Source organism: Capricornis sumatraensis, chromosome 22, assembly GCF_032405125.1.
Source record: "Capricornis sumatraensis isolate serow.1 chromosome 22, serow.2, whole genome shotgun sequence".
In the NCBI taxonomy this organism is placed as follows: Eukaryota; Metazoa; Chordata; class Mammalia; order Artiodactyla; family Bovidae; genus Capricornis; species Capricornis sumatraensis.
The window spans coordinates 29260741-29382636 of NC_091090.1; the positions used below are offsets into that span (position 1 = coordinate 29260741).

Sequence of the window (121896 nt, forward strand, 5' to 3'; positions counted from 1 at the left end):
GGGCAAAAGCCTTTCTGCTTCCCTGCCCAGCCCAGCCTGCTCTTGACCATCCACAAACACAAAGGGTAAACTTCACTTTCTCCAGTCTCCTTTCCTTGTTCCTCCTCCCCGGAACACATCCACAAAGGTGCCCACACATGGCCAAAGGGACCCCACCCCATATCCCACCCCCACTCCATCCATTTACATTATCCTTGTACCTATTAGAGACTAGCTACAGCCAGGGGAGTGTTTTTCACTGTGGATTATTTTATTTTTTCAATTCATCATTCCTCTAATCAGCAATCATCCATCTTCCCAGTCACCACATTCTATGAAGTAAAACATTTAAAGCTGTGTTAAACATTTAAAGTTCAAGGTGAAGCTGCCCCCCTGCAGCTGGAGGCAGCTGACAGCCCTAGGCTTTACTCACTAGGCTGGTGTTGGGGGTCTTTAGGGGACGGGCATGTGAGCAGAGGCAATGTGACCAGTTCTGCCACCTGCTGAATAGGTGACATTGATGGCTGAGTTGGTCTGTTAAGAGGGACCATCCTGGCATTGTTCCAGGAGAGGCTTAGTAAATTCCTCCTGAGTGCTAACCTCTGAGACCTCACATCCTATAATTTCCCAAGACAGACCTGTGATTACAAATGCTAAACCTCATAATCATGGCCAAAGCCCAGGTGTTCTGAAGAAATGGGGTGTAAGCTTGTATTTAAAAAAAAAAAAAAAAAAACGATAAGGAGCTATTTGCCCAGCAAAGACATTCTGGAGAGCAGATAACATGTACACATTGTACTGCCTGCCTCCCTCTTTTCCATCTACAAAGTCCCTACAAGCCACCAAATCAGCATTATATTGTGGCTGTCCTTTCTGCAGGCTCAGCTCAAAATTTTTTAAAGAATATTTGATTTTATTCTACTCAACTCACTAAGTTGATACATTTGTTTTATTGTTTTAAAAATAATTTTATTTATTTGACTGCATGAGATCTTAGTTGGGGCTTCTCAGGTGGCAGTAGTGGTAGAAGAATCTGCCTTCCAGTGCAGGAGAGGCAGCAGATGAGGGTTCGATCCCTGGGTCAGGAAGATCCCCTAGAGTGAGGTCTTGGAAATGGATCCAAGGATCCAAGGAAATGGCAACCCACTCCAGGATTCTTGCCTGGAGAATTCCATGAACAGAGGAGCCTGGTGAGGTATAGCCCATGCTGCAAAGAGTCAGACACGACCGAGGACACACATGTGCGTGCACACACATACACATGTACACTCACACATGCAGGTCTTGGTTGCAGCACTCAGGATCTCCGTCATGTCATGTGGAATCTTTCTGTTGTGGCGCACAGACTCTCTAGTTGTGGCATGGGGGCTTAGTTACTCCTTAGAATGTGGGATCTTAGTTCCCTGACCAGGCATTCAACCTGTATCACCTGCATTACAAGGCGGATTCTTAACCACTGGACCACGAGGGAAGTCTCAAGGTCTTGATACATTTGTTTTAGCATCCATTCTATGCCTGGCACTGTGGGGGTGAGGCACGAATTAACATATTAGGGCTGCCTTAAAGTACCTTGAGCAGAGTTAGAGAAGTAAGCTGCTTGAGTGCAAAGTCACTCCAGTCTTGTCCAACTCTTTGTGACCCTATGGACTGGTGCCCTCCAGGCTCCTCTGTCCATGGGATTCTCCAGGCAAGAATACTGGAGTATGTTGCCGTGCCCTCCTCTGGGGAATCTTCTCGATTCAGGGATCGAACTCCCATCTCTTACATCTCCTGCATCGGCAGGTGGGTTCTTCACCACTAGTGCCCCCTGGGAAGCCCAGAGAAGTAAGCGTCTTTACTATTTCACTGAGGGCAGTAGATACAAATGAATTTGGTTTTCCTCCTCTCCAACGCGAGGCTTTCTGAAAATCATAGCCCTCCTTCTTGCCTTGAGGGAAGAAAATGGAAATCTTTATCTGAGCCTTATTCCTCCTTGGGGTTTGAGCTTCACAGGGAGTTTTACGTCATTCATCAACTTTCTCTTTCTTTCTCAACCTCATTGTACTTGCCATAGAAACATGTTTCAAACTAACCTATGTCTGTATATCTTTCTCTGTCTTCCTTTCCTCCTGGGATACAGTTTTTTTTCCCTTTGATCTTTCATTTACTCATTAACTTAACAAATACATGGTGATGGACACTGTGGCAAGGACCTCTCCTAGGCTGGAGACAAAGGGAACAGATAAGGTCCTTGCCTTTCAAGGAGCCTGTTCTGTGGTCAGGGAGACATGTTTAAACAGGTATATATGGGTGCCACCTTTATCCTTCTTTTCATCATCAAACTCCCTTGGAGAAAAACCACCTATTCATGACTCATTCCCTGTGGTCTTCCCGGCTCTTTAGAAATAACCATCAGAAACATCAGCTGGGACTTCCTATTTCTGAATGTCCAATCCCCACCTTAGTATTCACTTATCCTAACCCTCTTGTGGGATCAGTTTATCCTGAGACTCCGTTGACTGGGAATTTGAAAAGTCTATGTGTCTGGGTTATTGTGAGGATTAAATGAGATATTGTATGAAAGGTTTCTGTCACATGGTAGATGCTAAACAAATATTAGACTGTTTTCCTTTGATGACCCTATACAATCTTTTTTGTTTTCTTCCTATCTTTCTTACTTAAAATTTCTTTGCAGGATCTTTAACCTTCCTCTCCTCCTGAATTGCAGGCATTACTTAATAGAAATTAGTTTTGGGGGAGGGTTCCCTCACCAAAACTCCAGGACAAGATCAGAGAGACTCTCCCTTCCCAACCTTCCCCCTCTGCAAGCTCCTTATATCCCCTACCCTTGTCTGAGTGGTTTTAATGGAGCAGATCTAGGCATGGTCAGTGACCCAAGCCTGGTCAATCAGAGTCTAGCATCTTCTTGGGCAAACAGTGATTGGTTCAAGAATGGGCTAGGGACTCCACCGCATCACTGAGGGTCCATGAGATCTACTGCGGCTTCTGGGAGTGGGGCCCTTCTTTCTCACTGAGCTTGAAAGTGTGAAGATTTAAGACCAGATGCAAATGCAGTCATCCTACTCCCAAGCAGGAGACCGAGCCAACTAGTGGAGCAAAAACCAGAGGCATATGTACTAAGTCACTTCAATTATATCCAGCTCTTTGCAACCCTATGGACTGTAGCCCACCAGGCTCCTCAGTCCAAGGGATTCTCCAGGCAAGAATATTGGGGTGGGTTGCCATTTCCTCCTCCAGGGGATCTTCCCGACCTAGGTATCAAACCCACATCTCTTTTATCTCCTGCATTGGCAGCCCGATCCTCTACCAGTAGCACCACCTGGAAAGCCCCATAACCAGAGAAAGCAGAGCCAAAAGATGGGGAAAGAAAACCTGCATCCTGGTGGCATCATTTGGGCCTCTATATCAAATCACACCTAAAGCAACATAACTTCTGGACTTTCTCACTTACATGAGTCATCAAGTCCCCTTTCTGCTTATACATTAATCCTTTTTTGTACTGAGTTTTCTGATACTTATAAGCAAAGGGATTTTAACTGAGAAAGAAATCTGTTAACATTCATTCCCCATTCATTCCACAAATACTTATCAAGCATTTTCTTTGTGCTAAGGATCGTGCTAATTACTGGAGACTATTGTGAGCTTGCCTACCTATCTCTACCTATCTTTACCTTCTAGAAGCCTGTAAGCCAGTAAAGAGACAAGTAAATAGATAATGACAGAATAGGTCATTAGTACCCCAGAACAGAGTTGAGTAGCATGCTATGGAAGCACAAAGAGGAAAAATATAAATTGTATCAGGGAATTGTGGAAGGCTTTTCAGGAGGGGTATAATCTACATGGAGACTCAAAGGATACATAGCCAGGCAGTGATGGTGGGGAGGGGTGAAAAATGTTTCTTGTAATGGAAAACAGTAAGCCAAGGCTCAAAGGAAATAGCACAGAGTATTTTGGAGACTTGTAGAGAGTACAGTTGGAGAAGGCAATGGCAACCCACTCCAGTACTCTTGCTGGAAAATCCCATGGGCGGAGGAGCCTGGTAGGCCGCAGTCCATGGGGTCGCTAAGAGTCGGACACGACTGAAGAGATTTAGCTGTGGCGGCACCAGAGAGTACAGTAGAGTTCTAGGGAGAGGGTCTATCAAAAGTGTAGAGAGAGAAACAAACTAAACCACAAAAGCCTTTGCAAGCATAAGGAGTGTGAGTGGAAATATGAAAGGCTTTTAGCACAGAAGTGTGTGAACCTTGTCACCAACCTGGTTTGTGACCCATCCATTCCCATATATGTACATGTCCTCATCTTCTAGGTTGACGATATCGAAATCTGGGTCTCAGACATCTGTCCTGAGCTCTGGATACACAATTCCATGGGGACCTCCTATGGGAACTCCAGATGAATCTCTTTATCTTCCTTCTCTTGTTCTGAGTCCCCAGATTCAGTCATAGCACCATCCTCTTTCCAGTCACTGGCTCTCAAGTCCTGAGTCACTTGTCTCTCTTCCATTTCCTGCAGCATTGTGCCATACTCAATGGTTGCCAAATCTCAGCAATTCCATTTTCAGAATCTCTTTCATATTCATGTAAACTGAAAGAGCCCAGAAAGCTTTCGCATCCCCTTTCTTCTGGTAACTGAGTGGGTATATGACCCAGGTCTGGCTACTCATGATGTCTATGGCAAACAGACGCTAAGGTAACCTCTCATGATCCCCACTTCCTGTGCCCATGCCCCTGGGTGGCCCCTTCTCTTTGAGTGTGCGTGGGACCTGTGACTTGCTTCTAGCCAATAGACTATGACAAAGTCACTCCTGTGTATTCATTATGTTACATAAGACTTGCCTTGCTATAAAACTTGCTCTAGAGATTCTTCTGGTTGGCTTGATGACTAAGTGGCGTCTTGGGGAAGCCCACTTCACAGGGAACTGTGGGTGGTGGCCTTTAGGAGCTGAGGGCAGCCTCCAGCCAGTAGCCAGCTAGAAAGCAGGGACCTTAGGCCCACAATAGCAAGATGTAAATTTTGCCACTCATTCACCCTGAGTGAGCTTAAAAGCAGGCCTTGCACAAGTTTAACCTCTAGATGAGTACCTGGTGCTGTCTGACTCCTCGACTGAACATGTCCAAAGAACCCAGTGATGCTGTTTTGCCCAAACTCTTGACCTATAGAAACTGCGAGATAAGACACGTGTCTTATTTTAAGCCCCTACGTTGGTGGTACATTTTTTTATGTTATTTATTTATTTAGGGCTGCAATGAGTCTTCACTGCTGCACTTAGACTTTCTCTAGTTGCAGCAAGCAGGGGCTACTCTTTAGTTGTGGTACGCAGGCTTCTCGTTGAGGTGGCTTCTCTTGTTGCAGAGCACACGCTCTAGGTACACAAGCTTCAGTAGTTGCAGTGCATGGGCTTAGCTGCCCCTAGGCATGTGGAATCCTCCCAGATCAGAGATCGAACCCACGTCCCCTGCCCTGGCAGGTGGAGTCTTAACCACTGGACCACCATGAAAGTCCTGGAGGTAAGTTTTTGTGCAGCCATAGAAAACTAATACAGTATCCCATTCTCTGTAGTATGGCAGATGCGTTAGTTGCTTATCAGCCATTTTTCCCCTATATTCTTTCTGTCAGAACACCGACTGTGTTTTAGGTTTTGAGCACCCATGTGCTTTATGGATCCCTCTCCAACCCTTTGAGGGTCGATTGGTCTAAGCCGGTCTTGTTTATTCCATTTGCCTCAGCAATGATTGACTGAACGTGCTTCAGTGACACAATCCTAACTGATGAAACTGAAGAGGGCACTTCTGGAAGCTTTCTTCATCCTAAATATAGATTCAAGTCAAGGACTTGTTCTTCCTGCCCTGGAGCTTGTTATACGAGGAGATGATTCTTGGAAAGTCAAAGAACAGCAGAGAAGCCCACCTGGGACCCTGGCATCATAGAATCACTAATCATAATCACTTAATCAAAGGTAACCTACCTCAGACTTTCATGTAAATAAAATATTATATTATCCTCAATAGTTAAGCCACCTAAAAATGGATATTCTACAGCTCCCAGCCCAAAGCTTTCTAACTAAAATCTTGTAATAGGTTCAGAACAAGGAATGGGCAGGCGACCAAAGCAGAGCCTCTCAGAGTCATTTACTGGGATTGATGGCCTGACTCTGGACAAAGTCCTGTAGGCTTGCTAAGCTGGAGAGGGAAATGAATCCAGCCTGCCTGGGAGCTGTCTTCACCACCACATTCCGAGGGCCTCTGTGCAGGGAAGAACGAGGTCAAGCTCAGAGAGAGAAGGAGAGGCTTAACAGCAAGGAGTCCCCACGCAAGCAGTCACCAAGGCTCCGCTTTCCTGCGGCTTATAACACTGAGCTCTCTGAAATGCCCTCATGTTCTTCTCAGCTGTGCCAGCAATAAATAGACTCAGCTTCTCTGAGTTGAATTTCTGTCACCTTCACAGAAAGAACCTCAACTTCTACACTCTCTTTCCTGCCTTCTGGTACCTGCAGTATCCTTTTGGAATTCACTGCCCACCAAGGGGTCTCTGTCCCCCTCAAACTCTTGTTTCCATGTATCTGGTTACACCACCTCCTTCCTGAAAAGTCCCCAGGGTGCCACATAGAAGGCAGCTTTAAGCCAGAATTCCTCAGACTGACATGCACAGTCTAGCCCCAGCCAACTTTTCACCATTACAGTTTCTTACACTCTTCACTTTTTATCATCACCCATAGTAACAAATATTATAATATGTAATACTACCAGCTATATATAAAATATAGAATATAGAAAAAGAAGAGAATATAGTGTATTACACATAGTAAGGGTAAATACTGTTTTGTAAAACATTGTTTTAGTTATATGTATGTTTATATATATATTCAAAATGTTTAAAATGCACACATTATACATATCTTTATATATCACATAATGTATAACCATGTGTTATATTTTATATATACTAATATGCTTTATATATACACTAATATATAGTGTATTCATTATATATTATAAAATATGCATTATATGTATACTTTATAATTATATAATATATATAATCTAAATGAATATATATGTGTATTTATTACATTATAACCCTATAATACATGTATATACACACATATAACTAAAGATAAGTTTTACAAAACAATACTCACCGTTACTATGTATAATACATTACCTTTTCTTTTATATTCCATTCATTCTTTTAAAAAATGCTGGTTGTAGTAAAAATGTTCCTTGTGTCACAAGAGTGAGAAATGAGATTGCTTCACCGCCTTGAGCTACAGTCTTTGTAGATATAGGGGATTCGAGATGTTCCACTGCCATGAGGAGGGCAGATGGGGGAGCAAGGGCATAGAAGGATGCCCTGGCTTGGTCTCCACACAGTTCTTGGTGCCTCAAAGGCATAGGAACACAAAGTTGGCATGAGGGCTGTAGTTTTCCAACCCCTGATTACAGTAAGGTAGTTGCTAGATACTGTTTGGGTGGCTTGAAGACGAGAAGACTGATGTCATTATGATGTTCTTTGTCTTTCCCTCAAGGTGGCTGCTTCAGCTCCAACCATAACACATGCATTCAGGTCAGAAGAGAGGAAAATAAAAGGGATCCTGACTTTGTCCTGTACTAATAGAAGTTTTTCCAGAGCCAAGTCCAGCAGATTTTCTTTAAGTTGCATCGCTCTCAGGCAAAGTCTTTCAAAATGGTGGTGATTATCCCAATGGCAGCATTCGGTTTACATGGTCCTCGATAAGCAGATGATGCAGAAAAAAAGTGTGTCTCTTTATTAGTGATTCTTGCTAGTCCCAGAGACAACACCCAATGGTCCATTTTGGGTTATAGATTCATCCCTGCTGCCAAGGTGTTAGGAAACTCTGATTGGCCAGTCTGGATCCATTCCTGACCCACGGGCCAGGAAAAAGGGAAGGATGTGATTGTCAGCACTGCCATTTGAGGGAGGCTGAGCTTCTGAAGAAAAAATGCCAGTGGAAGCCATCACCAATACAGAAGGGAGTTGATATATTGTTGCTAAATTGAATTGAAGTATCATTAAGAAGTAGTGCTAGGGAATTCCCTGGCGGTTCAGTAATTAGGACTCAGCATTTTCATTGCCTAGGGCCAGGGTTTGATCCCTGATTGGGGAACTAAGATCCTATAAGCTGTGCCACGTGGCAAAAAAAAAAAAAAAAAGCAGGAAATAGTCTACTCAAGATTTTACTTGATTTTTAAATGCTTTTATTTTTTGACAGTATACAAAAACTTGATAGTATTTGCTTTTAAGAAATTTATAGCCTAGGGTGGACAATTTATAGCAGGGTGGACAATTTATAGCCTAAGCTAAATAGAATTCTTTTGGTGACAAATGAAAAAGTATTTGACAAAATACATAGCGAAGACAAAGCTATGAGATTCTGAAGAACAGGGACTCAGAAGTAAGTTAATGGTGTCGTTTGAATAAACAAACTGAAACCGAAGAGGTAAATGACATACTTACAGTTGCACTGAACTTTGTAACCCAAATGGGGTCAAAATACAGGATCTTTACCTTGAGGGGGTCAACTAAACCTCGTGAGTCCATCCGACTTGCTATTTTAGATATGCCCTTAGGTGAGAGGTACTCCATCTTGGCAGACATGGGGAGTGTCTACAGGCTGTAATTGTGTTTCACCTTGGCGTACTCAGAGCACCTGGCCAGACCTCAGACATTATACTGTGTCTGGTATTTCATATGCTGCCTGCAGCCTGCCTGGGACTTAACCAATCAAAGAACTGTGTCACGGCCAGTGTTAGATGACGCGAGATATTCTAGGTTTCCTCACTTTCCTCTGATGAGCTTAGACTGAGACAGAGCCTGCAGAATGTGGAAGTGGAATCTTAATGAAGACAGTTGCTGGGTGTGGAGTTGTCAGGTGGGGTGGCTCAGAGGGCTTAGCAGTCAGCAAAGTGAGGCAGGAAACCTCTTAAAACCAGTTCAATGTTGCCTTGATTTGATCATTATAATATTAATCCACCTTCCCACAGTGTGCATCAATTCTTGCTTGTCAGCAAGACTCCAATTTCCTAGCAATTCGACAGATTCAAAGTGGCTGTGCACCCACTAAAATGCAGTTATATCTCCCTATGAGTGATATTTATTAGGGTAAGTAGTATAAGCATTAATTAATATTTCTCTCATCATTAAATAATGTGTTTTCATATTTGCCTGAAACCACAGGTGTGAGATCAAGAAGGAGAGAGAATGCTAAAGCAAAAGACGACTGAAGGGAAAATGAGGCCACCGCCTCCACTCAGACACGCTTGTGTGATATCACTCACGTTTCTTTAGCTTTCCGGACCTGAGTATTCTTATCCATCAAATCATGGAGTGATTCCTAAAGTCTCTTCCAATTCTATTCCTGCTGTCTGTATCAAAATCATTTTCAATTTAGAAGTCTTTTTGTGACCAATAAGAGAAATTCATGACTTTTATTTCTTGGAGGTCTTACAAAAGTGAAGATAAGAGAAGGGGACGACAGAGGATGAGATGATTGGATGGCATCACTGACTCCATGGACATGAGTTTGAGTAAGCTCCGGAAGTTGGTGATGGACAGGGAAGCCTGGTGTGCTACTGTCTGTGGGGTCACAAAGAGTGGGACACAACTGAGCAACTGGGCTGAACTGAATAGAAATTCGCATGAGCTAGCAAAAGCTAAAGAGAGAGATTTATCAAAACACCAGTGTGTAACAGATGGAACCTTAGTAAATTTTCTTTGATTCAAGCAGAAACCTGGTTCGGATCCTCCATCCCATTGTGCTTGCAGGAACTGAAGGGTAGGGTGTGTGTAGGTGCAGGAATGTGGGTTTGAAAAGCAAAGATGATATTAAAAATATCTAACAGCTGCTAGAGCTGCAAAGGTACATGCCAGCTGATCACAGGCCTGCCTGAAAGGGTGGGAGTTGGTGGGATGGAGGGGGTCGGGGAGAGAATAAATAAAAGAATAAAACACAAGCTCTTCTCCTTTCTGGTTTCCCCACCCTCAAACAAGAGTAATAGTACCTCAATAAATTAACTCAACACATAAAGATACACAGACATTTCAGAGAACTCAAGTGCAAAGACAGGAGAAGGCAATGGTAACCCACTCTAGTACTCTTGCCTGGAAAATCCCACGGACGGAGGAGCCTGGTGGGCTGCAGTCCATGGGGTCGCTAAGAGTCGGACATGACGGAGCAACTTCACTTTCACTTTTCACTTTCATGCATTGGAGAAGGAAATGACAACCCACTCCAGTGTTCTTGCCTGGAGAATCCCAGGGATGGGGGAGCCTGGTGGGCTGCCATCTATGGGGTCGCATAGAGTCGGACGCAACTGAAGTGACTTAGCAGCAGCAGCAGCAGCAGCAAAGGCAAAGATGAAACCAGCCTGCAAGAATGAATTAGAACCAGCGGCTTATGTGGCCGCAAGACTCTAGACCCTTCTCCTGTGGGCTCTTCTCTGTAGGACTCCCTCAACTGGTTTGTTTTCTCTTTCATCTGTTCAGTCTGTCTGTATCTGGTTTTCCAGTTTATATGCTCCTAAATTTACCTTTTGTTGTCGTTCTAAGTATCACACAGACTCAAGATGAGCCAGATCCAAATTCCTCTTGAAAGGATTCTAACTGGCAAAGCTTGGGTCAGGTTCCTTTTCCTAACAATCTACCTGTGACCGGGATGGTTTTGTCATATTGGAAAAAAAAAAAGTAGCTGCTGGGAGCCTCTTACTGTTGATGCGGATTGTAGTGCAGGAACGATGTTGAAAATACTTAACAACTGATGTGAGATGGGCATCAATCACTGAGAATGGACACCAGCCCTAAACAGCCAGTGCAGCTGGACCAGTCTAGTCTGGAATGGGGAAAGAAGAGGACCAGTTCCCAGCAGATGGAAAACAGTCATGAATTGGGCTTTTAATCTAAGGGTGGTCTGTCCAGAGTCTATGAAAAAACAGTAAAAGCCCATGTTAAAAGCAAAGTGTTCTTGGAAGCTTTTATTTTTTAGCAATTAGAGGGATTATTTAAGTGCCATTTTGTTTTCTATCGGCACAACTGTGTGCTAAATGCTGCAAACAATAAAAGGAAAATACAGCACAGAACACTCCCTGTCCTCTGCCTCCAGGAGCTTTCACTCTGGTTTGAGTGAGACAGGAAGAATTTACAGATCCAGGCACAGATTATAAAGGGCGCCCACTGAGTGCGCTGTGAGTCAGGGGTAGAAGAACTCCACGTGGACCGAAGAGTCAGGGACACTGACAGAGAGTGGCTGAGAATACTTTCTATGTCTCCTCTCAACGTAAATATTTTTTAAATTATGTGGATTACTGAAGGGACCCATCACCTGGACTTTGAAGGATTTATTCAAAAGGTCCAAGAGCTTTTTCTAAGTCAAGGATGGGACTGCAAGAAACTTTGCTCAAGGTAAAACACCAGCCTCTGAAATGAGGTTCTGACACACGCCACAATATGGATAAACCTTGAAAACGTTACGCTGAGTGAAAGAAACCAGACACAAAGTCACATATTGTATGATTCCACTTATATGAAATAACCACAGTAGGAAAACCCATAGAAACTGAAAGAGAATTGGTGGTTGCCCAGGGCTGGAGGGAATGAGGAGTAACTCCTAATACGTACAGGATTTCTTTTGAGGATGAGGAAAATGTTCTGGAGTTAGTTGTGACTATTGCACAACCTTGTGAATATACAAAAAGGCATAACTATATTTCAAATGGGTGGATTTTATGGTATGTGGATTAGATCTCAACAAAACAAAAACAATGGCAAAGACACATTTTAAAAAATCAGCCTTCTGTTTAGAAAAAGTTTCTTTCTCTTCTTTCCTTCTATACTTCAGTGTGAATATTTCTTTTATTCACTGACAGTTCCCTAATCTGTTACACCAGCCTAGGACTCCCCTGCAGCTGAAACCTTCCTGGAGATTCCCCATAGGTACCTCAAAGCCAACATAATGAAAATAAAATTGCAATGTTGGACCCTAACTTTCTCTTCTTGTATTTCCTCCTTCAGTTGATGGGTTCACTGACCATCCAGTCATGTGAGGCATCCATACGTGTGTGAGTCATTCTTTATATCATTCAATCATTTGTTCATCCATTCAGCAAATTGTCTTTAAGGACCTGTCACATATCAGGCACAGGCTTGTGCTGGACATGGAGCTGGGAATGAGACACATGGTTCCAGCCCTTGTGGAGGACCGTGGAAGATAGATCAATCATTCAGACACAGTGAGATGAGAACAGTGGCCTGGGGAATACAGGGAGCCAACTCCCACCTGTGATTATTCACCAAATGTTATTGATTTTGCCTCCTAAATACCTCTCGAAGCCGGTGTTTGCTCCTCATTCAAAATACTCTTGTCTTCCTTCAAGCCTGTCTACATGACCTCAGTTGCTTCCTAACTGGTCTCCTTGTCCCAGTTTCTCATGCCACCAGCCTTGCTAGTCTCAAATCCTTCTCCCACCCTGTTGCTAGAAAGACCATTCAAAAACAAAACACCTCCTCATGCAATTTCCTTGTTTATAATATTTTGTCTCCTATAGTGTTCAACACACCTGAAGGCTATAATATGCTCCCACCAGAAGAGGGGCTGCAGTGACTGATGACGAGGGTTGGCCCTCTTCCTAACTCGGATGGAGAATCATTGTGTAGTTCAAATTCCTTGCCAGAACATACCACGTCCTTCATAAAGTGACCCTTGCTTACCTCTTCAGTCTCACCACCATGGCTTCTCCCATGTGGTCAGAGGATGGATTTTCTTTCTCCAGTTTCTCCCCATCCCCATAGTCTACTCAACACCAAGGTGAGCATGCTTCCCAAGGCAGACTCATTGACAGACTTCATTTTAAAATTCTCCCGTGCTTTGTTGCCAGGTAGCTGAACTAAGGCCACATTAAAGTTCTGAAGATCTTTCAGGTATTTGACAGATCGTTTGATCATTTCATCATTCATGGCCTCGATCTGCCACCCACTTGACTGAAGCCCTCATTCAGTCCAGCAGCAGAAGTGGATGGAACTGAGGGATTGACAACCTCCCTAAGCTTCTGTGCAAGAAGAGGGACCCTGGGCAAAGCAAAAAGAGGCAACAAAAGAGTTTAAATGGACCAAAGAAATGAGGCAGAAGAGAAGAGACAGAGAGTACCAGAGGAGAGATGGCTCCCCTCCCCTGCTTCCTCTGGGTGTGGACCATGTTGCCTCTGGGCATGCTGACATCGAGTCTTGTGATGTGAGTTAGAGGAACTGGTTGGGTAAGAAGAGCTACCCCCCAGCATTTCTTCCTGTGAGAGTTTTATACAAGTTGCAGCAGCTGCTGCTGCTAAGTCGCTTCAGTCGTGTCCGACTCTGTGCGACCCCATAGACGGCAGCCCACTAGGCTCCCCCGTTCCTGGGATTCTCCAGGCAAGAACACTGGAGTGGGTTGCCATTTCCTTCTCCAATGCATGAAAGTGAAAAATGAAAGTGAAGTTGCTCCGTCGTGTCTGACTCGTAGTGATCCCATGGACTGCAGCCTACCAGACTCCTCCGTCCATGGGATTTTCCAAGCAAGAGTGCTAGAGTGGGGTACTATTGCCTTCTCCTTATACAAGTTGGAACATGCCCAAAACAAAGAACTGCTTTTACTTTCTTTCATATCCCATATGTGCTGATAGCTGTGCATGCATGCTAAGTCGGTTCAGTCATGTCCGACTCTTTGTGACCCTACGGACGATAACCCACCAAGCTTCTCTGTCCATGGGATCCTCCAGGCAAGAATACTGGAGTGGGTTGCCATGCGTAAGAAGAGCTTCCCTGCCCTGCCTTGCCCAGCCAATACCCTCTCCAGGAGGTCTTCCCAACCCAGGGATAGAACCCATGTCTCTTATTGGCAAGTGGGTTCTTTACCACTAGCATCACCTGGAAGCCCGTGCTGATAGCTACAAACAATAAAAAACTACTTGATTGTTTTGGTACCAGCACATGAACGATCATGGTACCATCGCCTCCTTCCATTGAGGAGTGTGAGCAGGGGTTGCACCCATGTGTGCCTACACACTAGCCATTGCCATTCCCTCCACAGTCGGGCTGTTGAGCCTCTGTGCTCTCCCACCTGCTGTACCCTCAGGCTGGAATGCTTCTCTCCCGTCTTATCAGTTTATTTAACCTCATACCTCATGGCTCACCTTGGAGCTTTTACTGACCCTCTTAACACAAAAAATTAGGTGACTGGGGGTTAGGTGTCTGTCTTCTGCTTTTCCCATAATGTTCAGGGCACCTCTCCTACAGCCTTTGTAATGCTGGAGGGCATTATTGGTTTAAGTGAGTCCTCACCGAGAGATGAAGGGGGACGGCTGTGTCATGCTCATCTCTTTATCTTTAGGTCTTACCAAAGTGCTTAGCGTCTAGGTCATTTTCAATAAATCATTTCTGAATAGCTGAAGGAATTAAGAATAGAATGCTGCATATTGAAAAACTGCCACGCATCCCTTTGACCCAGACTAAATCTTATTCAGTGTCCTCAGGGCATCCTAATAAGGTGCTTCCCTTCTCACCTAAACAATTTGCTGGCCCCTTCTCAGAGATGCGGAGGGGTTGGGCTAATTGGATTTGTCTAAAGAGAAGAGAAGGAGAATGATGGGAGAGAAAGGCTTAAAACAGCCAAGCCTCATCTCGTTGCATAGTTTACTGGATTCAATCTCAGTAAAATTGAATCAGTTGGCACCCTTGTCCTCCAGCCCCAATTTAATGGTGGGTCAAGAGCTGTTGAATGCACTATTAAATGGGAGTGGAGGAGGAAGGGATCCAAAGGAGCTGGTCAGGAGAGACAGTCCTGCCCGTTAGTGGCTGTGAAGAGAAGGGACACATTGCCCATTGCACTCGTGTTCCCTGCAAGAACCTTGGGTTCCTGGAATCTGAGCCCGAAGAGACTGACCTCCCTGTCACCTGGTCCTGTGGTTCCACTGATGAGGGAGTGATTCTGACATGGTTTATGACTGCCTTGAGCAGGTTACCTCTTTAATATCTATTTTAAAAAAGAGAATAAAGATTCTTGTTTGTTGTTGTTATAAGCTCAGAAGCAAGGTACCCACAAAGCACCCTACAATGGCTATAATTAACTTTATTATATTTCCATCCTGTAATAATCTACTATAAATTATAGCCCATGAGAATTATACTTAGGTCCAGAATAATGAGCAATAGCATTCATTTGTGTATTTATTTTATTAAGGCTATTTTTGAAAAATATTGAGAACTGTGAAAAGGAAAATTAAGTTTTCTGGCAGAATCACCATTCAGAAAAATCATTATGAGGGTTTTTGTTGCTGTTCAGTCGCTCAGTTGTGTCCAACTCTCTGTGACCCCATGGTGTGTAGGCCCGCCAGGATCCTCTGTCCAGGGAATTTTTCAAGTGAGAATACTGGGTTACCAGTTCCTTTTCCAGGGGATCTTCCGGACCCAGGAGTGGAACCTGGGTCTCCTGTCTCATGCACGGACCCTAGTTAATTTGGCCAGGCCTCCCTCAGTCATTATATCTTACCCACAGACTACTTGCCTTGTAAACTTCCTGCTAGAAATTTTGGTTGGCATTAGCAAGACTCCATAATTCTTGTAGTCTCTCAGGAGTGTTTGGAGAGACAGGCCTGATGAAGTTGGGTCCCGCACCTGAGTGAGTGGCTTTCGGGTTCCCCCCCTGTTGTCCTCGGAGAGAAGGATTCCAGGCTGGTGGGAAGGGTAATGAGAGAAATTCAAGTTAGTTGGGAGGCCAATGAAGGAGGAGATATTTGCTTTAATTGGAATTCTTCTGGATATTCCTTCCAAAGGCTACATGCCTACATCTCACTTTACTTCAGTTCCATTCAACAGTTAAGAAAAAGAGCTGTCTTTTCTGTAGCACATCCTACCAAGGATTCAGAATTAGCTCTGTTCGTCCTTTGTCCTTCTTTCTTCCTCTCTCCTAGATAGGAATGTGTTTCTCCTCACCTGTTTTTTTTCATGCCTGGGGTTCTTGCCCTTCTAGTTCATTTCTAGATTGTTTTAGCATCCTCTAAGGGTTCTGGAGTAAATGATCATGGACTGAATTCCAGATATGTTCAAACGGTAAAGCCTGGAAAATCCCATGGGAGGAGCCTGGTAGGCTACAGTCCATGGGGTCGCAAAGAGTCAGACACAACTGAGAGACTTTACTTCCTTCCTTCCGTGTTATATGGCTTCCCAGTGGCTCTAGTGGTAAAGAACCCACCTGCCAATGCAGGAGACATAGAGACATGGATTCCATTCCTGCATCAGGAAATGCAACCCATTCCAGTATTCTTGCCTGGAGAATCCCAGGGACAGAGAAGTCTGGCAGGTTACAGTTCATGGAATCCAGAGTCAGACACGACTGAAGCAACAAAGCACGCATGTTAGTTCATTTATTCAGCAGTATTTTTCAAGCCTGTACTATGTGTTAGGAAACATGAGTTTGGCGATTAATAGCATGTCCGTAAACTTTGTTCTCTAGAAACTTACAGTCCAGTGGAGGCAGTAAAGAAGCAGATAGGGAATTGTAAAATGAGGTAACAAAGTAAGAAGTCAGCTCAAGATGCTATGTCTCAAAAAAAGAAAAAGATGCCATGTCTCATTAGACCAAAGGTCACCCTCAACCAAACGGAAAGCTTTAAACCTGGCCCAACACCCAGGTCCCTGAGCTCTTTCAGAGAGGCATAAATATGGAGAAGACTCCAAATTATCTGCCCCATACCAGTCTCATCTGGACAGGCCTGTTCTTCCCTCTAGCTTCCCGCTAAGCTGTAAAAAGAGATTCAGTAAACACCAGCTGAATTAAACTGGTCAATTGATGTATTGACTTTTTTTTTCTTTATTAAATCATTAAAACTCTGAAACCAAGCCAGAATCAAGTATGAATAATGTGATTGTTACCTTGCTTGTCCAAGATTGCCCTTTTCATCTTTCATCCTGTTTGAAGGAACTGAGAGCCAGGATAAGTCCTCTAGACAGAAATCGGCTAAAATGTTATGGACTGAACACTCTGCCACGGCAGGGGACTCTGAGTCTCAGCTGTTCAACAGAGGATGCTGCATGGCTTTGCTCATCAGCCTAATTTAGATGATAGATGATTGACCGAAATGAGCTATGAGAGGGTGTGTATTAATACCTTCCCTAGCAACACACCAACGAGGGAGTGGCAAAGTCCAAAGGTTCAACATCAGTTTTCCATCCTGGGTAAGTTCACATGGCTTTCCTTTTCTAGCCATAAATTCTGAGAAATTTCCCTCCAAAAGCTTCCTTTAGAACCCAGTCTGGATTGAATCAGAGTTGGATAGACTGGAAAACATTTACTTTTCCAAATTTCTGACATCAGTCTTTGAAGTTCAATTGTTCTGACTTTCCCATCCCCCTCCCCTGCCTCCCATCCCACGATAAAATGATTAAGAATTAGGAGCAAAGTGAATGGAAGAAACACAATTGTCAGGACCTTTGAAGAGGAGAACCATCTGGGCCATTTACTCTGAGCCTTCTTAGATGCAACTTTCTTTCTTTTCTTTTTTAAATATTTATTTATTTGACTGCACCGAGTCTTAGTTGTGGCATGCAGGAATCTTTAGTTGAGGCATGTGGGACCTACTTCCCTGACCAGGGATCAAGCCTGAGCCCCCTGCATTGGAAGCACAGAGTCTTAGCGAGTGGACCAGCAGGGAAGTCCCCTTAGTTACAAATTTCTGCTGAAGAGTGAGAAAAGGCTTCATATTTTAATATCCACGGGTTAATTTGCCGTTCAATTACCATGATCCAATTATATACAATCCAATTACATACATTCAAGTCTCATTTCAGAACAAATGTTAAAATCGACATGTGTACACATCAAATATTGCTGGGATTTGGCAATTCATATCATTTTATTAATAATATGAAGTTTTCCTACTTGGTCACTTTATCATTTTTTCAGTTTGCCACTGGTAACTCTTCAGTCAGGAACTATTAATATTTACCTAGAAGAGAGATTGGGCCTTTCTGGGTGGCACTAGTGGTAAAGAAGCCGTCTACCAATGCAATAGATGTAAGAAACATGAGTTCAATCCCTGGGTGGAAAAGATCCCCTGGAGAAGGGAATGGCAATGCACTCCAGTATTCTTGCCTGGAGAATCTCAAGGACAGAGGAGCCTGGTGGGCTGCAGAGTTTATGGGGTCACAAAGAGTGAAGTCACTTCGCTCGTGTCCAACTCTGTGTGACCTTATACTCTATAACCCACCAGGCTCCTCTCTTCATGGGATTCTCCAGGCAAGAATACTGGAGTGGGTTGCCATGCCCTTCTTCAGGGGATCCTCCCAACCCAGGGATAGAACACACATCTCTTATGTGTCCTGTTCTTTACAATAAGTGCCCCATGGGAAGCCCCTCCCTACATCTAGAGTTATATTATTATAATCATTGATCTTATAAAACTGTATCTTTGATCAGTCGTTTCAAGTCAGCTAATCATCACTACACGTCTAGTAATGCAAGAAACAATCATCTTGTACAGTGTGCTGTGCTAAGTCTCTCAGTCGTGTCCAGCTCTTTGCGACCACATGGACTGTAGCCTGCCAGGCTCCTCAATAGGCAGAATACAAGTAATATAGTTAGTCGTATTGATAAGGTCATAAATAAGTATTTAAGTGAAGAGCCCAGTATCTCCCCAGATCGCTAACCAGTCTGTTTTGCATCCATCACTATCTTTAAGGGAAATGATATGTTGTTATCATACTCAAAGTTCACCAAAGATGTCTGCAGGTACGAGGTGAGTGGTAGATCATGGTGACCCCTGAAGGACTGACAAAGGAATGTTATCTTCTGAGGACTTATGCGGTTGTCATCCAAAGAAGAGCAATTGATGTTTATGTTTGAGCAGGTATTTCTGCCACTGGGCAGTCTGGCTAATGCAGAATGCCACTGCACAAAGAATGGTAGAGGGGAGGGAGGAGGTCAAAGGGCAGAGAAAAAGTTTTATGCTTTAAGTTTTTCTTGGCTTAAAATATGAATTTTATGTCATCCCTTTTATGAATGATCCAAGAGCCTCTTACAATGATTCAAAAATAATAAGGTCATTCTTTTTTCCAGAGTTACAAAAGTGTCACTTGTACTGCCCAAATCGAAGTGAGACAGCATCTCAGAGTAGGAAATGAAAGGAGCCAGTATGAGATGCAAGTAGTTTTTTAGTATTTATGTATTCTATTTATCTGGCTGTGTGGGATGCTCCTCGTAGTGCATGGACTCTAGTTGTGGTGCTCGGCCTCCAGAGTATGTAGACTCCAGAGTACAGGGCCTTCAGTAGCTGCGGCTGGTGGGCTTAGTTGCTCCATGGCATACGGGCTCTTATTTCCCCAACCAGGTATTGAACCCATGGCCCCTGCATTGCAAGGTGGATTCTTAACCACTGGACCACCAGAGAAGTCCCCCAAGTAGTTTTAAAAGGCATGAAAGATATGAAAGCACTTATGTACGGTAATGAACTGTACATTTTAAAAAATGATTAAGGTGGTCAATTTTATATTATACATGAGGTGTTAAGTTGATTCAGTCCTGTCTGACTCTGCAACCCTATGGACTGTAGCCCTCCAGGTTCCTCTGCCTTTGAAATTCTCCAGGCAGGAATACTGGAGTGGGTTGCCAGTCCCTCCTCCAGGGATATTATGCATATTTTACTACAATTAAAATGTTTTTAATTTAATGTTATGGAGAAGGAAATGGCAACCCACTCCAGTGTTCTTGCCTGGAGAATCCCAGGGACAGGGGAGCCTGGTGGGCTGCCCTCTATGGGGACACACAGAGTCCGACATGACTGAAGCGACTTAGCAGCAGCAGCAGCAGTATTTAGGAAAGTAAGTTTTATTATTTCTTTTTAGTTTGATCTCAATTTTTTAAATTGAAGTACAGTTGATTTACAATATTACATTTGTTTCAGGTGTACAGCATAGTGATTAAGTATCTTTGCAGAATTTATTCCATTATAAATTACTATAAGATAATGGCTATAATTTCCTGTGCTATACAGCGTATCTTTATTGCTTATCTATTTTTACACATAGTAGTTTGAATCCCATATGCCTATCTAGAACAAGTCTGTTTTCTATGCCTGTGAGTCTGTTTCTGTTTTGCAAATAGTTTGTATTTTTTTTTAGATTCCACATATAGGTGGTTTCATAGGGTATATAATGGAAAAGTGCCAGGTTTCAACAGACAGGAGTTGGACCTGCCTGTCTCAACAGAGTCATGAAGTGAATTAAAGGAATCTCTTAAAGTAACACTAGTGCAGGTCATCTTCCCAGGATCTGATGAGTCTCTTTTTTTTTTTTTGTCCAGATAATGATAATGAAGACTGATTTTTTAACAGCAAAGCCAATTTGATTTGTTAATTGGTGCTCCTATTATCTTTTCTTTCTTTTTTCTTTTTTTTTCTTTTTTTTTTTGGCTGCACCAGGTTTTAGTTGTGGCATGTGGGATCTAGTTTCCTGACCAGGGATGTATCCCGCCCCCCTGCATTGGGAACAAGGAGTCTTAACCACCGGACCATGCTCCCCGGTGCTCCAGTATCTTAAAGGTATTTTCCTTATGGTAAAACATGGAGAGCAATGCAGGAAGGGGACAAGTCTGGGGAGGACCAAACGTGGAAATTCCTCTCCTGAGCACCTCCACTCCATCCCTTGTGTACGTAGGTCATGGTTATCGGAACCTGCTAGAGGAGATGGGGGTATAAAAGTGGGTGACGGCCAGTCAGTGTGAGAGGTGTGTTTGTATGGTGTGTAAGTCATAGGGGAGTCCTTCGAGGATGGATCTCAGGGGTGTGAAAGTGTGTGTCGACAGTCGACCTCCTCGGCAAGTCATAACATGATTTCATGGGCAGAATGACCCTGACTGTGCAGATCTGAGTGGTTAAGGGTGGACAGATTGGATTCTGTCTTAAAAGGAGTAGGTTGTTGCTTTTCCCCCTCCGGAAAGACTTCTGCTGTGCCCCCCCCCCAACCCCCACCCCCGGAAAGAACAGGACAGCGGCTGACTAGTCTCTTTTTCTCCTGTCCCCTCGGGCCTTCAGCCGCCGAAAGGGGGCCTTGCGGGCCTGACCCCCAGCTGGAAGGAAGAGGCGTAAGTCAACTTCCTCGCCGGCAGCACCCGCGGCGGCGGTGGGTGCGCGGGTCTGCGCATCCCGCCCCCGGGCCGGGAAGGGGCGGAGCCGGGCGGAGCCCGCCCCCGGCTGGCCCCTCTTCCCCGCCGCTCCTCCGACCCGCGCTGGCCGCAGTCACCGCCGCCTGCAGGAAGCTGGGAGCGGGATCTTGGGCCGGGAGTGCGGGCTGGGCTGCGTGCACGGGCTCGGCCGCCGCTGCCGGTGAGTCCCTGGGCTGGCGGCGCGGTGCGCGGAGGGAGGCGGGTCGGGACCCGGCTGTTGGGGAGCCCCCGGGCGCAAGCACCAGGATGTCAAGATCGCGACTGTGGGGGCCCCCGGAGGAGCATCGCGAGGTAGAGGAGGAGCCCGGGGGCGGAGAGTCAACATGCCCCCGGTGCTGGGGCGTCCAGGAGCCCTGAAGGCGAGGCAGAGGGTCAGGAACTCGAAGTCGGGGCGTCCCGAAACCCCATCCTGGAGGACTAGGATCCTGAGGTTGGAGAGGTCCCCAGGGGTGCGGAATGAGGGCTGCCCAGTTGGCCTTCTCGGGGCGCCCTCCGCAGGGCGGAGGGGAGCAGAACCCTGGAAGGGAGTGCGGAGAGAGGAAGCCCGAGGCGGGCGGGGCGGGAGACAAGCCCCAGGGAGGGGAGCCCCGGACAGTGGAGGGTGGGGCGACGCGAGTGACTTCTCCGGGGAAGGATGGAGGGGGTTTCGCCGAGAGGGCGGGCGCGGGGAGCGGAGCTGTGCGGAGAACCCGGGATTCTGTTCTGGAGGATGGGGGATTGGAAAGCTAGAACGCCGCGGCGGGGGTCCGAGGTGGCCCGCGTATCTGTAGGGCGGGCACTCAGGGAACATCTCGGCCTAGGGGACGCAGCCCACTCGGTTGGGTCATGGCCATCTCAAGAGGACATCCTCGCGAGGGAGCAAGAAGGGCCACCCTGGACAGGGTTGGGTAGGGACCCTCCACCTAGCGAGCTCGGGCAGCGTTGGCAACTTAAGCAGGGGGACCAGAGAGGGGCGCACCTGGCAGACCTGCGTGGGCGCCGCAGTGCCCTAAGCATCCGTGGCCCTCAGGCACAGACTCACAAAAGGGAGACCCGTGGACTGGACAGGCTTAGGGCTGCATTTCATATTTCTGAGCTGGGTTAGAAGTGATTTTGCCCAGGGATCCGATGAGAAGGGTCTGGGCTTATAGCTCAGAATAGCTCTGGAGTGAGTTTTCAAATTGTATAGGTAAGCTCGACCTGTGTGTGTGTGCCTAACTCATAATAAAAGTGTGTGTAATTTTTAGATCCACATGTGCTGCTTGCTTCCTCCTCTTTTGTACTTTGTGAGAGGTTGTTTCTGAGTAAAAACTGGAGGAAAATCAGGAAGATTCCAGCGTACACACATACAAACGAACCGCCCACAAATGCGTTGCATTCCACGGTCTAGTAAACATGAGTGTTATACTTTTGGATTGCTTCTGTTGGCGAGGGCTCCCTTTAGTGGAGTGAACAGGAGTTACCTGCATGGAAGGTGGGCTGTCCTTGACTGCCCTCTTAGGAGGTCCACAGCCTGGACCCACCCCTGAGCTGCTGCACCCTTGACCAGGTCACCTGGTGGGATGCTAGCCTGCTCAGGACCTCAGTGAGTGGGCATTCTAGAGTCTGTCTGAATATAAACAAATGACCAGTGCACTGTTTGGTTTATCTTCTTGTTTTTTCCTCCTGTTGTTTGTCTTAGGTGTCTGGCTCTCTTTTACTAAATAATATTGACATCTTATATTGATGTATTCTATATGGTTAATTATGGGTGGTAATTACCTTAATTATTTGATATAACAACTAATTCAGGAAGACCTAGGGCCTTGGGAATCCTGTTAAGTAGATTTTTCCCTGAGGAGGTTCCTGGGCTTTAAGGGGCAATGGGAGGGGAGGGAATACGCCCTACTCCTTTTCTTTTCTGCTGTAGATGTAGGTCCATCTTCTAGTATACGCTGAGCTTTGAGCTTCCTGGGAGGACCAAAGACTTTTGGCATCTAGTATTTGGCTCAGATGGTAAAGAATCTGCCTGCAGTGCAGGAGATCTGGGTTTGATCCCTGGGTGAGGAAGATTCCCCAGAGAAAGGGATAGCTACCCACTCCATTATTCTTGCCTGGGAAATCCCATGGACAGAGGAGCCTGACAGACTGCAGTCCATGAGTTCCCAGAGTTGTACACAATATACAACTTAGCAAATAACAGTTTCACTTTTCACTCTTTAATATGTTGGGCCCATTTTTTTTTTTTTCTTCATGGAGAGGAAAGCTCATCAATAAGTATGCAAGTTAACAGTAAAGTGATCTATTCAATTTCATAGGTATCATTTCAGGACAAGTTTTTTTTCCATCAGGGGGTGGTCAGAACCTTGCACCAAAATCTGCATTATCATTATTGCGGTAGCATATTTATCCACTTGGACATCTAGCTAGCTGATTCTTCCAATTCTTTATCCAAATGCTAGAATAAGTACCTAAGTATTTATACATTCAAATAAATTCGTGTTTCACCCTTTCTTCCTCACCCCTCATCGTGGCAAGCTGTGTACTAATTCTAGTGATGCTGTCATTGCCGAGAATAATTTTGGAGCCCTGCTTTGGAGTTGCCTTCAGAGTTGGCAACACGTTGACTGAATTGCCTCTGTGATGGCAAACCTTCCGCAGTTGGGAAACAGCCAAACGCTTGTGTGGCGCCAACTTGGGTGGAGAATTGGGGTTGTTATAGGAAGTATGTCCATTAAAGTAATGAAAGTCCTCTTGAAGGACTAGCACTTCTACAGGGGTCATCCAGTAAAGAGAATGTGTTTAGGATTGTAAAGTAGTTGCTTTGAAATGCAGCCTTCATTTGATTGTTTGTGCTCTGGTGCATGTGTTAAAAAAAAACAAAAACTGGTCCTAGAGGAGGCAATGGCAACCCACGCCAGTATTCTTGCCTGGGAAATCGCATGGGCAGAGAAACCTGCTGAGCTACAGTCCATGGGGTTGCAAAGAGTTGGACACAACAGCAACTGAGCACAGAGTATTATACTCTGTCATAGCTTATGGTTTGGGGGCTTCCCAGGTGGTGCTAGTGGTAAAGAACCTGCCTGCCAATGCTGGAGATATAAGAGACTCAGGTTCCATCCCTGGGTCAGAAAGAGCCCCTGGAGGAAGGCACAGCAACCCACTCCAGTATTCTTGCTTGGAGAATCCCGTGAACAGAGGAGCATGGCGGGCTACAATCCATAGGGTTGCAAAGAGTTGGATACGACTGAGGTGACTTAACACGTACCAACACCTTATAGCTTTGGGGGCTGGAGAAAATCAGCCTTTCTTTCTCCTTCCATGTCCTCTGTACCAGGCAGTTTCCATCCCCTTGTATTTTTTACCAAAAGCAAAATGAACAAAAGACTTGTGTTTTCCAGCAAAAAAGATAGTCAGAAAGTCACTTACCCTATTGGTCATTACCAATAGGTAATATTGGTAATTAGGTATCATTGCCTGATACCTAAGTTTTTATGTGAAAAGATCTATATAGAATCAAGGGGAAGAGAATGATTTCTGAAAATCCATTTTAGTTTTGGGATTCCATAGCACATAGCATGAAAAATTACATATCCCTTTTCTGCCTTTGTTTCCCTAAATTCCATTTCCCCCCGCCCCCCGCTCAGGTTGTATAACCTGAAGTTTCAGTACACCCTTAGCTTGAATCTTGATTTAACTGTGATCTTGGACAAATTACTCATCTCTTTTGGCCTCCATTTTCTTACCCTAACATGAAGATGTGATGAGCAGGTACCCCATGGGGCTGTGATGAAGATGAAGTAAGATTTGTGTGTGTAGAACCCTGAGATCAGTGTCCCTTACATAATCAGTGCTCCATAGTGTCTGGCTCTTTATGTTATTAAGAGTGTTTATTGATCGTTTTGTATTAAAATTCCTTTTAAGCCATGTAAAAATTTACTTGTCCAAGTAGTGATAGTCCCTTTGGCTGGGCTTTGCAAATGAACCTGTCCTCTCAGGAGTGTTTTAAGAGTGACCTTAATAGCAACCATAGCTAGCTACTTTATTTTGAATTCCTATTGGGCTTCCCAGAGGTAAAGGATCCACCTGCCAAGCAGGAGACTACAGTTTAATCCCTGGGTCAGAAAGATCCCCTGGAGAAGGAAATGGCAACCTACTCCAGTATTCTTGCCTGGAAAATCCCTTGGACAGAGGAACCTGGTGGGCTCTAGTCCATGAGGTTGCAAAGAGTCTGACACAACTTAGCAACTGAGCATGCACGTATTTTAAAATATGAAAAGTCCAGTTTTGAGTGTATATTAGGTGTAACAGTTTGGTAAAAAGCTGAAGGAAAATTGTTTAAAAGCTTCTCCTATAATTTTCTCCCTGATCCAATGAAATATTATTTTAATGGCATAGCTCTAGTTCTCTTGGCGTATATTGAAAAGGATGATTCTGGGGAACATTTGTTTCAGTTAAATTGGAGTTTTGTTCTGTTTTTTCTTTTTTTTTAAGTGATAGAGAGGAAGAACCTGGCACTGCATTCTCAGCTCTTTCGTAAATACCAACAATCAGTTTTTACAAATTTATGAATTTTATTATATTCAGTTAATTTTACCTTAATTTTAATGAAATAATTTATGGTTACTATGAAATAGCTGTTTCATAACATGTTCTACATTTAGTAAGAATTCTCTGTGTTTCAGTGAAGTATGTGCAGGAGCCGAGGTATGAGAAACAGATATTTCCGCCCAGAGTTCATATAATGTGGCCTCTTACTTAAGACAATGCATTAGCAAGAACTGTTGGTTTTTTTTTTTTTTCTCCTAATGGCTTACAAGGCTAAGTGTTAATATGAATTTCACTATATGTTCCTTCCCCTCAATTTCTTCAGTTCAGTTCAGTCGCTCAGTCGTGTCCGACTCTTTGCGACCCCATGAATCGCAGCACGCCAGGCCTCCCGGTCCATCACCAACTCCCGGAGTTCACTCAGACTCACGTCCATCGGGTCCGTGATGCCATCCAGCCATCTCATCCTCTGTTGTCCCCTTCTCCTCCTGCCCCCAATCCCTCCCAGCATCAGAGTATTTTCCAATAAGTCAACTCTTCGCATGAGGTGGCCAAAGTACTGGAGTTTCAGCTTTAGCATCATTCCTTCCAAAGAAATCCCAGGGCTGATCTCCTTCAGAATGGACTGGTTGGATCTCCTTGCAGTCCAAGGGACTCTCAAGAGTCTTCTCCAACACCACAGTTCAAAAGCATCAATTCTTCGGCTCTCAGCCTTCTTCACAGTCCAACTCTCACATCCATACATGACCACTGGAAAAACCATAGCCTTGACTAGAGAGACCTTAGTCAGCAAAGTAATGTCTCTGCTTTTGAATATACTATCTAGGTTGGTCATAACTTTTCTTCCAAGGAGTAAGCGCGTCTTTTAATTTCATGGCTGCAGTCACCATCTGCAGTGATTTTGGAGCCCAAAAAAATAAAGTCTGACACTCTTTCCACTGTTTCCCCATCTATTTGCCATGAAGTGATGAGACCAAATGCCATGATCGTCGTTTTCTGAATGTTGAGCTTTAAGCCAACTTTTTTGCTCTCCTCTTTCACTTTCATCAAGAGGCTTTTTAGCTCCTCTTCACTTTCTGCCATAAGGGTGGTGTCATCTGCATATCTGAGGTTATTGATATTTCTCCTGGCAATCTTGATTCCAGCTTGTGTTTCTTCCAGCCCAGCTTTTCTCATGATGTACTCTGCATATAAGTTAAATAAGCAGGGTGACAATATACAGCCTTGACTTACTCCTTTTCCTATTTGGAACCAGTCTGTTGTTCCATGTCCAGTTCTAACTGTTGCTTCCTGACCTGCATACAGATTTCTCAAGAGGCAGGTTAGGTGGTCTGGTATTCCTATCTCTTTCAGAATTTTCCACAGTTTATTGTGATCCACACAGTCAAAGGCTTTGGCATAGTCAATAAAGCAGAAATAGATGTTTTTCTGGAACTGTCTTGCTTTTTCAATGATCCAGCGGATGTTGGCAATTTGATCTCTGGTTCCTCTGCCTTTTCTAAAACCAGCTTGAACATCAGGGAGTTCACGGTTCATGTATTGCTAAAGCCTGGCTTGGAGAATTTTGAGCATTACTTTACTAGCATGTGAGATGAGTGCAACTGTGCGGTAGTTTGAGCATTCTTTTGCATTGCCTTTCTTTGGAATTGGAATAAAAACGGACCTTTTCCAGTCCTGTGGCCACTGGTAAGTTTTCCAAATTTGCTGGCATATTGAGTGCAGCACTTTCACAGCATCATTTTTCAGGATTTGAAAGAGCTCAACTGGAATTCCATCACCTCCACTAGCTTTGTTCGTAGTGATGCTTTCTAAGGCCCACTTGACTTCACATTCCAAAATGTGTGGCTCTAGATGAGTGATCACATCATCATGATTATCTGGGTCGTGAAGATCTTTTTTGTACAGTTCTTCCGTGTATTCTTGCCACCTCTTCTTAATATCTTCTGCTTCTGTTACTGGTCATAGCAAACACCTTCTTCCAACAACACAAGAGAAGACACTACATATGGGCATCACCAGATGGTCAACACCAAAATCAGATTGATTATATTCTTTGCAGCCAAAGATGAAGAAGCTCAACAAAAACAAGACCAGGAGCTGTGGCTCAGATCATGAACTCCTTATTACCAAATTCAGACTCAAATTGAAGAAAATAGGGAAAACCGCTAGACTATTCAGGTATGACCTAAATCATATCCCTTATGATTATACAGTGGAAGTGAGAAATAGATTTAAGGGACTAGATCTGATAGATAGAGTGCCTGATGAACTATGGAATGAGGTTCATGACGTTGTACAGGAGACAGGGATCAAGACCATCCCCATGGAAAAGAAATGCAAAAAAGCAAAATGGCAGTGTCTGGGGAGGCCTTACAAATAGCTGTGAAAAGAAGAGAGGTGAAAAGCAAAGGCGAAAAGGAAAGATATAAGCATCTGAATGCAGAGTTCCAAAGAATAGCAAGAAGAGATAAGAAAGCCTTCTTCAGCGATCAATGCAAAGAAATAGGGGAAAACAACAGAATGGGAAAGACTAGAGATCTCTTCAAGAAAATTTGAGATACCAAGGGAACATTTCATGCAAAGATGGGCTCAATTTCTTGGAGAAGGCTAAATATATGGATCTCTCAACAGGGTTTATATTTTTTGATATGGATAAATTCTTTCAGGATTAGATCCTACTATGTACTCATATGCCATAAAAGGAAATAAGGGCTCTAAAATTACTTAGTGAATTGTAAAGTGATAGACAGTCTGCCTTCTCTGTGGGGGCTGGCGTGGGGGATGGAGTCTGCCTCATCAGGTTCAACTAGCCGGGGATGGAAATGTCAGTGAAAGAATTAATCCATAGTCAAGCTAAGAAAGAAATGGAACATTTTATTCAAACCAACCTGAGGATTATAATCTAGGAGACAGTCTCTCAGAGAGGCCTGAGAACTGTTCCAAAGAGGTGAAGGTTGTGGCCAGTCTAGATGTGACTTTGGAGAAGAGGGTACATGCAGTCAAGCACACATCTTGGTAGAGTTATCGCTATCTGCAAGGAACAGGTGTCCTAGTTGACGGTTTTAGGGCCCTGTAAGTATGGGAAGAGTCTAGAAGCTGGATTCATAAAATTTTCTCCTGAAAATATGTTAACCACCTGAGGGTCAATTTCTGTTTTTCTGTAGCGCAAAATGCCTCATCCTGATCTTTGCCCTGAATTCCTTTTGAGGTGTACTGCATAGGTCAGTGACCAAAGTGGCTGATGACTTAATCCTTGTAGAATTGATGGTGGACAACATTCTTTATTTTTACAATCCCCTCCTTTTCAGTCTTAATTTTGACCATGATTTGGGAGGCATTTTGTGACTGCTTTGTCTCATGAGGCTAGAAACACTCCTTCCCAGGTTGGGCAAGGATTTCTTTGACAGGCTTCTCAATGTGCTGTTAGTGGACAAGACTCTGTTAACAGTAGCCAGAGCCTCTGGCCAACCTGTAATATGGTCCAGGAAATGGTTCCCTCTTGTTGCTTCTTCCCACATCTAGAGTTACACTATTATAATCATTGATTTTATAGAATTGTATATTTCGTCAATCATTTTAAGTCACCTAGTCGACAAAGGTCCATCTAGTCAAGGCTATCGTTTTTCCAGTGGTCATGTATGGATGTGAGAGTTGGACTATAGAGAAAGCTGAGCACAGAAGAATTGATGCTTTTGAACTGTGGTGTTGGAGAAGATTCTTGAGAGTCCCTTGAACTGCAAGGAGATCCAACCAGTCCATTCTAAAGGAGATCAATCCTGGGTGTTCATTGGAAGGACTGATGTTGAAGCTGAAACTCCAATACTTTGGCCACCTGATGCGAAGAGCTGACTCAGTTGAAAAGATCCTGAGCCTGGGAAAGATTGAGGGCAGGAGGAGAAGGGACGACAGAGGATGAGATGGTTGGATGGCATCACCAACTCAATGGACATGGGTTTGGGTGGACTCCAGGAGTTGGTGATGGACAGGGAGGCCTGGCGTGCCACGGTTCATGGGGTCACAAAGTCGGACACGACTGAGCGACTGAACTGAACTGAACTGAATCATCATTAATTTTACCAGAGCCTTGGCCACATATTTGGTCATGCAAGAAACAATCATCTTATTCAATAGGAGGAATACAAGTAATGCAGCTAGTGGCATTAATAAGGTCATAAGTAAGTATCTAAGTGAAGAGCTTCCATTAGGTGTGACCCAGTATCTCCCCAGGTTCTCTGACCAATCTATTCTATACCAGTTACTATATTTAAGGGAAATGATATATTGGTATTGTACATAAAGCTCACCAAAGATGTCTACAGTTAGAAGATGAAGGTGGGTCATCATGACTTCTTAAGGATTGACAAAGGAATGTTATCTTCTAAAGAGTTGTGTGACTACCAGAAGAAGCACAAGTGATCTTTCTGACTGAGCAGGGATTGCTGCCATTGGGAAATCTGGTTAATGCATAATGTAGACGTACAATGACCAGGGGATGGGAGGGAGGAGGCCAACGGTAAGAGAAAATTTTTATGTTTAAATTTTTCTTGTCTAGCCTTAAAATGTCAGTTGAAATAAATGTCAGAAAATAGTCAGGGGAAAAAAAATCCCAGGGGAATTTGGGGGGAGCATGAATACATGTATATGCATGGCTAAATCCCTTCTCAGTTCACCTGAAACTATCACAGCATTGTTAATAGGCTATATCCCAATACAAAACAAAAAGTTAAAAAAAAAAATCCCAGAAAGTTCCAGAGAACAAAACTTGAACTTGTCATGCCCAGGCAACTACTTACACAGCATTTATTTTACATGAAACAGTTACATTGTATTTACAGCTATTCACATAACATTTACATTGTATTAGGTAATGTAAGTAATCTAGAGGTGTTTTAAAGTATGTGGGTGGATGTGGGTAGGTTACATGCAAATACTGTGCCAGTGTATATAAAGGACTTGAGCATGCACAGATTTTGGTATGCCAGGAGGATCCTGGAAGCAATCCCCACAGACACTGAGAGGCCACTGTATGACTGTAGGATGGGGCTATTTTTGTTGTTTATCCCTTCTATAGCGGCATTTGGCCTTTGCTCCCTCTCTGTTCTGAATGGTATTTCACACCCAGGAAACAATACCGCAGGGTGGTTGAGACTAGAGCAGGTGTTCTTAATAAGGAGCAGGGGCAATGATTTTACATCCCTTTCACCCCCAGGCCACCAAGATAATGGGCAATGTCTAGAGATATTTTTGATTTCCATAGCTGGAAAGGAGAGAGATGTCACTGGCATCTAATGGGTAGAGGCCAGAAATGCTACTAGATGTTGTATAATGCATGCGATAGCCCTTCACAGTAAAGAATTTTCCAGGTAACTCAGCTTGTAAAGAATCCCCCTGCAATGCAGGAGACCCCAGTTCAATTCCTGGGTTGGGAAGATCCACTGGAGAAGGGATAGGCTACTCACTCCAGTATCCTTGGGCTTCCCTGGGGGCTTAACTGGTAAAGAATCTGCCTGCAATGTGGGAGACCTGGGTTCGATCCCTGGATTGGGAAGATCCCCTGGAGAAGGGAACCCACTCCAGCATTCTGGTGTGGACAGTTCCATGGACTATATATAGTTTATGGGTTCACAAAGAGTTGGACATGACTGAGCGACTTTCATTTTCATTTCAAATGGCAGTAGTGCTGAGAGATCCTGAACTACATTAAGGGATCTGGAGTGGGGACCAACTTGTGTTAGCATCCTAGAATGACCCTGGGTGAGCTCCTTAAAAATGCAGGTCTGAAATGCTGTTGTGCAATTGGATGGGATAGTGTATATAATATACTTAGCTCACAGAGTTGCCCAGTAAATGGTAACTCTTAGTATAATGTCTGGTTAGTCAGTCCAGGGACTATGCATCAGACATAGCTTTGGCTTTTGAACCCATGGTGCACAGATCCAGGTCAGGTTTCCTGATCCCATCCATGTGTCCAAGAGTAGGTAGGGCAGGGACACAGAACCTCCTGTGTCTGTGGTTCCTTCTGCATTCTGGTTCTGCTCTCGGTGGGCTGCGGTTGCCTCCAACCAGGTGAGCAGGGCAGTGCTTTGGACCTGTTTTCTGGAGGGCAGAGATGAGCTGAGGCTGGAGAAGCTTTCTATTTCCTCCTTCACACTTGGAAGGAGGAAAAGGCTAGGTGGTGAAGTCCTCCCCACACCCCACACCCCCCAACTTGTCTTCTGGGCTCTACTGGGACCCCTACCTCTGCACAGGCACAACTTCCTCTACGGTGTGAGCAGGCCTGGTGTCTGGCAGTTGCTCTTTACTTTTTCTTAGCCCCTTCTACTCAAGCAAAAGTTCTTGGAGGGTCCCTTCACTTTCAATGAAATACTCCAAGTCCCCTGCAGATTTTGCTCTTCGTGGGCCTTCTTGGCCATCTGGTGAGGACAAAAGAGGCCGCCCATGAAGCTCAGGCCCCGCTTTGACCTTCCTGCTTGCTGTGTTTTTCCTGGTGCGCTTTGAGCCAGAGAAGTGAGTGGTCCATTCAAGCAACCAGAGGCGCCTCAGCGGGATGGGGGTGGGATGACATTCCGAGAGTGTTTAGCAGACCCAGATGTAAACAAATGGAGTGGTTTTTCAGCTGTGAGCTAGAAACCATCAGTTCTGTGGTTCTCAGTCCTGGCTGTACAATAGAAGCACCTGGGGCTTTCTAAGAAGGCAGATGCCCAGGCCCCACCCAAGACAGTTGATTCAGACTCTCAGTGGGGAGGGCCAGGGCATCACATTTTTAAGGTGCTCCTGAGATTCAGAACCATGCCTTGTGAAATTAATGACCTGCATTTAAGAAAAAGGAAGAGAGAGAGAAGAAAACAAAAGAAAAGGGAGCCAAACTAAAAATGAGAGTAACGTAAGTACCGTTTTGTTAAATGTTTGTTTTATGATGAATGTATCACCTGCCTGTGATGTAAAATTTGTTCTTTCCAAAGGGCTGTAGTCTGGGAAGGGAGGTGGGAGGGGGGTTCATGTTTGGGAACACATGTAAGAATTAAAGATTTTAAAATTAAAAAAAACAAAAAAAAACAAAAAAAACAAAGGGCTGTAGTTGAAAGAGTTTGAAAACTTTATTTTAAAGCCTTCAGTTCAGTTCAGTTCAGTTCAGTTGCTCAGTCGTGTCCGACTCTTTGTGACCCCATGAATCGCAGCACGCCAGGCCTCCCTGTCCATCACCATCTCCTGGAGTTCACTCAGCATATTGGGCACCTAATGACCTGGGGAGTTCCTCTTTTAGTATCCTATCATTTTGCCTTTTCATACTGTTCATGGGGTTCTCAAGGCAAGAATACCGACGTGGTTTGCCATTCCCTTCTCCAGTGGACCACATTCTGTCGGACCTCTCCACCATGACCCGCCTGTCTTGGGTTGCCCCGCAGGCATGGCTTGGTTTCATTGAGTTAGACAAGGCTGTGGTCCTAGTGTGATTAGATGGACTAGTTTTCTGTGAGTATGGTTTCAGTGTGTCTGCCCTCTGATGCCCTCTTGCAACACCTACCATCTTACTTGGGTTTCTCTTACCTTGGGCTTAGAGATATTTAATTAATGTTGGCAAATTGCCTCTTGAAATATTTCTGTATATGTTTCTGCTAGACAGTTTTCTCAGTGCTTTTATATACCTTGTCAAATACAACTTCTGCAGTCACTCTGTGAGCCACGGAAAGCAGCTATCATTATATTGATTTCTTTCATACAGATGAAGGAAATCTGGGGCTGGAGATAAGAGAGATTTGTCAAAGTCACAGTGAGAAAAGGGGCAAAATGGACTCAAACCCAGGGCTTCTGATTACTGCTACAAGGCTCTGTCCACCACATCTTTGTCTCTTCTGATGGAGTTGGAGCATGGCCTTAATGCAACTTCAAATACTGCATCAAAATAATAACTATTGACTGAACACCTACTGATACCAGGAAACAGAGTTGACCCTTGAGCAACCTGTGGGTTAGGCCCTCCTTGGGTCTGGCCTGGTAGTTCTGGCTGAGAAGGAACCTGAACAATGACCCTGTGGAGTGAGATTGGATAGACTTCCCAGTAGTCTGGGAAGCAAAGGCTATTTTGTTCATTTGTTCATTTATCCACTCACTCATTTATCAGTATTAATGCCTTACCGGGGCTGGGGTCTATGCTGAACATGAGTAAAGATGGAATGTTGAACTCAAATGCAGTCCCCGCCCTTGTGGTGAGTACTTAAGGGAGGATGCTGTGCTTCAGAAGCAGATGAGGAAAGGATTCCTTAAGGCTGTCTCATACCTGCGCACAGAGCTGAGGCAAAGCTCAGGCCATGTGTAAACAAAAGTACAAACAGTTGGTTGTACTCAGGAGCTTAGCATGGAAGAACAAGACCTCATGTTAGCACACATGACATTCAGAACCCCACGTCCCCAAGGGTGGGGAACCACATTCTGCTGGAAGTCACCTGGGTTGGATGATCAGGTTGAGTTAAGCCTGGGGCTTAGGGTGTGTCCTCAGAGTGTCTGGGAGGGTGCAAGCTCCAAGCCATCTCGATAACTAATAAACTGTCCCTATTCTCTTATGTGAGGACTCCATAACTCAGCAGACCAGTGTTTGTTGAATGAGTGAATTAATAATGATTATAAAGAATGGTCATCTATAATAAAGATAATGGAAGATGTCAAGATTTCAAGGCAAGCACACCCAGAGAAGAGTCAAGTTCTCCCCACTTTCCAGGCTGAGCTGGTTCCTGGGACTGTAAGAACCTAAAGGCAATCAGAGCTAGGGTTATTGATTTGAGTTTTTGGTTGGTCTTGACATATTAGAATTAAGGGCTGCTGCTGCTGCTACTGCTAAGTCGCTTCAGTCGTGTCCGACTCTGTGCGACCCCACAGACGGCAGCCCACCAGGCTTCGCCGTCCCTGGGATTCTCCAGGCAAGAACACTGGAGTGGGTTGCCATTTCCTTCTCCATGCATGAAAGTGAAAAGTGAAAGTGAAGTCACTGAGTCGTGTCCAACTCTCAGCGACCCCATGGACTGCAGTCCACCAGGCTCCTCCGTCCATGGGATTTTCCAGGCAAGTGTACTGGAGTGGGGTGCCATTGCCTTCTCAGCATTAAGGGCAGCGACATTTATTTCCGCTTATGATGTTGTAGTCCAGAATTAAGAAAAGCAAGCAAGAAAAAACTCAATTCTTTTTTAAAAGTATTTTATTTATTTATTTGGCATTTGTGGGTCTTAGTTTCGGCATGCAGGATCTTTAATCAGCATGTGGGATCTACTTCCCTGACCAGGGATTCAATCCAGCCCCCCTGTATCAGGAGTACAGAGTCTTAGCCAGTGGACCACCAAGGAAGGTTCCTGCCCCAGCCCCCATCCTAATTTTTAAGGAACAGGTAATTTGTTGCTTTTCACCAGTAACTTGAAGCTATGTATTTGCCCTATTCTTAGCACCTGCTCTCTGGAGGCTAAGAGAATTTCCCAAGAGGTTCAAGATCAATCCATAGCACAGAAACTGGGAGAGAGCTACTCTTCCCCAAACCACTTGAAGATGGAATAGAAATACTCTGCTGAATGTTGCCTGTAGGTCATACTTTTTGTGAGAAATAAAACTTTGTTGGTGAAATCTCATTTTCCTTTTAGACTCAAATTGCTTGTATAAAATATGGAAGAAAAAAAGAGGAGGATGTAAAAATCAATGTTGAGTGTAATGGCTCTTGAATTAGAAAATTTAAATTCTCCATGGTATATTTCACCCTGTCCAGAAGATTCATTCCAGGAGTTCGATCTTAGCTTTGCTATTCCTGCACTTAAGCAAGATGAGGGCATCAATATTGTTTTCTAGAGTTGCCAGAAACCCTAAGCCCTTTATAAAGTGGCATTAGTTAGTTTCATGCATGGACTCCTGCTGGGATTGGAATTGGCTGCATTTGTAGAATGTCACCCAGACAGACAGGTTCAGGTATAAAGTGCCGAGAATTTCATTGAAACTGGGCAGCATTTCAGGCAGGTAGAAACTGATTCGTCAGATCTCATTGTGCTGAAGAGGTTCAGATTAATTCATGAAATGCATGCACAATTCTGTCCCATGAAAGCAAAAGAAAATATTAGACTGTTTATAGTTATGTGGCTGTGATATGTCTCATGGCCTGGAGGACCATTGTGTCTAGATACATTAACCTAATTACACAGGATGTAATAATAACAATACACTCGTGTGTGTGAAGGCATACTGAAACACAAAATACCTGCTATTCTGACGAATACCTACTATATTGAAGATTCCTATGTGCCAGGCATGGTGCAGTGCAATGTTTCTTTACGTTGTCTCTACTCCTTGAAACAAATTTAGGAGAGAGAGATCCCAGTTTACCAATGAGGAAAAGAAAGGAAGTGGCTTGCCCAAGGTCACTATAGTTAGAAATGTCAGAGCTGGTTACAGATTTGTTATTTGTGAAAGGGCCTGTGGCAGATGAGTTTGTGTTTAATTTAGGGCTCCTTTACAAAGCTTCTATAGCCTGGAATGGGTCCAGGGTGGGATTTCCTGACTGCTCAGCTCATCACCCTATATAACCGATTCTAGAAGGTGGGAGTTGCTAAATTTATATATGTGGTTCCCTGAACCTACTGGAAGCATTGACTCTGGGGGCAGGGGGTAGGGTCTCGGGGTGGTGCATTGAGCTTTTTTTTCATGATTTCCTATGCCTACAAAACCACATATGTGTGTGTCAAATAGCTGCACAGACCATCAAAACTTGGCAATCCTTTCTTTTAGCGCCGGTTATAGTAGCTTCATTTGGAGCCACCTGCCAGCTCTTCTAAACTCCAACCTGAGATTAGGTGTAACTGACTAAATGATACAGGGTCATGAATCATTGAATGGATGTGGTTGACTTACTTTCAAAGCATGGAAGACTAATAATGCTCACTCTGAAACAAGTATGATGGGACTTCCCTGGTGGTTGGGCTTCCGTCATAGCTCAGTTGGTAAATCATCTGCCTGCAATGCAGGAGTTCAGTTCAGTTCAGTTCAGTCGCTCAGTCTGACTCTTTGCGACCCCATGAATCACAGCATACCAGGCCTCCTTGTCCATCACCAACTCCCGGAGTTCACTCAAACTCATGTCCATCGAGTCGGTGATGCCATCCAGCCATCTCATCCTCTGTCGTCCCCTTCTCCTCCTGCCCTCAATCCCTCCCAGCATCAGGGTCTTTTCCAATGAGTCAACTCTTCGCATGAGGTGGCCAAAGTATTGGAGTTGCAGCTTCAGCATCAGTCCTTCCAAAGAACACCCAGGACTGATCTCCTTTAGAATGGACTGGTTGGATCTCCTTGCAGTCCAACGGACTCTCAAGAGTCTTCTCCAACACCACAGTGCAAAAACATCAATTCTTTGGCACTCAGCTTTCTTCACAGTCCAACTCTCACATCCATACATGACCACTGGAAAAACCATAGCCTTGACTAGAGCCGGGTTCAATTCCTAGGTCAGGAAGATCCCCTGGAGAGGGAAATGGCAACCCACTCCAGTATTCTTGCCTGGAGAATCCCATGGACAGAGGAGCCTGGCGGGCACAGTCCATGGGATCGCAAGAGTCGGACACGACTTAATGACTAAAACACACACAGCACATCCTCAGTGGTTAAGACTCAGCACTGCTACTGCGGGTGGTCTGGAACTAAGATCCCATGCTTCACAGTGCAGCCAAAAAAAAAAACCACAAACAAACAGGTGTGATAATGAAAATGCTGGGCAACAGTGGATGCCTAGAGTGACAGTGAAGATCTCAGCTGCAATCCCCTGACCCGCCACCTTGCTTGTCCCAGAGCCTACCCATGTCTCTAGAGAGGCAGGCATCCCTGTTGTTTGGACCTGGAAACGACAGCCTCAAGGCTTCCTCTGACCTTGGGCAGATCGTATTAGTTGAGCACATGTTGTGTGCCAGCAGTTTTACCTGTACTTTCATCTCTCTCTCTTAAGCTTACTATTATGGAACATTTCAGGCAGAGGTGGATAGAATGGTAGAATATACCTCCATGTGCAACCATCCCACAACTTCAACAGTTACCAACTCATGGCAAACTTCTCTGCATACATCTTACCTCCAGACGATTTTGAAGCAAACCCCAGCCATCATATCATGATCTGTGAGCATTTCAGAATGTATTTCTAAAAGATGAGGGCTCTTTTATCGTAATTCTTTAAATGTCAACAACCCTGTTAGTCAGGTACCTCCATATCCTTATTTTATACGTGCAGACAGTGAGGCACAAGGAGGTTAAATTATATGCCCAAGGTCATCCAAGGCAAAGTCAGGATTCAAATCCAAGTTGCCTAACTCCAGGGCCTGTCCTATTAAACACCATATCCTGTTAGGGTAGCCATTAGACCCCTCTGCTGTAGCTAATCCTCCACCTCAGAATTGGATTCTGGAAGTGGAAAAACAGACCCCTAGGGACAACACTATTGATTTCTATGAATTCAGTCACCCAGTCATTGTTACAGGTAGGGTCTACTTAAGTACACAGGGACAGAACGGCTGTGAAAGTCTTAACAACTGTCATCTCCAGGTATGAAAGGATTGACCTGAAATATTCATGGATTCTCTTTGGGCAGCAAAACTGATAAAGCAGTCAAAAACCTTGATTGTGCTAGTGTTTGAAAGGGTGGAAAAGCCCATAATGAAAAGGACTTCACAGAAAATATGATTGTCATGGTGCTCTGGCTGCCAAGGCGAAGTAAAAGGTTTCTTTTATGATTTTTCCTTTGGTTTTTCTCTCTTGGCAGAAGGAAACTGTCTTCCCACTGAGTCTTTTCAGTTTGTTTCTAGCATAGCTAATTGTGTTTATTTGTCTCCAGAATCACATGCCTGCCTCCTCTCCCTTGCCTTTTCTTAAGGCCTCTTGCCTGCTGTGTACTACGTTTGCTGCCAAAAACGTTCCTCTCACCTGGGAGCAGTTGGCTGACAACGCAGAGTAGATGTTGGGAGGCCCGCTGTTTCTCCAGAGGCCTCACGTGGCCTCTGGCCTCCAAACCCACCTCAGGGGAGAGGCAGAGAGATTATATAAGCTTGTGGGGAAAGGAACCCTGTTATTTGCCTTGTGTGTGCCCATTTGGTCCATCAGTGTTAAGAACAGAGCAGAAAACATGTGGATACTATTGACTGATCTAAGAGCTTTGCTAGCTCAAGTTCAAGAAATTGATTCTCCATTTTTTCCCCTATCAAAATGAGCATCACATTGATTTTTTCTGTTTAATACTTTTCTTTGGCTTTGGGAATCGCTGACTTTTTTTTTTTACATCTTAATAAAATTTTTTATTTCTTTTTGGTTGCCCTGGGTCTTCGTTGCTGTGCAGGCTTTTCTCTCGCTGTGGCGAGCGGGGGCTACTCCTCATGGCGGTGTGCGGGCTTCTCCCCGTGGGCGCTTCTCTGGTTGCAGCACACAAGCTCAGTCGTTGTGATATGAGCAGGCCTTAGTTGCTCCATGGCACGTGGAATCTTCCCAGACCAGGGATCGAACCCGTGTCCCGACATTGACAGGCGGATTCTTATCCACTGTACCACCAGGGAAGTCCAGGAGTCGCGCCCTTTTAAGTGATTCTCAAATCTGTTTCTTTTCCTTCCCTGTTCCCTGTGAAGTCTAATAGCAGAAGCCATATAACCACAGGAAAACCACCCGGTCCTTCTCAGTCCTCTCACCTATGAAGCTCTGAATGGTGGTCCTTGTCAGGGTGTAGGTGAAGATGTGTCTAGAAATTCTGCCTTTGACTGTCTCTAGGAACACCAGTGAGGACCTCTGCCAGTGTCTTTTTCAGGGAACATCTATTTTCCTTAAAACTGTTGTAAAAACATCAAAAAAAAAATTTTTTTCATGACTGCTGTGACTTCTACTTTTTGAAAAACTAAATTAAGGAAAACAGTAGACTGGGAATTGCTAGCTCTTTGACATACAATCAGCTCAGGGATGGCAAATACATGCTTTGTGCCCTGGCCCCTCCTGAGCCCGGGGTTGGTGGCAGACTTGTACATGGATCACAGAAGCTTCCCTGGAGCTCACTGGTAAGGTGGGGGAAGGGGTGCCTCTCAGTGCAGGACCCCAGGAAGCCAGTTACCAAGGGTTGACACCTATTTGCCCTTTCCTAAGTAAGTGATCTTTAAAGCCCTTCCCAGACTAAAATGGGTCACATTAGGTCCTTAACAGCTAGGGACCAGCTCTCCTCTTTTCCCAAGAATCAGATCAAAGGGAGGAAATGTGTTACCACTCAAGAACACTAAACCCTTTCTGGAAAGCAGATGACAGGGAAATGTTTTAACCCTGATGGTTCACAGAGGAATTGGAGGTGCTGACTCTCCCTTTCTGACCTGTAGTGGGCTTGTGCATTGGGTTTGTAGTTTGGTTGGTGAGTCAGTGAGACTAATTAAAGTCATCCTTTTTATGGAGAACCAGAATGTTTAATGCCCACTGGGGAATATAAAGGAAATGGGAGCCCACAGCCTGTCATTTAGGAGTTCCTAATCCAGTAGAGCAGTTGTATTAATATTAAGCTGAATTGAGATTTTGTGCAGTTTAATGAGTTGCAAGAAGGAGAAACTTAGTGCCTATTTATAATTAACTCACTCTCAGATGACTAACATCCTTTTGAAGATATTTGGAGGGTGTGAAGATAATGCCTATGAAGCAACGGGACTTCTTTGACAGAAGATATGATAAGTATTTATGATCATATTAAAGATAATGGACTGGCCTACTGCTGCAGACCCGGCTACCTCCAGGAAGATTAACAGAGGAGGCCAAGCTGCTCTCTGGGTGGTTAGGATCAGGCTGATGTGCACAAGTGTGATTTTCTCTTGTTTTAATCCACAGCACATTCTTTTACATGAAAAAGTCAAGAAAAGTCTTTTTTGCAAGAAAGAGCTCATTCTGGAGTGCGCTGATTTACCAGCAAGGACCAGCAGAGGTACTTCTCCGTTTTAGAAGTCTTGGCTGGCTACTGAGAGCCAAAGAAGGGAAAGGGGGGAACCTTATAGATCAAAGAAAGCATTACACTGGCCAAGTATTTTAAAGGTATTTCTTAAAAAAAATCAGGTTAGATTTAGGATCCTTCTCCTCTTAAGTGTGTACTTTTATCTGGCAATGCTTATCTAAATCATACTTAAGCTGAAATCTCTTCTAGCTTACTATTTTGGGCTTCCTAGGTGGTGCAGTGGTAAAGAACCTGCCTGCCAATGCAGGAGGCGCAAGAGACACAGGTTCAGTCTCTGGGTTAGGAAGATCCACTGGAGAAGGAAATGGCAACCCACTACAGTATTCTTGCCTGGAAAATTCCACAGAGGAGCCTGGCATGCTATAGCCCATGGGGTCACAAAGAGTCGGACACAAGTGAGCACACACACACTATTATTTTTTGCTTTCTCCATCTTTTGTTGGTTGGTGGTTTAGTCACTAAATTGCGTCCGACTCTTTGAGATACCATGAACTGTAGCCCACCAGTCTCCTCCTCCGTCCCGGGGACTTCCCAGGCAAGAATACTGGAGCGGGTTGCCAGCTCCTTCTCCAGAAGATCTTCCCAACCCAGGAATCGAACCCACGTGTCTTCGGCATTGCAGGTGTTCTCCTGCATTACAAGTGGATTCTTTACTAGCCACCAGGGAAGCCTTTTCCACCTTTTAGGATGTCATATAAAAGTAAGCCAGAAAACAAACATTATTTGGGGTTGTTATTCAGGAATGTCCAAACTAGCTGAATGCTCTGGAGTGGGAGAAGTGGCCTGCAAGGCTGAAATGGCGAGCTGGAGAATAATTGCAACTTTTCAGTAGATACTAGGATCCTTTGTGGAAGGGAGCACTGGGGCAGTGGAACTGCAAGTACTGCGCTGACCTTGAGTTTTCTCCCAACAATAAGTGCTTGTCTCTTGCCAGGACCATATGATCTGCGGAACTTGCTCAAATAGCTTCTGGCTGGTACTGTGGCTTTTGTTTTCTACTGGCACCCTGGGACTTGAGAACGCACTCCTTGGAGTTTAAAATCATCTCATTTGAATGCTGACCGGATGGTGGGCTTATATAATTGGCTATTAGATACTGGATAAACTTAAAACTTGAAAGGGACACTTTCTAGACCCGTATTTATCTTGTCTTAGGCTTGTAATGACATTCATTTTTTTTTTCAACTTTAATTCAGAAATATCAAGTCATTGGCCTTTAGCATTCTCAGTTTACAGATGGCGCTACTAGTGCCAGAAGGATTGTGGTTTATTTTTAAGTATGTGATTCATTTAATTTGAGGAGAGGATTTGGGCCTTCTGTTTTCCAGCTTACTTTGCCTCCAAGATCAATACAGCCTCCAAGAGGGAAGAGTTGTCTATTTCTTAATGGCGTTTAGAATGGAAGTGCCTTGTTGGTGCTAATGACAGTGTACCTACTTCTGGGCTTCCCTGGTGGCTCAGACGGTGAAGAGTCTGCCTGCAATGTGGGAGACCCGGGTTCGATTCCTGGGTCGGGAAGATCCCCTGGAGAAGGAAATGGCAATCCACTCCAGCACTCTTGCCTGGAAAAGCCCATGGACGGAGGAGCCTGATAGGCTACGGTCCATGGGGTCGCAAAGAGTCGGACACAACTGAATGACTTCACTTCACTTTACCTACTTCCATGTAGCTTTGATTAATCAAGTCTTCAGTTAAACTAATACTTACTGACATATTCCATTTTGAAGGAAAAACATCAAAACACAGGTAAATTAGGTCCTGTTAGAACTTTTATTTAAGAATAACCTCCCAGTAAAGCCCTAGGTTCACTGCAGACATGGTCCAATCTTCTTGACCATTGGTACTTTCATTACCCAAGCTGCATCGGGACCACTGGCATCCAGAAGATGAAGGACCTGGACAGTTCTGATTATCAAAATTATTGCTTCCACATTTAGGAACTAATGCATTTTAGAAGGCTCAGATGGTAAAGCATCTGCCTACGATGCGGGAGACCCGGGTTCAATCCCTGGGTCAGGAAGATCCCTTGGAGAAGGAAATGGCAATCCACTCCAGCACTCTTGCCTGGAAAATCCCATGGATGGAGGATCCTGGTAGGCTATGGTCCATGGAGTCGCAAAGAGTCAGACATGACTTCACTTTTTCACTTTCAATAAATGAAGTTGAATTAGAAATCATTTCCTGAATAGTGCAGACATTCAGGACATGGCCTCTCGAGTGAGCCTACCTGGTTCTGGATTCTGGCTCTGCTACTTCCTGACTGGGTGACCTTGGGCAAGACTCTTAACCTCTTTTGTCATCTGTACAATAGGTATAAAGAACAGATCCCATTTCATAGAGTGGTAAGGAGTGATTGTGAGTTACTAATATGCAGAGAACTTAGAATGGTGCCCAGCACAGAAAAAATGCTCCACATATGAGTCATTGTTCAGTCACTAAGTCTTGTCCAACTCTTTGAGACTTTATGGACTGCAGCACACCAGGCTTCCCTGTCCTTCACTATCTCCCAGAGTTTGCTCAAACTTATATCCATTGAATCAGTGATGCTATCCAACCATCTCATCTTCTGTCGCCCCATTCTCCTCCTACCCTCAATGATAATTATTGGCAAGTAGTTACAGAGGAGTGAGATGAGGAAACATTATATCTCTGGTTTCTGACTTGAGCACCTGGTGAAGCTATTTACTGAACAGGAACAAGGAACATGGGACAGAAATAGGTTTAGTGAAGAGACTAAACCTATTGTTGGTCGTGTTCATTTTGTTGGTTGTGTTCATTTTGAGTTATATTTGTTATAGCTGAGCAGAGATACCACATGGACATTGAATATGCCTCATTCCAGTTAATGACTAAGTTTTCTGTGTACTAGGGTTCCCTCCTTATTTCTTATGGATTTCTTATGAGCTGTCAAGAACAAAATAAATTCCAGGTGCTTCAGAAATAGCAGACATGACAACAGACTTGTGGGCATAGCAGGGGAAGAAGGAGATGGCGGGACGAATTGAGAGAGTAGCGCTGGAACATACATTACCATGTATAAAATAGATAGCTAGTGAGTGGGAAGTTGCTGTGTAACACAGGAAGTTCAACTTGGTGCTCTGTGACAACCTAGAGGGATGGGATGGGGGGGTGGGTAGGAGGGAGGTTCAAGAGGGAGGGGACCTATGTATACTGATGGCTGATTCACGTTGTTGTGCAGCAGAAACACTGTAGAGCAATTATCCTCTAATTAAAAATAAATTAAAAAAATAACAGCACATAAAATTTTAAAATTTTAAATAAAATGTTTAAAAGCACAGCACTCAGCAAATGCTTTCAAAAGGCCCTAAGGGGGAATTCCCTGGAGCCAGGCTATATAGGCGTTCTTGCTGAAAACATAACATGTGATGAAACATCAAAGGTTACTGTTAGTCACAGAAAATAGACATCTTGCATTAATGATTTTAGTGCTTTTCTATCTTTGGGAAGAGACAAGACCCTTTGCACTCATTGAAATTATTCCTTAGATGTGCATCTTAAACTTCGTAGGGCCAGAAACCTGTTCTCTCCACCCGGAATTCCCCTCAGGATGCACCGTTGGGGGCAGCTGCAGTGGCTGTTGGCTTGATGGTGGGCAGCATTCATTGTTTACTGGAATGGCAGGCAACAATTTTTTATTTGCACCTCCATTAGAAGATGAGATTTGAGCGAGGCCTGGAAGGAGTTGTCCGTCTCTCAGCTGTGATACAATGGATGTTTAAATCATCCAGGGCCCACAGGTGCTGTGTGGCAAGATCCAGGCAATGATCACCTGGTGTGTGTCTGTAAAATTCACGAGGGGTGGGCAGCTGACGCAGAAACTGTGGACATGCACATTTCAACTATTGCAAAAACAGGCACTCAGGTAGCAGTTTGCACAGATTATAATCAGATGTCATCTGAGACTTGAGGTTATATTACAGTAAAGAGAATTGTTTTTGGCCCTTTCTACAAACTCTATAACCTACAAACAACAGTCAGGAGTTTGATTTTTTATAGTTACACCTAAGTTTGCATGTTGTTGTTTAGCCTGTTTCTGAGCTTTAAACTCCGTAAGACTTGGATTTTCAGAGCTTCAGCTGACATTTCTGTCAATCCAAATCTAAGCAGGTCAGCTTGAGAGTACGTGTTCTGTTTTTCTCTGTTTGGTAGGTCATATGGCATAGAATAGTGAGCTGTTTCTAAAAATCCTGTGAGCTGGACATGTTATATTACTAATTTATGAGGCTGGTATACACAGGTATCAACTTGCCATCATGTAAGTCACTACTTTGAACTTCTGAAAAAATGGAAAGAGGCTTGCAGCACTGGATTCTTGAACTGATTTTTTCACATCTCCTGTTTTAACCTTTTCCATGCCTATTCAAGAAGTACAATGAGCATGAATCTCTACTTTGGAATCAGGAAGAAGTCTGTTACCATGCCCTCATCTCCACTGCACTGAACTTGGAGGGATGAGGGGATGATGAATGTCTGCAGGTGGACCGGCACCTTAGCCCCCACAATCCTGGTCCTGGCTGAGGATTCTGAAGCCACACCAGCAGCCATTGAAAACACACCGGCTGTTTGTGACTCTCTCCCCAGCCTAAAGTTGCAGGATCATTGCTAAGGTCACAGGGGCCAGGTAAAGGAAAGAGGAGCAGACATCTTGTATGAACTGCTGCCTACACTGATGGCAATGAGCATCTGTTGACTGAAAAGGCACAGCACCGAGCTCAGAAACTGACGCATGCTAAACCCCACCCTGTATTTTGGTAGCAATCTTATCTGCCTTCAGTTTGCTTTAAGTTCTGAACAAAATTTTTTTTTTTTTTTTTTTGGCCACACTATGTGGATCTCAGTTCTCCAACCAGGTATTGAACTCGGGGTCATGGCAATGAAAGCCTGGAATCCTAACTGCTGCCACCAGGGAACTCCCTGAACAAAATTCTTAAAAATTTTTGGCATAAATGTAATATCTTGGGTGCTTTGGAGAGGAGGACGATTTCTCCCCTTGGTCTTTATGCAGAAGCAGCTGTCTACAGAGGGCTTCCCTGATGGTTCAGTGGTAAAGAATCTGCCTGGAGTGCAGGTTCGATCCTTGGGTCAGGAAGATCCCCTGGAGAAGGAATGGCAACCCACTCCAGTATTCTTGCCTGGAGGATTCCATAGACAGAGGAGCCTGGTGGGCTACATTCCATGGGGTCACAAAGAGTCAGACGTGACTGAATGACTGAGTGCACTCAAGCACGCATGCACAGCTGCCTACAGGCATCTGCCCCCAGGTGGTTATCAAGCTGAGAGGGCCCAGCTTCTCCCAGCGCAGCCCGTAGATGGTAGAGACAGGCTTCTCTTTGCCCTTGTGGGGAAAGGCACGGGAACACAGCAGACTGTTGTCATTAGATATATGTCATCCCATGCTGAGAGCAGTTGTTGTTATTTAGCCACTAAGTCATGTCCAACTCTTTTGCTACCCCATGGACTGTGGCCCGCCAGGCTCCTCTGTCCCTAGGATTTCCCAGGCAAGAATACTGGAGTGAGTTGCCATTTCCTTCTCTAGGGGATCCTCCCGACCCAGATCGAACCTGCATATCTTGCATCGGCAGGTGGATTCTTTACCACTTAGCCCCCTGGGAAGTGCTGAGAGCAGTACTTAGTACCAAAAGAAGGAAAACAAGCTCGGTGGACTCCATGTTCATTCACTGAGGGTTCACTCCAGGCAGGTCTGTGTGCCAGGCTCTAAGTGAGGGAAATGGACTTAAGGTCATGTGAGACAGTGCTTATTCATAAGGCCTGCTAGGGATATAGGAGAAGTACCCAAACCACCCCCAGGACAAGTAGGTGATGGCATCATTTTGTGACACAAACTGCAGGTGGCAGGAGAAGGGGTTTTGCTTTGACTTGGTGGATTGGAAGGGCATGGGAGGAATCAGCCTCTGAGAAGTGACTTTAGGGATGAGTGAGGTTTTCAGAGGTAGAGATAGGGAGGAGGCCCTTCCAGGTAAAGGGAACAGTTTGGCCCTGAAGTTGTTGTTTGGTCGCTCAGTCATGTCCGGCTCTTTGCAACCCCATGGACTGCAGCATGCCAGGCTTCCCTGTCCTTCACTATCTCCCATAGTTTGTTCAAACTCATGTCCACTGAGTCAGTGATACCATCCAACCATCTCATCCTCTGTCACCTCCTTCTCCTCCTGCCTTCTATCTTTCCCAGCATCAGAGTCTTTTCCAGTAAGTCGGTTCCTCGTATCAGGTGGCCAAAGCATTGGAGCTTCAGCATCAGTCCTTCCAGTAAATATGCAGGGTTGATTTCCTTTAGGATTGACTGAAGAGAAATCCCCTTCTAGGCACACAGTCAAGAAGACCACACTGCAGCCTTGTTTGTCACAGCAAATAAAGGAAATAACCTGTATGTCTGTCCTTAGGAGGAGGGACAAATACATTGGAAAATATTCAGCAGAGAAAATGAATCAGAGAATCACATAGCAATTAACATGGGAAAAACACAAAACATTAAATTAAGAAAGAAGGCTGCAGAACATTAGGTGCAAAGTTTATACAAAGATTAAAAAATCCCTATGTATATATATCATTTATGGATTTTTAATTTCATGTTTTAAAAATTAATCATTACAGGTAGTTATATACTTTTATAATCTCATAATATTTTCATGTGAAAACCTTAGTGGGAATGAAAAATACCAAATTTAGTGTATAGTGGCTGCTGCTCGGGAGGGAGGAAAGGAGGAAAGGAATGAGTGAGTACAGGAGGCTAGATCTCAGTTACCTGTTTGATAGACATAGATGATATATTTGTTGTTGTTCAGTCACTCAGCTGTATCCAACTGTTTGCGACCCCATGGACTGCAACACACCAGGCTCCCCTGTCATATGTGTACACACAGTCATATATATGTATATATGCACACACACAAAACACATATACATAGTGACATATATTTATATACATACATTTATATATTTAATTGAAGTATAATTGATTTATAATGTTGTGTTTGTTTCTGCTGTACAGCAAAGTAATTTAGATACATACATATATATATACACACATATTCTTTTTTATATTTTTTTCCATTATGGTTTATTACAGGATATTAAATGTTGTTCCCCATGCTATACAGTAAGACTTTGTTTTTATTTCATAGATACTAGTTTGTATCTGCTAATCTGAAACTCCTAATTTATCCTCATCTACCCCTTTTCCCCTTCGGTAACCATAAATTTGTTTCTATGTCTGGGCATCTGTTTCATAAATAAGCTCATTTTAGATTCCACCTAAGGCAATGGCACCCCACTCCAGTACTCTTGCCTGGAAAATCCCATGGATGGAGGAGCCTGGTAGGCTGCAGTCCATGGGGTCGCTAAGAGTCAGACACAACTGAGCGACTTCACTTTCACTTTTCACTTTCATGCATTGGAGAAGGAAATGGCAACCCACTCCTGTGTTCTTACCTGGAGAATCCCAGGGATGGAGGAGCCTGGTGGGCTGCCGTCTGTGGGGTCGCACAGAGTTGGACACGACTGAAGCGACTTAGCAGCAGCAGCAGCATAAGTAATATTGTAGGGTATTTGTCTTTCTCTTTCTGACTTACTTAGCATAATATCTCTAGGTCTACCCCTGTTGATGCAAATGGCATTATTTCATTCTTTTTATGGCTGAGTAGTATTCCATTATATATGTGTACCACTTCTTTATCCATTTGTCTGTTGATGGACACTTAGGTTACTTCCATGTCCCAGCTATTGTAAATAGTTTTTGCTGCTATGAACATTGGGGTGAAAATGTCCTTTCAAATTAGAGTTTTCTCTGGATCATGTATATATATTTTTGAATCTTAATATGACACAAGATTTGACAAGCAGTTGTTTGTCGTATCATCCTTTATACTTTTCTCTTGTATGCAAAGCATTTTGTGATTTCAAAATGAAAGAGAAAATCACAGGGCACATTTGGGAATAGCTAATGGAGAGGGAAACGGCAACCCACTCCAGTACTCTTGCCTGGAGAATCCCATGGAGGGTAGGAGCCTGGTAGGCTACAGTCCATGGGGTTGCAAAGAGTTGGACACGACTGAGTGACTTCACTCACTCACTCACTCACTCAATGGTACAGAAGTCAATGGTTTTCAAACATTAGCCTGACCCTTCGTAAAAGATCATGTTAGAAGTTTCATGGCAGTATTTATCCTTAATGTGTGGGGTGCACTCTGACAGGTTCTGTTCTCTTCACTCTGATCTGTTTCATTCTGCATGAAATCAGCAGTGGATAACGTTGAGGGTGAGGATCAAGGCAGGGAAGATTTTGACTGGCTGCATTATGGGTGTGAGCTTTATTTGGCGGAGAATAAAGCTGGTGGCTATGTGGGCATAGAACTTTAGCCAAATCAAGTAAGATGAAACTGTGGCGGGAGGTTGGAGGACATAAGATCAGTTAGGAGGTTATCACAGGAATCTAACTGGGACAGTGTACCAGCCTGCAGGGGAGTGAGAGAAGGAATAGACTGCGGTTAAAAAAAAAAAAAAAAAGAGGATTTGATGACTGGAATGTTAGCAGAGGAGGAAAAGAAGAAATTTCTCTTTGATTTCAAGGCTTGGTTACCAGGAGATTGGTCACACTGGTCACAGAACTAGACACAGCAGAGGTCTGGTTTTAAACACACGAAGTTTAAGGTGCTGATGGGACCTCAAGATGGATACAGTGATGTTTCGTGGAGTGAAAAGGCACAAATTCAACATGGTCTCGTAATGTTTGATGACCTTCTCTAGCAGTACCCAGAACCTGCTGAGGGAAAAAGAGAAACTAGAAGTCATCAGGGTGCAGCTGGAGGGAGGGCATGGAATGCTCCAGAGGGGAAGCCAAGTGGCTAACACGAAGAAAGCATTTAAATAACTATAAGGAAGTACTGAAGATGAAGCTATGGCGTCTTCTGGACAGACTGATTGATTAGAGTGTCTCGAAGAACTTACCTTAGATTAGCTGTTAATTTCCCTGGAGCGAAACTAAGATAAAAAAAATGTCGCTCTTGTCTTACGGGAGCCAAGAACAGTTTGTGTCTAGTTGTTCAGGAGAGCGCAGTCCCGTGCCTATGAGTACACTTCCAAGAAGAGGGTTTGTAAATGGAAGCAGAGAAAGTCCTGGTTAATTAGAAGAACTTGAAAAAGAGAGATCATTGCTTCCTGGTGACCTTGACAAAGAAGAAAAGGAAGAAGACTGATACTTTGCTCAACTTCAGAATCTCACTAAAAGGATAGAATAGTGTTCCTTTTACTGAAAGGTTTTCAGTTAAAAAATGGGACGTTGGGATGGCAGTAGGGCCAAGTGAGGTGGGGGAACCAAGAGAAGAAGGGTCGGAGGTTCCAAGGAGCCCAGAGCCTATCAGCTGGTGGGAGGAAATAGTCTAGCCAGAAATGAGGAGGGTTGTGATCAGGAGGGAGGGGCATCACATCTGAGACCCTGGAGTTCAAGTACCCCTGAGTGAGAAACCGCCACCACCTTGTAGAAACTGCCAGCAAGGCGGGCAGGTGGTTGTAAAAAGATGGCGATGAAGACCAGGGTGGGGCCCTGTTCACAGCTGCTGATCTGAACTGATCACCTTTTCCAATGAAACTCGTCTGCGGAATCACTAAGAGTTTTTAACCAGATCATCTACTCATCATGAGTTTCTACTTCAACTGCGGAAAAGCCCATAGCGGAGAGGGGTTCCCAGATGCAGGAATTTTTTCCGAGGCTGCCATCAGCTCACAGGCAGGCAGGCTCCCACGACTTAGCCAGCTCTTCCTATTCCACTTGTGTTTGATGGGTGGAACACAGAAAGCAGTGCCCATATCTTAGGGCAGATTGAGTTCAGAGCTTTGAATAAGTCACTTCAATTCTCTGTACCTCAGTTATTCTCATGATGAAGTAATACAAACTAAAAAAATGTTTTAAATGTTTTGAGTGACTTCCTTGTGCAACTTATTGAATTTCACAGTTTAATGTAAAGGAGACACAAGTACAACCAGTTACAACTTAAGGCTAAGGGGATGTAACAGGGTGCAATTAATTCTGCTTGAGGCTGTTGCTGAACTTCCCAGAGAACGTTCTATCTGAGCCCGGACTTGAGAGAGAAGCAGGGTTTGCCAGGCATAGATAGAGGTTTGGCAATGTGAAGTGTGTGGCTTGTTCAGGGATCCGGGACAGTTTGTTCTGCTTTTCTATGCAATGAGAATAAAAAACTAGGTCTCCTAACTCCTGCTCCAGTGTCCTTTGACTTTATTTTTCTTCTGCCTGGCCTCTCTTCTTTGCATCTTTGCTTAGGCATTCTTGGACACAAAAGTACCAATGATAGGAGGAAATGGACCAAAAGTCATCCGGTGATTGGAAACCCGGTGAACAATTTAAATATTGTTATGGATACCTCCCAGGTGGATGAACTACACCCAGATAAACAACATCTAAGTCAAATGTTTCCTGTTGAAAAAAATCCCTTATGTGTTCCTTATCCAGAATCTCATGGGTTTTACCTTTAGAAGCAAAGAGGGCCACAGGAGAGTCTTCTTTCACTTTGTTTGTGAAAAAACATCCATTGACGCATCCCAGGCCCCCTTTCCTCTGATAATTGCTGAGAAGAGGAATAAAGTCCCTGTTTCTGTCTCAAGGAACTTGCAACCCAGTAACTGGCTGTCTGCACACACAGCAGGCAAGTAGCATGCAAGTCCAGACGTCCTGCTAACCAAAACGTGTAGGATAGATGGGTAGGCAAGTGTTCTGGGAGGAAAGAAATCAAGATGGCCTTGAGACAACTCCATGGCCACTGTCGAATTTTACTAAGCCCTTGAGGATGTCTGGGCTTCCCAGGTGGCTCAGCGGTAAAGAATCCGCCTGCCAGTGCAGGAGATACAGGAGACAGGGGTTTGATCCCTGGGTTGGGAAGATCCCCAGGAGGAGGAAATGGCAACCCACTCCAGTATTCTTGCTGGGATAATCTCATGGACAATGGAGCCTGGCAGGCCATAGTCCATGGGGTCACAAAGGGTCGGACATGACTGAGCAACTGATCAGGAATGCACGCTTGAGGATGTCTATAGAGAAAACTGAATGAAATGACGTGCTAGAAAATTGAAAAACCCCAGGCTTGGAACCGCCGGTAGAGTGTATGGCGTTAGTTGCAAAAGGGTTAACTGAACTGCTAGGAAACACCTAACTCATTGCGCCAACCCAGCCTTCCTTTGTTATCAGATTCTTCTGTGGAAAGTACATTTCTAGGATTGATTTCCTGCCAGTGGCAATCTGTGGTTCTCTTTGGGGTTCACCTGGGCTGGCCCACGTCCCAGCAGGTTTGCAGAACCTGGGTAATAAAGCTTCCTGCAGGCGAGAGATTGCATAGATGAAGCCAGACTGTGCCGAATGAAGCCAGTGGTTCCACTCTTGTGGAAAGTCCTAAGAGGCTCCCTGTCCCTAGGCTTTAATTAACAGGTGGTTCAGACAGTAGAGCTCACCTTTACCCAAACAAGCAATCTCTGAAGGAAAAGGATCGTCACACCCAGCCAGGCTGGCCATTGACCTTAGACTGCCCAATGCATCCTAACCTGTTCCAGCTCCTCCGAATTCTACCACTAGAATGAAACACAGACGCTACTTATTGCATGTGGAAGGTGCATTCTGGATCTGTAATGAGGTGTTTTGAAAATAGTACCTGCTCAAGTGAGGAGAGGGCTCTCTGGTGGCTCAGCAGTAGAGAATCCACCTGCCAGTGCAGGAGATGCAGGTTTGATCCCTGGGTCGGAAAGATCCCCCGGAGAAGGGAATGGCAACCCACTCCAGTGTTGTTGCCTGGGAAATCCCAAGGTCAGAAGAGCCTGGCAGACTCCAGTTCATGGGGTCGCAGAGAGTTGGACACAATTGAGCGACTAACACTTTCTTTCTCCTATCCATATTAGGGAGAGCCACAGAGGAAGAGATTCAGAGGCGGGGATCACTGAGCCCAGGTGACGTGTGTTCCTGGCAAACAGGTGTACCTCACCTTTTTTATAGGCAGGATTCAGCCGGGCCAGGGCCTACAAGGTCAGAGATGGACTCGCTTATTAAGGCACTTTGGGTTTGTGTGCTGCAAGAAAAGTCTTTTGACAATATTATATATACTGTACTGGCTTTCCTAAGCTCAGAGAACGTGATTGCAGCCTTACCAGCAGATGTTACACAATTTTTCTCCTTTAACCAACCCCCTCATCCCCCACCCCCATGACCCTTAGCTTACATTGTGGCAAGTATAGCTATGTAACTCCTGCAGCAAAAATGTTGCCTGTCGTTCCATAAACAGAGAATATTTTCCACCATCAAGCCCTCATCCATTGCAGCTACCCCTAAGGTGAGTCCTAGGGGGAGGGGAATTCAGGGTGGAGAAAAACTGAATAGTGATCCTAGTAAGTTAAAGATATATATCTAAGGAATAATTTCAGTAAACCCAGACTCTTGCAATTTCCCATATGCAAAGCATTAACATCATTAACTTGAGATGTCTAGTTTTTTAAATAAGCAGTTGATCTTTTGATGTTCCACTACATTTTTTTTTTTCCCAAAGAAATCTCCTAATATATCCAGGCCCCTTCCTTATATCTTTGGAGCGGATCCTCAGAGTGTCTGAGAGGCTGACTCCTCAGTAAGTTCTGCTAATAAAACATAATTCGCAACTTGTAGGTTGTGTCTTTTTTCTCCAGTCGACACTTCTGACAAGAAGGTCATTAGCATGATATACTAACTAGTTGAGCTTGAAATCCACAGGATAATACAAAAGTATATATTCCTTTATATTGTGTAATGTTTTGGCAGGTGGGGAGAAGGATGTACTAATTAAATATACTGATTAATCGTTTTACCAGTTTTTGTAGATTTGTGTCAAATATTCCTATTTGTAAAATAGCAATAAGTTCATTTTTCCAGTTATAAAAGTAGTAAATACTCATTGTCAACAATACAATAGTATTGACTCATCCATCACTTTGAAATATCTGTATTGATGTTCTGATTATATTTCATCCTTTCTCTGTGCCGTAGGTATATCTTTACAAAAATGGGATGCATACTTCTAATTTGCTTCTTTGTAATAATGTCTCTCATTCATGTATTTATTCAAGTCTTTGCTGAGCATCTCCTATGTGCTGTTCTAAGTGTCAGAACAGTGAGAAACAATGGAGCTCACATTCATGTCACATGCATCTCTCTATAGCAATAAGTGTAAGATATCTACATAATTATCTTAATGGATGTGTAGTATTCCATTGGGTAGATTTATCATCATTAAATCAGAGCTCCCAGTTTTGGATGCTGAAATGCTATTTGTTTGTTGTTGGTAGGGGGGCGGGTGGTGGTTTAGTTATTAAGTCGTGTCTGACTCTGCAACCCCATGGACTATAGCCTGCCAGGCTCCTCAGTTCATGGCATTTCCCAGGCAAGAATACTGGAGTGGGTTGCCATTCCCTCCTCCAGGGGATCGTCCTAACCCAGGGATCAAACCCGCATCTCCTGCTTGGCAGGCAGATTCTTTACCAAGGAGCTACCAGGAAAGCCCCTATTTTTTTCGGTTTTCTTAAATATGGAGTGGATATGCGTTAACAGCTGGTAAATCTGAACCCATATTAAAATTGTCTCTGCTAATAATAGAATTCTGCTGGTACTGCCGCCTTTTAAAATATGATTTTATAAACAGTGGTCTGGTCCTTGGCAGACGCGGCTGCCAAGTTCAGTGTGCGCCCAGAGGCCTCTTACTCGATGGATGACTGCAGAGGTCCTGGGGTTTTCTGAGGCTGTTGCAAGTCCACTTAAGTCTCAGATCAGACCACAGGCTGCTCACCTGCCTTATAAACGGACACCAAGCTGGCATTTTGGCCACTGTTCCTCCTCAGTCATTCATGGTTTTGTAGCATTGTGTGAGGCTGGGTATCTATGGATTCTGGGAGCATTTCTTCTTCCCTCTTTGATGGAAATTGCTGCTCTTTTGTTCTCTGTCCAACAACCAGCAGGCCACCTTCCTGCCATCTGTGTGAGCCTCCCCCCCTACAGTGACACAAGGTGATGTCACTGGGTCTGTTGGTTGGTGACTTCAGCTCACTGCTGAACCTTCAGCACATAGCAAAACACAGCCCAGATGAATGACAGAATTTCATAGCATTAGAACATGTAGAGACTGTACCTTCATTTTTATGAACAAAGACACAAGTATAGAGAATTTGAACGATGTGCCTAAAATCCTATATGAATGGTAGGGCTGGAATTGCTAATTCCTCATCCAGTCTTCTCCAGGGAATTGGCTACTCCAAGTCTGTAGTCAGTTCCCCTAGGGCCCTTGTAATTAGTCAGGGAACTTACCTTAGAGTCTTCTGTTTGGCCTCCAGATAAAATATCATCAATGCCAAACTATGTCCATTTCCCAAATGTGCAGCTTTTAATTTTTTTTTTTAGATGGCATACTCTAGGTGTAAAACCATTAGCTTTATTAATAGTTTTAAAGGAGTACCAAGATAAACTTTAAGATTGGACTCCTAAATAGTCCAAAGCATGATGTAATATTTTACAGTACTTTCTTATAAATTTGAACTGAATGCATGGTGCGGATATTGAACTCAAGAAACAGAACTTTTGATTCCAATCCCATTACAATCTAAATCTAATTAAACTCTATATAAAGCAGTTGGGAGAAGTATTATGAAGAATCCAGAAATGTATCCAAAATTATTAAATTCCATTTCAGTTTTCAAAGATTCCATTAAAATCAATCATAAGGTACAAAATAAGTATGTTACTAATTGTAACCTGTCTGTGTGTTCTTTAGCTCCATTCTTGCTGATACTTTAATGTGCATGGTTTGTCTTTTCAAAGTACTGTTCAGCAACTGCTCGTTTTTCATTATTGACTCTTTTTTCTAAGATGTAGAGAGACAGGAAAACATCTCCCACCTACTCTTATTTATGAGGAGAATGACCTTGAGTAGTTAAACGTCTTGGGCATGACCACATAGCTCATTGTGTAGAGCAAATATTAACAGCCAGACTTCCCAACTTACAAACCATGATTTTCTTTTTTTTCCCCTTCAACCTGGCAGAACAGAATGAAATTGGTGCTGTATGTCTAGGCCTAAAGAACTGTTTGTTCAGTAAATCATGATTAAGGATATGACTATTTTATATGCTGCAAACCGTTTTAGCCTGAGAGCTTGCACACCACAAAGTCCCTGCCCTTAGACGGGCTGTTGGTGGGGAAGTGAGTGCATCACCAGGAGTCAGGGACTGGGAGAGAAGTGTGATGGGAAGGCAAGGCCAGGGTAGGTGGGAGCTAGGGCACATTGAGGGTAAAGGTGGGGAGTCAGGAGGGGCCTTAGGGAAAGCTGGGTGTGTGTGTGCCTGCACCAACGCCACGGTGTCAAGATGTGGTTTCCTCCAAAGTGCACTCTCAGACTTTACAGCAGGCCCCCCTTTTTAAAAATTTGTGTTTATTTGGCTGCACTGACTCTTAGTTGAGGCATGTAAGATTTTGTTCCCCAACCAGGGACTGAATCCAGGCCCCCTGCCCTGGGAGTGCAGAGCCCAAGCCACTAGGCCACCAGGGAAGTCCCTACAGCTGGCCCTTGGATGCCTGTTTCTGGAAGCGGTGCCCACTCTGTCTTGGTGAAGTTAAGCCTGTCTAAGGGGGTGGCAGGGTGCTTTCCTGCTGGCTTAGCAGGTAAAGAATCTACCTGCGTCTATTGCAGGAGACGCAGCAGATGTGGGTTCGATTCCCGGGTCGGGAAGATACCCCGGAGGAGGAAATGGCAAACCACTCCAGTATTCTTGCCTGGAGAATGTCCATGGATAGGGGAGCCTGGTGGGCTACAGTCCCTGGGGTTGCAAAGAGTCAGACACGACTGAGCAACTAAGCACACAGCACTTAGTGGGCAATGCGGGTGGGCCATAGCAAGGAGCTTCTTCCGGGATTCCTTCTCCCACAGCTCATACCCCAAGTGACTCACCTGTTTTTTTAAACAGTAAAACCAGACTGATAACTTTCATCTGATCTCCCTCCGTGGTTCACCAGACGTGGTAGAAACCTGTGTGTAAAGAGTAGAGCCCTTTAGCTCCCCAAGGCCCCCGCGAGCCTTGCTTCCCCATCAGAGCTTCTCAGCCAACGCAGATCTTAGCTTCGGTGCCGTCCCGTCCCAGGCCCAGCCCTGCAGTGGATCCACGGATCCCAGGGCCAGTGCACCCCACCCATTCCCCACCTCCCCTGCTGTGCGGTCACCAGCTGCCACCGAGGTCAGCTGGAGGCGAGGCTGCAGAACTTAAAACTCCGGGCTCTTGGATCCCTCTGCTGGCTGATAGCGGAAGCACTGCTTAGCTTTTCCTCTTTCTCTGTTTTCTTGTTTTGAAATGAATTAAGGTATTCACATAATACCTTTTTGTTTTTCCCATTCCCCACTTCCCCTCTTTCTGTCTTTCTGACTGACTCTGTAATGCTTAGTTAGTTTCTCTTGGTGTCTTTAATTCCTCTATGGGCACAGTTCATAGCCAGATCCTGGTGGGGGATCCATAGTGGGTGCTGGCTAATCAGATGTCTCAGGACCTGGTACAGAGCAGGCACTGAGCCCTCTGCTCATCAGTGCCCCCTGCCTCTTGCACCAACCACCAACCATGTCATAATAATGGCAACATTTTGCCAGTTGAGGATTTGGGACCAAGCCCCATGTTGAATGCATTACAGGCATTATGTCATAAAGGCCTACGTCATCAGCTCTGCTTCCCAGATGACAAAGCCCAGGCTGGCGCTGCAGGCATGTTGACGGGACTGCAGGTTGGAGCTCAGATCTCTGGAGCCAGCATCGTCCTTCCAGCCACACAAGTGCCACCTCCTTGGGAGCCTGGGCTTTGACCCTGCTCTCTGCCTGGACATCTTCTACCCTCACACCCCAACCCAAACCCACTTCCCCATTGTCTCTTGGGAATTCTGACTTTTCCTTAAAAGTTAGTTCAGAGGTCGCTTGGAAAAGCCCGCTCACCCACCCCTTCCACCTTCTGCTTTGGTTGTTTACAGAGACCTCGTGGTCTGTGGGCAACAAGTATATCTCTCTTATTCGAATTGTTTGGATGTGTGTCCTCTGTTCTATTCATGTATCGCTTATGGGTGGCCCCTGTCCTGTCCTTAAATAAGTATATTTTATCAATTGTTAAAACACAAGAAACAATGAACTGCCCTCACCTCTCGTGGGGCACTCATCCCAGGTTTCTGTCATGATTTACCTGTGTATCTGTCCGTCCTGTAGAGTCTGACCTCCTCCAAGGCAGGGAGCAGATCTAATCAGTCTCCATACCCCAGCACAGAGCCCGGCTCCCAGTCATAGCATAGCAGCAGGATTTGACACTCAGACACCCAGTTGGGCCAGGCAGAGTGCTCCTCACTTTGTTTAGAGTCTCTCATTTAACCATCAAAACATCCCACCCAATATGGACAATGATCACCCCATTTTACAGATGAAGATACTGAAGCTTAGCAAGGTCTGTGACTGGCCCAAGGTCACCCAGGGAGCAGCCACCCAAACGCTTGACTCCAGGTTTCCCTAGACTTCTTATTTACATTTTATTAATTTTCATGCCCTACATTTTTGACCCGATGAGGTATTTTTTTCGCTTTTAATATTGATTAAGAAGTGTGTATGGGAAGATGACATTTGCTTGGCTAACATCTGCAGTGCCCTGAGAAACACTGGCTGTATCCTTTGCTAAAGGACTCTGAAGAAAGGGAGGCCATTTGAATCAATCAGGTTTTGAACTTTTCTGAAGAAAAGAGTTTGAGGAATATGAAGGTATCTGTAGATAGACTGAAAATCCATTGCTTTATTCAGTAACTTCATCTGAAATTTTGCAGCTCTTTTATGAAATAATCACCATGCTCATCTGGTTCATGTATCGCCTAAAAATTCCAAGTGCAAGTTAAATATTTTTGAAGCCTGAAACTTATCGCATACAGGTATGGGTACACAGGAAAGGCGAGTCCAAAACTACTTGCTTTCCAGAGCATAATTTAAACATACACACACACAATCTTTGCAATTAGATTTCTTGTTAAATTTAGGCCACATGTTAATTTTGTTCAACTGTTAAGATTTCCCAGAATATTCCTTGGTCTTTACCACCCTATGGATGACCTTGAGTTTCAAGTTACTATTGCTTATCTCAGATTTTCAAGTTCACAGTGAAATTAGTGGATAATTTAAGATTAGCACTCAAGAAATATAGACTCTCATTCATCAAATCAACATTGATCATTTTTGTATTTCAATAAAATACTTTGTACTTTTAGAGCCTGTCTGATTACATTTTAATATTATCTTGTTTAAGGGTATGTGCTCCTTGTGTTCAACTCTTTGTGACCCCAGAGACTGTAGCCCACCAGGCTCCTCTGTCCATGGGATTTTCCAGGCAAGAATACTGGAGTGGGTTGCTATTTGTTTCTCTAGGGGATCTTCCCAGCCCAGGGATCGAACCTGCATCGCTTGAATCTCCTGCATTGGCAGGCGGATTCTTTACCACTGAGCCATCTAGCAAATGTCATCTAGCAAAGCTTTAAAGGTACCCTTAGTTACTTGGTAGATGTCATAAAAATAGGGTTGCTAACATTCCCTTTTGGAGAAGGAAATGGCAACCCACTCCAGTGTTCTTGCCTGGAGAATCCCAGGGACGGCAGAGCCAGGTGGGCTGCCGTCTATGGGGTCGCACAGAGTCGGACATGACTGAAGTGCCTTAGGAGCAACATTCCATTTTACAAGATGCGACTTGGCCTCACACTGTAGAGGGTAGAAGGGATGTCAAAATCAGAACGTCAGGACAGTAAGGGACCTTGGTCCAACTCTATTATTCTACCTATGAAAAAGAATGAGGCTCAAAGAAGCCGTCTACAGCCCCCGCCTGCCCAGCTGCACTAGAAAACCTGCCCCTCTCTCACGGCATCTTTGCCCATTTTTATTGATTCCCGTAGGTAGCAACCCGGGGCAGCCATGACGACCGCCATCCTGGAGCGTCTGAGCACCCTGTCCGTGAGCGGGCAGCATCTGCGACGCCTGCCCAAGATCCTGGAGGATGGGCTGCCCAAGATGCCCGGCACCGTCCCCGAGACCGACGTGCCCCAGCTCTTCCGGGAGCCCTACATCCGCGCCGGGTACCGCCCCACCGGCCACGAGTGGCGCTACTACTTCTTCAGCCTCTTTCAGAAACACAACGAGGTGGTCAACGTCTGGACCCACCTGCTGGCGGCTCTGGCCGTCCTCCTGCGGTTCTGGGCCTTCGTGGAGGCCGAGGGCCTGCCGTGGGCGTCTGCCCACACGCTGCCCCTGCTCGTCTACGTCCTGTCCTCCATCACGTACCTCACCTTCAGCCTCCTGGCCCACCTGCTGCAGTCCAAGTCGGAGCTGTCGCACTACACCTTCTACTTCGTGGACTACGTGGGCGTGAGCGTCTACCAGTACGGCAGCGCCCTGGTCCACTTCTTCTACACCTCCGACCACGCCTGGTACGAGCACTTCTGGCTCCTCTTCCTGCCCGCCGCCGCCTTCTGCGGCTGGTTATCCTGCGCCGGCTGCTGCTACGCCAAGTACCGGTACCGGCGGCCCTACCCGGTCATGAGGAAGATCTGCCAGGTGGTGCCGTCCGGGCTGGCCTACGTCCTGGACATCAGCCCCGTGGTACATCGCGTGGTTCTCTGCCACCTGTCTGGCTGCCAGGACCCAGCGGCCTGGTACCACACCCTCCAGATCATCTTCTTCCTGGTCAGTGCCTACTTCTTCTCCTGCCCGGTTCCGGAGAAGTACTTCCCCGGTTCCTGTGACATCGTGGGCCACGGGCACCAGATCTTCCACACCTTTCTGTCTGTCTGCACACTCTCCCAGCTGGAGGCCATCCTCCTGGACTATAAGGGGCGGCAGGACATCTACCTGCCACGCCACAGCCCCCTGGCCATCTACCTGGCCTGCCTCTCCTTCTTCCTCGTGGTGGCCTGCAGTGCAGCTACTGCAGCCTTCTTGAGACAAAAAATCAAGGCCAGACTGGCCAAGAAAGATTCCTGAGGCTGCCAGGTGGGGCGCGGTGTGGAGGCGGCCTGTCCTGATTTGGGGAGAACTTGAGTCCACAGGAGGAGATGACTTTGTGTTTTTAAGAGCGGGCTTTTAAATGAGTACATATTTCCAAGGGTGGCTATGGCTATGGCGTTGGGAAGCCAAAGGTTCCAAGAGTTTTGTTATACTGTTGTGAATGAAAGGTTTATCTTTCATCCTCTGGGCTGTAGCCTTGCGAGACACAGGAAGGGAAGGGACCTTGGCTAAGGTTCGTCGGACACGGAATTAAGAACCATCTTCATGCCTGAAAGTTGAGTAGAATTCTGAATGTCTGTGGCCTCTGGGGGCCAGCCCTGGACTAAAATCTAATTGGACTGAAGAAATTACAAGGTGGCTGGACCACACTGTATTGAAATGGGCATTCTTCAGCGATGCTGGTCTTTGGTGATTGGATACTGGATTCGTCCGACTTCTGGTCCCTTCTCTAACCCGCTTTTCTCAGGATGATGTCTGCCTGGCTGTTTTCTCCAGAGTGCTGTTCACTCCTAGCTGTACCTTGCATGGGCATAGTGAGGACGATGAAGCAGTCATGCTTCCAGGAAAGGCTTGGATCCAGGCAGACATTCAGGATATTTACTCTCATGTAATACTAATGGAAACGGTACTAGAAAATACAGTGCCAAGAGCCATCAGGAGGCCCAGCCAGCAAGCATGGCTACTGTTTGGTGTCATGGGACCCTTCTGTTTTATCCCTGTGCACTGCAGGCTACTGTTTGGTGTCATGGGACCCTTCTGTTTTATCCCTGTGCACTGCAGGCTACTGTTTGGTGTCATGGGACCCTTCTGTTTTATCCCTGTGCACTGCAGGATTACTTGATGTCTGCTAGGGCTGCCTTACATGCCAGAAGATCTGGAGCTTTCTTCAGATAATCTTCTCCAGATTTTGACCAGCATGTTAAAAAAGCCCCTGGTAGAGTGAATTGGTTCTAGGGATCTGATTATTTCAAGAGGAACTCAAAGTCCAGCCTCTTAAATAGATGCTGCCCCATGAAGGACCCATGTAACTATCGTAGTTCATGGTCCTTGGGAAAGCATTGTACCTCAGCTTAGAGCAGCTTAAATCAAGCCCCAGAACAGGCATGTGTGTGTACTCATGCAAGGTTGGTCCCCGAAGGCTCCTCTGGGTGAGGCTGGTGAACTGAGCACCCTGTAGGCAGAATGTTCTGCTAGGACATCACTGGCCAGCAGCTTCTGTGGGATGGGGGGGTGGGGTAGGTGCTTACAGTTGATGTGTCCTGGCTTCGCAGCCCCCTGAGGACCGCCTTCTGCAGTGATCCAGGGAAGGGGGCTGCATTGAAACTCTCCCCAAAGACTGCATTTCCTATCAGTATAAGGTCTCTGTTTACTAAAAAGGGAGGTGGCTTCTCACTCCAGTTTGATGAACCTCCTCTCTTCCTAGGTTACTGTCTTCACATCTTTTTTTTTTTCCCTTTCTCTTGAGAGATGTGTAGGGTTTGTGCCTTATAAATGAAAATTTACAAACACTTCCCTTAATACACAGCCATGTGGAATTTTCAGTTTGAGGTTACTGGGATAAGAAAAGAGAATTCATTGCCTTTCAACCGGCGGATGAAAGAAACTCAGAACACTGGAATCGCTTATCCATCAGAAGACTCTTTCAACCTTTTTTTTTTTGTGGGGGGGGAAGTTCATCTGAAGCTTTCCTGTAATCTTTACATCAAGAAAGCATAGCAGGACGCCCATGGTGGTCCAGTGATTAGGACTCTACGCTTCCACTGCAGAGGGTATGGGTTCAATTCCTGGTTGAGGAACTAAGATCCCACGTGCCGTGGGCGGCCAAAAAAAGAGAAAGCATATGTCTTATCAGCTATGTTGTTTCCTCCTGGTGGATTCCTCCTGGGAATCCTCAAATATCTGAACTTCTGTGCTACCCACATGTCTTACACAAGCTTCTGGCATTCAGGCCAAATTCACCGCCAATAAAGTTAGTGTCCTTGAACGGGATTGAACTGATAAACAAAGGAATAGAAAGTTGCATCAACACAGTGCAGGGAGAGGGTCAACTTAAAATGGAGACAAGAAAGCATCCGAAATGTTCATAGTTATGGATTTGGAGTCTCTCTTCTTGTAAAAGTTGAAAGGAAAGTGTAAGTCAAGCTCTTGAATATAACTATGGTACCCATGGTGGACAGAGATCTTTAGGCCAAATGCAAGTATTTTTAAAGAGAGACTTGAGGGGTGATTCTGTATGACATCCACAGACCAATGCCAGTCTGCACACGAAACAGTCTGTAACAAAGACAGAGCGACACTTAAGTTTTTAGATATGAACATAAACTTCATAACATTTTGATTTTAATTTACCCAAGCATTGGTCCACCAAGTGATTGGAAATTTAAAAAGAAGAAGTATTTTTTTCACCAGAGATATTTGAAAAGCATTGAGGTAGGAGACTACTATCTCATTAGAAATTCCAGTATCTCAGGAGAAATACAGAAACGGGAAATGCAGGCGTTTTTCACTATTCAGACTCTTGAGGGTTACATACTCCTTTTAAAACAATTTCATTAAAATGACTGAATCAGTAAGGAAGAGACCTTGTTTGTTTAAAAGGAATAATTAAGTATTTAATAAAGGAGATGGTTCTTCTTACCTACCAAAGCCAACAGTTGACATCTACTGGAAATTCTGCTATTATCTCTCTCTCTGTCTCTCTGTTTTTTTTTTTACTAAGACTTTCAATCTATTAAAATGTAAATGCCTCTAAAAAAACTTAACTATCAGTCAGTTATATCTTAGGAATAAAGTGGATATTGTGTGTACCCCTCTACTCAACATAAGGAGAGGGTATAGCAAGATGGGGAACTATTTGCCTGATTCCCTCTTGCAAACGCTTCCTGACCTGTATTTACTAAGAAGCTAATGTTACTGCTCTTCAGATGTTATGGTTTCATCTCCCACCTCGGCTGAAAGTACCTCACTCAGTCACACTACTCTCAATCCTCCGATGGAAGCTTGAAATAGCAGGAGCTCAAACCACGGAATGGAGGCAGTTCTTTCCTGCCTCTGCTGTCCATCAGTTCCCCAATCGTACCGGGTTGCTTGAAAACATTAGATTCTTCCGTTGCTATGCTGTAGTTTCAAGTGAGTCCTCCAGATGGCGCCCAAGTCTTATTCAGAGTAGGTACGGCCATTGTCCCCAAAGCCTCAGCCTAATTGTGTTGGTCCTAGTGTTTCGCTTGATGACTTGGCGAAGAAAACATAGAACTATTTTCTGTTTATATAAAACGACTTTCACAAATGACCATTAAACATTTTGTAAATGGGTTGTTGTACTCTCAACAGCTACCTTGTGTTTTTGACAAGGTCTGTCTTAAAGAAAAGTTTTATCTAGACAAACATTAGGAGGCCAAGACACTTCATAGCCACCTAGAAGTAGAAAAATATAAAAGCCTAAAAAAAGAAATCTCCCTACCCAAACTCCCAAAATACCTGCCCCCCCTCAAATCCCCACTTGGTAGTAGATCAAATTGCACCTCCCTCCCCTCAAAAGCTATGGAGTTGATTTTTCTGAGGATTTCAGTCTAATTGAATAAATATTTCTGATCTCATGGACAGTGGTGTTAAATATTCCAAACTTTTGAATTGATGGATTACATTTTTTGAAACCTAAAAATTATGAATCACACTATTGTATACTGTGTGTGCTCGAGTCCTTTGTGGCCCCTTGGACAGTAGCCCACCAGGCTCCTCTGCCTGAAAAATAGAATTTTCCAGGCAAGAATACTGGAGTGGGCCATTTCCTACTCCAGAGGATCTTCCCAACCCAGGGATAAAACCTACATCTCTTATGTCTCCTGCAGTGGCAGGCGGATTGTTTACCACTAGTACCACCTAGGGAGCATTTATATCATAAGTAACTATGGTTTGAGATGTGTCACCCAACAGCCAAAGGATTCTGTGGCCTACGAGATTTAAATAGCCATGGAAAAGGTGATTCTGTTATCACAATAACAGGAAGAAAATAGCATTCTCTGACTAGAGGCTCTGTTACCAACCAGAGTTCTTTGCCTCCTTAGTCCATAGGAATTGATCAGAGGCCAGATGTGAAATTCAGGCAAGTCTTTGCCTCATAAAAGAGCCATGCATACTCAGTAGGAATCCCCACCGCCTCCCAAAGTCATTGGCTATTTCTCATTTAAAGTAATACATGCTTTTTAAAGAAAATACCAGGGATTTCCCTGGTGGTCCAGTGGTCAAGAATCTGCCTTCCAATACAGGGAACGCAGGCTAGATCCCTGGTCAAGGAACTAGGATCCCACAAGCAGCGGAGCAACTAATCCTTTGCACCACAAGGAAGACCCAGCACAGCCCAAAAAACAAAAAAAAAACTGATAATAAAAAAAAAATTTTTTAATGAAAATGCCATAAAATAGAGAAAAAAGATACTTCATTGGCCTGTCTTTAAAATGAATCCTTTCAGAGTAAGGATAAGCCATGTCAAAATGTTGTCAATAAGTTAATGAGCAGTGTAATATAGAACTTCCTGAAAAGCTGGAAATTAGGAACTCCTGGGCAACCTAATACTTTGATTCTGTAAAGTACAAAAAAAATCAACAGTCGGGCTCAGCTCTCAGTCATGTGACACTCCCTTCTGACATTTGTGATGGCATTGTGGCTGGGATACTGGCTCATGACACAAAGCCAAGGATACATTATCTCTCGCTGAAAGAACTCTGAAATGCGAATCGAGCCCTCTGCTGGGAAGGCAGAGCCAGCCTGTGGAACGTCCTGGTTCAATGGCAGTCACGCCACAAACATTGAGCCTGCAGATGCCAGGCCCTGATCTAGGCACCAGGATGCAGCCATGGGCAAAACAAATTCCAGCCCCGATGGAGCCTTACACTCAGCGAAGGGGAGTGTTAGTCACTCAGTTGTGTCCGACTCTTTGTGACCCCATGGACTGTAACCCGCCGGGCTCCCCTGTCCATGGAATTCTCCCTGCAAGAATGCTGGAATGCGTAGCCAGGGAATCTTCCCCACCCAGGGGTGGAACCCCAGTCTTTTGCATTTCAGGCAGATTCTTTACTGTCTGAGCCACCAGGGAAGACAACAAGGCATGAATTCTCTCGTGGCCTAGTGGTTAGGACTCTGTACTTTTAGCGCCAAGGGCACAGGTTTAATTGCTGGTCAGGGAACTAAGATCCCGCAAGCTGTGTGGCCATTAAAAAAGTAGCTAATGTGTTAGAAGATGATGGTGCCAAGGAGAAAGCAAGGCAAGAGGAGGCAGAGGGATAGGGTGAGTGTGCAGCTTTAACTGGGATTGGGAAAGACTACAGAAAGAGGCAGGGAAGTAGCTGTGTTTTATTCTCCAGCAGAGGAAAGAATTGCAAGGACCCTGAGAACCTGTATGAATGAGGAGGTTGGAGGAGTCATCGTGTGAGGACAGACTGTGAGGGCCATGTTAGGACTCGATCTTCTACTGTGATTTCAGGTTGGAGAATACCAGGGGAGAATCCTATCTGACAAAATTGTAGAGGAGCCATTTATCTATGTGGACTCATTGCTAACTGCACATGAGCTTTGCTGGCAGAACACGGAGCAGATGCTGTGGTTTGCCAATGGTAACACAAAACCAGGTTATCATTAAGTTATCCCACTTGTGGGCCTGGCTCAATAGATTGCTTTTCTGTGGACACACTCCCGTGCTCACAGGTTTCTTCCCAAATTTCCTGCCATTTTTTAGCGCCTCGATTGCTGACCTCCATTCCCAGACAGGCTTTGGCATTTCCTTAAGTTCTACTGACTCTGGTTTGTACCAAGGTCTCCCCCGCTCTGGGTAATCCTCCAGGTAGAAGTGCAATGAAACGTCCAGGGCAGAGTCTGCAAATAAGGAAGAATAATAACTTGAACAGTTTACATTATTTAGTGCTCACCCTGTGCCAAGTCCTTCACTCAGCTGTTTGCTTAAATTCTTTCCTTTAACCCTCATATAATCTCTGGGAGGTAGGTACATTATGGTCCCTGCTTTATAAATGAGAAAACTGGCAGATTAAGTAAAAATTTCCCCAGACTGTTTCCCCAGAATGTTAAGTATAGCATCTCACAGAAACAGGCCTTTGATCCAGAGTCCATATTCTTAGGCACAAAAATAAAGTGAATGTAGAAGGCCCTTTTGTCTAACTTTCTTGTTGCCAGCTGGGTGAACTGGAAAAAGTGTAGAATTGAAAGGGAAATGTCATGAGGATCTTTTTTAATTTTTTTCATGATAAATGAAGTAAAGGCAGTTCGTATTTCATTTCTGGACACTTTGGTCGAGAAAAGTCCCTAGGCTGTGATTATTGGTATAATACCAATGGTGAGATTCTTAAACAAAATTTTTTTTTAATTTAAACTTTTTATTTTGTATTGGGGTATAGCCGATTAACAATATTGTGATAGTTTCAGGTGAACAGTGAAGGGACTCAGCCATGCATATACACGTATCCCTTCTGCCCTGAACTCCCTTCCCATCCAGGCTGCCACCAATAGTGAGATTCTTAAATATTCTTTGTGCTAGAATCCCCTGCAGACCTTGTCACATGAGTCTCAGAGGCTGTAACCACCTGGGTAACCTCCAAGGATCTCAGGCAGCTCAAAGAACAACTGGGCCTGCTCACGTCAATCCCCTATGCTTGTCCTGTGAAGCTTTCCTCAACTTCAGTTCAGTCACTCAGTCATGTCTGACTCTTTGTGACCTCATGGACTGCAGTACTCCAGGCTTCCCTATCCATCACCAGCTTCCAGAGCTTACTCAAACTCATGTCCATCGAGTCAGTGATGCCATCCAACCATCTCATCCTCTGCCGTCCCCTTCCCCTCCCGCTTTCAATCTTTCCCAGCATCAGGGTCTTTTCCAAGGAGTCAGTTCTTCACATCAGGTGGCCAAAGTATTGGAGGTTCAACTTCAGCATCAGTCCTTCCAATGAATATTCAGGACTGATTTCCTTTAGGGTTGACTGGTTGGATCTCCTTGCAGTCCAAGGGACTCTCAAGAGTCTTCTCCAACACCACAGTTCAAAAGCATCAATTCTTTGGCTCTCAGCTTTCTTTATAGTCCAACTCTCACATCTATATATGACTACTGGGCCTAGAGGAACCAGAGATCAAATTGCCAACATCCGCTGGATCATCCTCGACTTCAGGATCTGTTAAAAATACCCTAGTCCTCAGAGTCACTCAGAGCACCATTCTGGCTAAAACAGTTTCTTGCTGCTGCTGCTGCTGCTGCTGCTGCTGCTAAGTCACTTCAGTCATGTCCTACTCTGTGCGACCCCATAGATGGCAACCCACGAGGCTCCCCCATCCCTGGGATTCTCCAGGCAAGAACACTGGAGTGGGTTGCTATTTCCTTCTCCAATGCATGAAAGTAAAAAGTGAAAGTGAAGATGCTCAGTCGTGTCCGACTCTTAGTGACCCCGTGGACTGCAGCCTACCAGGTTCCTCTGTCCATGGGATTTTCCAGGCAAGAGTACTGGAGTGGGTTGCAATTGCCTTCTCCAAAACAGTTTCTTAAAGGTGGCTTAATAGCAATCATCTCCATTCAGCGTTTTTTTCAATCAAGAAAAAAATGAGCCCAGAATTTGACTAATTTTGCTGTAGGAGGGAGGAAACAGCATAAACTTTGCGCTCAATCAGTGCAAGTGGGGATTGTTGTTGTAACCATTATGATTTCTATCACTCGCCCCTGAACAGGGGGTTGTGGATTCTATCTCAACTCGCCCACCCTCCCTGTGGACTCCTGAAATTTCTCACCAGAGTGAAAGCTCACTGCCCTGGAGAGCAGTTGATCTCCACCCATCACAGACTAAGATGTGTGTCATTCCCCCACGGTTCTGTGGGTGTTTTGGTGAGAGTTCCTCCTTCCACCCTCTGCACATGACAGACAGTGACAGGCATCAGTGGAGAAACTTCCTGCAGTGCTCAGACCCACCCTGATAGGCTGGAAGCCTGATCCTTCCATGTATGTGGTTCCCAGGTTCTCAGCCTGTGGAGCAAACCCCACTGCTCCACTCACTCATTTATTGCTTCTTTTTTTATTGGCATATAGTTGGATCAGCCCTGGGTGTTCTTTGGAAGGACTGATGCTGAGGCTGAAACGCCAATAATTTGGCCACCTGATGCGAAGAGTTGATTCACTGGAAAAGACTGATGCTGGGAGGGACTGGGGGCAGGAGGAGAAGGGGACGACAGAGAATGAGATGGCTGGATGGCATCATCGACTCGATGGACATGAGTTTGAGTGAACTCCGGGAGCTGGTGATGGACAGGGAGGCCTGGGGTGCTGCAATTCATGGGGTTGCAAAGAGTCGGACACGACTGAGTGGCTGAACTGAACTGATTTATAATGCTGTGTTAGTTTCAGGAATACAGCAAAGTGAATCAGTTAGACATATATCCACTCTTTTCTAGGCTCTTTTCCCATATAGGCCATTACAGAGTGCTGAGTCGAGCTCCCTCTGCTATGTAATAGGTCCTCAGTGGAAGTCACTCAGTCGTGTCCGACTCTTTGCGACCCCATGGACTATACAGTTAGTGGAATTCTCCAGGCCAGAATACTGGAGTGGGTAGCCTTTCCTTTGTCCAGGGGATCTTCCCAACTCAGGGATTGAATCCAGGTCTCCCACATTGCAGGAGGATTCTTTACCAGTTGAAGCACCAGGAAAGCCCTGGTCCTTATCAGTTATCTATTTTATATACAGTAGTATGTATATGTCAACCCCAATCCCCCAGTTTATCCCCCTCTTCGTTTTTACTTCTTGATTCACATCTATTACAGCTTGAATTATGTCTCCCCCAAAGATATGTTGACGTCCTAATCCTCAGGATCTCAGAAAGCGACCGCCTTTGGAAGTGAGAGCTGCAGATGTGAGTGATTGGGAGGTGATACTGAAGTAGGGTGACCCATTAGCCGAGTGTGACCGATGTCCTTATAGAAGAGAGAGACACGGAGAGGTGAGGATGCAGGGCCCCGGGATGGCACAGAGAGACACGAGGGAAGAACAGCGGAGATGACCGAGGCCGAGGCTGGAGGGGTGGTGGGAACACCCAGAGGCCAGGAGGGGAGGGGTGACCCTGCAGGGACCGTGATGTCTGACTTCCAGCCTCCAGAAAGGTTGGAGCATAATGTGTGCATTCTAAGCACCTCGATTCTGCTGCTGTGTGATGGCTGCCTTAGGATGTTAACACCTGTTCCAGGTGATCTCAGCTTTTACCTCCATCAGCTGACACAGTCTGGCCGCCCAGTGGCGTGGATCTCTCAGCTCAGCAGGCTCGGGAGGGGCTGGGGGGAGACGAGAACAGGGAGAACCGCCCCCCTCGCCACCCACACCCACTAAAGGAAGGCGCAGATCTGTGGTCTCACGTGTAAACTCAGTGGAGATACTCCGGGAAGCTTATCATGCGTGTGGTGGGAGGATAAACACAGAGAAGACGTTCCGAACAGCCGGTCCCAGAGCTGCTAATCTGACCCCAGCCCGGTGAAGCCGGGGCACCTGGGCCACCTTGGCGAGTTCCCTTTGGGGTCCTGGCCTCTTCTTATCTCCCACAGCCACCCATCCACCTGCCATGGCTGCAAAGTCACAGTCTGCTCACCATCCCCGTGGTGTCAAAAGGAGGTGGTGACCGCGGGAACTGGACACCGGTCCAGGGCGCTGAGGGAGACCCTGACCCCCAGCCTCCTACACAGCAGGCGAAATGGGTGCCTTTCCGTAACCCAGATTCAGAGTTTGGAGTCCCTCCTACCTGCTAAAGGGATGTGGGGTGTCTGTGTCTTTGTGTCTGTTCTGTGTGCATCCGTCTATGTGTGTGTCTGTGTGTCTTTGTGTTTCTATGGGATGCTTTTTGAGAGTTTGGAGAGTCCAAGAGGAATGCGGAAAGACTTACGTGATAGCTACCAAGCTTCCTAAATGTTACACAGGCTTTAAAATGCCTAACACACTTGCCCCTTTCTCTGTCTTCAGTTGATCATCCATCATTTTTCCAGTTCCCTGTCTCTCTTCAAACAGACCATTCAGAAGAGTCCCCCAGACCACACTCATGGCAGTCACTGGGCACTTCCCACAGGTCTCAGAGCTGGTAAGTGGTAGAATCAGGGCCCAGCCCCAGGCCATCTGGCTCCAGAGTCCATACTTTTTAAAAAAATTTTTAACTTTTTATTATAGAAAATTTCAATATATTAAAAAGTAGACAGAAGTATTTAGTGAAGTGTTTAATCATGTCAACAAAGGTCAACTAATGGGCAATCTGGCTTCATCTACCCTGACTCACTTCTCACATTATTTTAAAGCAAATAGCAGACATGTTATCGTTTTCTCCATCAATCACACTTGGGTATGTATCTCTAAAAGTTTTTAGAGAAGATGAAGACATTCTTGCAAAACCACCATACCGATCATTTCTAAAATACTGAAGAACAATTCCTTGACATTCTCATGTTCAAATTCCCAGCAGTCTCATTAATGCCATCGATATTTTTAAAGTGCATTTGTTTACATTAGAATCTCAACAGGTCCCACACATTGCAGCTGGTTGATTTGTTACTGAAGACTTTTAATCTATTGGTTTCCCTTCCACTTCACTTTTTGTCCCCTTCTCTGCAATTCATTTGTTGGCAAAAAAGGGTTGTCTGTCCTGAAGAGCTTTCTACAGTCAATACTTTGAACCAACACATCATTCTGCTTCCAGGGAGCTATGATACGGACTCCTCCTTATGTAAGATTTCAGAGAGGGGACAGCTCTAGACCCGAGACCCCCTGAGGCTCCCAACTCCATAAAGTCATAGCTGAAATCTATACCTGTGAGTATGTGCTTTTGGGGAAGGCAGGACAGCTTTCGCTAGGTTTTCAGAGCAATTAATGATCACTAATTCTGGCCCAGCCTTCTCAATGTAGAGATGAAAAAAACCAAAAACACATGTAAGGAAAAAAAAACTCATGTAAGTTGTCCAAGTTCATAGAAATATTCATGACTCAGGGAGGACATGAACGTGGCTCTCAGCACTCTCAACACGGCTTGTTACTTTCCGTCTCAGGCTGCTTACGTTCTGTTCCATGCTGGGTACATTCTGTTCCACGCTGCACATGTGAGAAGAGAGAAGGATGAAGAATGGATCGAGATGTTGAGTGGGAGAGGAGGAGACATCTCCCCACGTTCAAGGTTGCCATTTACCTGAATCAGCGGATTCACGTCCTGTCTGCATTTGGAATTCAAACCTGTAATTGACATTACTGTCCCATCACTCTAACACATCTCTTTCTCCATCCTGTGAAATACCAAGGCAGAGAGGTCTCAAAAACAGGATGCCAGAATCAATGATCCCTCACATGCTGAAGGAGGAATATCTTTCCCAGCTGTGCGAGGATTGGGATTAAGTGTAAGAGATACCCAGTTAGTAACCAGTCATTCACCCATGTTTCCTTAATCTCTTTTGACCTGGGGATTTTGCATCAGTAAAATGAGGGGCTGGGTGGTGTTAATCACTTTCCAAGTTTTTTGACTCTGACCACAGTAATACCCACAATGCCAATGGGTGTATTTAAATACATCTTAAAATGTTTTTCCACTGAATTTCACCCACTCAACATTTGATGCATCCTGATAATTAATATTCTATTTCTTTTTAAAAAATAAATTCTGGTTGTCATGATCATTAAGATGATTTAAAGACCTAGTAAAGGGGATACACTGGCAGTTTGAAAAGTATTGGGTGATTTTCAAGTATTCACTTACTTGGTCAATCGTTTTATAACTGTTTACTGAGTATTTATGAGGTGCCAGACACTGTGATGGAAGCTGAGAAAATGCCACTGAACAAAGGACTTATCCTTGGGAAACTTACATACTGTGGAATCTCTAACTCTGTGAAGTTGTGTTTGATAGAATTTTTCATAGGGAAGGGAATTCCAAGTGAATCAGTTAAGATAATAGAATGGGTTTGACTTAGAGGAAAAAGCATCAGAAGCACAATTTTTTTCAGCCCTCTAGAAGGAACCCACTGCAAGACTAAAATAGTCTAAACTTAAATTGTGTGATTTTTGTGTCAAATGAAGATTTCCTGTGTGTCCTAAACCTTCAGAATCAGCTTGGAAATCACTGTGGGTGTTTCACTCTTTTTTTTTTTTTTCATACTTAGCAAAGATCACAGTGGTTGACCAGAATGTTTTGGTAGATTCCAGAGACCATGGAGTGATAGAAATGAAGGACAGAGAGCATCTGACCGAGGTACATGCCCTTACAAGATGTCACCTCCATCAGTTTAGTTCAGTTCAGTCACTCAGTCGTGTTCGGCTCTTTTCAACCGCATGGACTGCACCATGCCGGCCCCACTGTCCATCCCCAGCTCCTGGAGCTTGCTCAAACTCATGTCCATTGCATCGGTGATGCCATCCAACCATCTCATTCTCTGTCATCCCCTTCTTCTCCTGCCTTCAATCTTTCCCAGCATCAGGGTCTTTTCCAAACAGTCAGTTCTTTGCATCAGGTGGCCAAAGTATTGGAGCTTCAGTTTCAGCTTCAGCATCAGTCCTTTCAATGAATATTCAGGACTGATTTCCTTTAGAATTGACTGGTTTGATCACCTTGCAGTCCAAGGAACTCTCAAGAGTCTTCTTCAACACCACAGTTCAAAAGTGTCAATTCTTTGGCGGTCAGCTTTCTTTATAGTCCAACTCTCATATCCATATATGACAACTGGAAAAACCATAGCTTTGACTAGACGCAAACTTGTTGGCAAAGTAGTGTCTCTGCTTTTTAATATGCTGTCTAGGTTGGTCATAGCTTTTCTTCCAAGGAGCAACTGTCTTTTAATTTCATGGCTTCACTCACCGTCTGCAATGATTTTGAAGCCCAAGTCACCTCCGCGGCCACTCACTAGCACCACCACCAGTACTTCCAAACCTCACCGTTTGCGTTTCACAAACCATGCTGTACCTATTTTATCCAGCAGAAGGCAGTAGTGCATCACAGTTATTGCAGAAAGCCTGCTGGATATTAATCCTGTGATGTTAGGTACTAAAAAATAACGATGTCCCAGGATTGTAAACAAACTCTGGGTAAAAGCCAGCTCTGGGCAAAATGCTGGAAAAGGAGATTCATTTAGGCAACTGCTTTGCTCTGCTGTCCAACCTCTCCCATCAAGAGTCCCTGAGAGATGTCATCCTGTCCAAGATGCCCTCTTTCAGCTTTGGCCTCCTGGCAGTCTGATCTTCCCTAATTTTTCCATCCCCCAAGTTTCATAGCACCCTGTAAGGTCAGGCAACATCCTCGTGGCCTTCTGAGTCCAAGCTTTATGTTCAGCCTTCCTAACACAGCACTTTCCACTTTAGCTGCCTGGGATGGTCAGGCTCCGACCCTCTCCTGTATATTCCACAAGGTGAGAAACAGTGAATGCAATCCATGCTGAATCATCATGTTTAGGAGAAATGGGATATAAACTCCTAATCACACACCCCCTTCTCAGGTTTCATGCAGTTTTCTGAAGCCCTGTCTTACCTACTCCCCCCAACCTTCTTCACAGACCTGTACCTGTGCTTCTTAAGACAGATGCAATACTGCCTGGCTTCACCTCCTCAGAGGTGAAGTCATTTTTATGAGGCCACACACTGAGAGAAGTTTCCTTCACCATGCATGTCTAGGTCTGAAAAGTAGTTAAAACACTCTATTAGGGGTATCATAGTGTGCCCTTCTGGGAAAGAAAGGCATTTGACCAGAAGGCACTGCCCCAATGGGAACAGATGCCATAAAGGACAAGAAACTTAGGAAGGACTCACCCTTTCCAAGCCCTGCAGGCTCTTTCCCTACCCAGCCCAGAGAACACAGACCCAAGTGCAACTCTGCACTGAGTCCAGTGGGGCTCTTCCAAGTGTATCCTAATGCCATGGATTTACTTTAATTAAGAGAAACGGTGGTGGCAGGGTTCAGGGGGATGGATCGTATAACTAGAAACAGTGTAAGTTTATCATGAAGAGTCAGCAAGGATTGTGGTTTCCAGTGATTCTGAGGCTGAACTTGCCATCTTGAAATATTCTCCCAGTGGCCGACTTCTGTCAAATGAGAAAAAAAAAAAAAAGCAAAACCTAGAAGTTGAGAATTATGTTTTATTGGGTGGACTTTTTGAGGACTCAAACCAGGAAGACAGCCTCTCAGCTCCAGGCAACAACCATAAAGAGGTAAGGGAGGAGCCAGGAGGTTTTGCAACAAAAAACAGGGGCTCAGAACATTAAAAAAAGATACTGTTAATTAAAACCAGACATCTCAAGTTAATGAATGAGTGCTTTTCTTTGTATGAGAAGATGCAAGAGTCTGGGCTCACTGAACTCATTCCTTTGATAGGCACCTTACCATCCAGGACCAGTATCCTGCTTTTCTCCATCCTAAATCCCCTCAGCATGCACAGCTGTGGATGACTTCTGTGACTGATGGCTTAATGGCTGCAACATCTTTTCATTTACTGATATGACAGGTGACATCATATATCATATATCATATCAGGTGACATCCTTTGTCCACACTGCCCTTCTAGGTCAGTGGCTAAGATAAAATGTAATGGTCAGATACTTGTAAAGTCTTTAGTGTCATTACAATGCATTGATTCAAAAAGTGTATTAAACACCTACATTAGGGCACTACACCAATAAAAAATAAAAATCTGGAAAGGTGAAAAAAGGTGTGGGGGACAAACATGGGAAATAGAAGTAGTTAGGAGATAGCAAGTGTTATCAGAAAAGAAACTCTGGGCAAGGTGTGGAGACAGCCACCAATAACTGCTTCACTGCCACTAGTGGACTGATGTCCTGGGCCCCCTGAGGTTTATGCCTGTTAGTGAAACCCATCAGGGGGATTTACTCTGACAAGCAGCAGTAAAACTAAAGCCTTTGTCTGTATTGGCAGTAAACCATCCATGACGTGGATGCCTTTGGCGTGAAGCTTGCTACTCTATTGCACTCCGTTAAACTGGCTCATTCTCAGAAACAGCTGTTATAAAAATCAGATGCCTGGGCCCCATTTCAAACCCAGTGAATCCAATGTCCAGGCATCTGGGTTTTGTTTTTCTTTTTAAGCTCCTCAGCGCTTCTGATGGCTTGTTTTTTCTTTCTTGAAGATGTTTCAAGAACAGGATTACATTTTTTAAGGGATAATAATTTAAACAGGTTTTGTAAAAAGAGTACCTACGGTTTTGACAATTTATCACCGCACTTATTTGCTTTTCTCCTATGACAAATTTTTCTTGGCAGATGTATTTCCCCTCGTGGGTCTGATCTTTTTATTGCAACTGTAGGTAGTGATACTAGAGACTCGGAGAATTGACAGGAGCGCCGTGTAGCTGTCCAGTCAACAAATATTGAGCGTCCTGCGGTGAATATGTAAGACCCCCCCCCAAGGCCTGTGAAGGAGGGTGTAGAAATAGAATGTGCTGCGCTTAGTCGCTCAGTCGTGGCCGACTCTTGGCGACCCCGTGGACTGTATGTAGCCCGCCAGGCTCCTCTGTCCATGAGATTCTCCAGGCAAGAATACTGGAGTGGGTTGCCATTTCCTTCAAAGGTAAAGTAGGAAAAAACTTGAATGAGGTAGTTGGAGGATTAGGTACCAGTCAGTTGCTTTTGTTTATTGAACATCCTTGAACAACAGAATTACAATCATGAATAATTCTCAGTCCCTGGCCCCAGGGAAGCACGGGTTGAGGAGAAGTAACACTTTCAACCGGAACCAACCAGTGACACTTCCGTGTGAACTGGGACAAGAGCCTTTTTCCCACAGGTGGGAGAACAGCGAGCGGGCGGGGCGAGGTGAGGTGAGGTGAGGACTGGGATGGGGCGAAGGAAGGACCCTTCCCCTGTAACTGATCTAAGGACTCGCCCGAACCCGGACCCTCAAGGGGAGACCCATCAAGTCATCCCACAACCACCTCGTCCCGCCCCGTGTTCTCACGTGACTGCGCGGGGCGGGGCCAGCTCCCCTCGGCACACTCCCGCGAGAACGTCTAGTCCACGGGCTGCTCATGCGCGGGCCGGGCACGCCTGCGTCTCAGGCCCCGCCCTCTTCCGCTAGTGCTCGGCGTGTTTGGCGTTACCATGGAGCTGCCGGCCCGCCCAGAACGCCGCTGGTTCCCCTGGCAACCCGGGAGGACCAAACCCGACCCGGGTGGTTGCGGCGAGAGCGGCCGCTATGGTGTCTAACCCAGTGCATGGCCTGCCTTTTCTCCCAGGCACGTCCTTTAAGGACTTAACGGTGAGGACTTCTCCGGCCAAACCCCTGTCCCCACCTCCTGGCAGCCTCGGAGAGCTCGCAGCAGGTTGCGTCTCTGCTCGTCCACGCGAGTTTGTCCTTTTCCCCTTCAAACCCTCTCTCTGCCCCCAGCTCTGTTCTCCACACCCCACCTCCACCCCACTCCCCACCCCCCAACCTCACCCTCTTTCTCCAGTTTGCTCTCAGCCCATCCCTCTCTGGTTTTTCCACTCCATCCTGGCAGTCTGTTGGCCTCCCAGCGTTCTTCCTTGCTGCTCTGCTCTTGCTGGCTTTCCCCACCTGGTTCCCGAGCTCCCTCGGCCTTCTCCCTAGCTCATTCTCCCTTCTGCATACCCCTCTCTGCCCAGTTCCATCCTTAAACTTTTCTTTCCTCAACCTGGGCCCCTTCCCCAACTCAACCTCTATACACCTTCGTCCTTATTTCCACAGCCCCATCCCGCTCACTCTCCCCAAGCCCATCACTGCCGCCCGCATTTTCCTCTTCTGAATCCTAGACCCAGTAATCGCTCCCAGTCCCAACTCCATTTCCATCTGTTGGCTTCTTTCTGTCAGGTCTTTTTCCTCGGTCTCATTTATGCTTCTACCAAGCCCCATCTCCTTTTCTGTCCCAGCACGTCGACTTTTTCTGCAGTCTTGTTTAATCTTTTTCCCCAAATCCTCTTGCTTGGAAAGTTAAATTTTCAACACTTGGCCATCTTCCTCCCAAATCATCCTCAGGTGCTTTATGGGAGATAATTGCACTTTAGTTCCCTCTGCCACAATTGATGTGTTCTTGGTTTTTCTTCTCTAGCCCTTTTCTTTTCCCTTGTAACATTTTTATAAAAGATTCTTGTTTGGATTTTGTTTCACTCCTCTCCTACCTTAAGTGTTGTTAGTTGTATCTTCTAGACAAAACTGAAGAGGAAAAAAAAAAGGCTTGTGGTTTTTTTTCTCTGACACAGTTTAGCCCTTGACAAAATGATTTTAATACTGAAATTTCAGGATTGCTGAAATATGTGTTGGAAGGTCAGCATTAAGATTCAATAGGCTGATTTTCAAAGATGAGACAATAATCATTTATGTAGTTTAACAATTTAAACAATAAGTTCCTCTCCTTGGTCATGAAGTTAAGGTAAAAAGACTGGAGACTGACTGCTCACTTGGCTCTTCCTTTCCTGTTGAGGGGAAGTTGTCTCCTGGCACTGAACAGTGCTGGTTTGGAGAATGGGATAATGCAGACAAAATGAGGTAGTCTTCCTTCTCTTCCTGTACGAATATCCTTGGTTTTTTTATCCCACTGTGTTGCTGAAACCTACTACATGGACCTCTTCCAGAGCTCTTATTTGTGGATGGCTGCCTGACTGTTGATCTTTGTGGAGTGGTGGGGAGGCTGAGTCCCTGTGCCATTGTTTTGATCTCCTTCCTTCAAAAATATTTCCTTTTCACTTTTTCTTAATATAATCTTTTGTTTTTTCCAGTTATCAAAAAAATGTGTTGATTGTAGAAAAGAACAACAACATAATTCAGAAATGTATAGAACAGAGAACATTCTCCAAAGCAGTCTTTTTGTGCACGTGTTTGCATGCTTGTAATTGTAGTATGTGTATAATTTTATAAGCTGCTTTTCTGGGTTTATTAAATCATAAACATTTCCCCCAGATTGCTACATGGCCTTCAAAACAAGTATTTTAATAGCCCATTAAGTGAGCTTTCCATCATTTGCTCCTGCTTGTCTTTTAGACTGCTTCTCATGTTTTGGTATATTGTAATTAACATTGTAATTGTCAGCCTTAGGCATGTTGTTCTTTCCCATGATTTTGGATTATATCCTTAAAGGATGGAGGGTGGAATTATTGAGTTTGACTTTAAATCCATAAAATCCATTTGCTTTCCAAAGACTTACAGTGAATATAGTAGTGTCACTGTAGCAAGAGGGCCTTTCATTTCAGGTAAGAATTCATTTCACAGATTTGGATTGTTTTGGTTCCGTGACTTATGACCACTAGATAAGATAGTACAAAATTAGGAGTCTACATAAAGAAATTTTAGGTTTTTTGTGGCCGGTGAGCTGATAATTAAAATTGGATGCTCAGTAACAGGGCTTTAAATTTTATTTTAAGCTCAGGCTGCTGCCTCCCTTCTTGTTCCTGGCCACGTGTTTTAGCTTAAAATACAAGAGCCTTCTCATGTAGGTAAAATTTTTGATACAGGGTTTGTGGATGTTTATAAGTAAAGGTTGAATCTGATACCTTTGGAAGTTAGCTCTTCTACCTAACAAATATTTGTTATATCATGACACACTTCTTTTTTCCTTCAGAAAACAGCATTTCATAGAAGCCAGACGCTGGGCTACAGGAATGGCTATGCAGTTGTTCGACGTCCAACAGTTGGGATTGGCGGGAACAGGCTCCAGGTCAGCCAGCTGTCCCAGGCTGATCTGGACGAGCTGGCCAACAGCATCCCAGTCCTCACGTATGGACAGTCCAGGCAGGCCCCGCCTGCAGCGTTTATTCCTGCGCATGTGGCTTTTGACAAAAAGGTATCATCTGGGATCAAAGGGTACCCCTCAAATTCAGATTTCTGAGAGCCAGCTCTTTGCAGAAAAGTCAGTAGTAAACCATAGACTTTCCAGATTCTCTGAGGAAAAAATTGTTCAAATGCCTCAACCCTTAGTCATAGACAGCTGGACTCAGCACTGAAAGACTCTTTCTTTATTCAGGAAGCTGATTACAGAAAATAATTCCCTGTAGATGTCACTGAAATATTTTCTAAATACTGTTTTTAAAAGTTGCATGGGGTGGTTCTGAATTCTTCAGTTCATATTGCTGTGTTTACCTGTTTGATGTGTTTTCCACATTTTAAAAGTCCTATATTCTGCAGTAATGACAAATTCTTAATCTCTGTGAAATACAAAATATCATGAAAATGACTTCATCTATTGTCGGTTTTTCTCTAGGCTGTTTCTGTAAGTTTTTCTTTTTCAGGGAACATTTCAGATTTGTCATAACTGAACCAAAGGGTAGTATAACATTTTTGTTTTATTTATTCTTATGCTTTTGTAATGTGAGTTTTATTTCCACCTATTAACATTTCCATATCATTCTTGATTTTCCTTGTCAGTGAGTTTTCTCTTTTCACTAAGGTAAGGTTGTCCTAACCCTGGCCATGCAGCAGCATTACTGACGGGACTTTTAAGAAACTTGGATGTCACCCCAACCCTTCATTGATTCTAATTTCCCAGTGATGTCTATATATAACTGAATGTGACAGCTACTAATCAGGAGTTAACGGTCTTCATTTACTCCTGGCCTATATTCAGTTCAGTTCAGTCCAGTCTCAGTCGTGTCTGACTCTTTGCGACCCCATGAATCGCAGCACACCAGGCCTCCCAGTCCATCACCATCTCCCGGAGTTCACTCAGACTCATGTCCATCAAGTCAGTGATGCCATCCAGCCATCTCATCCTCTGTTGTACCCTTCTCCTCCTGCCCCCAATCCCTCCAAGCATCAGAGTCTTTTCCAATGAGTCAACTCTTTGCATGAGGTGGCCAAAGTACTGCAGTTTCAGCTGTAGCATCATTCCTTCCAAAGAAATCCCAGGGCTGATCTCCTTCAGAATGGACTGGTTGGATCTCCTTGTAGTCCAAGGGACTCTCAAGAGTCTTCTCCAACACCACAGTTCCAAAGCATCAATTCTTCGGTGCTCAGCTTTCTTCACAGTCCAACTCTCACATCCATACATGACTACTGGAAAAACCATAGCCTTGACTAGACGGACCTTAGTCAGCAAAGTAATGTCTCTGCTTTTCAATATGCTGTCTAGGTTGGTCATAACTTTCCTTCCACGGAGTAAGCGCGTGTTTTAATTTCATGGCTGCAGTCACCACTGCAGTGATTTTGGAGCCCCCCAAATAAAGTCTGACACTGTTTCCACTGTTTCCCCATCTATTTCCCATGAAGTGATGGGACCAGATGCCATGGTCTTCATTTTCTGAATGTTGAGCTTTAAGCCAACTTTTTCACTCTCCTCTTTCACTTTCATCAAGAGGCTTTTTAGTTCCTCTTCACTTTCTGCCATAAAGGTGGTGTCATCTGCATATCTGAAGTTATTGATATTTCTCCTGGCAATCTTGATTCCAGCTTGTGCTTCTTCCAGCCCAGCGTTTCTCATGATGTACTCTGCATAGAAGTTAAATAAGCCTATATTACTTGTCTGTTTTCTTGATCTTACAGAGTACTTATTGAAGCTAGAGGCAGAAAGGTACAAAATAATCTTGTGGAAATTTGCCATTTGCGCTGGTAATCACTTAATTAGAAGCAAGTATTTTTTACTCTATCAGCCATAATCTGTATCATCTCCCCTTCCCCATCTCAGCTAACTCATTTGATACAAACACATTAACATGTGCTTTCCTAGGCTGAACCTAAACATCCATTATCAGTGATATATGATTTTGTATGTCTTAACTTTGTTCTTGTGTCTCCTGTTTATTTACATCTGTGATAGGCACTGCAAAGCCAATGGAAAAGGCAGAGGGCTGAAAATACAAGGGAGGAGTGAGGCAGGCATTTTTAACCATTTGTGCTGTGTTAAGTCGTTTCAGCTGTGTCCGACTCTTTGTGACCCTATGGACTGGGGCCCACCAGGCTCCTCTGTCCATGGGATTCTCCAGGCAAAAATACTGGAGTAGCCTGCCATTCCCTCCTCCAGGGGATCTTCCCGACCTAGGGATCAAACCTGCATCTCTTATGTCTTTGGCATTTGCAGGCAGGTTTTAGCAGTTTATCAAGATATAAATGGTTATGTTCAGTTTTTACTGAAAACAATAGCAAATAACTATTGTAAACTAGAAAGTGAAAAAGTATTAATGAAATTCAAAGAGAGAAAATTGTGTCTAATAGGAAATAAGCTTCTTATTTTTTGTTGTTCTATGTAATTTTATGCCAATTGTCATTACTTAATTCATACTTTTTAAATACTACAATTCATTTCTTTAAAGATAATTATTGTGAAAAGAATATTTGCATTTTTTCTGTTCATGTTACTTGGATCATCATAATTTCTTGATAAATAATTCTTACCATAGATTATGAAGTAGAGTAGTTCAGTGCATGGTTTTGAACTGAAGTTTTTGTTTGTTTGTTTGTTTTTGCAGTAAGGAAATTACTGGTTCTGTGAATTAAATCAGAGTTTCAATTTTTGGAGAATACCCAGAAATCCACTTCATAGCCAAGATATGTGTCCATATTTTGGACATTCTTCATGCCATTCCTCATGATTAGAATATAACTGAATATAATGGTCTCGTCCATAGATGATAAAGACCAGGACTTCTCCAGGGAGTGCCTGCGTCTTCCCCTTTGCTCCTGTACCATTTTCGTCATTCCCCAGGCTGACTTCCAACTGTGTGTGGTCGTCTTCTTTCATCTTTTCCATCCTTCATCCTACTGCCGTTTCACTCGGGCTGCTTCTCTACCGAGGGTCATACCATCCTGTCTTAAAAAAAAAAAAAAGAAAACCTACCTTCTTTCTGCTTGGTTTATTCCTCAAAGCACAGCTCTGAGAACATCACTTCTTTAGCTGCTCTAGCCTACAGTGGTCACAATTCACAACTGTACATGCACAAAGATAGATTAGGATTCGTTTGTACTGATCATGTGACATAATTCTACAAGGTTTGCTTTTAAATAACTCATTAACTTTTTAAAAAATAGAATGCATAAAATCCTGATTATTTGAGCCTTTAAAATGTGGGGTGTGTGTATGTATCTTTTTCCTGCCTCCCATTCTGAGGCCAGCTTTCTGTTGCCAGAGTCATCTGTATCCCCTCCACCATAGAAGACAGATGGCTTAGGAAGCTGGGTATGCTCCAGGGTTCAATATTTGTTCTTCTTCTTTGTCTTTGCTCACTCCTTGACTCCAGATTCTCACCTTGAAATGCCCTTTACATGATGAACTGTGTCCTGAATTCTAGATGAGTTACCCATTTGACATCTCCTCTTAAATGTTTAATGAATATCTCAAAAGTAAACGTGTTCGAAACCAAACCCCTAATTTTGTTTCCTCATCCCCAAAATATGCTCCACTACAGTCTCCCCCATATCAATTTGATTGGTGTTCCATTTTTTTCAGTTGCTCAGGTCAAAATGTTTGAGTCATTTTGATTTTTTTCTAATGCTGACTTCTTTCCCCAAACCCAGCTCTGCATCTCAAGTCACCTCCTGCGGTATTAACTGTGCTGTCACTTAAATTCTGTAAGCCTAAATTCGAGCCCCCCATGTGCACTACCAAAGTCATCTTCTCAGATAAATCTGTGGTTCAAATACTGACTGTTATGGACATGAATTACTGATCATGTCTTCATTTCATTTTTTGCAGTTGCTGTAAAATGTTACTGTAAAAGGATCTTCATATTTGGCTTTTACTGTATGATTTTTTTGCTTTAAACATTCTGCTGCATTCATCCATTTCATCTTTTTATTATGAATTTTAAGGCCCTGACTCCCTTATATTCATATTTCTGCTATGCAGTTGCCCATTCTTTTTTGGTTTTTATCTTATTCTTCCACAGTAAACATTATACATTATTTCATCTTCTCCTCCATTGAGCCATAATTGTGTCTTCGCTAAAGAGTTTCCTTGGTTTGTTCCCCTTGTTTTAATAGAGTTGGGTTTGGGTTAACACTCTTACTTCCCTGAAACATCATTCTAATATGTTCTTGCCTTGGAAAGAAATGTTAAAAATAGAATAATAGAAACTTAAAAATCCCATTTTGTGCCATTTTGACTTTACACTGATGCCGCTGCTTCCAGAAGACCTGGGATTTGCTCCATGTGGGATGGTTGTTTCTGGGCACAGAATGGGTATTTACAAGCCACTCAAAAATGTTGTGATGCACGGTCAATTTGAGATTCATTCATATAAAGTCTCTAAGAATGAATATGTCATTAATACATGTTTACAAGGCACCCCACTTCTAAAGAAATGGACTTGAGATTTGTTTTCATTTTGAAACCAAATGTCATCGTCTTGTCCAAATTTCTTATCCTTTTCACAAATTTGAAGTGGAATTTTTAATGTTGAAATAAGGCTAGTAGAGTTAAGTCTTTAAGGAACACATTAGTAAACTGTCTACCCCTATTTTGAGTATTTAGTTCAGAGGTCAGCAAGCTTTTTCTATAAAGGGCCAAATAATAAATATTTGGGGCTTTGCGACTGACTTAGTCTGCTCGAGCTGCCATAATAAAATACAGACAGACAGGGGGCTTAAACAATAGAAATCAATTTTCCCACAGTTCTGGAGGCTTCAAGTCCAAGATTGCTGTTGATTTGGTTTCTGGTGAAGGCTTTCTTCCTGCCTTTCAGACAGCTGGCTTCTTGCTGTGTCCTCGTATGGCCTTTCCCCAGTGCATCCGTGCTGAGAGGGAGGGAGAGAGCTCTCTTCCTCTTCTTAGAAGGCCACCAGTTCTGTTGGATTGGGGCTCTACCCTCAGGACTCATGTACTCTTACTTAGCTCCTTAGCACCTTATCTCCAAATATAGTCACATTGAAGGTTAAATTTCCAACACTGCATATTGTGGAGGTCGGGACATGATTCAGTCCATAGCAGCAGTCCAACTTCTCAACTCTGCCCTTATCACGGGAAAGCAGCCATTAGCAATTATATGTTATGTTGTATAGTTCCCATGTGTTTTTAAATTTTGTTCTCCTTTTGATTTTTCGACCATTTAAATATATTAAAAACTGTTCTTAGTTGCGGGTTCTATAGAAATAGACAGCAGGGGTAGGTTTGTCCCATGTTCGTAGTTTGGCAGCCTTGAAATTACAAGGTGGGAATAATGAGTATTTGAACCTCCCTGAGTGATTCTCGGCGTGAGAAGAGACTTGTTATTTATCGATGAGACACTAACACACCATTTCTCCCGCCCTTCTGTATTACAGGTGCTTAAATTTGATGCCTATTTCCAAGAAGATGTTCCTGTGTCAACTGAGGAACATTACAGGATCCGCCAAGTACACATTTACTACTATCTAGAAGACGACAGCATGTCTGTCATAGAGCCTGTTGTGGAAAACTCTGGGATCCCTCAAGGAAAGTTAATCAAACGCCAGCGCCTCTCCAAGAATGACCGGGGAGACCATTACCATTGGAAAGACCTAAACCGAGGGATAAACATCACAATTTATGGCAAGACTTTCCGCATTGTTGACTGTGACAAGTTCACACAGGTATAGCATGTGTTTTTGGAAGTCTGGGTGTCTGAGGCAGTGTTCTAATCTATGAGAGAACACATGTCACTTGTTAGGGTGAGAGGAGGGCGTTGGTCCTCTGTCCTGAGTGGGTTAATATGTAGGTTAACTTGGCATTTGTGTATGTCATATGTGGCATCGTGGGCTTCCCAGGTGGCACTAGTGGTAAGAGCCTGCCTACCAGTTCAGGAGCTGTAAGAGATGCAGGTTCGATCCCTGGGTTGGAAAGATGCCCTGGAGGAGGGCATGGCAACCCACTCCAGAGTGCTTGCTTGGAGAATCCCATGGACAGAGGAACCTGGCGGGCTACAATCTATAGAGTCTCACAGAGTCAGACACGACTGAAGTGACTTAGCACACGTGTACCATCACTGCATGGTGACATCATTTTTTTCATGATGATATTGGTACATATCCTAAATGGATATTTGAGTAATAAAGTTAAACTCCCATTGTGGCTGAATCATTTGGTTAGAAATCAGTTCACATGCCAGTTCAGATAGAGAGTAGTGGAGCTGGGACCCTTGAAGGGATAGAAATATGACCTTGGGCAATTTAGCTTAAGTCTGGATTTACAAAAATAGCACTATCTCTACTAGCAGATATGAGCCAAAAGTTTTTGTGTGATTTGTATTTTTTTTGAAATTCATACTTGCTATATACTAGGGAAACTTGCTATCTAAAAAAATTCCTGGAATAAAACCATTTTTAAAGAAAAACACATATTGGGAAAAATCTTCATTTCTCTGTTTCGTATGTAATGAATTTTTGACAGCTTTAGTTGTAGAGAGAAGAAAAAAGTGAAAGAGAGCACTTTCTTTAGCACAAAGTTTAGGTATTAGTAAATAATTGCAAATTTGCTTTAGCAAAGATACAGTTCCTAAATTTTTTATGCCTTTAATCCCATGTGACATAATGCCAAATGTGATTAAGTTTTACCATGCACCGAGCCCCTATGAATTCACTCATTTATTATTTTTTTAATTAGTAATTTATTTAGCAAATACTTAATGCCTGCTGAATGCCAGGCACTGTTCTAGGTGCCAGGTATAAAGATTTGCCCTTATGGAACTTATTACATTCTGGTTGGAGGAGACAAATAATAAGCAAACAAATGTTTGTCAGATGCTGCAAAGAGCTATGGATGAAACTAAAGAGGGGAAAGGGGTTGGAGTTGGAGGGGGTGCGGTATGTGAAGGCTGGCCAGGGAAGGCCTCACTGATGAGATGTCTCAGGGGCGGGACCTCAGGGCAGTGAGGGAGGGCGCCGTGGCATCCGTGCTGCCCAGAGAGCAGCCAAGAAAACCATAGAGAAGGTGGAGGCACCAGACCATCTTTGAGAGACCGTCCCCCTCAAATGGGTCTTGATATCTCTTTTTAGGTTTTGAAGTCCTTTTTATCATAGGGAGTTCCAGGATTGTGCCACCAATGAAAAATTATGATATGTTGTATGAATTTGAGGTATCACAATTGTTTTTACAGTCACATCTTTATAGATTGAACAATTGCAAGCTGATCCCTGAGCTGTTGATCTAAGCCAGTTATAGTCACTTCTCATTATTAATGGTAGTTATGTGCAGTACAGTCTTCATAGACACTGAATTAACAAACACTGAACCATTGCTCCTAAGAGAAGTGCAGAGTTGGGTTCCTACAAGCCTGTGGTCAATACACGGTCTTGTTCTGTGTGTTGTTTCTGTTTACAGATTACTGTTGATTCATTAACATTGAGGTCATGACCAACAGCACTGTAAGTCATGCCTGAATGAAGCTTAGCTGACAGTTGTAATTTTTCCTTAAGGTACATCACTGCTGCCTTTTGTTTTTTGTGGTAAAATGTAGGTAACATGAAATTCAGTGCTTTCACCATTTTTAGATGTACTGAGTACTTAGCAATCCTCTTGTACTGAGAACGTGAGACAGCACTGTAGCACTAAGGTGGGGGCCACTTCAAACTGCAGAATCGCCTACAGAAAGCACATAAGTGAGAAAAAGTGGCTGGCTCCAAACAGACTGAAAAGGACGCCCGAGAAAAAGGACTGAAACAGGCAGAACTTCCCAGTGTTTGACCTCAGCTGAGAGTGTGCATCAGACAACTCAGAATCCCCACTGCTCCATCCTCGGCTGAAAAGCTCCACAAGGGTTGATTAAGTTGATAAGGTTGAGCAGGTAGACAAATTTGCAAATACAGAAATGTGTGGAAGCTGAAGATCTAATGGCTGAGAGACAAGAGCTGAGTGTTTCAGGCATTGATGATTAGATTATGCTTTCAATAACTGACCTGTTAGAAGTTGGCTCCTATAATGGTTTAAAGTTTGTCCACATCTTACCTAATTTGATGGTTTTTGCTGTGGCTGGACCTAGGAGTGAATAAGAAAGGAAACTGTCTTTGCAGTGTGATTTGGACAAAGCACCATCTCTATTCACACACATCATCACCATCCATTCTCACGCCCTCCTCAGGGCTCTGCATAAATGGCCCCATAGACAGAGTGAGCTGCACATGAGATTCCAGGCCCTAGGAATAGCAAGGAAGCAGCAGCGTTCCCAGACCTAACGGGGTCATCCAGGGTCCACAGGTTGTCTGGTGACCAAGGGCACCTTCCTGGAGCATGGTGCCGAGTAAGAGACCAGACTCTGAACACCTGTGTTGGCGGGCTGCACCTAGGCTTCAAGCATCTGTGCAGAGATGTGGGGAGCCTTGCTCTGTTCAGGCCCACCAGTCTGTGTCTTAGTTTCCTGTCTGGGGGAATTCCCTCCCCCACTTCTTTCTTCTGCTCTCAAAGATACTCCCTTCTCTCTGCTCCTCCAGGGACACTTTAGAATAACCACTTCAAAGAGCTTAGGCTTTTTTCTAAGAGACAGGAAGAATAGTCAACTTCAGGAAGCTTCTACATTCCTGCCAAAACTTTAAATACTAAGATTACAAGCTAGTTAACAGAACTGATACTGGAGCCTGTATATTCTGGCCCTGAATTCTGTACATTTTGTATGGAATTGTCCAAAAGCAAACCGCACAATTCCCCAAAGAAACCCACATTAATTTCCAGTTCCAGAATGTAAACAGATCCCAGGAAATTGGTTTTTGTGTGTGTGTGTGTGCTCAACAAAAAAGTTAGTTTGTTGTGCTTTTAAGAAGAACTGAGTTGTATTAAATATATAGTGACTTAAAATAATACATATTTGCTCATAATCAGCAAAGAAATTCAAGATCACATCAAGTTCAGATGGCTTTCTTTAACTTTTTCTAGTGAGATTTGAGCCCTTGATTCATCTTTCCTGTTTGATTGAAATATTTTTTGGTCTGAAATAACCAGTGGGTTTGCTTTCTTTTCCTTTTCTTTGGTGGGAAGTTCTTAATCATATATTTGTTTTCATTGAGATGGAAAGCTGGGAATTTGATTTCAGCTTAACTTTCCCTTGTGCAGCTTACCGCCATGTGCTCTATGATGGGCTCAATCCCGTCCGACTCTCTGGGACCTATGGACTGTAGCCCACCAGGCTTCTCTTTCTGTGGAACTTTCCATGCAAGAATACTGGAGTGGGCTGCCATTTCCTACCCCAGGGGATCTTCCTGATGCAGGAATCGAACCTGTGTCTCTTGGGTCTTTATTGGCAGGCGGATTCTTTACCACTATGCCACCTGGGAACCCCAGCTTGGCTCCATACCTGACATGAATTACATACCGTTCAGACTATGATTAGGTTCCCAATGTGTAAGTATTATATAAGTGTGTATAAGCAACCCTAGTTATTCCTCTGTTCCTGGGCACCTAAATCTAATTGATCTGAATTCATATTTGGAGCCAGTTACCTTGCCACCACGTCTTCCATTTTTACTTAAGGTAATTATCAGTTATTGTCTGCATTACAGAATTGGGTCAGTCGGAGGCTTGGTACTGCTAAGACATGCTCAAGCTTTAAACTAATGGTTAATGTGGACAGTGGCTTAGAAATTCTTATTATATTAGTGTTTATTTTTACAGCATCACTTAGCACTTACTTTAAGAAGCTTCAAGAAGGATAATCATTAATTTTGAATTACGTAGGTATTTTTGGAAAGTCAAGGAATTGAGCTAAATCCCCCAGAGAAGATGCCGCTTGATCCTTACACTGAACTCCGGAAACAGCCTCTCCGTAAATATGTGACCCCAAAGGACTTTGATCAACTCAAGCAGTTTCTCACCTTTGACAAACAGGTAGGTGAGTGACCCAGTAGGTTTGTTCCCAAAAGTGGCACTGCTTATTAGCAAGCTGTCTTGGTAGGTGTGTATTTTGAAACATTACATCTGTATTTTAACTGGTCAGGTACAGTGCTGTCTTTCTGGGGTTACAGGTACAGGAATCCCTAAGTTTCATGTCAGAGATGCAAAGAAGATTGTGAAGTTAAGTCTTGTGAGTTCCACCAAACTTCTCTCTTAAAGTAATTCCTGAGCACCATCTGCTCCCTAACTTTACATTTCCAGCCACCCACTTCTTTTCCTAAATATGAATTAATCTCCAAGAATCCTTTGGGAAACCTTGAGTGAATTATATTGGGATGTTTCAAAGCTGTTGCATATATGTAGGTTTCTAATGTTAAAATAGTAATTTCAAAGCATTCCCATTGCAGATGCTTCCTTGTTAAATGTTATAATACGTTGATGTTTGAGTACTGAATGTTCTGGGTATTTTCCAACTCTTTTCCAGCCTGTCTTCCCCCTTGTGAGATGGTGTATAGAGCAGATCCGAGTCTTCTCTTCTCTGTACTAAAGGGAAAGAGAAAACAGCGAGATCACCCTCAGCGCTTCTCTGCTGCTGTTTCTCTCAGAAATGTAATTCTGTTTAGTACAGAAAATTTTACCTAGCACTACCAAATTCTTTTAAGAACATCCTTTAAACCAGTCATATGACTGTTACTCTTTTGTAAGGATTCTGTTTTTGAGGTTGAAAGAACTAAAATACTGATTAATAAATGAAAATTCTTTCCATACTAGTTATATACAAACCATTCACATGTATCTTTATTAATACATATAAACCACTGAATGAAGGGCCCACTGCTCTTTTAATTCAGCTTCTGTTTCGCTGACTAATATTTTGGATCAAAATGAATCCTTTCTCAGCACAAGCTTATAAGCCTATTACTTAATACTTTCCAGCTGTTGACATCTGGTTTATAATTTCAGATGTTTTTGTATCTTTGGTGAATACTTTTTTTTAAATAACCATCTGAGGTTACTTCATAGTCTTTCTAGCTAATCTTTTCATCATTGATACATAAATGCCAAAGTAGCTAAGTTAAACTCTCCCCTTGTGGAATTTTTTCTTTAAGTCACTGCTTTGGGTTCTTCAAAGGTTCTTCGATTCTATGCCATCTGGGATGACACAGACAGCATGTTCGGTGAATGTCGGACCTACATCATTCATTACTATCTTATGGATGACACGGTGGAAATTCGAGAGGTCCATGAACGGAATGACGGGCGAGATCCCTTCCCCCTCCTGATGAACCGCCAGCGCTTGCCCAAGGTTTTGGTGGAGAATGCAAGTATGCGTGATTCAGTTTATCCTCTGTTAATTGGGACCTTTCCTGGATCTCAGAGGAGTTACTCAATCATGTGATCATTCCCTTTACACTTGGGAGATGCCTGCTGTGTTCTATAGGCTTTCCCGTAACTTCCCTCCGTTACTGGCCCCTCAGTCCAAGCTAGTCTCTGAAATGGTCTGGCAGAGATAATTGATACCCAGATCAAGGGACCAGAACCAAAACAGCAGTGAGAGATTTATTTAAATGTGGAAGGGCAAGGCTTCTGAACCATTTCATGTCAAGTTTTTAGAGCTTTTCAGAAACAGTCTTGCTTTCATTCAGAGGTGCAGCTTACCATTTCCTTATGTGTGCTTTGGACTTTGCTTCTCACTTCAACCACTTCCTAATCAATCAGGAAGTTTCTGTGTGGAATAACTTGAGGCGGTAAAGACACATTTATGATTCGTAAAGGTGGATCCCCATCTTACCAGCCCCTGGTCTGTCTTTGCTGGTATAAAATAACCTTGTGAACTGGAGTAAGAATGCAGCTGAGACAAGTTGTCTGTCACTGCTTCTCTGGAATAAGTGGACTTGCTTTAGTTATTGACTTAAGAGTTTAAGAATTTTCTCTTGCAAGAGTGTCATCTTGGTCACATGTACTGACCAATGTTTGGATGGATGACAGAACTCTGTAAATACTTTCATTGTTTTTTCTTTTTTTAACTCTGTTTTTTTGGAACTCAAAGATAAGAAATTCCAGGTATTGAGCAAGAGGTTTGTATCAGGTTATAAACAAATCGGCCGTCTGAAGGCTAAATCCAGCCCACCCACATGTATTGCTGGGTCTGCGGAGTGTGTTTTAAAAATGCAGAGTTGTTTAGGGGCAAGGAGGTATAGACTTCCATCCCTTGGAGAGTGAATAGTCAAAATGTGGTGAAAATACACCTTGATAAATAGGTAGTTGTTAGAAACAATAAACAAAATATACAAGAAAGCGAATGGGTACATCTTAAATGCATACTGCTGTGTAGAAAAAAAAACACAAGATGCATAGTGCAATACCATTTACATAAAGTAAAACGCAAAACAGTGTAAATAGTACACACGAAACCAGAAAGCAGGACATTAGAATGGTTGCCTGGGAGGCAGAGGAGAATGAGATTGGGGAAAGGGGGATAAAAATTGTCATCATTTTTAAATAAAGAGTTAACTTTTAAAACCCTCTTATTTTAAGAAGTGAGAATAAGTGCTTTAACAGCTTCCATTCTCAAACAGCAATAACTGGATTGGTGCCCTTGTTCAGCTTAGTCCAGCTGCTGCCTGCTCTGTTCTACTTAGCTCCCATAGAACCCTCCTAGAGTTCCATGACATTGGACTGTGTACTAATTTTGGCCTTCCAGGTGCTTAAATGAGCTGAAATGCCTGCCATCTGGAGCTGACAAGTGTTAGAGTTATGATTGAGAGGAAGAGTGGGAATGTATTCAGGGTGGCATGAAGAAGGGTCAGTAAATCTCATGAAGTCACTCTTAGGTTCCTTGTTTATCTGCATTATCAATGTGACCTATGTTTAAACTTTTCAACATGTAATCGTCTGCTCCTATAACTTCCCAAATTTTAACAAAATTTCCATCAGAGGTAGATGGAGAGGTAGCCAGCTGACCTATCTATGATCCTTTGAAAAGATAGGAGACATATGTTTTTGTGAAAGTTACAATTAGTCTTGTGGTAGCAGGACAGAAAAAGCTAAGCTCCCATCAGCTAAATAATTTAACTGGAAAAAGAAATGGTGTTAAAGCATCTGATTGACGTCCAGATGCCTTTATCTAGTGGGTAGTTCTTATTGAATTCAGTTAAACAAGAGTTAAATATCCACTCTGAGAACCATGTCATGTGCTAAGTGCTGTGGAAGATAAGATAAAATTGCTGCTAGACCTAGAATGCCTGTCCTTCAGTCACTTTCAGTGGCTGGGAGACAAGTCATATACACATTCGGAGTGCTTAAACAGTAACACAGGTGCCCCAGGTGATCTGATTCCTGATTCGTGTGTCATGTAGACAGAGCTCAGGACAACGGGTGTGAGCTAGAAAGACCAAAGAAGCGTTTACAGGAGAGCCTTTACAGGGTTAGGTTAGTAAGACCTACCCCTTACTTGGAAAAATCTTATATACAGAAAAAAATTATTCCAGAAGTGAAAATCTGAGACGTAAGAAGCAGTAAAGAAAGAAAATGGTAAAAGTAGGTGAATCTAAATAAACATTGACTATACCCACTCCAGTGTTCTTGCCTGGAGAATCCCAGAGACAGTGGGCCCCCGTCTATGGGGTCGCACAGTCAGACACGACTGAAGCGACTTAGCAGCAGCAGCATACAAGCTGAAGGAATAATGTTGAATTTAAAGTGAAAGTGAAACTTGCTCAGTTGTGTCTGACTCTTTGCGACCCCATGGACTGTACAGTCCATACAGTTTTCCAGGCTGGAATATTGGAGGTACTGCTCCCTCCTCCAGGAGATCTTCCCAACCCAGGGATTAAACCCAGGTATCCTTCATTGCAGGTGGATTCTTTACCAGCTGAACCACCAGGATTGAATTTAAGGGGGTTAAGAATATCAAGGTAAAATTAAAGTGTATTACAATAATGATATTGGAGCAGTGATAGGATTAAGAAAACAACAAATTTTGAAAAGTGGGTATTTTAGTGGATTATTTATTTTTATCGAAATAAAATTAACTTACAATACTATGTTGGTTTCAGGTGATCTGATACTTGTATATATTACAGGATGATCACCAGGATCAGTCTAGTTACCATCTGTCACCATACAAACTTATTATTGACTGTATCCCTATGCTGTACGTTACATCCCTGTGACTCATTTTACAGCTGAAGTTTGTATCTTTTAATCCTCCTCCTCAGTTTTAGACTCATCTATCACCCCACTCCCCTCCGGCAACCACCAGTTAGTCCTCTGTATCTCTAAGTCTGTTCCTGTTTTGTTAAGTTTATTCTTTTATTTTACTTTTTGTTGTTGTCGTTCAGTCACTGAGTCTTGTCCAACTCTTTGTGACCCCATGGACTGCCGCACGCCAGGCTCCCCTGTCCTTCACTATCTCCTGGAGTTTGCTCAAACTCATGTCCATTGAGTCAGTGATACTGTCTAAACCTCTCATTCTCTGCCTCCCCTTCTCCTTTTACCTTCAGTCTTTCCCGGCATCACAGTCTTTTCCAACGAGTTGACTCTCTGCATCAGGTGACCAAAGTATTGGAGCTTCAGCTTCAGCATCAGTCCTTCCAGGGAGTATTCAGGGGTGATTTCCTTTAGCATTGACTGGTTTGATTCCTTGCAGTGCAAGGGACTCTCAAGAGTTTCCTCTGGCACCACAGTTTGAAAGCATCAATTCCTTGGTGTTGGGCCTTCTTTATGGTCCAACTCTCAATAGCTTTGGCTTTATGCACCTTTGCTGTCTAGGTTTGTCATAGCTTTCCCTACAAGGAGCAAACATCTTTTAATTTTATGGCTTCAGTCACTGTCCACAGTGATTTTGGAGCCCAAGAAAATAAAATCTGTTACCATGTCCCCATCTATTTGCTATCTGCTGGATCATGGAAAAAGCAAGAGAGTTCCAGAAAAACATCTATTTCTGCTTTATTGACTGTGCCAAAGCCTTTGACTGTGTGGATCACAATAAACTGTGGAAAATTCTTCAAGAGATGGGAATACCAGACTACCTGACCTGCCTCTTGAGAAATCTGTATGCAGGTCAGGAAGCAACAGTTAGAACTGGACATGGAACAACAGACTGGTTCCAAATTGGAAAAGGAGTACGTCAAGGCTGTATATTGTCACCCTGCTTATTTAACTTCTATGCAGAGTACATCATGAGAAATGCTGGACTGGAAGAAGCACAAGCTAGAATCAAGATTGCCAGGAGAAATATCAATAACCTCAGATATGCAGATGACACCACCCTTATGGCAGAAAGTGAAGAGGAACTCAAAAGCCTCTTGATGAAAGTGAAAGAGGAGAGTGAAAAAGTTGGCTTAAAGCTCAACATTCAGAAAATGAAGATCATGGCATCCAGTCCCATCACTTCATGGGAAATAGATGGGGAAACAGTGGAAACAAGTGTCAGATTTTTTTTGGGGGGGGGGCTCCAAAATCACTGCAGATGGTGATTGCAGCCATGAAATTAAAAGGCGTGCTTACTCCGTGGAAGAAAAGTTATGACCTAGATAGTATATTCAAAAGCAGAGACATTACTTTGCTGACTAAGGTCCATCTAGTCAAGGCTATGGTTTTTCCAGTGGTCACGTATGGATGTGAGAGTTCGACTGTGAAGAAGGCAGAGCACCGAGAATTGATGCTTTTGAACTGTGGTGTTGGAGAAGCCTCTTGAGAGTCCCTTGGACTTCAAGGAGATCCAACCAGTCCATTCTGAAGGAGATCAGCCCTGGGATTTCTTTGGAAGGAATGATGCTGAAGCTGAAACTCCAGTACTTTGGCCACCTCATGTGAAGAGCTGACTCATTGGAAAAGACTCTGATGCTGGGAGGGATTGGGGGCAGGAGGAGAAGGGTACGACAGAGGATGAGATGGCTGGATGGCATCACTGACTCGATGGACGTGAGTCTGAGTGAACCCTGGGAGTTGGTGATGGACAGGGAGGCCTGGCGTGCTGCAATTCATGGGGTCGCAAAGAGTCGGACATGACTGAGCAACTCAACTGAACTGAATGGGACCAGATGTCATGATCTTAGTTTTTTGAGTGTTGAATTTTAAGCCAGCGTTTTCATTCACCTCTTTCACCCTCTTGAAGAGGCTCTTTAGTTCCTCTTCACTTTTGACCATTAGAGTGATACTATCTGCATATCTGAGGTTGTTGATATTTCTTCTAGCAGTCTTGATTCCAGCTTGTGATTCATCCAGTCTGGCATTTCACATGATGTACTCTACATATAAGTTAAATAAGCAGGGTTCCAGTGTATAGCCTTGATGTATCCTTTCCCCAGTTTTGAACCAGTCAGTTTTTCCATGTCTACTTTTTAGATCCCACATGTACGTGAAATCGTACAGTATTTGTCCTTCTCCAACTTAATTCACTTAGTCTAATAACTCTTTAGGTCTCGCCATGTTGTGGAAAATGGCAAGATTTCATTCTTTTTTATGGCTGAGTATATTCATTGTATGAATGGATAATGAAAGAGAAAGACAAATATCATATGATATCATTTATATGTGAAATCTAAAATAAGACACAAGTGAACCTATTTATGAAATAGCAACAGACTCACAGCCATAGTGAAGGCTGATTCTGTGTTTGGAAATCTGTTGATTTCCCCGGATGAACAGATTACTGGAACCGTCCACACTGACTGTCCCTGCCTTCTGCCACAGGATCACGCTGGCCTCATAGCATTGATCACAATTGTAATGAAACCGCTTTTTGTGTGTTTAGAGTGTTGCCCCAAACAGTGTTGCCTCCATCAAGCCAGGAATTTTATCCATATTATTAACTGTGGTCACTAATAATTTGTTAGATGAGTGAATAAATGAGTGAGTGAAAGTGAAAGTCGCTCAGTCGTGTCCAGTTCTTTGGGACCCCATGAACTATGAAGTCCATGGAATTCTCCAGGCCAGAATACTGGAGTGGGTAGCCATTCTCTTCTCCAGGGGATCTTCCCAACCCAGGGATCAAACCCAGGTCTCCCGCTTTGCAGGTGGATTCTTTACCAGCTGAGCCACAATGGAAGCCCAAGAAAACTGGAGTGGGTAGCCTATCCCTTCTCCAGTGAATCTTTCCGACCCAGGAATCGAAGTGGGTTCTTCTGCATTGCAGGCGGATTCTTTACCAACTGAACTATCAGGGAAGCCCCCAGATGGGTAGGCAGTTGAACTAAATGACCCAGTACTCTGTCTTTATAGGAGGATGTTTATTCTTCTCTCTTGTGATGATTCCTTCCAAGCCTGAATTCTACTGAGACTAGTGACCCATGGACAGAGGAGCCTGCCTGTCCATGGGGTTGCAAAGAGTCAGACACGACTGAGCGACTAACACACACCCAACAGGGATATCGGAAGCCTAATATGGGAGAGAGACTTTACAGAAACCATCTGGGCCATTATTTATGGGTCCCATTCACAGATAGAAATACACAGCCCTGTGTTCTGCTGGGAGCGTGGAGGAGTCACTGACCCTCCATCAGAGCTGAAGCCCACACTGCTCTGTTCTCAGGATTGCCCGGCTATCTTTCTTCCCATCCTCATTCCTTTTTCTCTTTCCTCTTTCTGCTGTTTTTTGTTAGAGAACTTCCCTCGGTGCGTGCTGGAGATCTCTGATAAGGAGGTGTTGGAATGGTACACAGCCAAAGACTTCATTGTCGGGAAGCCACTCACTATACTCGGGAGAACTTTCTTCATTTATGACTGTGACCCATTTACTCGGCAGTATTACCAAGAAAAATTTGGTGTCTCCGATTTACCACGCATTGATATGAGCAAGAAGGAACCCCCTCCTATGAAACAGGTAATGGGACACTGGCTCTGAGGTTAGTGAGGGAGTTCGTCTTCTGATCGAGGACTTTAAGGACAAAAGGGGCTCTTATATGAACACCCAATTAAAAATGGGCAAAACATATGAAATAGAGCAGTTCACAAAAGCAGAAATACAAATGGCTAAAGAACATATGGAAAGACCCTCAACTCATCATTGAAGAAATAGAAATTAAAATACTGAGGTTTGGGATTTTTGATTTAAAAAGACTCAACAGCATCCAGTGTTTGCCCTGATGTGATGAAATAAGCTTTTTCCTGGACTGCTAATAGGTGACCCGGCGAGGAAAGCTCTGAAAGGCCGTTTGTTATCATTTTAACTTTTCCAAAATAAAATATTACCTATCTCTTGACCCAGAAAATCTGGTTTGGGGATTATAAAAAGAAAGGTGTAAGGACCTGTAGTGTAGCAATTGTTTATAATAAGGTGTTAGAACATTGGCCGAATAAATTATAGTATATCCATCCATACAATTAGAAGACTGTAAGTCTCGTTAAAAAAAAGGAGGAAGTCTGTGCATACTCGCATGAAAAAAATGTCCATAACATTTTTAAGGGAGTGTGAATACATGATGTGGCACTAATTTCTGTAGAATACTGTCTACAACATCTGCTTCTGTCACTGAGGAAAAGACCTGGAGGAGTGTTTCCCCAGACGATCTGCAGTTGGTAGTTCTCCAGTGGGCAGAAGGGAGGGAAAGAGGGAAGTGGGAGATGACCAGGGACCTGTTTTTTATACTGTGTGGTTTTAATTTCACTTTCTATACCAAGCTGTGTATTACCTTAATAATTTTTAAAAATTTTTGATTAAATTCCAGACCCCTAAGGCATTTCTTTCTTTTTTTTTAAAATTTGCCTATTTATCAAACCTTTCACTTAAAAAGTGATTGAGAGCAAAAAAAAAAAAACCTAATTAATTGAAGATGTTGGAAGGTGCTATTCTTTAATTGCAGTATTGCTGTCCTTAAAAATCAGGCAGAACCCCAGAATTCAGTTCTGTGCACCTCAAAGCCCACTGTGATCTGAGAGTAAGTTCATGGTGTCTTTAATGCACCAAAATAGTAATCTAGGAAACCTGGGCCTTCAGAATGGCTCAGCCACGTATGTTAGAGTTTGAAGTAACAACTGCATGTTTTCAGAGTTACACAGCCAATTCCAGAAGCATCTCAGGTATCAAGGCCCACAGTGTCATAGACCAAAGGCACTGGTGCTATTACACCTGTCTAGGGGAAGAACAATTCACACAACCTCTTTGTGTGTTGCTTGTGTGTAATAAAATAGTGTGTGAGCATCCATGGCCCGTCTTTATTTTGCCAGCATGTAAAATTATGTCAGCGGCCTCTTTTCAAAAGACAGTGATTGGAAAGATGGAATGATTGAGTTCCTCCAGCCTGGCCCCTACTTTACCCACATCTCTTGGCCCAAGCCGCTTGTGTATCTGCTGAGTTACAAGGGTTCTGTGTCCTGTTTTATCCCCTGGACTTCTGCTAATGCTCCTTCTCCTGCTTGAACCACTTTTGTATCATTTCTTTGCATGGCTCTCTCTTACCTCTCACAACTTAGTGTAGGCCTTCTTTCTTCCAAGAAGCAAGTACCTTTAAGCTCTCCTCAGTCATTACCCCTTGGCTGTCTAAACTCTACACAGTGAAGTGGGGACACAGGGATGGGAGGCTAGCAGTTTCTAGAGGCACCAAGCAAGAGTCAAGCCAATGGGCAGGGACAGAGCTGGATATGAATTGCATATATTTGATTTGAGAATCGTGACCCTCAGATCAGGAGTAAGTCCACATGGATCCAGAGGCCACATGAGCTAGATCTCAGACGCGTTCCATCTGGAGACATGCTGGTAGGGAGGAGGAAGAAGCCAGGGCCAGGAGCGCCCATCTGCCGTGGAGCCAGCCTCTGAACACAGCGTTTAAAGGATGAGGGGCTCTCAGACTTTGTGTGTGTATGTGTACATGTTAAAAAAAAAAAAAACCCTGGGCAGGAACTCTGGAGGGTGGGTCATTGGAACAGGGGTATCTAGGAGTGGTGATGTCCACAGAGGAATAGCTCTAGTTTGGAACAGGACCCATGCAGCAGCTTGGCGTATGATGGACTATGAGAAGCACAGTACCAGGGCCGCAGGCAGGAGGGCTGATATTTAGAGAAGGCCTGCATCCCAAGAGGGGAGATGAGATTCGATTTGAGAGAAATAGGTGGAAGCCTGTTAAAACACAAAAGGGATTTGGCAGGAAGGTGCTCAGAAGCTTACCTCCCTATTTCAAACCCCTTAACCTCCCCTGCACCCCCCCAACCAGGTTGCTCTCACTGTGTATTGATATTAGATTGTGCCACTACATTTCTGCTGCTTACAGGTAAGTTAGAGCTTAGCATGTGGGCAGTGCTATGGGCTTAGCATGAGGGACTTTCAACCAAAGTTGCTCTGTCCATGGCAACTTACGTATTCCCTGCCTACTGGTTTTGCGTTTGGGACAAATTAGTCTTTATCCATCTACAGGATCCACTAATCACACTTCCCTGGTGGCTCAGACAGTAAAACCATCTGCCGACAATGCGGGAGACTGGGGTTCAATCCCTGGGTTGGGAAGATCCCCTGGAGAAGGAAATGGCAACCCTCTCCAGTATTCTTGCCTGGAATATCCCATGGATGGAGGAGCCTGGCAGGCTACAGTCCATGGGGTCGCAAAGAGTCGGACACGACTGAGCAACTTCACTTAACTTAGTCACATTCCAGCCATGCAGATCATATTAATCACATACAGCCCAGAGGTGGGTGAAGGATCAGTGTTCTAAGCACTTCACCTTGAATGAACATAACAGAGTCCATGGTTTTTGAGGGAGTCTCCATTATAGATGGATCAGGGCTCATACAGACGAATTTGTTAAACTTGCTGAATACAATATGTTTGAAGATTTGGGGAAGGTATCTACAGGTGAAAGCATGGTACGAGCAAGTTTGCTGAGAAAGCAGTGCAAAAAGGAATCAGAGAAAAAGAATTCAGCTGCAGTCTGCCTGGCATTGATGAGAGGGAGGAAACCTCTGAGTTATTAATACTTAAGTTTTTGACAAATCCCAGCATCCTGTAGTGGTACCTTCAGCCCTTTATGGAGCCTAAGTTCATGACAAACAGAAGTTCACCCTGTACTTCCACACTCTCCAAATAATCTTTGCATCTGGAATTCAGCTCCATGCGTTTACTTCTTCACCAGGAAAGGGGAGTCCTGTGTGGACAGTGAGGGTTCTGAGTTCTCAGTAAAGTATGACTGTCATTACTATGAGGCAAAAATCAAGAAATAAAAATATCAGAAGTATGGAGGTGAATAGGAAAAAAAAAAGAGCATTGAACCAAGCCCTGATGCCTCCACCCCAGCCCAGCTCCAACACACAGATGTGCACACTGTGGGTGAACTGAGAAAATGGTTTCCAGATCTACCAGGTAGAAACCTACACCCCAGAACAAAGAAGTCGCAGGCCCCTGGGCCTTACCATGCTGCAAATCCATGAGTACCAGGGCTGGGGAGCAGGGCAAGGCTCTGCTGTGGCGGTAAGGGGTCAGTGGACATCAGCGATGTCTCAGTCCAGTCTGGAGGGTTACTTTGTAGCATCATGAGTCACTTGTGTGAGCAGTGACCAAGGGCATAAAACCTATAAAGACGAATGGAATATGTGATATGTTGTGTTTTCCGATTGCATTTGAATATGTAGAAATTACTTTTAAATATTTTCCAGACTGTATGGTGGATTCATGTTGATGTATGGCAAAACCAATACAATATTGTAAAATAATTAGCCTCCAATTAAAATAAATAAATTTAAATTAAAAATAATAAAAAAAACTTAGTTACCTTTAATGAAATTTTAAAAACAAGCAGCATCTGCTTTATTTCTTGCTTCCTTTTTTTCTTCAGGAGTTGCCTCCCTATAATGGTTTTGGCCTAATTGAAGACTCTGCTCAAAACTGCTTTGCTCTCATTCCAAAAGCTCCCCAAAAAGATGTTATTAAAATGCTGATGAACGAGAACAAGGTGCTTCGTTATTTGGCCACGCTGGTGAGAACAGTCTTTCTATCCTGAGATTCTGTTGTGCCTCAGTACTGTGCACAGTTGTCCATTTTGTCTGTAAGGTAGAGAGTAACAGCTGTCGGAGTTACGTTGAACTCCAGCCTTCAGGCAGGGTGGGTGGCATTAAGCATGGTGCTCCTGAACCAAGACCTAGCTCAAGTCTGCGTTCAGAATCTCTCTGAAATCATTCATCTCTCCTCTCTAGCCCTCACATTTTGACCGACTGTTTCGCCTTTTTTATTAAGCAATTATGAAAGCCTTGACCTGTATTCAAAGTATCTGTCTCTCTGTGTGCCTTTCCAGTGAACTGTCATTTCCTTGACAGGGACCATGTCTTTTATATTCATTAAATGTAACAAATGGAATTGTACTAATTTAATAGGTAACTTTGTGAGGTCATATGTTTAGTGGCTAAGAGGTTTGGAAAGAGACAAATTTAGATCCTGAATGTTCCACTCAGTGGCTGAATTGCCTGAAGCAAATTACTGATAAGAATTCAAAGGGTAATGTCTTTAAAAATAGAAAAAAAAAAACCCCAGAAATAGAAATATAAGTGTTTTATTTAGAAATGTAGACATAAATAGCAGAAATTGACATGTTACTCTGGCAATAGAAATGTGTTTGCAAACTGAGAACATAGTTAAACTGATACATTTTTTGAAATGTTGAACAAAGCTTTGAAACGAGAGTTCTAGCAAATTCTAGGCCAATTAGAACACTCCACACCGTAAGAATTCTGGTAGGGCAGAAACCAACACAACATTGTAAAGCAATTTTCCTCTGATTAAAAAATAAAATAAAAGAATTCTGATTAATGAAGGTTTTGCATTGTTGGCTAAGTTCTTTGAGTTACTATTAAAGTTCAAGAGGTTTGTTGAATTATAACATAGTAATTGTGAATTCCTTGAGGGCAGGGGTAGTGTCTCTTTAGACTTTGTAGGCACTTGATAATTATTGGTTGAGTTGGTAAATGAATTTATTTACACATACACTGTCCATGAGTCAGGCAAAATAATGTTATACTCATTTTATGTTTTGAAATATAAGAATCAGAGAGGTTAATTGGTGTGTCCCAGGTCTTAGTGCTTAAACAGAGGCAGAACTGGTACTCAACCTAATGAAAACTCTTAAGTTGAAAAGATACATGTACCCCAGTGTTCATAGCAGTACTGTTTAAAATAGCCAAGACATGGGAGCAACCTAAATGTCCATCAACAGAGGAATGGATATAAAGAAGCTGTGTGGAAGGGTGTGTGTGTGTGTGTGTGTGTGTGTGTGTGTATAAGGGAATATTACTCAGCCATAAGAAAACTGGAATAATTTGCAGCAACATGGATTGACCTAGAGATTATCATATAGTAGAATTTCAATGAACAAGCCTGGAAGAAAAGAATGAGGTAGAAAATTAGCATTATGCACACACCACAGTAAACTTGTTGCTGACCAGATCCATCAACAGATGCTAAAATTAGTGGGAAACCCTTTGGGGAAAAACATGATTTCCATAGTTTGCAAGCATCTCCCTCAAAATATTTATTAACTGCAAAGGGAAAGATGGTGACTTCCTAGGAGAGAAACCTACCAGGCATCTTCTTAACCAAGTGATCAAGATCAGCATCACCAATAAAAAGACATTTTGACATCATGGACTCCTTTGATACGCACAGAAAAGGATCTTCATAAATTTTCCTCTCCTTTAAAATTTTCTTTTTAAAATTATGTATAGAAATGGATTTGTGTAAAGGCATAGACTTTGCATAGTTACTTTAGTGTCCTTGAAGCTGAACATAATGTCAGCTGAGAGGTTTCAGACTAGCCACCTTTGGGTAGAATATAGCCCATATGTTATCTCTGGCCTGCCTGGTGCTTTTAAAGAGTTGAAGTCAACATGTTAAAGTCAGGAATTTAATATAGTAATCCATATTTCTATCTTCTCATGAAAAATTGGAAGATCTAGCAACATTGGGCCTGCGTTCATTCCCACAGGCAACAGTCAACTGGTGTGAGTTGGGGGAGCTTCCCTTAGGTGAAATGTACCCTGTCCAGGCCTCCAGAGTCCCCCTATACTGTTCATTCATGTTATATTCCATATGTTAGGCTTATATTGTAGCCTAGTCCCTGTAGGTATTTTAGTTGGCGGCATCTGCATAGATCGTGTATCTTCATAATGTCCTCTTTTCTTCACCTTTCCAGGAATCCCCCATCCCAGAAGACAAAGACCGCCAGTTTGTCTTGTCTTATTTTCTGGCCACTGACATGATCAGTATCTTTGAGCCTCCTGTTCGCAATTCTGGTATCATTGGGGGCAAGTATCTCGGCAAAACTAAAGTTATCAAACCAGATTCCTCGGTGGAAAACCCTGTATACTATGGCCCCAGTGACTTCTTCATTGGTGCTGTGATTGAGGGTAGGTCTCAGCAGAGTTCAGGCTTTCCTACTGGCTTTATTGGGGATTTCACTGAGTGAACACTTGTATAAGGCATTAGTCTGCAGTCCAGAAGTACATGTGGTTCAGTGTCTTAATGTCCTCCTTTATCAATTAAACTGTAAATTGGTTGCATTTGTTGGCTGTAGATGGAGACTCAAAGCTCCCTAAGCACTGAGCAAGCTAGTGCATGTTAGTTTAGAGAGCTATTTAAGGTTCATTAGTCTAGGTCATAAATACATGTCTGCGAATTTTTACTCTTGGTTGCCTGATAAAAACATAACCAGGCTAATGTATTTCTACCTTCTCCTCAGTGTTTGGCCACCGGTTCGTCATCCTTGATACAGACGACTACGTTTTGAAATACATGGAGAGCAACGCTGCCCAGTATTCACCAGAAGCACTCCTGTCGATTCAGAACCGCATTCAAAAGCAAGAGGCTCCCGCACCAGAATTGGATGGGTATGTCTGACCATCTGAGATCCATTTTGGCTTTGGCACAATGAGATATTCAGGAAACAGTTCTTAACAAAATGAATGGGTAATCACATTTTAGCTTTTCAGGTTTCCCTCACCAATGGAAATTCTTATACACGGGTGGTGGCTGTTTAGTTACTAAGTCGTGTCCTACTCTGTTGTGTCCCCATGAACTATAGCCTGCCAGGCTCCTCTGTCTATGGGATTTCCCAGGAAAGAATACTGGAGTGGGTTGCCATTTCCTTCTCCAGGGGATCTTCCTGACCCAGAGATAGAACCCATGTTTCCTGCTTGGCAGGTGGTTTACACAGGTTACCTGGGTCTAATATAATAACTTGGGTTTCCTTGGTGCCTCAGTGGTAAAGCATCTGCCTGCCAATGCAGGAGACACCAGTTCAGTTCCTGGGTTGGGAAGATCCCCTGGAGAAGGAAAAGGCAACCCACTCCAGTATTAATGCCTGGAAAATCTCATGGACAGAGGAGCCTGGTGGGCTGCAGTCTATTTTGGGTCTCAAAGAGCCAGACATGACTTAGTGACTAAAAACAATGATTAAGACAGTGGCTGTAGCAGAGATGAGAGGAGGAGGAGGTAAGGATGGTGAATGTTTCTGACCTGAGCATCTGGAAAGGAGTTGCCGCCACCAGCTGGGATGGAGACGTATATTGTAGGTAGAGGAGGGTTTTTTGGAGGCGGTGGCGTGGTGGGGATGCTTCAGTGTTGGACATACTGGAGTTTAAGATACCTTTAGATATTCAAGTAGAGTGATCAAACAGGCGGTTGGACATATAAACCTGGAGTTCAGGTGAGAGGCCTAGGCTGTGGGAGTTGTGGGCATATAAATGATATTTTAAGCCACGAGACTGGGTGAAATCTCTAAGGTAGCCATTATAGACAGAGAAGAAAGAATAGCTCCAAGGATTGCACTCTGGAGTCCTCCAGCAGTAAGAGTTGGAAGAGAAACCAGAGAACAGCTAGTGAGGCAGGAAGAAAGCTAGGCAGGTGTGGTGTCCTGGAATCCAGGTGGAGGATCCAGGCGTCCCCTTTTGCCCAGAAGTTTATAGTGGGATTATAAATGTGACCACACGGACAATCTTTGCGCCAATGGGAAAATTCACTCTTGTTCTGCAGCTTCAAAAACTTTTTGTCAAAACATGAGAAACTTAATGTATAGGGAGATTAAAAAATAGTGAAATTGATTTTTATTTAGTCCCCTGTAATTTTAAGACATTGCCAACGCTGAGGATTAAAAATGTTTCATTTCTTTGTAAAAAACAATTAAGAGTAGTTGGAATAGTGCTTGCCTTCTTGCCACACAATCTGTGATTCAGAACGAGTATCTTTTCTGTGCCTCCGCAAATCATCAGATTCCTTTCCAAGTCTGAATCAACTTCCGATGTTTTTTTTATTTTCGCTTTTATGTTGTGAATACATCCTAGAGTTCCTTTAATGACAGTGAAATATCTCAGAGTCCTTTTATGTGAAGTTTTTGAGCTTCCCAGGTGGCTCAGATGGTAAAGAACCCGCCTGCATGTGGGAGACCTGGGTTCGATCCCTGGGTTGGGAAGATCTCCTGGAGGAGGAAATGGCATCCCACTCCAGTGTTCTTCCCTGGAGAATTCCATGGACAGAGAAGCCTGGCAGGCTGCAGTCCATGGGGTCACAGAGAGTCGGACACGACTGAGTGACTTTCACTGCACGTCTTGCTGGCATCTGGGATATCATGATTCTTTTTGTCCCGATCATTTCCTCCTTTTTGCATCAGTGAGCTGGCCTTTGCTGGGGTCCTCTGGCTGCACATCGAGTTTCTCAAACAGCAGCAGTGTCCACATTCCCACAGTGAGCTAGTTCTTCTCTAACTCCCCTGTGTTTGACCTGAATTCTCCTTTCTAGCTCTGTCACTTTTGATTTTATGCTGCACTCTCATCTTTGCTGCCCAGAGTTCTCTCTTTCATTGTCCATTTTTGCAAACTGTCACTTGAGTTTATCCTTTAGAGAAAAGGAGGCAGTGCAGCTACAGACTTTACTATCTGTGTGTGGCTTCAAAAACACATGCCTGGTTACTAGTTACTGACAGATTTTGAAGAGAAGATATGCTTGTCGTTGATTGTGACACACATCTGCTATTTATACAGTAACTTGTGGGCTAGAAATCTGACAGTGAGTTTTCACTTTAGGCAGTAATTCACAGTTAATGAACTGTGGTAACTGAAAGTCGAACCATGTTGTTGAAGGACTGGGTTATTTAACCAGTAAGCTGTGGTAACTGAAATTCATGCATATCTGAGCCGTGTGAAGTCATAATTGTCTGCACATCAATGAAGACAGTGATTCGCTGTCTCAGGTGAGGATTTAGCAACAAGTAGGGGGTACTGGAAGAAGCACAAGCTGGAATCAAGATTGCCAGGAGAAATATCAATCACCCCAGATATGCAGATGACACCACCCTTATGGCAGAAAGTGAAGAGGAACTGAAAAGCCTCTTGATGAAAGTGAAAGAGGAGAGTGGAAAAGTTGGCTTAAAGCTCAACATTCAGAAAACGAAGATCATGGCATCTAGTCCCATCACTTCATGGGAAATAGATGGGGAAACAGTGGAAACAATGTCAGACTTTATTTTGGGCTCCAAAATCACTGCAGATGGTGATTGCAGCCATGAAATTAAAAGACGCTTACTCCTTGGAAGGAAAGTTATGACCAACCTAGATAGCATGTTCTAAAGCAGAGACATTACTTTGCCAACAAAGGTCCATCTAGTCAAGGCTACGGTTTCTCCAGTAGTCATGTATGGATGTGAGAGTTGACTGTGAAGAAAGCTGAGTGCTGAAGAATTGATACTTTTGAACTGTGGTGTTGGAGAAGACTCTTGAGAGTCCCTTGGACTGCAAGGAGATCCAACCAGTCCATTCTAAAGGAGATGAGTCCTGGGTGTTTTTTGGAAGGAATGATGCCAAAGCTGAAACTCCAGTACTTTGGCCACCTCATGCGAAGAGTTGACTCTTTGGAAAAGACTCTGATGCTGGGAGGGTTTGGGGGCAGGAGGAGAAGGGGACGACAGAGGATGAGATGGCTGGATGGCATCACCGACTCAATGGACATGAGTTTGGGTAAACTCCGGGAGGTGGTGATGGACAGGGAGACCTGGCGTGCTGCGATTCATGGGGTCGCAAACAGTCGGACACGACTGAGTGACTGAACTGAACTGAGGGGGTCTGGCGACCTCAGTGAGGACTTCCACTGGAATGGGGGGGGTGGGCTTAAGAGATGGGAGGAGAGGAACTTGAGGAAGTTGGTGCAAAGGGGAATAAGGAGATGGGGAGTAGCAGGCAGAGGAAGTGGAGTCGAGAGAAGGCTTTTCTTGTTTATAAGAATAAAGAGCAGCAAGTTTGTATGTAAATGGGAGTAATTCTGTAGGGAAGGAAACATTGATAAATCTGTGAGAGAGGGGAGATTTCTGGTGTCTGTGAGAGACAGTGGGGTGTTCAGGACACAGGGTGAGGAACTGGCTTTAGATGGAAGCGTCGGTCATCCATCTCGGGCAGTGGTTCACCAATGTTCACATTTAGGAATGTTCACACAATGTTCACATTCAGGAATGTTCACATTCAGAGGTCAGAGAGCAGCTCTGACCTCACAGACTTCCACGAGGGTCTCGAGAAGCTCCCAGGGTCCCTGGATTACTCTCTGAAACCATAATGTGTGTGCCAGGCAGGAAGGCAGGGTGTGTGGGTGCAGGTGCTGGTGGGTTGGTTGAGGGGTCCACACTTGGGTGAGGGGTCCTTCTCATCGTTTCGCTGTTTTCACTATAGCAGTGCAGCAGGAAGAATGCAGGTGTGGAGATGTTGGAGATTCCGGGAGGAGAAGTTGGGAAATGTTCTATTGACTCTACAAATAAATAAAATGAATATAAAAATAAAGTGAAAATAAATACATACCATCATTTTACCTGCTACTAAGAAAGAAAGACTGTCAGTTATAATTGAGACTCACCATCAATTTTAAAATGCATCCTGATTCTAGAGATGTGAAAAATATGAAGGAAAATAAGTCTCTTTGGCTGGTGAAACATGGCAGCCGTCTAGGGGAGTGGGAGGCAGATGGCACGAGGGCCATAGTTTGGTGGCTGGGCACCAGGAAGGGCCAGGTTGGGATTCATGGTACACATTTAACTCGAGTACTTCTCAAAAGGTTTTTTCTATAATTTCCCCATTTCTCTGCAAATACCAGGAACACTGGAAAGCTTCTTGCTTTGGCATACTACAGGTGGGCTGTTTTCTCCCCCTTTATTTAGTAATGAGGAAAAGATAGTATCAGGTCACTTAGAGTAAGATACGAATAGAAATAAATTCAAGTTCTGGGTGAATAGATCCATGGCTATCCTCGTTCTGACCCTCACTTCCGTTCTCTTCTCTTGTGATGAGTCAGGGGTAAATGAGAGAAAATGCTCAAAGGTGCTATGAACCCCCGGGGTCTCGCCCTTCGTGTCTTATAGCCATACTTCTTTTGGCTCCTGACTCCACCCATCTGGTAAAGAATCCCCACTCTAAGGAAACGCAAACCCTGTATTTGATCATTGCTGAGAATACTGAAAAAGGTTTCTATTTGTCATGCCCAAGAACTTTTTATGTCCAGTGTTGGCTACTGCTGCTGCTGCTAAGTCACGTCAGTCGTGTCCGACTCTGTGTGACCTTATAGATGGCAGCCCACCAGGCTCCTGTCGCTGGGATTCTCCAGGAAAAATCCGAGAATGGGTTGCCATTTCCTTCTCCAGTGCATGAAAGTGAAAAGTGAAAGTGAAGTCGCTCAGTCATGTCTGACTCTTCGAGACCCCATGGACTGTAGCCTACCAGGCTCCTCCGTCCATGGGATTTCCCAGGCAAGAGGCATTGGCTACTGGATGATGAAATTTTGAGTTAGCCATCTTCTTTCTCTGAGCCATAAAATTAAAACAGTGCCCACGTGATTGGAGTATTGACTTCATCTGAAATTCTATTCAGGCTTAGGTCCCTACACTGGCAGGTGGATTCTTTACCACTGAGCCACCAGGGAAGCCGTCCATATTCACTCTGCAGCTGGTCTCAAGTAGATCCAGTGTGAGTGGCTTCCATTTTCCTACTCTTTGCCTTGGAATGTTTCTTTTCTGAGCTCTTTACCTTCTTATCATAGCTAAGTAGCTCCCATTTCTCCAAAGTAAATTCTTTTGTGTCTGTCACTGCCTCCTTTCTGACTGCGTTAGTATCCAAGTACTCTCCAGAAGTTGTTTCTTGAGGTCACTGATTGTTTTCAGATGTAACAGTCTCTTGTCATTTATTTATTAGTTCAGTGATATTGGAGCTTGCACCACGTGCCGGACCTTAATAAACACTCAAGGCAGCCAGATGAGAGAATAGGAGCTCATTGTCTAGGGCAGAGGTTGGCAGACACTTTTGGAAAGAGGAGTAAATAATTTAGGTTTGTAAGCCATACCAGCATCTCTGTTGTAAACTACTCAGCTCTGCCTTTGTGGGGTGAAAGCAGCCGTATACAGTGTGTAAATGAATAGGTGTGACTGGATTTCACTTAAACTCTATTTAGAAACACAGGCTGCCCACTGGCTTTGGCCTTTGGGCCAGCCCCCCTGGTCTAGTGCTCAGCCTTTTGATCTACAGATAATGTAAATTGATTTTTACCACAGTGCCTTCTGACTCATCTGCCCACTGCCATTCTCTTCCTTAACCCATCACATCAAGTTACCAGGCTGCAAGTTATCATACCAGTCATGCTGGAACTTGACTCCAAATTCATCACACTAGTTTTCCTCTGCCCATTGTATTGAAGTGTTATTGACAAAACTGTGTAAAGTGTACAATGTAATCATTTGAAGTACATGTACATTGTGATGTGATTACCACAACCTAGTTAGTTAACACATTCATCATCTCACATTGTTTGTTGTTCAGTCACTCAGTCGTGTCCAACTCTTTGTGACCCGATGGACTGCACACACCAGGCTTCCCTGCCCTTCACCGTCTGCCAGAGCTTCCATTCAGTCACTCAGTTGTGTCCGACTCTTTGCAACCCCATGAACTGCAGCACACCAGGCTTCCCTGTCCTTCACTATCTCCCTGAGTTTGCTCAAACTCACGTCCATTGAGTCAGTGATGCCATCCAACCATCTCATCCTCTGTCACCCCCTTCTCTTGCTCTGAGTCTTTCCCAGCATCAGGGTCTTTTCCAGTGAGTCAGTTTTTTGCATCAAGTGGCCAGAGTATTAGAGCTTCAGCTTCAGCATCAGTCCTTCCAATGAATATTCAGGACTGAATTTCTTTACAGTTGACTGGTTTGATCTCCTTGCAGTCCAAGGGACTCTCAAGAGTCTTCTCCAACACTACAGTTCAAAAGCATCGATTCCTCAGCACTCAGCTTTCTTTACTGTCCAACTCTCACATCCATACATGACCACTGGAAAAAGCATAGCTTTGACTAGTTGGACCTTTGTTGGCAAAGTGATGTCTCTGCTTTTTAATATGCTGTCTAGGTTAGTCGCATCAGGTGGCCAAAGGATTGGAGCTTCAGCTTCAGCATCAGCCCTTCCAGTGAATATTCAGGGTTGATTTCCTTTAGGATTGACTGGTTTCATCTCCTTGCAGTCCAGGGAGTGCAGTCATCTCACATAGTTACCATTTATTCTTGTGTGTGACTGGTGGGGATGCTTAAAATCTACTCTCTAAGCAAATTTCAAGTATACAGTACTACTAACTATGGTCACAGCTCATTTATGTTGTCACAAACGGCAAGACTTCTGTTTTAAATCCATTCATCTGTCGGGACACTTTGGTTGTTTCCGTATCTTAGCTGTTGTGAATAACGCTGCAAAAAACAGGGGAGCACATGTGTCTCTTTAGTAGAGATACTAATGCTGTATCCTTCATAGAGATAAACCCTGAAGTGGGATTGCTGGATCGTATGGTCATTCTGTTTTTAACTGTTTAAGGAGCCTTCACACTGTTTTGCATAGTGTAAAATATTTTCCAGCTTTTAGTTTCCATAGTGGCTGTGCCAGTTCCCACCACTGTTGGTGGGAGTGTAAAGGGGTTCCCTTTCACATCCTCACCAACTTGTTCTCTCTTGTCTTTTTGACAATAGCTATCCTAACAGCTGTGAGGTATCTCCTTGTGGTTTGATTTCCATTTCCCTGATGATTAGTGACGTTGAACATCTTTCCATGTACCTATTGCCATTTGTGTGTCCTACAAAAATAGCTATTCAGTTCTGCTCATTTTTAAATTATTTTTTTCTTTGCAGTTGACACATGTGAATTCCTTATATATTTTAGATCTTAACCCCTCATCACATCTATGGTTTGTGCTGTGGTTTGAATGTTTGTGTCCCTCCAAAATTCATGCTGATACCTGATGTGATGCTATTAAGAGGTAGGGCCTTTGGGAGGTTATTAGTGGCTATATAAAAAAGGCCTTAAAAACTCACTAGCCCCCTTCCACAAGGAAGGAAGGACACAGTGAGAGAGCTGTGACCCAGAAGAGAGTCAGCACTAGCCACCATATGTGATCTGTGGCACCAGGATCTTGGACTTCTAACCTCCAGAACTATGATAAATACATTTCTGTTGTTTGTAAGTGATCCAGTATCTAGTATTTTGTTACAGTAGCCTGAATAGATAGAGTTTGCAAGTGTTTTCTCCCATCCTGTTGATTCTTTTGTATGTCAGTCATTTCCTTTTCTGTGCAGAACCTTTTGACTTTTATGTAGTCCCACTTGTTTGTTTTTGTTGCCAGTGCTTTTGGTGTCATATCCGAAAAATCATTGCCAAGAACAAAGTCAAGGACCTTCTTCCTGTGTTTTCTTCTAGGAGCTTTACAGTTTTTAAGTCTTATGTTTAGGTCTCCAGTACTTTTTGAATTGTATAAAATAAGGATCCAGCTTCATTCTAATTATATAGAATAGTGGATATCCATTTTTCCCAGCAACATTTATTGAAGACTGTCCTTTCTCCATTATGTATTCTTGGGACCCTTATTTCTGGGCTCTCTGTTCTATTCCATTGGTATATGTGTCTGTTTTTAATGCCAGTTCCATGCTGATTTGATTACTATAGCTTTACAATACAGTTGGAAATCAGGAAGTGCCATGCCTCCTGCTTTGTTGTTCTTTCTAAGTTTTGACTGTTTGGGGTTTTTTGTAGCTACATACAAGTTTTAGCATTTTGTTTTCTATTTCTGTGAAAAATGCCACTGGAATTTTAGTGGGGATTACATTGAATCTGTAGATGGCTTTGGGTAGTATAAGCATGTTCAATTCAGTTGCTCAGTCGTGTCCGACTCTTTGAGACCCCATGAATCACAGTACACCAGGCCTCCCTGTCCATCACCAACTCCTGGAGTTCACTCAAACTCACGTCCATTGAGTCGGTGATGCCATCCAGCCATCTCATCCTCTGTCGTACCCTTCTCCTCCTGCCCCCAATCCTCCCAGCATCAGGGTCTTTTCCAAAGAGTCAGCTCTTCGCATGAGGTGGCCAAAGTATTGGAGTTTCAGCTTTAGCATCATTCCTTCCAAAGAAATCCCAGGGCTGATCCCCTCTAGAATGGACTGGTTGGATCTCCTTGCAGTCCAAGGGACTCTCAAGAATCTTCTCCAACACCACAGTTAAAAGCATCAATTCTTCAGCACTCAGCCTTCTTCACAGTCCAACTCTTGCATCCATACATGACTACTGGAGAAACCATAGCCTTGACTAGACGGACCTTTGTTGGGAAAATAATGTCTCTGCTTTTGAATATGCTGTCTAGGTTGGTCATAACTTTCCTTCCAAGGAGTAAGCGTCTTTTAATTTCATGGCTGCAATCACCATCTGCAGTGATTTTTGGAGCCCCCCAAAATAAAGTCTGACACTGTTTCCACTGTTTCCCCATCTATTTCCCATGAAGTGATGGGACTATAAGCATGTTAACAGTGTTAATTACTGTAATTCAGGAGCATGAAATACTTTCCATTTGTTTGTTGTCTTCAGTTTCTTTCATCAATGTCTTACAGTTTTCAGTGTATAGATCTTTCACCTTGGTTACATTTATTCTAAAATATTTTTAAATGCTATTATAAATGAGACTGTTTTAATTTTTCTTTCAGTAGTTAATCGTTACTGCATTTCATGTTGTTTAGTTCCTAAGTGATGTCCAACTCTTTGTGACCCATGAACTGCAGCACACCAGACTTCCTGTCCTTCACTATCTACCTGAGTTTGTTCAAACTTATGTCTGTTAAGTCAGTGATGCCATCCAACCACCCTATCCTCTGTCAACCCCTTCTCTTGCCCTCAGTCTTTGCCAACATCAGGGTCTTTTCCAAAGAGTCAGCTCTTTGTATTGGGGCCAAAGTATTGGAGCTTCAGCATCAGTCTTTCTGATGAATATTCAGGGTTCATTTCCTTTAGAATTGACTGGTTTGTTATCCTTGCAGTCCAAGGGCCTCTTAGGAGTCTTCTCCAGCACCACAGTTCAAAAGCCTCAGTTCTTCAGTGTTCAGCCTTCTTTATGGCCCAACTCTCACATGCATACATGAGTTCTGGAAAAACCATAGCTTTGACCATATGGACCATTGTTGGCAAAGCAATGTCTCTGCTTTTTAATACACTGTCTAGGTTTGTCATAGCTTTTCTTCCAAGGAGCAAGTGTCTTTTAATTTCGTGGCTGCAGTCACCATCTCCAGTGATTTTGGAGCCCAAGAAAATAAAATCTGTCTTTGTTTTCACTTTTTCCCCATCTGTGTGCCATGAAGTAATGGACTGGATGCCATGACCTAAGTTTTTTTAATGTTGAGCTTTAAGCCATCTTTTTCACTCTCCTCTTTTACCTTCATCAAGAGGCTCTTTAGTTCCTCTTCACTTTCTGCCATTAGGGTGGTATCATCTGCACATCTGAGGTTGTTGATATTTCTCTCAGCAATCTTGATTCCAGCTTGTGCTTCATCCACCCCAGCATTTTGCATGATGTAGTCTGCATAGAAGGCTAAATAAGCAAGGTGACAATATTCAGCCTTGAGGTACTCCTTACCCAATTTTGAACCAGTCTTTTGTTCTCTGTCTGGTTCTATCTGTTGCTTCTTGACCTGCATACAGGTTTCTCAGGAGGCAGGTAAGTTGGTCTGGTATTCCCATCTCTTTTAAGAATTTTCTGGTTTGTTGTGATCCACACAGTCAGAGGCTGTGGTCAATGAAGCAGAAGTGAATGTTTTTTTTTTAGTTCCCTTGCTTTTTCTATGACCCAGCGGATGTTGGCAATTTGATCTCTGGTTTCTTTGCCTTTTCTAAATCCAGCTTGAACATCTGGAAATCCGTGGTTCATGTACTGCTGAAGCCTAGCTCGAAGGATTTTGAGCATAATTTTGCTGGCATGTAAAAGCTGCATGAGTGCAGTTGTGCAGTAATTTGAACATTCTTTGCCATTGCCTTTCTTTGGGATTGGAATGAAAACTGACCTTTTCCAGTCCTGTGGCCACTGCTGAGTTTTCCACATTTGCTGGCATATTGAGTGCAGCACTTTAACCACATTATCATTTAGGATTTGAAATAGCTTAGCTGGAATTCCATCACCTCCACTAGCTTTGTTCGTAGTAATGCTTTCTACAGCCCACTTGACTTCACACTCCAGGATATCTGGCTCTAGTTGAGTGATCATACTATTGTGGTTATCCGGGTCATTAAGACCTTTTTTGTACAGTACTTCTGTGTATTCTTGCCACCTCTTCTTAATCTCTCCTGCTTCTGTTAAGTCCATACCGTTTCTCTGCTTTATTGTGCCCATCTTTGCATGAAATGTTCCCTTAGTATCTCTAATTTTCTTAGTCTTTCCCATTTTATTGTTTTCCTCTACTTTGCATTGTTCACTTAAGAAGGCTTTCTTATCTCCCTTTGCTATTCTCTGGAACTCTGCATTCAATTGGGTATATCTTTCCCTTTCTCCTTTGCTTTTGCTTCTCTTCTTTTCTCAGATATTTGTAAAGCCTCCTCAGACAACCACTTTACCTTCTTGCATTTCTTTTTCTTGGGGATGGTTTTGGTCACCACCTCCTGTATAGTGTAATGAACCTCCATCCATAGTTCTTTAGGCACTCTGTCTACTATATCTAATTCCTTGAATCTATTCATCACCTCCACTGTATAATCTTAAGAGATCTGATTTAGGCCATACCTAAATGGCCTACTGGTTTTCCTTGCTTTCTTCAATTTGAGTCTGAATTTTGCAATAAGGAGCTCATGATCTGAGCCATAGTCAGCTCCAGATCTTGTGTTTGCTGATGGAACAACAGACTGGTTCCAAATAGGGAAAGGAGTACATCAAGGCTGTATATTTTCACCCTGCTTATTTAACTTAACATGCAGAGTACATCATGAGAAACGCTGGGCTGGATGAAACACAAGCTGCAATCAAGATTGCTGGGAGACATATCAATAACCTCAGATATGCAGATGACACCACCCTTAAGGCAGAAAGTGAAGAAGAACTAAAGAGCACCTTGATGAAAGAGGGGAGTGAAAAAGTTGGCTTAAAGCTCAACATTCAGAAAACTAAGATCATGGCATCTGGTCCCATCACTTCATGGCAAATAGATGGGGAAACAGTGGAAACAGTGACAGACTTTATTTTTTTGGCCCCCAAAATCACTGCAGATGGTGATTGCAGCCATGAAATTAAAAGACGCTTACTCCTTGAAAGGAAAGTTATGACCAACCAAGATAGCATATTAAGAAGCAGAGACATTACTTTGCCAACAAAGGTCCATCTAGTCAAGGCTATGGTTTTTCCAGTGGTCATGTATGGATGTGAGAGTTGGACTATAAAGAAAGCTGAACGCCGAAGAATCGATGCTTTTGAACTGTGGTGTTGGAGAAGACTCTTGAGAGTCCCTTGGAATATAAGGAGATCCAACCAGTCCATCCTACAGGAGATCAGTCCTGGGTGTTCATTGGAAGGACTGATGCTGAAGCTGAAACTTCAGTACTTTGGCCACCTGTTTCTAAAAACTGACTCATTTGAGAAGACCCTGATGCTGGGCAAGATTGAAAGTGGGAGGAGAAGGGGACGACAGAGGATGAGATGGCTGGATGGCATCACCGACTCAATGGACATGAGTTTGAGTAAATTCTGGGAGTTGGTGATGAACAGGGAGGCCTGGCGTGCCGCAGTTCATGGGGTCACAAAGAGTTGGACGCAACTGAACTGAAAGACTGTATATAAGATCCTGTCATCTGCAGACTGAAACAGTTGTACTTCTTCCTTTTCTCTTTGGGTACCTTTCATTGCTTTTTCTTGCCCAATTTCTCTTGCTAGGTCTCTGTAGGGCTTTCTCAATGGCTCAGCGGTAAAGAATCTGCCTGCAAGGCAGGAGACACAAAAGACTCTGGTTCAGTCCCTGGGTCAGGAAGATCCCCTGGAGGAGGAAATGGCAACCTACTCCAGTATCCTTGCCCGAAAAACTCCATGAAGAGAAGAGCCTGGTGGCCTACAGTTCGAAGGGTCACAAAGAGTTGGCCACAACCGAGTGGCCACACAGGTCTCTGTTGAGAGGAAGTGGCAAGAGTGTGCACCTTTGTCTGGTTCCTGATCTTATAGAATGGGCATCATCGTCTTGTTCACTACAGGGTGTGTTATTAGCTGGGGGCTTCTCATGTGTGGCCATTATAACGTTGAGGTACATTCCTTCTCTACCTAATTTATTTGAATTTTCATCATGAAAGGATGTTGAGTTTTGTCAAATGCTTTTTCTGTATGTATTGAGATGATCATATGATTTTTATCCTTCATTCTCAGTGTGTATTGATTTCTATATGTTGAACCATACTTGCCTAGTCAGAGTAAATCCCACTTGATGGTGATGTACAATCTTTTAAATGTGCCATTGAATTCAGTTTGCTGGTATTTTTGTTGAGGACTTTTGGATTTGTGTTCACCAAGGGTTATTGGTCTGCAATTTTTAGTGTTAGTTTTTGGATTTGATGTCAAAGTATGCTGGCCTTGTATGAATTTGGGGGTATTTCCTCCTCTTCATTTTTTTTTTTTTTTTGAGGAGTTTGAAACGGATTGGTATTCTTCCTTAAATGTTTGGTACAGTTCACCATGAAACAATCTGGTCCTGGGAATTTGTTGGGAGATTTTTGATTCCTGATTAATCTTCATATCATTGGTCTGTTTAGATTTTCTATTTCTTTGTGATTCAGGCTTGGTAGGTTGTTTCTAGGAACTCATCCATTTCTTCCAGGTTATACAACCTGTTGACAAGTAGATTGTTCATAGTAGTCTCTTCTGATCCTTTGCATTTCTGTGGTATTAGTTGTAATGTCTCCCCTCATTTCTGATTTTGAGTCTTTTTTTTAAATATTGGTCAAATTAAGAAGTTTGTCAGTTTTATCTTTTTTTTTTTTAAGTCTTAGTTTCATTGATCTTATCTATCATTTTTCCAGGATCTTTCCTTTCTTTCTGCTCTGATCTTGCTTCTGCTAACTTTGGGCTTTTGCTTTTATTTTTCTAGTTCCTTGAGGTATAAACTTAGGTTGTTTGAGATCGTTCTTCGTTCTTCCTTTGGGCTGCACTGCATGGCTCATGGGATCTTAGTTCCTTCCTCAGGGTCTGAACTTGGGCCACAGCAGTGAAAGCACCGAGTCCTAACCACTGGACTGCCCAGGAACTCCTTCTTTTTCTTTATTGCTGTAAACTTCCCTCTTAGAACTGCTTTTGTTGTATCCCATAAACTTTGGTATGTGGTGCAGGGGACCAGTGAACCACACAGGTTGGAACTGTGTGAGTGTACTTATATGCAGATTTTTTTTTTTTTTCAGTGAATATGTATTGCACTACTACACAATCCTCAGTGGGTTGAAACTGTGGATACAGAACCACCACACATTTGGAGGGCTGACTATAAGTTATACTTAGATTTTTGACTGTGTGGAGGGCTGATGCCCTAAACCCCGCTTCTGTTCAAGGGTCAAATGTATATCCATTTTTGTTTGTTTCTAGATATTTTATTTCTCTTTTACTTTGATTTCTTCATCACACTACTTTTAGGCATCTGTTTCTAAGAACATTCGTCTCTAGGTGATGCAGCACAGATGACAGTCATGTGACTCCCACAGACGCCTGGCTTGGAGGTGGCCTGCAGTGGTGGTAGGTCTGGCTTTTTGTGGTGCAAGTATTTGACAGATGGTAGCGAGGGAGGCTGAGCCACAGACATGAACAGTTACTGATCAGCTCAGCATCAAACCTGTATCATTAGAGGCTTCCCCAGCTCTAATGAGAGCTTCACCATGAGAGAACTTTGGTCACCGAGATAAGACCGTTGGAAAATGAACACCATGTCCAGCTATTTCTTTCCTCTCTCCACAGCCAGCGAGCAGAAGAGGAACCGGGTGTGCGGGACATGGAGGCCCTGATAGACACGATCCAGAAGCAACTGAAAGATCGCCCGTGCAGCGACAACATCCGTGAGGCCTTTCAGATCTATGACAAGGAAGCTTCAGGATACGTGGACAGGGAGACATTCTTTAAAATCTGTGGCTCTTTCCAACTCCCAGTTGATGACTCCTTGATTAAGGAGGTGAGTAGGAGTTACTTTTCCGGGCTAATTGCGGAAGCTGGGTACTGCTCACTCGCTCCCAAAGGCAGCTGCATGTGTATTTTAACTGGGGAAGCTCTGGGGTGCTCAAATCAGATCTCCTGTTCAGTCCTGATTATGGCATTTGCCCTCGACTCTTAGCATTGGTAGGTCATTCCTAATGCTGTTGTAGGGCATCTCTTTAAGGGGGCAGTGTTCAGACAGCAGAGCGGCCAATGAGCCATGTGGGTGCTGAAGGAGGGTGGTCGCCAAGGGCAGATGGAAAAGCTGGACTGAGCAGGATGATGGGAGCCTCTGACACCTTCACAGGTGAAACCTACGCTTGTCCATTGGTAGGGCCGGCATGGGAGAGGGTGTGACCACTGACCCAGGTCCATAGCCAGCTGGACATTCTCCTCTTAGAGTTTCCATGAGGGAGCTGAGAGGACATTTCATGCCTCTTTCTCTTCATAAATCCCTTTGACCAAGTTCAGGATGTCTATCAGGACTAGAAGTTAGGACAGGCTTTCTCCCTCAGTTGCCAATGACAGTGGCTGATATGAGACAGTCTCACTGATGAAGAGCATTGTGGTTCTGCAGTCCTTCTTAATGACACTTTAGCACAATGGGATGCTGGGAAGTTAAGAGTCATTTAGGGAAAGCTTTTGTTTGGGATTGGTGTGACTAGCTTAGGAACAAGAATTTGTCAGACAGGAACCTTAGCAAGGAGTGAGGAGGCAGGTGGAAGGATAACATCAGCTTTTCCCTGCTTTTGGACTCAAACTGAGACATCGGCTCTTCCCTGGTCTCGAGACTGCTGGCCTTCAGCAGTCTCACGTGGGCAAAATGCCCATCTGGCTTCCCAAGCCTCAGACCAATAGCATGTCCAGCCTTTGATTTTTACGTCATTTGTGTCGCCTGTGACCTGACATGGGAGCTGCATCAGGGGGTGGGGTAGGGATGGGTCTGCACACATCTTTTAACCACAGTGGATCAGTGCACTTACTGCCACTCACAGATGAGTTTAAGGAGATCTGGTGTTAGCAGTGACATAACTATATTTTTCTTTTAGGCTATGATAACAGCAGCCCTGATGGATAGTCTTGTAACTGAATATAAGAACAAAAATGCTTTGAAAATGACAAGTATTCTTATGTTAGACCTGAAACCGTGGGCAGGCCATTTACACCATCTGAGCTTTCTTTTCATGAAGCATTAAGATTGCGGAAGGTGCCCAAGATCATTTCAGATCAGTTGAGGGTATAAACAGTTGAGCTGTTACACAGTGTGGGGGGCGGTCACTAAAGAGGCTCTGCTGCGGAGCTGAAAGCAGCCTCCTGTCTCTCACCTGCAGCTCATCAGAATGTGCTCTCATGGAGAAGACAAGATTGACTACTATAACTTCGTCCGTGCTTTCTCCAGCTGACCTGCTGAGAACAGAACGTAGCACAGTATGTTGACTTTGAGCCTCCGTCTACCTGTACTCCTCATAGAGGCATTTACAGCCTTCTTGAAATTCCATTTCTACTTTGGTTCTTATATTTCACTACCACTGAAGTCTAAATTAAATTGGATCTTGTAGGAGCTAAGGGTGGTGTCTTATTTAGGGAAGGGGACAGGGGTGTTGTGATGGTTAATTCTGTGTGTCAGCTTGACTAAATATGGGTGCCTGGACATTTCTGGGTGTGTCTGTGAGGCTGTTTCTGGATGAGGTTACCATCTGAGTTGGTGGATGGAGGAAAGCACACGGCCCCCTCCAGGATGGGAGCCCCTCACCTCTCACTAAAGGCTTGAATAGAACAAAAAGGCTGACCCTACCCTGATAAGAGAGGACTCCTCCAGCCTGCCGTGACATCAGCTTTCCCCTGCTTTGGGGCTCAGACTGAGATGTCGGCTCTTCCTTGGTCTCAAGGCTGCTGGCCTTCAGACTTAGTTCTCAACAAGTCTCCAGACTGCTGACTACAGATACTGGAGCTTGTTAGGCTCCACAGTTACAAGAACCAGTTCCTTATAATCAGTCCCTTTCTCTCTCTATATAGTGCCTATTGGTTCTATTTCTCTGGAGAAAGAACCCTGATTAATGCAGGAGTAGAATGATTAGGAGCAGGACGGATAGAATTTGCTCAGAGAGACATCATGTGGGGTGTGGTATTGCTGCCAGACCACCCCTCCCCCTAGCCGGGTAGAGAAGTATACACCGTTTTTCAACTGCAGTTCTAGGCCCCTTAGTAGACCTGCATTTTAAAAAATTAGATATTAAGTTGGTGCAAATGTAACTGCACCAAATGCAGTTACAAATGTTTTAGACCATGAATTTTAAATCATTGCAACAAGGCTCTGCTGCTGCTGCTGCTAAGTCGCTTCAGTTGTGTCCGACTCTGTGCGACCCCATAGACGGCAGCCCACCAGGCTCAAACACATCAAATAAATATAAACTAAACAGCAAGTAATAAGTCATTAGCAAAAAAAAAAAAAGCAACAAAGCAAGAAATGTGGATTAAAATGATGTATAACATAACTACATTTATTTAAGAATGTATTCCGATGTCAAATGACAAAGTTCAACCATGCCAAACCGCAGTTACTTTTGCACCAACCTGAAGAAAGCTGAGTGCTGAAGAATTGATGCTTTTGAACTGTGGTGCTGAAGACTCTTGAGAGTCCCTTGGACTGCAAGGAGATCCAACCAGTCCATTCTGAAGGAGATCAGCCCTGGGTGTTCTTTGGAAGGAATGATGCTAAAGCTGAAACTCCAGTACTTTGGCCACCTCATGCGAAGAGTTGACTCACTGGAAAAGACTCTGATGCTGGGAGGGATTGGGGGCAGGAGGAGAAGGGGATGATAGAGGATGAGATGGCTGGATGGCATCACCGACTCGATGGATGTGAGTCTGAGTGAACTCCGGGAGTTGGTGATGGACAGGGAGGCCTGGCGTGCTGCAATTCATGGGGTCGCAAAGAGTTGGACACGAGTGAGCGACTGAACTGAACTGAACTGAAAGGAACAGGAACTATCACAGGGTGGTACACTAATT

General features: G+C 43.9%; 2 protein-coding genes across 2 annotated transcripts; both read left to right on the plus strand.

Moving 5' to 3' along the window:
* The first annotated feature begins 59662 nt into the window (after window positions 1–59662).
* PAQR8 (progestin and adipoQ receptor family member 8) lies at window positions 59663–60727 on the plus strand. Its single transcript, XM_068961095.1, has one exon. The coding sequence runs from the start codon at window positions 59663–59665 to the stop codon at window positions 60725–60727; it is 1065 nt and encodes a 354-aa protein (XP_068817196.1).
* A 16212-nt stretch (window positions 60728–76939) lies between these two features.
* Window positions 76940–120287, plus strand: EFHC1 (EF-hand domain containing 1). The gene is made up of 11 exons (XM_068960972.1): window positions 76940–77002; window positions 79317–79538; window positions 84944–85231; window positions 89301–89450; window positions 90589–90781; window positions 97064–97284; window positions 101223–101363; window positions 103569–103782; window positions 104115–104262; window positions 118654–118864; window positions 120216–120287. Exons 1-11 carry the CDS (start codon window positions 76940–76942, stop codon window positions 120285–120287), a joined length of 1923 nt encoding a protein of 640 aa, XP_068817073.1.
* Window positions 120288–121896: the final 1609 nt, after the last annotated feature.

Excerpts from the sequence above, each read along its gene's own strand:
- PAQR8 (XM_068961095.1), top strand. The coding sequence starts at position 59,663 with ATGACGACCGCCATCCTGGAGCGTCTGAGCACCCTGTCCGTGAGCGGG.
- EFHC1 (XM_068960972.1), top strand. The coding sequence starts at position 76,940 with ATGGTGTCTAACCCAGTGCATGGCCTGCCTTTTCTCCCAGGCACGTCC. Across the intron at positions 77,003-79,316 it reads CGTCCTTTAAGGACTTAACG|AAAACAGCATTTCATAGAAG; the intron begins GTGAGGACTTCT and ends TTTTTCCTTCAG. Across the intron at positions 101,364-103,568 it reads TTCGTTATTTGGCCACGCTG|GAATCCCCCATCCCAGAAGA; the intron begins GTGAGAACAGTC and ends TCACCTTTCCAG.